Source organism: Ochotona princeps, chromosome 26 (genome assembly GCF_030435755.1).
Source record: "Ochotona princeps isolate mOchPri1 chromosome 26, mOchPri1.hap1, whole genome shotgun sequence".
Taxonomy (NCBI): domain Eukaryota; kingdom Metazoa; phylum Chordata; class Mammalia; order Lagomorpha; family Ochotonidae; genus Ochotona; species Ochotona princeps.
Genome location: NC_080857.1, coordinates 4,676,642 through 4,818,789, shown reverse-complemented (window position 1 = coordinate 4,818,789; position 142,148 = coordinate 4,676,642). Strand labels below are relative to the sequence as shown.

The following is a 142,148-nucleotide window of genomic DNA, read 5'->3' as shown; positions in this document are numbered from 1 at the left end:
TAATGGCCTTTCTGGTGTCATATTCTGCACTTTATGTGCGGCAGTAATTATTATCATTAGGGCTGTAAGAACGTCTAGTTATCTTTCTTAATCACAGACTATAAAGAGGTGCTTCTGAACACATATCTATTATTTAATCAAAATTTCACAGTTATTGGCGTCTGTGCTCCGCCAGGCCTGTGTTTATTTTCCGTTTGCCAGGGGGAGCGTCGCCTCCCGGGAAAGAGGGGGCCCTAGTCCATCCCCACTCTCCTCGCCGGCATCGCGGGTGACACGCGCGCTATTAATATCAGAGACACCAAACGTATGACTCCGCCCGTCGCCCAGCTCGGGGCTGCACTCGAGGGAAGCACTTTGGTTAGCGGAAAAGGGCGAGCATGGGTCAGGACAAGTCCTGCTCCCTGGATAGGAGACAGGATGGGCTGACACCTCCAGAAGCCTGCTGTGTCCAGGTGCGGAGAGCAGAGCAGGTGGGCAGGGTCACCTTGGATGTCTGGCCCTGGCTGCTCTGGATGGGGACCAGCACCTGCAGGGGCCTCTCTCTGCTCCCCTCTCTGCCACAGTGCCTCCTAACTCCCTGCACTTGTGTTACTCTCCAACATCCCCTGTGGAGTGCATTGTGGTCCCATTTGACAGCTGGGGAAACTGAGGCTCAGAGAGACTCACCTGCTTGGGGTCACCTAAGGCTGTTGCTTGTCTCCTTCTAGTATCCCTGACTTCCTCATCACGCCAGCCATACTCCCAGCCTGCACAGGCCACGATGAGGGTGGCCTCATGCCTGTGTGGCTGTCCGGAACCTGGCATGCCACAGATGTGCTTTCAATGGGGAATTGTCCCCAAGCTCCAAGACAATACTCTCCCCGCAGAAAGACTACAGACTCTCACCTTGTAACTTGTCACAGGAGTCTGCACAAGTTTCACGATTGTTTTGCTCACAGTCTTTTAGCAGGCTCCTTGAACCATTGCCAGTGGTTGTGATGATATTTTGCACCTATTGGGGTGAATACAATATTCCATTTAACCTAGTTTCACCTGTTTGTTTTTTCTTTGTTAAATATTTCCACCCAAAACTACATTTGGGATGAGGCATTGTGCCGTGACTTAAGATACCACTTGGGATGCCTCTGTCCTGGGCTGGAGCATCTGCACTTGACTCCCAGTGTGCACTGCGGGAGGCAGCAGGTGGTGGTCACGCCCCTATGTCTCCTGGCTTTAGGCTGGTTCAGCCCTGGCTGTTGCAAGATTTTGGGAACTAGTGTAAGGAAGACCTCTCTGTTCTCAGTCTCTGTCTCTCAAATTTAAAACAAAATTGAAGATTTATTTTTTCATTGGAAAGGCAGGTATACAGAGAGAAAGATCTTCCATCTGTTCAGTCACTCCCCAAGTGGCTGCAACAGCCAGAGCTGAGCCGATCTGAAGTCCAGCTGTACTGGACTGAAGTCAGGAGCCAGGAGCTTTTCAAATCTCTCCCACGTGTGCAGGGACCCAAGCGTGAGACGTGGGTGTCTCAGGCAGCGTGCTAACCACTGCTCCAAACACCTGCCTGCATTCACTGCTCATGGCTCCTTGTTCCCTCAGGGGTCAGAGGTCGAGCTCGTCCCTCTGTTTGGCTCCTTCCCCCTGCAGGCCCCGTAGCTCTTTCTCTCTTGGGTTAAGGCCTTGCTGCAGCAGCTATTCTAGTCCAAGCCCTAGAGTGGGGCTCTGGTCTTGGCTGGGGGCACTTTACGATGTCACAACACATCCTGCCTCCCATCAGACATCAGAGGCTAGGGGTGTTGCATACACATGTCATCCCTGGTATTAGGTGGGCTGGATTACAGTCTGGGCAAATCAAAATATAACCAGGAGGGAGAAACTGTTAGCATGATTGAAACATGGAAATGAATCTGAACAGAAAGGTTTAAATCTTACCTGGGTTCGCATTATTGTTACAATAAATAACTATAATAATCCCATACATTTTATAGGTAATGAAATCCTTCTTGTGGATTACTTCGTTTGTCTAGGTTGGGGAGGATAAATCTTAAGCTTTAATTTCTCTTGGAAATATCAATCTTTGGTCTGTACTGCACCTGACTGCCTTTATAATGGTCCCAAAGCACAGCTCGAAAAACCTTAGACTCTCTATCTACGGAGCAACAGCTCCAGACACCTCCTCCTGGCCTTTGGTGCCCTCGGGGCCAAAGTGGTCCTTTGGTGTCCTTCATCACACATGTCACCCCAGCACCTGCCCAGAGCACGCCCGGCTGCCTGGTTGCACGGCTCGGGGCCTGTGCAGGCGCCTGCCCTGCGGATGTCTTTCCCTCAGCAACCAGTCAAGTCCATGGCCCGTGTGCAGCCCAGCTGTCTCAGTTTCTGAGTGCTCTACCTGAGAGCTCCTTAGCATTTTCTCACATCCTCTCCATGGGCAGCTTGCTCTGCAGTGCACACAGCTTACGCGCGCTCCTTGGGGTAGGTCGTGAATTTGACCCTGTTTGTATCTTCCATCTTTCCTAGACCAGTCAGCAAAGCTTCTCTAGTAAAGTGTTAGAGAGTAAATATTTTCAGCTGTTTAAAACGTTTAGTTTAGGCCTGGTGCAATGGCTTAATTGGCTAATCCTCTACCTGCAAGTTCCGGGATCCCATGCGAGTACCAGTTTGTGTCCCAGATGCTCCACTTTTCATCTAGATCCCCGCCTGTGGCCTAGGAAGACAGTGGAGAGTGGCCCAAAACCTTGGGACCCTGCATCTAAATAGGAGAGCTGGAAGAAGCTCCTGGTTCCTGGCTTTGGATCAGCTTAGCTTCGGCCAATGCAGCCACTTGAGGAGTGAACCAGCAGATGGAAGATCTTTCTCTCTCTCTCCTTCTCTTTGGAAATCTGCCTTTCCAATAAAAATAAATAGATCTTGAAAAACAAGTTCATTTTATTTATTGGAAAGACTAGAGTGACAGACAGAGGGAGGGAGAGAGACGCTTCAATTCTGTGGCTTGCTCCCCAGATGGTCGCAAGAGCCAGCACTGAGCCAGCCTCCCAGCTGGACGGCAGAGACCCAGGGACTGGGGCCATCCTCCTCCGTTTTCCCAGGCACGTCAGCAGGGAGCTGGGTCAGAAGGGGCTTTAACCTGTGATGCCATGGTGCCAGCCCCAGATATTTTTCAACTGTATGAACGCACTCTATTACAAGTATTCAATGCTGTCTTTGGAGAAGCAGGCAGCCACAGCCAAAGCGTACACAAATGATAACGATTTTGTTCTGATAAAATAAGGCTCCTGGCCCCGAGTTTGCTGACTCCTTGCCATAAGTTCTGCTGATGGGTGGACTGGCTGGGTATGTGGATGGATGCATGAAGGAAGGAAAAGCTTAGGGGATCTGAGCATTGAGGTTCACCTGAGTAGGCCACTTGTCCCAGAGGGGATAAAGAAAGGAGTTGCTTGTGCTCATGAGGCATCTCATGCACAGGGGAGGGCAGCCACCGAGAAAAGCCAGAGAAGCCCTGGGCTTGGCGGTGTGGGAGGCCACCCTCACAGGCCAGCGACGGGAGTCGCAGATGACACAGGGGACAGGAGACTGCCAGAGGCTGCCTGCCAGGTCCCTGCTGGCTCATTCTGTCACCGCTCGGAGGAAGGCAGCTGGTGTCTTGGGCTGCTGCTTCCATGGACAGTGTAGGAGGTGGCCACTGTTACCTTGGGCTCCTTGGACACAGATGCAGTTGTTGACAAAAGAGCCCAGGACTCTGTTCCTATGCAGGGGAGCTATAGGAGGGAAAGGCTGGTGTTTGTGTTTCACTGCCAGGTAAGCTCAGGGCTGCGCCTCATAACAGCTCCGGGCAAACAGCTCCCTTCCTGAGCCGGCTTCTTGGGATTGTCCTTGTCTTTGCAACTTTTCCTTGGCTACCGGACAAGCGAAAACATGATCAAGCTAAGATGGAATGGGGCTCCACAGCAGGCAGCATACCCTCTCCCTCCATGATTCCAGGCGACACAATGTAGCCTGCTCCCCTAATTCCCACTCGGGCCTGGTCTCCTCTCTCCCCTCGTTCCTCTTGCCACCCCCTGTGTCTGTCTTTACCTTTCCGTTCAGTGCTTCGAGCTCTGCCTCCCAACTCTCAACATTTAAAAAAAAAAATCTTAATGATGCAACCTGAAGTTGCCATGGCAACTAATTTCCTTGCCGAGGCAGTGGGAGAGGCCTGCGATCGGCTGCCATTGAAATCACAAATGATTTGCCTTTTCTTTCAACATTAGGAAGGGCGTCTAAAGGGTCCCGCTGTGGCCTTCCCTGCCCTGCCCCTAAAGATGGAGGCTCCATGCACTGAGATATGCAGTCATTGCATTTCCCTGGCACTTTATGGCTTCCTCCTGCACCGGCAATCACCTGTCCCTCCGGAAGAATAACGCACACGAGTCTTTGTTATTTCTCTTTTGTCAGCGTGAGAAGTGCCTCTGATGGAAGCTAATGACATCTGATGCCCCCCTGCCTTAATTGCCTTTAGTTTCTCCTTCTCAAGAACAGCCAAGTTTCTTTCTCCTTGACTCTCAAGAGCAGATTTGTACATTGAGCTGCTGTGTGCAAGCTGCGATCAGTGTTGTAGCACTGGAAGTGGGCCTGGTCCTTCCCTGCCTCCGTGGCTGCTTCCTGATGGCCGTGGACAGTGTGCCCCTTGAGTTGGCTACTCACCTGGAGCCTGCTCTCCCTGGCGTCGTCTCTCACCCTGGCCAGCCCAGCATCCACCTGCCTTGGTTTCCACCAAGGGGCCAGGATGACACCTGTCACCCAAATAAGCAGAGAAATCTAGATTGGAAACCAATGGAAAACCAGTTCTGTGGTGCTTGGACGCCTCGGGCAGCTGGGGAACACAAAATAGGGGCAGAGCATGGCAGAATGCAGCCCACAGCTGTGACAGAGGACAGCTCCTGGCTGCTTGGTGGACTCAACTGGTCCTCCAGTGCCCAGCCCTCGACCAGGTCTCACACCCAGTACAGGGACACAGATGAAAGTAAGAAATCCTCAATGCCTGCGGCACCCAACCTGTCCCGGGAGTGGACTCCTGAAGGGACCACCCGGGAATGGATAGGGCAAGAAAGAGCTCCTGTCTGAAATGGTTGCAGACTTCTCCAGCTGCCAGAACAGCCTCAGTGGAGCAGGCCATATCACACCTGCCCCTGACTGAGCCAGGAAGTCACCCAGGCCCCGGGGGGTGCCTGGGACCTCCACTTCACAACTGAGGTGCTGGTGACATTACATCACTACCTCCCCCTACACAAAGGGGAACAGCCAGAATCCCACCTCCCCCCGCCTGCCCCTGGACCACAGCAGACGTTCCCCAAGCGAATACAGGTGGGCACTCAGCAGCAGTCAGACACGAGTGTGCACTTGGCACACAGCTGCAGGAGCTGGGCGGGGGTCTGCCAGCTTAACTTACATCCACACCCACATCCCGTGTCAGATCGTCTGGTCTTCACTTCCTGCTCTGCTTCCAATCCAGCTTCCTGCTAGTGCACGCCTGGGGAGGTAGCAGGTGATGGCTCTGCTACATGAGTCCCCGCTACCTCCGTGGAAGCCTGAACGCAGTTCTGGGCTCCTGGTTTCGGAATGCCTCAATCTTGGCTGTTGCCAACCCTTGGGGGAGTGAACCAGCAGACACTGTCTCTGTCCTTCCAAGAAAATGAAAATAAATTTTAAAAATCCAGTTTTGAAATGTGTGAAGCAGCACCAATGGAAGATACAGATGAGCGGGGTATAAATTGGTGCAAATTTTGGGCAGCGTTTTGGGAATGCCTCAAAAAAAATCTCCCCAGCATTCCCTACTGGATCTGCCCCCCGGGGGGAGAGGAAACCAGTTCATCCAGGATATACCTGCACACTCGTGTCTGCCATAGCATCACACCAGGCCACACGTGGGAACAAGCAGGTCTATGAGTCTGTATACATAGTTACACATAGGTCTTGGTGTCCTGGACTTCTGCAACAGAATACTGGGGCACGGGTTGCATAGAAAGAATGGAATACTCTCTTCCCATTGTGCAGGAACAAGATCGGCATGCCGGCCTCTGCTGTGTCCTCACATGGCTGCAGCTGAAAAGGCATGAGAGCCTAGCACCGTCTGGCAAAAGCCTTGGCCATGGTGCCGCCCCACCTGCAAGGAGCTGCCTCCATGCCACCAGCCCCAACTACAGACAGCTGGCCCTGCAACGGACCACAGGAGACTCTGCCACTGGGGTTGACCTGGGTGTAACCTGGAAGATAAGGACCTCAGGCATGTGGTCTAAAAGCATTAGATTTGTGAGCACAGAGTCCAGGGTGGTTACGACAGGAGGAAGATGGACAAAGGTGGGTCAGAGGGCACAGAAGTGTGGGTAAGCGGGTCACAACAGCGCACAGTATCCTGGGAACCAGCCAAGAGTGGACTCGGGCTCTTTGTGCACACATAAAGGGCCACTCCGAGGTGAGAGCTATGTGAACTTACCCTCATCTGTGACCATCTTCCTATCAACAGGTGAACTAACACATCCTGTCAGATACATGCAATGAGAGGGGTGTGTGACATCATAGGCACAGCCTGGTAAGCAATGGGGCAGGGGAGGGAAGCTAGAGGCTAGCCCCTGATGACCAGGTGGGCCTAACAGACAGCTTGGACTTCCTCCTGAGGGGCCCTGGGAGCCAGTGGGAGGCTGAGCCCTCTGAAGCAGAATGTGGGGGACAGATGGAAGGGTGTGGACTCCAAGAGGCAGGGGTGCAGCAGGAACTGCCCAGGGCAGAGGTGTCTACGTGTGACTCCCACCGGGCCACCAGGCTGGCCCCCTCGGCGGGCCCTCATCCACAGGTGTACGCCGGGCATTAGCATCAGAGTGCACGGAAGCCCACTCCGCTGCATTTCGAGAGACTTAGCCGTGTGGTTCCCTGACTATGTGCATTTGAACACAGAGAATGTCTCCATCCCATCCATGCGATCGGAGGCAAGCTCACCCAGCCCTTCGAAGCATGCTTTCAGTGCTGTGAGTTGGCAAGCTTGGGGCCCTCATAGCACCCGCAACAAGTAGTTCTCCACCACTGCTGCCCACTTGACGGAAGCTCTTGAAGAAGTGAACTTCCGGTCATTCGCAGCCTGGCCTTCCACGTCCGGCCTCCATTTTCTTCTCCCTGCTACAGTTCCCTCCATTTGTGCCAAGGCTAGCTGAGCGGAGACATCAGGGGAGGGCTGCTTTGCGAGTGGTTGAGACTGGGAGACCTTGGTGGTGGCTGCTCAGGGTGGGACTGGGGGCTGGGGAGATAGGACGCCCCCGCCCCGGCTGGCCCAGTCCCCTTCCAGTCCTGTGACCCTGTGTTCCAGGACAGCAAGCAGGGCTCTTGGGCACTCTGTTTTGTTTCCAACCAGGAGGAGCCAGGTCACTTTGGGAAATGTAGGTGCTCTAGGGACTGGAGAAATTCGATCACCTTCCGATGACCTTGAGCCTGCCCCCCAAATTGCACACACACCCAAGCACACAGACGCGCTTGCACCAACTGCACCATCGGGCTTAGGGCTCACCGGTGCTGGCTCTTCCTTTTGTTTCTTCCCTGCTTTCTACTGAGATAAATGGAGGTCCCCAGAGCATTCTTCCCTGTAAGCCTTTTCAGACCTCCCAGGCAAAGACATTCCCTGGGCCTCCTCCGAGGTTAAAGAATGGCTCACAGCCCTGAATGGGAAGCAAAAGTGTACCTATTGACTTGGAGAGTTTCCTCTCCAACTCCCTTACATTAGCATGTATAACGCTGCTGGAGAACAATACCCACGAAGCTGGTCCGAGTAGCCCAGAAGCCGAAGGCAGCGCTGGGCATGGGACTCAAGGTTTTCCGGTGTGGCAGAGAGAGCGAGAAAGCACTCGCCTAGTAAATAGTGCCCTTACAGGGATGCACACGATGAACTTTGAATGTCTCTTCTTTCAACAAAGGGAAAGCTCAAGCGGGCAATTTCGGACGTACAACTCTGTCCCCAACTTGGGCGGAGCGGTTGATCCGAGAATGCATGTGCCATTGCCAACAAAGAACTGATTCTCCACTGCTTTCCCTTGCTTGTGAAAACCTTTGGGTTAATACAGCCCATTCAGAAACAGACACAGACATCCCCCACTCCGGGATGTGGGCCCTGGAGCAAAATGGGGGTGCCAATGCTTGCAGACTAAGGGGCTACTTTAGCCAGCAGGAGGGAGCTGGAGGGAGCACACTCAGCGAGCGGCAGACACCCCAGGACTTGGTGGGCTCCACCACCACTTTCCTTGCCCACCCGCAGTCAGCGGGGCTTGGCTGGTGGCTCTGCAGTGCTTGGGGGTTGTGGGGGACTCAGCTCTCTGGGTTCCTTCTGGGGGCCTGGGCTGAAAGGCTATGGCTACCTGGCTAGCAATGGCAGCCGGGCAAGACCACTCCACTTCTTTTCATTTTTTTTAATTTAAAAAAATTTTATTTTTGATGACATTTACATAGTTGGTCAGGGTGGGAAGGGTCGAGGACAAGGGATAGTGGGTGAGACCCCCTTTTGCACATTTTTTTTCTTTTTGCTGTATTTGGGGGGAGGGGGTACAAAAGGAGAAACCGTGCTCTCTTTCCCAACTACTGCATCACCGGGGGATAGGGAACTGCCACTGATGTCATCCCAGGGTCCCCATTGTGGAGCATTGTCTGAGGATTCTGCTCATGTGGTTTCAATAGTTCTGAGATGCTGCTGCTCCAAGGATGAGGAAATCCTTCTGAGGTCGATTGTCAAGCTTCACCTCCGAGTCCCCACTGGCCCTGACATTCGCTGTCAAGCTTCACTGGGGTAGCTGATGAATTATTCTGCCCTCCATCCTCAGCAAACCAATGGATGCTGTGGCCCAGGCCAACCCAGCCCTGCCCAACACACGCTCAGCCCTCATGTACCACAGGGGGAGCTGCAGCCAAGTCAGAGACACCCTCAATAACCCTCAAGGACTGACCCCCAGCTCTGGTTCCTGTGCCTGCCAGCTCGTGTGGAAGACTGGTCCGGTCTGCTCCCCATCCCAGCGAGTGCACCTAGGAGGGCAGTGCACCATGGCCTGAGGAAGTGGGCCCCTGCCACCCAGGGGGGAAATCTGATATACATCATTGGGCGTTGAAGCCTAACACAACCCAACCAACTCCACCCTCCAGCTCACACTGAATGTCACCGTGTGAGTGCTCACACAGTGGGTGCCACCACTTGTCCAGCCAGGCCCGCCCCAGTCCTGGTTCTCATGCTCACCAGTGGGAGTTGCAGTCCATCAGAGAGGAGGATAGCCCCACTTCTTAAGACTTGGGTACAGAAAAAGACTGGAGGCTGCCAGCCTGCCCCAAGTCAAGAGGTGGGCAAGGGCTCTCAGTTGGTGAGGAGGCTATGATAAGGGCGTGAAGGCAGGGAAGGGTGAAGGTTGGGGCCACAGCATGGAGCCCCTTCACACCCCACATGCATTCTTAGGAATTTGCTTGGTGGCTTGAACAAGCTTAGGTGGCGGGGGTGCGGTGAGAACTCGTTTGAGGCTACCTGATGCCCCTGCTCGGTTAGCACTCTGTCACTGTAGCAAGAAACCACAGACTGATGGGTTGTGGCTCAGGGAAGACAGTTTTTCCTTTGCCTGGAGTTCTGGTGCCTGCGTAGTTTGTGGGCCTAGCCACAGCATCCGGAAAGCAGCTTCATGCTGCATCGCACCTCCTTGGCACAGCCTTGGGAGGGCAGGGAGCAGGCGCAGGTGAGAAAGTGAGAGGGATCTGGCTTGACCCTGACCTGAGTTCTCCCCTGTGACGATGCAATCGCCACCCCTTCCCTACCCTGCAGCACAGGGAGTCAAGTTTCCAACATGCCAGTCGGGGAGCCCTCACATTGTAGCACCCCACAAACTCAGACTCCCCCAGTCCTGCCCCTGAAGCACCCAGTTCCGAGGATGAGTCCAAGGTTCAGATCTCCCCGCTGGGTGGCAGGGACCCACTTCCTCAGGCCATAGTGCCCCAGTCTCCTAGGTGCACTCACTGGGAAGAGGTTGGAAAACAGAGCAGCCAGGACTTGGGAGCTCCTATATGGGATGCTGGTGTCACAGGCAGCAGCTTGACCTGCTGTACTGCAAGCTGGCCCCTAAGATGTTTCTTCAAAGCTCCATGTTGGGGATTAAACTGGTCTCAGGTAGAAGTCCTGGCTGGAAGAAGTGGAAGAGGAGCAGAGCCTGCCAAACGAGAAGGCACAAACTAAGACATGCAACAAGACTGAGGACCAAAGAATTGGCGACCATATCATTATTATAGCAGGTGCCTCATTTCCAGGGAATGGCCAAAAACACTTTGATTCTCCTCCCCTCCCCACTGGCTGGGAGCTGAGCTCCCCCTCCCCCGACAGAACAAAATGTGGGCAGGGAAAGTGTCCATTAACCTCCAACCTCCTGTGAGGCCCTGGTTCAAGGCCCATCCCTGCCTCCTCTCGAAGCTGCTTGTTATAGGTGTTGTCATTGTCATTCAAAATACCAGGAGAAAGAAACTTGGTTGAATCCATTTCCACACTGAATGGACAGACACGTCTGTTTCTTTCACACAAATGCTTTTAGAGGCTTACTGCCCCCCATCAAATTCCTCCTTTAAAAAAAAATCTTTTACTTTTTTTCTTTTGCTTTGGCAGTGGTGTTCCGCGGACAGCATTATGTGGGGGTGTTTTGTGTGTGTGTGTGTGCGAGTGTTTTAACAGTGGAAGCCTTTGGTGACCTTCTTCTTAAGGAGCTGCTTAAGCATTCAATAATAGCCCCTACAGCCGCTCTCTAAAAATAAACACCTGCTTATAAAGAATTTAACCTGGGGACGCCAACCAGTGAAGGAGAGGACATCCTTAATGGACTCTTAACATACAACCAAAAAGGAATCTGTTGCAGCTGGAAACTGACAGCTCCTGTTCGTCATGATCCGGGATGGGGTGCGGCTGGGAAGTGCTGGCAGCCGGGCCAGGTGGGCTAATGGGAAGGGAAGGGTGTGTTTCCTGCCTGATTGCCCTACCTGGGGGCGAGATCTATCCCCTAAAGCGCCCCCTCCTCTGGGAGCAGAGGGGTAGAGAGGAGGCCCCTGGGCCAGGGCTGGCTTAGACTTGGGAATCCTTGGCCACTCTTGGGGACAGAGGTGGGGAGGAAGCATGAGGGTGTGTGGCATCACCAGGTGCACCTGTGGCCTTCAGCAGGCATAATCTTGCCCTTCTCTGTATGGACTCAAAGTCTCCGAGAGCTTGTCCAAGCTCCTCCCTGGGAAGAGCAAGCGGCAGGAGCCAGCCTTCCTGACAACAAGGGGGCCAAGAAGAGGGTCTTGGGGACACCACCGAGGTGCTGGAGGAGACCCTCCCCCCCCGAGTGTGGCCTAGGAGCCAAGCATCGAGCGTCATAGGATTCCCACAGAACCCACTTTGGAAACCAGCCACCTCTGGTAATTAGAGTATCACCAGCACTGCCACACTGCCCGCCATGGATGCAGCTGCCCCGGGCAGTGCAGCTGGGGCCTTGGAGCCAGCCTGGCCTTCGCCGGCAGGTACACCCTGATGCCCTTGTTAGTGGACTCAGCAGCTATTGCAACATGGGCCTGGCTGTGTTGTACGGGTCCCTCAAGCTCTCCCCACCTTTTGGCTGTGGGTCCCACAAGCTGCTGGTTGTTCACTTGGGCGTTGGGACCGGGACAGGTGGGCACAAGCCTGTGTTCATTCAGAGCCACAGAGGGACTGAGTCCTGGCCTCCCACTCCAAGAGAGGAGTGAGACAGCAGAAGGGCTGGGCTTGGACTCTGGAGTGGGGAGGCCTGCAAAGATTCTGGCTCTTCCTTCTGCCCGGCATCTGCATGGCGCCAGCTCTCGGTTCAAGTTCCTGGTCAGGAACACGAAGCAGCAGTGTCTGGACTTTTGTAGCTCCGTCCTTCTGACAGAGAGACAGTTGCTTGGCCAGGGCGGAGCCTTTTCTGAGCTGGAGCTGACCATCCCCACCAGAGTTTGCCATCGTCCGGATGCACCAATAGGCAGGGGCATCCTTAGATGCTGGTTGCGTGGGCAGGGCAGTGGGAGTGGGACCTGAGTGCATTTGGAATTCCCTCACCTTGGCTTTTCCACTATTCCAATTGAAGCGGATTCACTGATCCTCTTCTTCTCACCCCCAGATTCCCAAGGACCACCCTGGGAAACAGGAAGTAGCATCACTGTGCCACTCCAACAGGGAAGTGCTGGGCAACCTCCTCTGGCACCTCAGCCCTTCTCCTGGGGAGAGGGTCCTCCAGAGAAGGCAGGGTCTCCCTGGGGTTCAGGTTAACAGGACAGGGTGGCTGCCCCTCAGGGCCCCTCCTGCTCACCTGCTGTTTAGCAAGAAGCTGTCCATGGCCTTGGAGGATCTGTGGAACAAGACGTGACAGAGACAGAATGAAGTGATCCACTACCCCAGCCAAGTGTTGGCAGTGAAGATCTGGGCAAACGGAGACTCTGGGTGGACTCTATCAACCATTGGATTCTGGAGAGATTTCCACGTGCTTGGAATGGTGAGATGGGCAGTAACTCAGAACTGCTCAACTCTCAAGGCCTCTTAAGCAGGACCCTTGAAACATGCCCCACATTGGGGACCCTGGGGTAGTGTGGGGTGACTGTCCTCCATCCCAGGATACAGAGGTATTTGGGAGGCTGGGTGTGGCTTCTCCTCTCATCTCCTCCTGCCCCAACCCCCCAGATACGGAAGGAAAAACAGAGAATATGGAAATAATGGTCTCACTCCCTTCAAGTAGTCCTTGACCCTTATTACCCTAATTACTATATAAACATCATCAAAAAGTGGGGAGGTGACCACACTTGGCAGCCTGTTTCTGTCCAGCTGGCCACCCACAGAGCCAGCACTCCAGCCTGGCTAGGACTGTGTACCTGCCCAGCCCAGGCCACTGAGAACTCAGGCGGCAGCAGAGTGGGTGAAACGGCCCATCAACTTGGGGCTGGTTTGGACACACAGTTTGAATTGGTGGTCTGATGGCTGGTCTGCCACCTGCACTCTGGAAATAGCCAGTTAGGGAAAAATACAGCAGGTCCTTAGGGGAGGAGAGCGGGTTGGGGGATGGAGGGTGAATCCCCTTCGCTTGTTTTTAAATGTAATTTTGTGTTCCTAACAAGGGTTAAATGTGTAACTAAATGGAATTTCACCTTTTCTTTGCCAAAAGTGGTCTGAAATGGTTAGCAAGCTCAGCCGGTGAACGCATAACCATCAGCAAGCCTCTGCATAGTTTGTAAGTAAATCACAAACTTGGAGGACTCCCCTGTCCCAAGCCCTGGCCCCATTCTGGATAGGAACAGTCCAGTCACTTTTAAGAGGGTAGAAGACTCGGATGTGGGAGCAGCCGCCATCCCTGGCCAGGGCTACACGGCAGCCAGTATGGCCCTGGTGGAGGGCTCAGAGACCACAGTGCTGAAGAGCAGGATCTGAAAGGCTCCCTCAGCCCCTCAGCTCTCGGCCCCCAGGAATCTGTCCAATCGGAATCAAAACAGCGTTGCTGCCCAGGCTACTCCCGGGCTCTGACTCAGTGCTCACCTGCCCCAGGAGACTGAGCCTGCCTGCTGGGACCAAGGCTTTGTGCACAGGCTCTCGAAGGACAATAAGTCCTTTTGCAAGGACACGGTTTCCGAAGTGGAATCCCTGCACGCAGACACGCGGGGACAGCACCAGTGGCACAAACGTATGTGAATTAGAAGAAAGAAAGACACAGGCATAGCTATTTTGGATATTTTCCATCATTCCGATTGTTTGGGAAGCAGGGAAAGCCCATTGTCTGCGTCAAAGACCCTTCAGGAAATTATTAAAAACTCTGAATTCCTGTATAATCACCGAATCTCCTAAAGTGCACAAATTACACGCATGGTGAATGGGAATAAATGTATTACCAGGAACTCATTTGAAATGAACTGAAAGTTGGACGTTCTTTGCTGTGGTGCTAAATGAGACTTTAAAAGAGAAATCTTTTAAATAGGCACATCTATATTATGCTCAAAAGGGGAAAAATCTATCAATAGATTGTTGGGACATTTCTTTTTCTTGTCATCCGTATTGAAGAAACAGTGTGAAAGCAGCATGAAAGAAAACTGTAAAAAAAAAAAAAAATCTCTCGGTCTGACTATCCAAATAGTCCAACAATTGTTTTCATTTCTGTGTTTTATTCTAATACTTGACTGTGAACGTACGTGTCTCCTAGTGCCATAAGCACAGTGTAAATACTCCTCACACCTAATCATTTTTATCTTCACAGCCCATCATAAACCTCTCCGAGGGTGGCCCAGACCCTTCCTCCTTGTAATTGTTCGGAGCTATGTAATATTCCTCCAGGAGCAAACACACAGATGGAGGTTTCCTGTCTGCAGGAGTTGAGTTTGCCCTTCAACAGCGCCCTCCTGATCAAGCTTTGGATGACACAGACCCCGGCTGGCATCTCCTGGATTAGTCCCAGCCGTGTGGATTGCTGATTCAGGGACACTTTGAAGAATCTAAAGATCATTGCCACCTGCCTTACTCAAGAGTAACTCCCTTGTTCAGGCTTTCCTGGTACATCTCATTACCAGCACACAAGACTAATGACGACAGCTCCCCGTTAATTATCCCAGGAGCTCAAGGGTGGCTCAAGGTGAATTCATTAGCTTATTAAAATGGCGTATATTTCCTTGGGTCCAGACTTGGACAATCTCTCGCGTGATTTTGTACATGTGCTTTGTCCTTCCAGGCAGGGACGCAGCAGAGGTAGTGAGTCCGTGAGTCACCGCAGCAGGAGTAGTGGGTGGCAATGTGCGTGGTGTCTGCGGTGTAAGGTGGGGTCTGAACAGAGCTGTGGTTGTGGTGGGAATGTCAACAGGGAGGTAACAGCTGCACACAGTAGTGGTGGCTGCAGAGGAGCAGGGACTGTGATGGTGTCAACGTCGGCAGTCATGGTGGAGGTGGCAGCAACAGCGGCCCTGTTGATGCCATGTTGTCCCCCACTAGCCACTCTCCTGAGAGCCGGCCCCAGCCAGACACTGGAGGGAGGGAGGGCCCTGTCCTTGGGGACCTCCTGCTCTGGTCAAGAAGGCCGATCCTCCCAGCCTGGGTGCTCACAAGGATCCTCAGTCTGTCCTGGTCCCTGCTGCTCCCCCCACCCACAGTGTCCCAGAAGGGCTGAGCAGGGGGTTCAGGAGCCAGCCTGCCTTACCAGCCTCCCAACTCTGTCACCCAACTCCCGTCTCTGTCACTCGCCTCGGATAACATCTCCTCATCTCTTGGGAAGAGAATGCCCCAAGGTGTCACTTGCTGTTCATACCGCCCCACAGAAGGGCCCCCATACAGCCAAGTCTTCATTAGAAAGTGACTAGGCTCACGTGTGTTATGGACAGGCTGCAGCCAGGTCTGGGGGCGAGGGCCTCAAGGCGGACAGTCCTGATTACTGCCATAGTCGGAGGGAAAAAAACGGCTTCTCGGGAGAAAAAAAAAGATGAAGACGCAAAAAGCAACTTCACTCCAGAAGAGAGGAGAACCGCGCTCTTGTCTCAGTTTATCTGAAACCTTTTCATATTTTCGGTTTTAATAAGCTGTGACGGAAGCTGACATTTTTGCAAGCACCGAGAACTCGCGTCACTTTGAAAACTTGCGAGTTGATTTGAAGCTGCACCAAGAGGTAGCCAAGATGCGTGTTGCGCCCAGATGGTGGGTGATTAGGCGCCAGATTGCCAGAAAACTTGGAAAGGGCGGGCATAGGACGGCCTCAAGGCCTTGGCCACACCCCGCCTGGCCCAAGTGAGGGCTGCCAGTTCCAGCAGGTAACCTGAGCCCGCACTGCCTGGGCCTCCTGCTGGGGCTCCTGCCCAGGCGAGGTCAGGAACACAGGTGGGTCCCGTCTTGGCCTCCACAGGGTCGCGTGAACTTGGCCTGTAAGTTGTTAACCTGTCTGGACTCATCTTAGTGCTGGGGAGAGGCAAGAGTCTGGTGTTGGGCTCTAGGAACCTGATTATCAGGCTTCAGCTGGGGAACTGCTTGCTGTAGGCTGTGTGGCCAGAGCCCTGCTTCACGAGGGGGTAGCCTTCCCTCCCCCAGGCAACTGGCTGGCCTGGGGTTGCACGTGAGGAATCCTCAGCTAAAGAGTGAATTTCCCCCACTCAGGCCTCTGGCTGTTCTCTGAGCTGATAGAAGGGGCACCCCAGGAGTTTTCAGGAAGAGGGAGCAGGGTGCCCCAGAGCAAGAGGCCCCAAGTCATTCACTCGGTTGGGGCTCACGGGAGGCCCTGAGGCTGGGGAGCCGAGCAACCCGCAGGGGGCAGAGTCAGGGCCAGTTGTTAATGCCCACTGTTTGGTGGAGTGCTTGGGATTTCACAGTGTCCTTCCTCCGTGTGGGGCTGAGCTCCCCTGTAGGCCACCATCCTGGGTACTTCCTGGCTCCCTGACAGGTGTGAGCGCCAGCCTCTGAGTGCAGAGGTGGGGCAGCACGGGGTCAGGAGGCCCCGGCGTGCAGCCCTGTGGGGGCCCTGGAAGGAGGGAAAACTCAGTGTGGCTGCAGGCCAACACTTGGGCCTGGTTAGGGCAGGTGTCTGACTGCTCAGCACCAAGAGGGGGTGTGTGTTCCCCACTGATCTTCCCAGCCATTTCCAGGAGGACCTAAGGGAAGACCAGGGATCCCTGGGATGCAGGTGCAAATCCCAGCACTGCCTCCAGGCTGTGTCCCCACTGGCAAGTCCCCATCTTGGGCTTTCCAGATACTTCACCCCGTACCCCATGCCTCCGGAACTCTCTCCTGAGTGCCTCTAGAAAGACTGGCGCCCAGGCACCCGTCTGTTTATGTTCATCTGCCTCCCATTTCAGTCTCAGTGTCAAGCCGAGACTGTGGGTGACTGTTCCAGGCCAGGGCGTGGGCACAGCCTTCCCTTCCCTTGGCTTCCTCTCCCAGGCCCTGGTGAAGTGTGACCGTGTTCCCTGCTCCCCACAGGTGAGACAGTGAAAGCTCCTAGCAGGGTCGCACTCTCCAGGCCTCTTGGAGCAGAGCTGTGCCTTCTCGCTGTCTTGTTATGCTGGGGAGAGCGGTGGCCTTTCTCGGCTCCGTGTCGCCAGGAACCCCATTGCATGGAGTGTGACACATGACATGGTGTCACAACACTTCGTGTTTCTAAGAGAATCGTGGGGCTGGTTGGTGCTGTCTGTAATGAGCTAGGCGCCTTGCTTAGGAGCCCAGTCTGGAGTGGAAGAGCATGCTCTCTGAGAGCTGTCCCCATCTGCCCCGGGCATGCTTTCAAAGCTCGGGCCCCCAGTCCTGCGGACAACACTCCTGCTGGAGGTGCTTCCCCAGTCACCTTCGGTTTCTTGTGACTCAGCATCAGTGCAGTGGGGTGCACCTGCAAGGTCAGGCCAGGGATGCAATGTCTGACTGAAGGGAAGGTTTTGTTCTTCAGTGATTTGAATGCTTCTCCCACGTATAAATCTGACCAGGCCACGCCCTCTGCAGGGATCTGGCACATATTGCTCCTCGTGACTTAATTTGGTCATCTGGTTTTTAAGCCAACATTTGATTGTTTGGCATGAATAGCCTCTGACCTCTGCTTTGGTAACAGCCTCCAAGAGGAGTTACTATTTGTCGTCAAAATAAAGGTTTCAAAGATGACTTTAGAAGATGTGCAGGATGGGCTGGCGCCTTAACATAGTAGGTGAATGGAAGGTTTTTCTCTCTCTGTCTCTCCCTTATAACATAATAAATTAAAATTAAGAAAAAAGTTAGCAATGTCTTCCAGCCTCCAGTCACAAGTCAAAATAAACTTTCTGTTTTTCTTAATAATTTTTAAAAGATTTATTTATTTTATTTGAAAGGCAGAGTTACATAGAGAGAAGGAGAGACAGAGAAATCTTGCACCTCCTGGTTCACTCCCCAGATGGCCCCAGTGGCAGGAACTGAGCTGATCTGAGGCCAGGAGCTAGGAGCTGTTCCAGGTCTCCCACATGGTGTCAGGAGCCCTGGTATTCGGGCCGTCTTCTACTTTCCTAGGTGCAATAGTTGGGGACTGGATCAGAAGTGGAGCAGCCGGGACTTGAATCTACCCCTGTATTGGACGCTTGTAGTGCAAGTGGAGAGTTAACCTGCTTGTCCACAAAACAGGCCACGGCTTCTTCCTTTTATGAACGACTCAGTCTGCATCATTCTCTCACACACAGCAACACGGGATGGGCTAAGACTGGGCCCAAGCCCAGGGGCCCACAGGCTGATTTCATTCTGAAAGGGCCGCTCTGTCGCCCTGCCTTTCTGAGCTTGGTGGCCAACTGCAGCGCCCACCTCGTGTCCCTCCCTCTGACTCCAAGGGGCACCACTGCTTCCATGAGCGCAGGCTTCTCTCCCTCATTGCTGCGTCTGCCCCTCATCCTCCAGCCACACGTCCGGACCCTCGCACCCTCGAGGCGCCCCAGCTCAAGCTCCTTCGCATTAATGCTGCTTGCTGTGGATGGGGAGAGATTAGGCCCCGGCTTCCCCAGGGGGCCGACCTTGCAGTCTGCTTCAGAGGAGTATCGGAAAGCTCTGAAGCTGCCATCCCAGTAAGGCCCTGCTCAGCGTGGGAGGTCTCCTGTGGGAGGCGGTTTTTTGTTTTTCCCTAGGTGGGGGAGGGAAGTAAACCCAGAAAGAATAGCGCCTGAAGATGAGTCGGTACCACCAGCACACTTCACTCTCGGCTAGCTGCCCTTTCTGCCTCGCCAGATCCACTCTGTGATTTTAAAGAATTTGCATCAAAAATGGAGAGGAGGATTGGGATACAAAAGAGAGACAGAGGCGAGAGCATAGGGAGGGGGGAGCATGATTGTAAGCGAATGCTCGCCTTTCTAACATCCAGTCCAGTTAAGACTTTGACATCAAGCATTGTGTACATTCCGGGGAGAGGCTCTGAGCGCTGTGTATCTCAGGGGTGTCATTGGATGTTATTGTTGCCTTGCTAAATATTCATGGATGAAGATGTGGAATAAATTCTCTCGTAAACTGACAGAGGGCAAGAAAGCCCTGTCCTTGACTCTGTCATCTGTATCCTGTTTCTGAGAATCTGTCTGTTTGGCTGTGAGTGTGCATGTGTGTATGTCTACACAGGCAGGGGTGGAGGTGCGGTGGATTTGCTCACATGAAGACTCACACCTCCCTGGTTCCGTGACTCCAGAGTGGGAGGTGCTTCACCAAAGCAAGTTCTGTTCGCGAAATGCTTTGATGAAACTGCCCACTGACTGGCTTCAACCCCCCGCCCCCGGGCCCCAGAGGGTCTTAGACACGTGTGTCCAGAGTGGCTTCTGAGCATCCCGGGGCACACAGGCATGCACGGAAGAGCTTCGGATTCAGGACAAAGTCCCCAGGGGTGCTGATGGTCCAGAGTGCTGCTGGCTAGAGAGGGAGAGAGGGTGGCAGGGAATGAAGAGACCATGAGCACGGTGGTTATGGACCACCAAGCATAGAGAGGTGGAAGGCAGAGCAGTGGCTCCCGAGACCGCAGGGACACCCCCTCCCACTGGGTGCCCAGCCTTTGAAGACTTTGAGGGCTCTGCATCGTGTGTCATGGAGCCAGTGGTTGTCTGGCTCCTCAGCCAGTAACGTGGTAACACAGGAAGTGGGGCACCAGCCCCTCTTCAGGTGCAAGGGCTGTTTGCCTGGCAACCCCGTTTGGCCCTGACAAAGGACTCTGGGCTGGACCTCCTGGGCTGCACTGGCTCTTGTCCCATCGACAAAGCCAGATGCTCGGCCACACCTCCAGCCTCACTGGGCTTGCAGGGGCACCTCCCACTCTCTGTTCCCCTCTGGCCCACACAGCTAATCCAGCACAATACTTCACCTACTCCCACCCCAGGGTGCTTGACTAAGTCACACCTGCAGAGTTCCTTTCTTCATGCATTCACAGGGTCCTGGGATTGGGCTGGGGGCTCCTTCAGGGGCCTTCCCGGCATCTGCAAAGCTCTACCCTTGGGGTGCAGTGGTAGGCAGCGCCCCCACATTCCCAGTCCTGGGTGAGCACAAGCCGTGGCCACCCAGCACTGTAGTCAAGGCGCGTGACCTAGTTAGCAGGATGAGGGAATTGGACTCCTGGGGTGTGGCGGCAAAGATGCTGTGAATTATTAAACAGTGTGTACAGTAGATGGCCATTCCACAAAGTAGCAGATAACAAACACCAACTTCCACAATAAGGTGATAAAATCCATCACGCATTAACAAGGGACAGCGCTCTGCAGGGAGGGGCTGGCGGTCATATGGCCCCTGCAAGACTGCAGGGGCTCCTCAGGGCCCACAGGTGCCTGGCAGCAGCGAGCAGGGCTGGCTGTCTGGGGCCATGGGGAGGTTTTGGAAGAAGCTGATTGCTAGACTTGCTCAGGGTCTCTTCCCGATGCTACCTGTACTCTGGTGCCCCAAGGTTGGTGCACAGCTTCTGGGTCTTGGCAGCCTCTCAAATCCTGGCATTGGCACTTAGTCAGCCTCAGTTTTCTCCTCCGAGAAGTGGGGTTGGTGATCATGGTGCTCATCTCGTGGCCCCACTGCGAGAGTGCCCAGGGTAGCGGGCAGCTTGCGCTTCATTGCCGCTGCTGTGGTTGGTTGTGTTGTGGGCCTCAAGGAGACGCAGAATCTGGGTGGGCGAGCTGACCTGAGAAAGGTGAGAGGTGAGTAAGCTCGGGATCCTGATATGGGACACTCCTCACCATTACTCACGTGGGTCCCAAATGTCACCATTGTGTCCTTAGAAGGAGGCAGAGGGAGAGGGACCCAGAGGGCAAACCTGACAATGAGTGTGGCCAGCTGGGAAGAGGGAACCAGGAAATGAAGAATGTGTGGGTGCCACCGAGTGGGGGAGGGTGTGGGAGTCCCAGTAGGTTAGGAAACGAGAGCCGCATGGGTCAGAGGTCAGAGGGATCCTCCCATCCGGGGCTACCTGGTGCAATGGTGCAGGTGGGCTGGGGCGGGTGAGGAGAGGAGAAGAGGAGCTGGCACTGGGTCTGGCTGGGTCTGGCTGGGGGTCTCCCTTCTCTACACTCCACAAAGCATCCCACGGCTCTGAGGTCCACCTCGGCTGTGGTCCCTCGGGGGTGAGGCTGAGGAACAGCGCAGGCCCCGGCGCCTGTGGCTGGGCAACAGTGACCACGGAGCCTGCCTGCTCACTCACCAGCGATGCCCAAAAGCCCTTGCCAGCCCGTGATGTGGGACTTTGCCTGTGTCGCTCAGCTGCGTCCCAGGGCTTAGGACGGGCGTGAGACCCCTCAGGACTGTGTGCTACCCTGCGGCTGGGGGTCCCCCATACGTGTTTGCCACCACTGGACTCGGTCACCTCTCATGCCTGCCCTCAGGTGGCACTGCTGTCTGCTTTTCACATGACACCTTCCAGCAGTGTATGTGAGTTCATTTTCCCTTTTGCTTTTGTTCTTATCTATTCCATCTTGGTCACTTTTTCTCTTTCAACACCAATTTATTTAAAAGGCAGATGGACACAGACAGAGCTTCCACCCACTTCCTCCCCAAATGAGTGTGTGATCCTTGGACCCCCCACAGTTGCTTAGGAGAGTGTTTCTGGAAGGTTCTGGACTGTTCTGGAATCTGCTCTGTGACTGTCTGACATCAGCAATCACCAGCTTAGCTCCGGACCTCTCTGTCCTGGGGAGGTCTGAGTCCTTGGCATCCGCTCTCTTGCCCCTTTCCTCTGGCCAGCAAATTCCCCTCCCACTAAGCACATTTTCTGGAATGCACCCCGAGCCTGTGTTAGAGCCAGGGAGCCCCGGAGACACAGCAATGTGTATTTGGTGGTGAATTCTTCCAGGCAAACACAGAAAACTTCAATGTTTCCTGTAGTGAAATTTTCCTTAATGGTCACTTCCCCCCAGGCAGATTTGTTGGCTGCCTCTGCCCCATCCTTGGGTGCTGTGACCGGTGGCCCTCATCCATGTTTAAGTCCTGTGTGGTTTCACTCATGAGAAGGGTTTGGGAAACAGTTTGTCCTTGACAGTGACCTGTATTACAATCAAGGCTTATGACATGGGTCTCTTATTTGCCTAAGGAGACAACCAGATTTGCTCGGTAATTGGAGAAGCACCCTCGGCACAGCTCTCTGGGCTATAAGCGGATTATATACAAAGTTCAGTCCAGCTGCTTCTCCAGGGTAGCAGGAGCTGCAGTCAGACGAAAGGGCACGACCCGGCATGCGTTGCATGGGCCGTAAATCAGATTCTCTTAGCAGCTGCGGCATATCATGTTTATTAAACACCTTCTGGTTAGTAAGGGGCAGGGTACTAAAAATCCCTCCAAGAGTCTCAGAGCAGCTTCTTCACATCCACTGGATGTGCAGCCTCCTCTCTGCTTTCACTTCGCAAACAAAGCCACTTGTTGGGCCCCAGCATGGCAGCCTCCAAGGCCAGAGGCCCCTGGGAGGGAGGAAAAATACAAAACAAACACCTTGCATTGCAACCCGGGACCGGGCAAGGGCCCTGCTGGGCTGCATGGGGACACCAAGACCCCAGGGTGGGTGGTGACAGCATAAGCTGACATTCTGTGTGCAAAAGCCTCATGTTCCTCTGCTGGCTCGCATCTCTCTTCATCCTGCTAAGTATGGTTGTGTTCTGAGCAGTTATTATGGAAGCCCAGAAGCTCACACCTCCAGCATTCTCCTCACAGGTCCCCTGCCTGCCCCTGGTCACAGCAACGTGAGGGATGAAGGAAGATGCAGGTGTGCTAGAGTGAAGGCCCTCGAGGCAGGGAGGGGATTCTGGGTTCCCTGGTGGGGAGAAGTCACAAGTGTCCTTTGAAGATGGAGACAGAGTGGGATCTAACACAGGCTCTCGACCCTTTTGCTAAGTGTTTACAGGCGCAAGCACAGCTGCACCAAAGTAGCTTGCTTTTTTCATAGGCAAAAGCATACTGGGATGTACCTTTGCAAAGGGCTACTTCTCTCTCTGCTTCAGCTACATTTCAGGATCTTTGGGCATACCCAAACGTATCTGTCTGGCTCTTTGTAGTGGATACATACTATCCTACCAAAGCAGTGAGCATCATTTATTTAACTCATCCACTCAGGAGCATTTAACTCACTTCCACTTTCGTGCTGCTCCAAGCAATACTTGGATGAAGAGCTCCCACAAGCTGTTGAAGTGAAAGTTTGGGAATTTCTCTTGTAAGATAGATGCCTGAGGGGTGAAACTGGTGAGTTGGAGGGGATGGTTTAAGTGTCAAATGTTGCCAGTACTTCACGGGGAAGGACTGAACCAACTCCCATCCTCCCCTCCCCCCAGCAGTGCCGGAGGGTTCCTAAATGCTCGCGATTTCCTCTGAGGGACTTCCCTTGAAAAGGCTGTGTTTCAACTCCACCAAATGCTCCGTGCAAACACGACCTTAGAAAGGCCACCCAGTCTTAGGATTTCACTGTAGGGAACAATTAGAAAATGAGGAAAAAGAAAAAGAAACGGGAAGAGAAAAATATCCCCAATTAGTGATTAACACATTAGTGGGCTTGCGGACTTCCGGAACCTGTGCTCACTCCACATGGAAATGTGAGTATCGTTTCTGATTACTGTGGCTCACCTGTTCATCCTGGGCCCCTCTACACAGCAGCCATCCACACGGTTGTGTAGTATCTTTTCAATCCCTGATCACCTGACATGACCGTGTTTCTGGATTTTCACCAACTACAGGAGATGCTGTAGTGATTTCTGTTCACATTATCTGAGCACGCCTGTTCTATCCCTTTCATGTCTCTCGTTTCTCTTGTCTGTTTCTCAGTCCAGTTCCAGGACCTCTTCCAGATCCCTGAAACAGAACATTCTGCCTAGCAGGTAAGATGCCTGTGTCCAACATCGGAGTGCCCAGGTTCAATCCCCGGCACTGGCTCCTCACTCCAACTTGTGCTAATACGCACCCCGGGCGGCCACAGGTAACGGCTCAGGTACTGGGGTATTTGCCACCACACCTGGGGAACCCAGGTTGCGTCCTGGGCTCCTGCCTTTGGCCTGGGGCCACTGTGGCTGCTGTAGGAATTTGAGGGATAAACCAGCCAATGGGAGGTCTTTCTCTGTCAGCCTCTTTAAGTAACATGAAAATAGAGGCTGGCAATGCAGCGCAGCAAGCTGAGCCTCTGCTTGTGATGCTGGCAACCCCTGTCAGAGCACAGCTGGAGTCCTGGCTGCTCTGCTGGGATCCAGCACCCTGCTGATGTACCTGCAAAGGCAGCAGGACGGGGGTCCAAATGCTTGGGCCCATCATTCATGGGGGACACGCGGATGGGGTCCCCAGATCTGGCTGTCGAAGCCATGTAGGAAGTGAACCGGTAGAGAGATCTTCTTTTCTCTCCTTATTGCTCTGCGTTTCAAACAAATGAGTCTTTAAAATGAAAGTAAATAAATAGGCAATTTATACAGCTGATACATGCTAATATTTCTCAGATTTTAAGAATTGGTGCCACTTGCTATAGCTACCCCTGTAATTGCTCTGCCAGCTCCAGGGACTCTCCAGCCCCACATCTACTCCTGGTGGGTCTGGTTTCCCAGACTGGGCTGCTGGAACAGAGCCCCACATGCTCCAAGCCCCATGTCTGAGGCAGCATGAAGCTGTGCTCTGCAGGTTCCCCCAGCAAGCATCCACCTCAGGTCCACCCTGTCTCTGAAGTTTTCGGGAAACAGCCGTGGTCACCTCTCCTGGCTCCTGGTGGCTCCTGGTCACCGTGGTCTTCCTGGGCTCATGGCTGTGTCCAGGCAGTCTGGCTCTATCTCCATGCAGCCACCCCGGCTCCTGGTCCTACCTGCCCTGACCGTATCTCCCTTCTGCTTATCTTTTCGTTGTCTCAGAGACCCTCTGAGTAACCCAGGAGCTGCCAAGTCCCTCTCAGCTAAGCAGGTCACATCCACGGACAAGTATCAGATGCAGCATCGCTTTTGGGAGGCAACCCTTTGGGGACCTGCCTTCCATGTGTGCACCACCCACCGATCCCAAGGCTGCAGGCAGAAGCCACACATTTCCAAGGTCAGGGTGCCCTGGGGGTTGACAACAGAAGCAACCTCCCTCCCGTCTGCTTCTCGGGCCCCTGTGGGTCATTTCCTCCTTCCAGGGCTGTTCCGGCACCTGTTCCTTCATCCGGCCTCTGGCCTCAGGCCCAATGCCGTGATTCATCCGCCTCTAGGTAAGCAGTGGGGGTAGTGACGGATGCAGTGAGGCTATGAGTTACAACACAGACACCCGGAAGTGGGCAAGGAGCAGCGTAGATTTGTGCTCACTGCAGGCCCCTTGCGGCCTCTGTGGAGTCTCCCAGGCCTCAGCAAATCTCCATTCTTTATGGGTACTGAGAAACAGGAGCCATGAGACAGGTGACAAAAGGTAGAAATGCCACCTGGGTCGGGAGGGAGGGTGGTGGATGAAGCCAGGGTGGGGGTGGCACACAAAAAGGGTCCCTGGAGGTGGCAAGTGGGGAGTGAGCCCCAAGTCACTGCCTCAAGGGGACAACGGGTAGACGCAAACATTCGCGTATTTTTGCTTGAAACAATCGACTCATTTTATTCCTTGTATTACAAAAAAATAATTATGAGGAGTCTGACAGGAGCCATTTGTACTTCTGCCTCTGTTTATTTTTTTACAAAGATTTTTATATTTATTTGAAAGGCAGAGTTACATGTATCTATACTGAAACATGTGTGTGTATGTGTGTGTATATATACGTGTGTATATATACGTGAATGTATGTATATATGTGTGTGTGTGTCTGTCTGTCTGTCTGTCTAAAGAGGGGGGAGGGGAGAGGGAGGGAGAGAGACCTTCTATGTGCTACTCCAACGCCTGCCACAGCTGGGGCTGGGCCGGGCTGAAGCCGGGAGCGGGGACTTTGCTCCAGGTCTCCCACGAGGGCGCAGGGGCCCAAGCACTGGCGCCATCTTCTCTGCTTTCCCAGGTTCATTAGCGGGGAGCTGGATTGCTTGTGGGACTGCTGGGATCTGGCATTGCACGTGAGAGCTCAACGTGCTGTGCCACAATGTTGTTCTCTGAATGGATTTTGTTTCAAGAAAAACTCAACAGACCTTCCTTTTTCTCACGAGGTCCCAGGTGAGGGCAAAGGTTACCTGTGGGCACCTGTGGTTTGTTGTGAGACCGTGGGACACAGGACCCAGAAGGCTCCAGCAGCCACGGCAGGCACTGCTCACAGCTCCTGCCCTTTAGTGCTGGCAGCCATACTGTCCGGTCCCTGCCAGTGCCAGGGTGCTGCACGTGAGCAGGGTAGGGCTCTAAAGGACCTTGCTCAAGGACTACACAGCTAGCTTGGGGCAGCAGAGGGACCAGACCCTCAGGGCTCTGGACTCTGAGCCCCATGTTCGTCTGCACCCGCTATGCTATCCTCCATCTAGCTCAAGGGGAACCTCCATTCCTACTGTCACAGGCTTGCCCCAGTTCCTCAGCCCAGACATTCACGCAGCCCCTGCCACGAGGAGGGGCCCTGGGTGAGGTTCTGGTGACAGAGACACAGCTCCTGGTCTCAGTGAGCTCAAGCCCAGGTCAAGCAGCCTGCAGGATCCCGAGAAGCAGCAGCGACACAGCAAACAGGCAAGGGCTCAGTGAGCAGACGGTACTGCTAAAAGCGAGTGCCAGGAACAGGGGTTTTGAGGGTGCAGTCAGGATCCAGCTTGGGAGGCCCACATGTCACACTGCAGTGCTTGTTGTGGGGGCACGTCCAGCTGTGTGCACACACACTTGGTGGCAGCTCGTACAGTCAGGTCCCCACTGCACCCTTGGGAAGCCTGGATTGAGACTGAGTTCATTACAGACCCGCTTCCAAATGTTTATGGGAACAGGGAGTCAGAAGATAAGTTTACTTAGGCACAAAATCATTTGAATGTCACAAATGATTGAAGTTCATGGCTGATGCATATCAGGAAAAAAACTGCTCATGGATTTCAAAACTGTTTGCACCTAAATAAACACTTACCTTAATTCTGCCTTTTCCTTTTTGTCCGTGAAGTTTGTGATGCGTGCTTAGACAATACTGAAAACCCACCGAGAAAACAAATGCTTGCCTTTGCAGAAAGCTCTGTTCAGCAGGAAGTATGAAGGAAGATGGCTCCTGCTTGGATCCTCATCCAGCTGTTACTGCCAGAGAGACACAGGGTGTCCCAGGGCCTCACAAGGCCTGGACCCCGAGTCCATGACCTTGAGCAGGTCGGTGGGGAGGGAAGCCTACCACCTGTGCAGGACACTCGGAGCACTTGACACGACCCAGGGAAGCTGGAGAGAGAAGTCGGTGGGGTAGGCACAAGCTATTATTTGAAAAATTCATTTTCAACCTCAGCTTTCAACCCTTTGAGTGACAGAAAGCTGGTGCCAAGCAGGCTAGAGATAGGGAAAGGCTAGAAGCGAGGGGAGGGGCTGCAGGTCCGTCCCAGCTGAACTCCAGCTTGCTGAGGCTCCCTGCTCCTGGGAGCCCCTCAGAGAGATGGGGGCGCAAAACCGCAGGTCATTTACGCTCCCCTGGTATTTAGCACGAGAGGAGGAGTAATTGCCCTGGCAGTGTCCTGGCTGAATTCCAATTTGGGTGATTACATTCTGCCTACTTAAAATTCCCCTCGCTGCTATCCATGGTAGAAGCCGTTCTTCAAACCCTCTCCTGTTGTGGGGGAGCGTGGGGGGAATTAAAGATGCCAGTCCGGCCTTCCCCAGGACTGCTCCCTGCGCCCTGGGAGAGATCCCAGTCAAAACAGGGGACACTGGGCCCCCGTTAGAATCAATGTGATGGCGGAATTTTCTGGAAAGGGAGATATTGTTTAAAGAAGGGAGGTGAGGTTGAGTAGGGGTGCCTCCTCTGGACTTGGGGATACTTAAGTCAAGAGATTCCCCTAGGATAAATGGCTGTGCTGCCTGCATGAATTTAGGAATGCAGGAATTGGGGTGCTGTACCCCAGCCTGTCACATGCTTGGTTCCATTTGATTATTGAATATGAAATATCATATTTCACTTGGATATTGTTGGGAATGATACGGGGTTAACAGCTTGAGAATCCAAATTATTCTACAGATCAACATGACCCAAGAGAAGAAGAAAACATTTTGACTGTTGCACCAAACAAATTGGGCAAGGTGTCAGGGAGATGCCGGGGCGGAGCAGACCACCCCTGCTCATCCTGGGTAGCTGTGTGCAGGCGTGTGTGACGACACGCCGGCACTGGCACTGGCACTGCAGCTCCACCTCGCGCAGCAGCAGAAGCCCAGCCAGGACAGGGAAGCGGGTGTTCAAAGTCCCTTCCTCCTGCCTCACCCCGCTTCCCTTTAGGGACCCATTAACCCAAGACGGAGAGGACAGCCTGAGATGGGAGGCACCTGTGGGGCGGCTGCAGGCAGGGCTGGCCTTCGCCACCTGTGTCCGTGTGGGCAGAATGACCACAGGCCAGGTGCAGTGACCCCAGAGTCCCTGCACTCCCTGCAGAGGAAACCTGTGCCCTCTGTCCTTACCCACATACCCAACCGAGCTCTGCCCGGCCTGCCCCGTGTCCAACCTCTTTCATCATTAGCTTATGGTTGCTGGTTCATTTCTGCTCGAGGCTGGGGCTAGGCTCCTACCTCTCTGGTGTTGAAGCAAGGCAGAAGTCACACACCCAGGCTGACACCTGCAGCCCTCGGCCTGGGGGATGGCAGGGAGTGAGTGCCAGGGTTGCCTCTTGCTGCCAGCTCTTGCTTTGCAGCCCTGGAGCTGGCAGAGGAAGTATCTTTACTTTCAGTTGAAACTGCTCAGTGCCTTGAGGACTGTGTTCAGGCACCTGGCAAGGTGAAGTCAGCAGAGCACCTTCCGGAAGCCATGAGTGCTCCTGTGCCCACAGCAGGAACCACCTGGAAGGGTCTTCGCTCTGATAAACAAGCAGCGACCACTTTGTAAGAGCCAGGCCGACACTGGCAAACTTTTCCTTCTGGAAATGCTGGGTGGCCTCTCCACAGGGTCTGGAAGGTACTACCCTGATGCTGAACACGACAGGGTTTGGGTCAGAGCCCTGGGGCTCTGTACCTGCCACCCTACTTCCAGGACTCCCGGCAACCTTAGCTAGCCTGTACCTGGGAGGGATGAGCCTCAGCAGGAAGCCTCACAGCAAAGGGACAGATTTCAATTTGCTCCAAATTTGTCATCTGTCTCTTTATAATTCCATTTTCTTGTTCCCAAACACTGTTTTCAGAGGGATGTACTGCAAGCTTATTCAGAAAGAAGCTTACAAAAGCTCTATGAATTAGGAGCAGAACTGTAGTGGGGCTAGCTCAAAAAAATATTGTACAAAAGGAAAAGGCAAAAAAAAAAAAAAAAAGAAAAGAAAAAAAAAAAAAAAGAAAAGAAAAAGTGTTTGCATCCCCCATGGTGAGAAAACACACCGGCAGGCACTTTCCAAGATGTGTGTGAGGCTTCCGGGCCGAGCCAGGCTGTGCTAACAACACCATTGCCTGGGCTGACAGCAAAGGGACAAGGGACGAGGGGCGTCACGGGCCCGGGAGGCCCTCTCTCCCCTGAGCTAAGGATTTCCGGGTCTTCCTGGAAGCCGCCAGCCTGAGCGCCAGGAGAGCGAGTGCAGTGGTCTGGGGGCAGCCAGGCAAGCGGTGGCTTTTGCTGCCTGCTTCTCTCGCAAGGCAAGGCAAGATCAACTCAGTGCAATGTTTACTGGAAAACAAGGCTCCGTTCACAAGTCTTTGCCGGGATAAAGCACCGCTCAGCAGCCCCCCCCCCCCCCAGCAGCTGTTTTGTTCTTCAAATATATTATCACTTTTTAAACTGATGGGAAAGGAAAAATACATTTTTCTCCAGCTCCACGAGGCTGCAGGAACAAGCAGTGCTGTGCGAGGTGCAGCCTGGCATCATCCTGCTTTTCCAAACACCACCAGCCTCCCCCACCCCTTTAGTGCTATTCATCTTCCTTCTTAGAAAAGGGGTTAAAATTAGTAGGCACATTTCATATTAGCGTATTTCATGCAATAAAGCATAAATTATTTAAAATAACACGACCTTTTATCTTGCACCTTTTGAAGGAAGCAAATTAAAAATGTAAATTGGAAGCTAATTAATATGCAAATGTATTCATTCGCAGTTAACAATTAGCAATTAAACCTGCAGTGTCTACAAAGAGCACGGACAAAATTAGTAACTTAATTTATCATTAAAAAATGAAAACGTACACAAAATTTTAATTGACTTTCAAAATATTTCCCCTGCTTTTTTTCTTTCATTTTTTTAATACTAAAAAATTTTTTTTTATATTCTGCCTCAGCTCCACAGATGAAACTGGGTGCGTGCAATGTGAAGTTCATTAAATCGAATCGGAGGAAAGCATGTGAGAAGTTTGCCTTTTATATGAGGTATTAAAAGATGACATTTAAGCATGTTGACTTGTGTTTCACAGTCAAGTTCTACAGGGAGATACACACACGGATGCGCCTGTGTACCCACTGCTCGTGTGCACAGGTGTATCACGGGCTGTGTGTGCACACGCGTGTCTGGTGCTTCAGGAAGACACACCACAACCACACAGGGTTCAGCTCTAAGAAGTCCAAGACTAAACAGTCACACAGAAAAGCAGCAACGGACAGCCTGAGCTGCCACGGAGGCACTCTGGGTTTCCCCGTGGCGAGCCGGAGGACAGTATTTCCACTGTGTGCAGCAAAACATGCGTGTGCTGTCCCGAGCTGGGGTGCCCTCGCCCCCAGCAACATCCTTGGCCAGGCTGGCATGTCACACACGGCCTTCTTTCAATCACTAACAGCCACCGGCAGCTCTGCAGCTCGCAGCCCCACTTGGCCAACTGCTGCAGCCCCAGGGAGAGCTCACCGAGTTTCACTGGGGGCTGACTCCAGCTGGCCACTCTGCGACACCTCCTAGAGTGGACTTGGTTCCTGCTGCCGACAGAGCTGCTGCGAGCTGCGGGCTCCTGCAGGTGGCCCTTCTGGGCAGAGCTGGCAGCCGTTCGGCTTTGCTAGAACAGGATTCTATCGCCAACAGGACACCACTACTGGGCACATAGGGTGCTTTAAACTAGGATCCCGATGCCTCAGCCAGCCTGCCCTGGATGCTGTTTAGCCCGCATCTTCCTGGGGCCGGCCATTCACCATCGTCTCAGACACAGGCAGCTACTGCGAGAAGCCCCAAAGCCAGGAGGCCAAAGCAAGACGTACGAGGTCGATATCATTTGCCTTTGCCTTTCCGCCTGATGCAACAATGGCGTGACAAATTGCTTTTGATTAAATTGTTATTATTCTTCAGTATTTATTTAGCTGTTTGCATAGAACTAGAGAAGAAAAATGAGTTGGCCATAAGGAAATAGCCTATTCTTCCAGAAGTGCATGAGCAGACAGGATTTTTTTTTTTCTTTTTTAAGGTGCACTTCTCCAAGGCAGTGCATTCTTTCCCGGGAACCCCAAAAGTCCCCCTTGGCCCTGACCCAAAGGAAGGCCATCAGAGAGAAACAAAAAGCTTGAACAAGAGAAAAATTAGAGTGGATGCTACTCTAATTTGGACTTCAGCAACATCCTGATTCCGATATGGTCCTTGCTGTTGGCAAAAAGGAAAACTTAGGTCAGAGTTCCCTCCAGCGTCATGCTCTACCCTCTGCCCCCCAAAAACACTGGAGGGCTTGGAAGTAAGAACAGGCGGGGGAAGTTTCTGGTCACCTGTGGGCCCCCATCTGAAGCACGGGGAATAGCCAGGGCCCGGCTGGGCACCGTGTCAGGGGGCCCCATGCAGGAGCCCCTTTCCCCGGGTGCCAAAGCCCCCCACTTTGTTCTGTCTGAACTCCCCCTTGGGGTGGCCACGAGAGCACAGATTTCATGACAAGCTACCTAAACACGGGAAGAGCCCCCGCCTGACCCGAACGTCCTGCCACGCTCGCTTGCCTACCTGCCTGTTTATTTATTTATTTATCATTTTTGCCTGTGCGCCTGCGATATGCAGCAGCTAACAACACTGCGAGAATTAAGTTACCACAATTAGGAATTAGAAGCAGGTGGCATAATAATGGTGCTTTTTTTCATTTCATTTATTAGCAAAAAGAGAGAGAGAGGAGCTTCATTTATTCTCATCAGCGCTTCCCTAAAAGCACAGCAATTTGCAACACAAAAATCATTTCAAGTACCTGGGCATCGCGCGAATCCCATTTCTTCTTTGGCTCTAAAAGCCTCCGTCAAGTTCACTCCCCCACCCCGCCCCCCAAACACACTCCTCCCAGCCCCCTCCTTGCCAAAGGCTCCCCACAGCCCCCCGCGGCCTCAGGGTCTGTGAGCGCACGAGGAGAGAAGAGGCCGGGTGGGATGGGACTCCCACCGCCCCCTCGGCACCTGTCGGGGCGCCCGTCGGACCCCCGGGATGCAGGTGTGGGGGGCGTCCGGGGCCTTGCCTCTCTGCCGCCGCGTCTCTCCAGCAGTTTCACCCTCGCAGAAGCCGCTCAGGCTGCACCCTCTCCCGTAGATGCGGGAAGCGAGCACCGCGTCTGTGCACCGCACCCCCTCCGGCCGGCGCCCCAAGACCTGGTTCACCTTCGGCGCCCGGCGCGCGCCGCGACCCTCGCGCGCCCTCTGGCGTCGTCTGTCGGGATCGTCCCGAGCTGACCAGCCGGGCGCTGTGACCCCGCACCTTGCTTACCCCGGTCCCCACCCGAACCCCGCTTCGTGCGGCCCCTTCTGCCTCCAGCCAGCAGAATCCGTGCCCGATTGGGTTGGCTCCCCCAGATGCCCTAGGTCCCGCTTCTTCCACGTTCCGTGCTTAAGCTAACACCTGCTGTGTCCGTGGGTGCACACCGCATAGGGAAGGCTGGGATCCTGGCTGCCGAGCCAAGTGATATCCCATCCCTGTCTTGCTCTCTGACCTAACCCTCCCCTTCCTATTCCTGTTCATTTCCTCTCCTCCACCCCACTTCTTGGGGAGTTTCTCAAGGGGAGTAAACTCCGGGCCTTCATCTCTCACCATCTCTCTCCATCCACACTGTTGGAATTCGTCTTGGGCCAGTGCACGCAGGGAGGACGTGGGCCGCAGGTGCCTTCCACAACCAACCTGGCCATGTTGGCTGTTCGCTTTGTGTTTGCCTTGAAATAAGCCTAGAGGTGCAGGGTTCCTCATCCCCAGTCGGGAGCTGCTGGAAGGTGGCGGGTTGGGGCTGGGGTCCCCAAGAGCCAGCTTTAAGGGAGAGCTTTGCCTAAGCTCTCCCAAGCCTGGCTCTTCCTGGCTGAAGATGCGGCGGTCCCTGCCCCAGGCACACACAATTCTGTTACAGGTGTGGCTGGCTTCAGGGGCCACCCAGCTTCTCAAGGGTTGTACGAATTTGAGACGAGGAAAAAAAATCAGTGACCCAAGTTCTGCACGATTTTTGGATCAAAAGGGTGAGTGAGTGCGTTTAGCTGTGAAGTGAGGATAGCTTACGGTCAAACTCAAGATCTGACAGGGTAGGGAGGCTGGTGTTGACTCTGCTTGCCACCCTGGCTTCCTGCGTTGGCATCCTGGCTGCTCTGTTGGTGCTCAGCACCCGGGAAAGCAACTGAAGATGGCTCAAGTGCTTGGGCCCCTGCCACCCATGTGGGAGACCTGGATGAAGATCAGGGCTCCTGGCTTCGGTCTGGCTGATCCTCGCTGGGCCTGGGAAACTGAGGAAGCGGCTCTTAGGGCCCTTTTCCTGGCACAGGTCTGCTTCTCTGCTCTCAGCCGTTCTCCCCGCAGCATCCTACAACACAGTGACAGACTGTCACAAAGTGTTCTGTGCTGTCCACCTCGGAGGCCACATGTATCTCACAAGCACTAAAATGGGTCTGGTACCCCTGATCACATGAATTTTGAACTGCATTTCATTTTGATGAATTTTAATGTACACGGAATAACCACATATGCCTAGTGACTGCAGCATTGGGCAATGCAGCTCTATAAAAACCTGTCCTCACTTCTAGCTCCAGGCTCATTTAAACTCAGACCCATCCTTTAACCTGTCTGTTGTTAGGTTTCCGTGCCTCAGTCTGCATGTCTCACCGGCACCACTAGAGCCAGTGTGTGCCGGTCAGCACTGGCTTACACCTGCTGGCATCACTTCTTCACCCCGCAGTGGAGGCATTCCTCTGGATAGCATGACATCAGCCCCCAGGGGAGTGTCTACACTGCAGGCTTGGGTAAATGTGACCCAAGAGGCCCCCGGAGTTCCAGCTGTTACGGGTTTGCCAGTACGCCCCATGTAACAGGGCATGGCCAGCACGCCCATCCCAGGAGCACCTGCTGAAACTTGGCTCCCTGGGTGCCCCCCTTGTCCCTCCCTGGTCAGGGCCACGCGGAGTGTCCTCATCCTGACTTCCCAAGGTCAGAGGGGGCCCAAGGTCTGGGGTTCCATCTCCTGCTGGCTTCTGGCCTTCCATCGTTAGGCCTGCCTCGTTTCTCAGGCTTTAATGTCTCAAGTGCCAATAGATGCGGGTCCTGTGCGGCCCTGGCTTTCCAGGATCTATCCTGTAGTGGGCACCCTGCCAAGTACTGGTTCCATCACCAAGCCAGCTTGGCAGAAAGGATATGGGGTGAGGAGACTGTCTCTGGGGTCCTGGGTTTGAGTCTTGTCCTGGCTCCGGCCAGCTGTGTGGCAAGGAGTGCGTGTTCATGAGTCAGCACTTTGGTGTGCTGGGGGGAGTGCCTAAGACTCCCAGCTCTTCCCAGTCGTGGGGCTGTCATGACAATCAGGTGACACAGGGGAAGGCTTGGAGAGCCCATGCCAGGATAGCGCTTTGGGAGGTCCAGAGCCATTTGCAATTCTCTCCAGCCTTTTGTCATCTTGCATTCAGGCCAAACCTAGGAAAGGGAGGGCTGGCATGGCTACCTTCTCCCACCGAGCTGAACGACTCAGCGCTGGAGTGCCCACCAAGTGAGCGCACGAGGTGTGTGTGCGGCCAGCCTGATGCTGACCAAGGAAAGCTTGGGTGCCTTGCGTGTTCCTCACCAGGAGGGCTGAAGCTGGGGGGCTGACGCTGGGCTCAGGGGCTCCGACACCACATGGGACACCCATAGTCCACTTGAACACTTGGGGTTGCATCCCTTCCCCCACTTCCCATCCAGCTCCCTGCTTGTGGCCTGGGAAAGCAGTCAAGGATGGCCCAAAGCCTTGGGACCCTGCACCCATGTGGGAGACCTGGAAGAAGCTCCTGGCTCCTGGCTTTGGATCAGCTTGGCTCTGGCCATTGCGGCCACTTGAGGAGTGAACTAACAGATGGAAGATCTTTCTGATTCTCCTTTTCTCCATAAATCTGATCGGCCTTTCCAAGAAAAATAAAGAAAGTAATAAGAGGCTACTAAGACTGCTTGCAGCAGACACCTTGTGTGTCAGGATTTGCTGGGAGGACATTGTGCATGTGGCCTGTGATGAACAGTTACATTTTCCTGATGTTTAGGAAAGCTGTTCTCTCCTAAAGACCTACAAATATCTGTCATTTGTTTTCTCGCAGGAAGCCCCATGGTGGGCATTTCAGTGTGTGCAGTGCCTGCATGCCAGGCCTGCCACAAAGGGGTTAATTGCATCTCGGCATTGCACAGGGCTTCTCTAATTAAACTCTGAAATGGAGCGGCGCGAAGACTGGGGGACAGACTGCCTGTGGGAGGGTCCCCCGAGGGGGCTGCAGTCTCCGGCTCACCCCCTTCACTGCCCAGCCCAGGCTCAGTCCTCGCTCCCGGAGACCCTGCCGCTGCGGGGGGCATCTGTCAGACACGGCTGCTCGTCAGTGCTGGCTGCCCTGCCCCGTCTCTGTCACTGTGCCTGCATCTCTTGGAAGACGTTCAGCTCTGGGCTCCGGCTCCCCAACTTCTATTTAAAAATCCAAAGGTTATTTCTATACTCAGAACCATGAAATCAAAGAAATTTGTAGTGTCGCTCTTGATATTGATGAGTGGAGCCCAGAGATGTCGGGGTGGGAGCGGGAAGGATGTGGGATGCACCAGCCCTGAGGCACACGTGCTGAGCCACTCACGTTGGAATCCACCGATGTCACCTCACCCTCCCAGGCCAGGCCCTCGCCAGCCTCTTGGGACCCCGGGAAGCAGCTTGCTCCAGCATGTCCTACAGGTCGGAGGGGCACAGGCAGGACTGAATCCCTTATGTGACATGGAGACCCTACCCTCTGACTCTGTCCCATCTTAGCTGTCTTAGGGATGATGGGGAAACTGAGGCTGTGGCTGCCTCCATGTCTTTCTGGAGCCCCTCCAAAGCAGCCTTGTTGGCATGGGAAGCTGCATCTGTGTGCCAGTCTGGGCTGGGTACCATGCAGACCTGGAGCGGCCAGAATCTGTGTCCTCTGGGGATGGGAGGCACATTTCATGCAGGAAGTGGTTTCTGAGCTAGATTTTAACAGATGGGGCCTGGCTGGAGAGGGGCTCAGAGAAAGGCAAGTTGGGGAGCGGGCTGTGAGACTACAGGGGATCAGTGGGAGTGATTTCTTTGGTCCTCAGGAAGCGTTGGTGAACAGCCCCCCTGTTCTACAGGCACAAGATGGGGTGTGCTCATGTCTGGGTTTCAGGACGGACACTGTGGTAATGTGGGCAAGGCACTGGAGGTAGAGGGGCTGGAGACAGCCGGGACAGGCCAGGGAGAGTGCGGATGAACTGAGCCGGGACCTCGACAACCAGGATGAGGGGACAGATTTGACAGCAGTTGAAACTTGGATTCCATATTTATTTCCATGTGATCTTTTGTCCAGAATGAAGGCTCCGTGGTGACTTACTGGTCCTTCTCAAATTGGCTGTGTGCAACCACAATTTAGTACTTTGCCCTCAGCGAAGGTTACGCAGAGATGCAAGAAGAGCCGCCCGAGGAACGTCTCCGCATCCTTTATAAAATGACTATTGGGGATATAATTCATTACACTGCTCAATGCCACTTATGCAAATATCCCTATGACAAATGCATCCTAGGGCACTGGGCCAAGAAAAATGGGCTCTCCTGGCGTGCGGCTGGAGCCCACCAGCAGACAATAGGAGGTCCGAGTCCTGCCGTGGTCCTGGCTTTCAGACCCCACTGGTGGGAAGCTCAGAGTGGAGTTGCTACAGACCCCAGACCCCCTTGCTTGGTCTAATTGCATTCTACTCTCATTGTAAGCAGTTCTTTTGGAGAAGGGCTACAAAGAAAGGGAGAATGATTGCAAGAATCAGTAAGTGGGCTTGCATGGCTCCTGGTGGTACTGCATTCCCCGACTTGGCTCTGTGGCACACACCTTCCATGAGATGCTCAGGGTTGTGCCCCAAGGGGCAGTAGCCATAGTTGTGGCACTTCTGGTCTTCAATGCTCTCTCGTGTCTGCCACCCTTCCACAGAGGTACATCCTAATGGTTTCTGAAGAGAGAGTTTTGGGGGACAGGAGCAGGCCCCCCCAAGGGCAAACTCACTTGGGGCCCACTTGTCCCCTCTGTGATGCTGTGTGTAATGCCCGCCTCAGAGGACCATGGGACACCAGGATCTGGTCGGGGTCTATGTCTAGAAGACCTAAGCTGCCTTTGGGACAAGGTCTCCAGGGCTGACCGTGGGAAGCCCCTGGCAGACCCCTTCTGTGGGGAGCAAGACATCTGGCTGTGGGACATGCACACCGCCTGCCCTCTGTCAAGCTGTGTGTTTTGCTATTTGATAATTGCCGGTCTTTGTTATGGATTTTATCTCATGGTTTTAACATTTATTGGTGCAATTATTCAATGTTTACTTTATATCAAGCATATGGATCAAAATTTGATCATTTCTTAGAGTAATTAATTCAACTGCGAGACCATTTTTTGCTATCTACTTTCATTTAAATGTTATTGCGGGAGCCCCTACTGGCATCCTGACAAAAACACACGATTTAGATAAGTCTGTGGTCCCAGAAGTCTGGGAACTGGTGCCCAAGGTTCTCTGTTAGCATGATGGACTTTGAGCAAGGCTGTGAGGTCCTCACACAGCTTCTTGGCCCTTCAATCTTGGCATCCTTTGTCACAAAAATGGCATCTTTCTGATTTCTGACTGGTCCTTAAGCTCTGGGTACCAATTCTACCCACCCACCTGAGCCTTATGCCCTTATCATCCATTCATTCCTAACCATCTGTGGAGTCCCTTTGATATGCCAGGTCCCATGCTGGCATTGGCGACCCCGAGTTCTATCTCATTTTTTAGAGAGATGTGGTCTAGCGTGGTAACCAGAAGCCACACATGATTATTAAGCAACATGCCAGGCATGCAGATTCCAAAGATTTAATATGACATGGAATGTAAAACATCTTTTTTTTTTAAAGATCTATTATTTGATAGGCAGAGAACTCTTCTTTCTGTTGCTTCATCGCCCAACCAGCCACAACACCCAGGACTACACATGATTGAAGCCAGGAGCCTGGAACTCCATGCGGGTTCCCCACACAGTTGGCAGGGATGGTATTTTTCACTTCCTTCCTGGGTGCATTCGCAGGGATTCGGGTGAGACACAGAGCTACTAGTACTTGGACTGGCACTCCAACATCGAATGTTGGCTAGAATATCAACACCCAAAATATCTTTCTAAAAATTGTTTGTTATATAATTATAATGCTGGCTACATCTTGATGTATTTTCGATATAGTGAAAGGAATTTAATTTATTATCAGAATTAACTTAAATTGCTTTTTAAAAATATGGCCAAATGTTCAATTGCCTCAATGACTCACCTTCCACTTCTGTTGGACAGTGATTGTCTAAGGGCTCACAGACATTCAGTACAAAACAAGGGAAATGCTACGTTTCCCCAGTCCTGTGTCTGTTCCAGAACTGGAGACCAACATGGATGGAAAGCTTGGTCTAGGCTCTGCCACCTGGAGAGGGTCTGGATGTCCTAGCTGAAGTTGGGGTTCCGAGGTGGGTGTTGGGACCAGTGGTTGTGTTGGGGGTAAGTCAGCTGCAGCTGCAGAACTGGTGGTCAGCCAGCCTCAAGGACTTGCAAGGGCACCTGCTCCTCACTACTGTCTCCCGTCCCTGCAGTTGAGGGTTGAGCCAGGCAGGAGTTTGGCCGGGTGTGCCTTCTCCTGGACAGTCGTGTTCAGGTGTCATCCTGTTGTGTCCATTCTGCACCACAGGCTGAAGGGAGAAGTTCCTGGCATGATGGGGTGGGAACAAGAGGCAAATCCCAGCTGTGCAGGTGCTTTTCGGCTTAGGACCATCTGCTGCCGTGTCGTCAGCTGCTGTAAATCCCACGTGGGGATCAAAACCCAGCGGCAGGGAAGTGTGCTCTACCCAACATGAGGCCAGAGCAAGTAGTAATGACCAAGCCCTACATCTACTGGACAGAGAGAGGCGTTCCTCCTGTGAAGGCGAGGGAGCAGGGAGGAAATGTTTGCAGAATACTGGACTGCTAGCAGCATGGTTGGCGGCAGAGCCAGCCAGATCTGTTCCAGAAGCTTGTCACGGATGGAAAAGAAAAGCCATGACCCCGGGGCAGACTGACCATGCCATTTAGCATGAAGCTGGGTGCTCTGTGGGTGAAGACGCCCAGGAATGATCACACAAAGATTTGGAGGATATGAGGAAAGCCAGGACATAGGGTTTTGTCTCCTGTCATAGCCTTTTCCCTTTTATAAAAGTGTATCTGGGGCCATAGCACAGCAAACTAAGTTTCCTTCTGTGGTGTCGGCATCCCATATAGGTGCAGGTTCAAGTCCCAGCTGTTCCGCTTCCCATCCAACTCCCTGCTTATGGTCTAGGAACACAGCGGAGGATTGTCCAAGTTCTTGAGCCTCTGCAACCACATGGAAAATCTAAATAAAGTTCCTGGCTCCTGGCTTCAGAAGAGCTCAGCTCTGGCCATTGTAGCCACTTGGGAAGTGAACCAGTGGATGGAAGATCTCTCACTGTCTCTTCTCCTGTCTGTATATCTGCCTTTCCATTAAAAATAAAATTAATCTTAAAGTGTGCCTAACTCTTCTCCACAGAGGTTCAACGTGTGTTCTGATACATGCAGCCCTAGGAGCGCTCACTGTCCTGGTAGTCAGAAAGGCCACCCACTGCCCCCACAACGGGTTGCCAGTCCCAATTGGAGTTGTGGCACTTGAGGGAACACCTGCAGCCTTGAAAGCCACGTTCTGCAGCAGTGGTGGGCTCAGTTCCTAGGTGTGCTGTCACGGAGTGTCTCACACACGGTGCCTAGGAGAGAACAGATGTGTGTTCTCACAGCCTGAAGGCCAGGTGTCACTGAGGTGGGCTGCATGTCTCTCTTCTCGCTTCTGGTGCCCATGGGACTCTGCTGGCTGCTTGGCGGGGGTGCGATGAGATGAAGGAGCCAGCAGGGGATCCTAACAGTATGAGGTTGAAACCGTGGCACTGCTTTGTGGAAACAGGAACACCATCCATTCATTCACTCATTCATTTGTTCATTCCACACACATTTATCTCAACATCCACTGTGTGCCCTGCCCACTCAGACCAATATCATCCATGCTAAGGTGGGTGCCTGTGCAGTTTAGACAGCTGGGGGGGGCTGGTAGGAGTAGAGGGGGAGTCCTGCTGGCATCTCCCTGGGATCCCGTGCGTCTCACCTCCATGGCCACCCTGAGATGTGGCCTCAAGATGGCCAGAGCAGGCAAGTCAGCCCATGGCTGTGCTTTGCTAGTCACCAGTGAGAGTCCCCTTTGCTCATCCTCCCCAGGAAACACGATGTCCTGGCCCGGTTCCTTTGTGCTAGAGGCCAGCAGGTCCTAGGTGGACATTAAATGCCATCACTCCCACCCATTTCAGTAGCCTCTGTTTTGGTGCCTGATGGTATCTTGAGGAGTCTCTCTCTCTCTCTCTCTCTTTCACACACACACACACACACACACACAGCCCATGGGGTCTGGCAGATGTGATTAGCCTCTGGGTCCCTCAAAATGAGATGCAGGTGGCTAATTGTCCATGCCAGGAGGCAACTGTGGGCACAATTAGTCATGTCTCTTCCTCCACTTGGGGCTAATAATGGGCAGGGAATCAGAGACCATGGGAAATCTGATGGGGTTCAGTCTCTTAGTCCTGGGCTGTTCTGGGCCACTTTAAGTGGTATTGTTGGTCTTGTGGGGCCTGGGGAGAGCCATGCAGATGACCCCATCAGCGTACTGGAGTTGGCACATCCAGATATGCCAGTGACGTCAACTCCTTGTCCAAGCACAGCTCATCAGGGTTTTCCAAGCCTGTTTGCAGGCATTGCTGAGTTGACCAGGCAGGTGCTTATGGACCAGACATATTAATGACTGCATCTCATTGTAAAGATGAGGTCATGGAAGACCATCTGGCAATGTGCAGAGCCAGTGTTGCATGCCTCATGACAAGCCTGCCTGGGTCTTTTTTATTTTTGGTGCTGTCTTCCATTATTTGTGACCTGGCCTTGCTATGGGGCAGACCAGTGGCTACCCAAGGCATCAGACAATGGCTTAGCAATTCCTTTGGCAAAATTGGCTTGGGCACAAAAGTTCTGAAGATCTGCCACGTTTCAGCCCTGGTCAAGGTGATGCGAAGATTACAGACAAAGACAGATGCCATCCTTGCTCGTAAGGAGCCTGCAGTCCAGCAGAGAGAATGAGACACACACGTATTCTCTGTTGTCTGAGCATGCGATAAGGGTGTTCAATGCTTTTCTAATCGGCACGGTAACTTGCTGAGTGACCTTGGTGTTGCCTCTCCAGGCTTCAACTTCCTGACCTGTTGAAGCAGAGTGATGAGCTGGGCTCTGCTCGTCTTTCCTGTTGGCTTCCGACAGAGCTAGAAGTTCAAGGAGACAGTGAGTGCTTCGGCTTGGCAAGGGGGATATGGAGGGAGGGCAGCATCAGAGGGGGTGTTGGAATCAGGTGGGAGAGCACAACAGAGGAGGGGGCAGAGCTGACCTGTGTGGCTGGGCTCACAGTTGCTTGTAGTTGTGAGCCACACAAACCTAACATACGGGCATTCATCTCTAAGGATGGCTTCCCGAGGAATCCTCCCCTTGGAAATGGTTTCAGGAATGGAGCTGGGACTTGAACCCAGGTCCTGAGACATGAGACACTGAACTGCTAGGCCAAACACCTGCCCCTCTTGTAGTTCAGACAAGCTTGGGAAGTGCAGCTTGTGTCACAGGCTTCTTTGGAGTCTCAGGTTGAGGGATGTGACGGGGGGCGTGGGGGGGGGAGGAGGGGGGGGAGAAGCCTGTGAAAACTCCCAGCAGGAAGGGTGGTGGTCTACCCTAAATGGGCTGCCCCCTGCAGTTGGAGCCACAGGAGGGCAGGACAAGGTGTGGTCCTCCATCCCAAGGCAAGCAATGGCACCCATGGCTTCCTGAGCAAGAGGCCAAAGGGGGTGTCCCCCAGCAAGAGATCTGTCTCCCAGAGTTCAGGTTGCTTAAACCTGAAGTGAGTGGGAAAAAACTTTGTCAAAGACAGAAGCACACTGTCAAGGGGAGGCAGGGGCATGGTTGCTAGGAGGAGGAAGCTTCCCCCACCCCCTGCTGGAATCTGCAGAGCAACCCAGGAGGCCCAGAAGAGGAGATGGGGGAGTGTCAGTTATTCTCAGAAGGCCCTCAACATACCTAAACAAAAAGGCCTTTCACATTATACTCAGTTCCTGGGTGCAGTATAAGGAGCATGCATTCGCTCAACCGGGTGGAGAAGTGTGCCTTCGTTCATCCATTCATTCGTTTGTTCATCCACCCATCCATTGTTCCACTCACTTAGCCAGCCATGCAACTGGTTGTGTCCTCCCCGGCCTCAGTCAGATGAAAAACTTCAGCGCCTGGTATAGGCCAGGAGAGAAATTCTCAGAGCAGAGAAATGGTTAAAATAAATCAAAATAAAATCGAGCAGTCTCTGGTTGCTTATTTTTCATGGCACACAGGAAACTATAAACCAGCCATGCTACTTAATTGACCACTGAGGATTTTTCACTCTCAGTCACTTCGAAATGTACCGAATCCAATATCATATCAGTGATTTGATTTGTTAATAATCAAATTGCAAATACCTTTTCATTTGGTTTCAAAAAGCAAACAGCCATTCGGAATAATTTTTATGGGTCTTGGAATGCAATATAAACTTAAAATATTGTGTTTGCAAGTCCTATTGGCATGACCGTATTATAATTTATATTGGCCTATTTTGATGTACAGTGGCATAATGAAACTTTTAAAAAATACATTCTGCAAAGCTGCATCTAAGCCCAAGCCAGCAGCCCAGATTAATGTAAGAACATCATGGGGATTCTTTGCATATTTTTTAACGGAGATTTCTAGAGAATAACCAGTCTACTCACAGAACTTCAACTTCAGCATGGTTTGCACAGTGGGTAGGGCTTCGCCTCTGTCACCATTCCTGGCTCTTTGCTGCCCCTTCTCCACTCTCTCGTCAGGTACTCCACCCCTCTCAGCTTCTCAGTTTTCTCACCCTGTTGTGTGTACTGTTTGGGGTTCAATTTTCAATTCCCTCCACCTGTCATCCCCTTCCTCTCTTTTCTGTTTGGAAAATATTTACTAGCCACTCTTTAGGTCCTGGCTAAAATGTCATCCCTCTGGGAAGTGCCTCCAATACCACAAATGTTATGGATTCTATTCTTCCAAGGCAGTTTAAAAGGAGACCCTGTTATAGACTTGTCATCGTGTGTTACTATTATTTTTTCCCATACCCAAGACTCTGAGTCCCTTGGCAGTCTTACCACGGAATGCTCAATTCAAATGCCCAGGTACCTACTGCCATGCTTGATACACACTGTATTCATGGCTGTGTGATTGTGCTGCTAATGGATGACTGAATGGGTAGATGAATGGGAGTTCCTGGATCAGTGGGTGGATGGCTGAGTGAGAGAGTGTGTGTGTGGGTGGATGGATGGGTGGATGGAAGGATGGGTGGATGGATGGATAGATGGATGGATAAATGGGTAAATGGATGGGTGAGTGGCTGGATGGATAGATAAATGGATAGGTAAGTAGATGAATGCATGGGTGGGTGGATGGGTAAATAGATAATTACATGGATGAACAGGTTGGTGGATGGATGAATAGATAAGTGGATGGATTAATGCATCAATGGATGCAGGAATAAATAAACAAATGGACCAGTGGATGGATGGATGGATGAGTGGGTGGATGGATGGATGAATGAATGGATGGATGGATGGGGATGGGTGAATAACATGCTAGCCTCCTGGGAAGATAAGCCTTTCCTTGGCATGGGAATATTCAAACACAGGCTGTAGAGAGACTTTACAATCTAGATGGTTGTTAGACAAGCTCTTTTGTTAGTGCTTTCCCATCAATGAGCCTTCCTTTCCTCCTATTTTATTGGACTCGTTTGCATCTTCTTGTACAGATGGACTTGTAAATCATCTAAGGGCTCCATAAAATTTTGGGGGAAATGCTTAACATTTAAAGGTTAATTTGAGAAGCATTGGCATCTTTATAGCAGGGTATACCAACTAGAACCAATGGGCCCTTGATTTTTTTCCCCCAGGCTGTTTGATGTCATTGAGAAATCTGCAGTTTCTTTTTCAAATAGGATATGCGCATTTCTCATAAGGTCTATTTCCACTAGTATTTGTCTGTGACTGTGGTTTGGCTTATGCTGAATTGAACTTTTTGTTCCTGTTACATTTTCTAATTGTTCATTGTGATACACAGGAAATCTAGTTAGTACATGCATGTGCACACATATATGTTCACAGAGCACACTTCAAAATGAAGATGAACTTAAAAGATACATCCATTTTGGACCAAAATTCTTTTGAAATCCATTCATATGAGGGGGTCTTCTGAAAGACTGTGGAAATGCTACATAGAGATGACTAATAGGCAGTTTTATTAATTTTTAAATATTTCTTTTTCTTTATTTGAAGAGTGACGAAGGGACGGTTGTTGGGTACCATGGCTAACCACCGCTTTTGACACCAGCAGCCCATATCAGTGTGCCTGTCTGAGCTGTGTCTGCGCTGCTTTCCTTTCAGCTCCCCACTAATGCGCTGGGGAAAGCAGCAGACAATATTGGGTCTATGCACCCAGGTGGGAGACCCAAGGCTTCAGCCTGGCCTTGCAACCTGCGAGCTGCAGACACACTCTTGCTCCTAAGTTTATGCTGTAAAGTTTTCTTCACATCCTGGCTGACAGTGGGGCTGCCTGCGTGGCCTGGGGACCCGCAGCTGCAGGCCGTGATCGCACGGACCCAGCCAACCACCGCTCGAAAAGAGTGGGAACATGAAAACTTGTGCTAGGCTGAACGTGCACAGACGTTCTTCCCTGTCATCATTCCCTTAACAACACAGGATAGCAGCTGCTTGCCAGGTCCACACTGTTACACAGAAGTTCTCTGGAGAGGATATGAGGTACAAGGGGGACGCATGTGGCTAGTAAGAAAAAGATGACACCTGTTCCCATAAGGAACTTCAGCATCCACGGGGTCAGGTGTCCAAGGGGGAGTGGACCTGGTCCCTGTGGGCACCGAGCTTGAAGCGTTGACTATTCGACCCCTCAGAGAAAGCCTGCCAACCCTTACAGAGCACAGCTGCGCAGAAAGTGACAGAAACACTGACACTCAAGTTACCAAGGTCTTTTTTTTTTTCAGATTTATTTATTTTTATTGCAAAGTCAGATATACAGAGAGGGGGAGAGACAGAGAGGGAGATCTTTCGTCCGATGATTCACTCCCCAAGTGAGCACAACGGCCAATGCTATGCCGATCCGAAGCCAGCAGCCAGGAGCTTCTTCCCTCCCACGCGGGTGCAGGTTCCCAAGGCTTTGTGCCATCCTCGACTGCCTTCCCACGCCACAAGCAGAGAGCTGGATGGGAAGTGGGGCTGTCAGGATTAGAACTGGCGCCCATATTGGATTCTAGCACATGCAAGGCGAGAACTTCAGCTACTAGGTTAATAAGCTGGGCCCAAATTATTTTTTAAAATAATTTTTTCAAAAAAATTTTGAAAAGTCACTCTTTCAACATCCTGTTTGAATCTGGTTGAGGCAGCTAATGCTGGCTGTTTCCAGAAATGAGAGGGCTGGAGGGGTGGGCTGGAGGGGTGGGTCAGTGATGGCTGATGGAACTGTGCCACCTGCGGAAGTAATAAACCTGAGACCCACCATCTCACATGCACGTCCCAGTGGAGAGCAAAGCACACCCACATAAACTGATCTCCACCAAGCAGCATGGGCTCAATTCACGCACAAGGTCCGTTCGCAACAGGCTTCGTTTGCCAACAAACGCCCGAGTGACTGTGTTTCTCTGGAGTTTGTTGCTCCGCTGAAACACCCTGCACAGGGCTTGAGCCATTAAGCCTTTCCCACGACAAGTCCCACGAGCGGGCGTTGGGAGCTGTAGCCTTGTGTGAGTGACGTTCCAGACAGGCTGGCTAACCCAGCCACAGTGTGAGAGAGGTGCGTCCTCCACAGCTCCTCCCCGAACAAAAGCCGCGTGACTTTGTCAGGTCCTGCTTGGAAACACAATATCCATCTTGCCTTATCCATATTATTGACGGGTTGTGGGTATTCTACTGTAATTATGTCAAAAATGAAATATTTCAAAATGTGATTGGCAGACTGATTACAATAATGCATGTGATTAAATCCAGGGCTTGCTTGTGTAACTAAAGCAAGAATGTCAGGGGCAATTAACTGTATTTTCTTTCAACTTTGCCAAGATTTCTCTGATTTTTCATTGGTAGTGTATAATAACGTGACCAGGCACTTGGTGGCAGGCATTTTTTTTATTTCATTTTACTTCAAGATTCATTTATTTATTTCAAAGCCAGAACGACAAAAAGAGATCTTTGATCCATTGGTTCACTTCCCAAATGGCCACAACGGCCAAGTGCTGGGCTAGGCTGAAGCCAGAATCCTGAAACTCCAGCCTAACCCAGCACTTGCATGGCAAGGGCACAAGTACTCGGACCATCGTCCACTGCCTTCCCAGGTAAGTTAACAGGGAGCTGGACCCGAAGCGAACAGCCTGGGCTCGAGCAGGCTCTCACTATGAGATGCTGATGTTGCCAAGTGGAGGCTCACTCGGCAAGCTGGCCCTGGCACACTCAGGAACTCCCTTAGGAAAGTGGGGTTGGAGGCAGGCCTGTGAGGGGCCCCACTCCTGTCTGCCAGCTGCCAAGAGCACAGCCTGTCAGAGTGTGTTCCTGTGTGGGTCGGAGGAGATGCTCTCACTGTGCCAGGCTCTCGAGTTCTGCCCTTTCTCTCTCTTTTTTTAAAGATTTATTTTATTTTTATTACAAAGTCAGATATACTGAGAGGAGGAGAGATAGAGAGGAAGTGGAGCTGCCGGGATTAGAACCAGCGGCCACATGGGATCAAGGCGAGGACCTTAGCCACCAGGCCACGCCGCCGAGCCCATGAGTTCTGCCCTTTCTGCAGAATGACAAGGGACGACGAAATAGGAAAGTCTGGCAAGTGTGTGTGTACCGTGGCTTCTCTTTTCACAGGATTTAAGCAAATGCTTGGCACATATTATGTACACACATGACATAATATGTGCCATGGCGACCATCTCAAAGTATTCAACTCAAAATGTAGAAATGTGGCATTCAGAGCTGTCACACTGCTGAGCAGCCGGCAGCCCGCCACCCCAAATGTCTCAACTTGCCAAAAGGTGACAGTGTGATACCCACTGGCTTCGGAGCCTCCTCTGATCTGTGGTTTCAGAATCTCTGCAGGTGTAGCTGCCCCCAAATGGCGAGTGGCATCAAACAGCTCCATTTCCTTATTTGCGCAGTGCTGGGGGGTTCGGGATTGGAGCAGGACACACTGGGCAGCACCTTGCTTCTCCCCTGAGGCTGGACCTCAACCAGGATGACTTCAACATCAGGGCATCGAAGGCATCGCTTGGTGGTGACTATGGTTGTGCAGCTGATTGTGATACTCCAGCCCAGCCCAGCCCCTGCCACTCACACGGGAGACCAGCTGGAGGCTTAGGCTCGGCTCCAGTCCAGCCCAGCCTTCCCTGTTGTAGCTATTTGGGGAGTGAACCAGTAGAACCTGTACCTCTCAGCAGATGGTTCTTTCCTGCCATTATGTAGAGAACTTTGACTTTTACACCGGAAGGAAGCACTTTTGCAGTTCTCATTGGTCTAGCAAACTGCCATAGTGTATTACTGAGTACTTGGAGGCAACTGTTGAGTAAATGAAGTCCTTGCTGCCCTTGACCGGTGATCTGATCACTGAGATGGTTACTAAGCGACTAAGAGCACACACACTGTGCATATGCTAGACCGGGCAATGGTTCACACCCCAGCAGCACAGACTGTGACCACAAGAGTCCTTCACGTGACTTGCAATAGAAAGCTTTGATTGCTAATTTTGAGTATTTTGCATTCAGTGTTTTTGGACCACAAGGTGAAATCTGTGCATAGGGCAGGAGCAGAGGACCTTCCGTACCCAAATGCAGACACATGTACCAGCAGGGATACCAGAAGTAAGCAGGGCTCACACATCCCAGCTGAGCTGGTGTGATGGTGGAGCCTTGCCCCTTGCTGGGCTCCGCCCCCGCTGGGCTCCGCCCTTGCTCAGGCTGTGGAATGATGGTAGAAGCAGTTTAGGGGCAAAGATGTTCTACGGGGAACTCTATCTGGGAAGTCTAAGGTTTAGCAAGATTAATCGTTTTCCCTTTGTGGGAATTAATTATATTGCTAGAGACAGAAGCTCTGAGGATGTACAGGATGAAATGTTCCTGCAGCTCCCACTCTGAGAGGACCAGCGGTGTGGGGGACATTCTCTGAGAAGCGTTGACTGCTCACTACGGCTCTGCCCACAGCACTTCCCGGCGGTCCTCCTTCCCACAGCTCCTGCTGACAAGTCAGCGGACCAAACAGCTCTGGTCCCCAGATGTTGGCCAAGGGTGGGTCATATCAGGAAACCGAGTTGAGAAGTTGCCTGGACTCGGGGGTTGGAGGGAACAGACTGGTCTGTGACCACGTGCCTGACAGTGACAGCTCTGTGTTGTGTGTGTCCATTTACAAGGAGGAAGTGAATGACCGGTCACTATCAGGTCGAGGGCTTAGTGGACTGCAGCTCCAGGAGGGGGTCTTTCCTCTACACCGCTGCTGCTGCTGGTGGGACGAATCCCTCAGTGGCTGATGGAGCACGGTCATCAGGACCAGGGAACCTGTGTTCACTGTGTGTCCACATGCCTGAGGTTTCTTAGCAACTGCGATGCACTGACCTCTCCCACGCGCACTGGCAGCTGGTGTCACTGAACCTTTTTTGTTGATGAGGTGACTTACCCAGGGGAACATATTGGCAGACGTAAGGAAAGTTAGGATCTGGCCTCTTGGTTTTCCTGTGCAGCTGCAGCATCTTTTCATGGAGGAACATGCTCCAAGAAGCCCACTGCAGTGCCCCCAGTGTGTTCCTGTGACTGCACACAGGCAGGAGGCGAGCGCAGCCTCTGGAGGTGCCTCGCTTCTCTGGCCCTGCGTGTTGGCTGCCTGGAGCCCGGCCTCCTGGGTGGGGCGGGGGAGGATCTACGGCGGAACTGGGAGATCCAGCAAGGCTCTGGCAATCAGAGCGTTTTATGCCTCTTGTTCAGAGCGTTTAAGTGCCTTTTAGATCCCAGATGGAACCATCGACATTATAAAGTGGAACCTTTTAATACCGAAAGACACTCTCAGAGTAAAATTCCATTATGAGAGAAAGCATTTCACGGCAACAGGCGGGATAATAATTCTCTCACGTGTAATAGGCTGTATGAAATGTTTGATGATAAACAGAGCTTCTCAGTATTGGAATAAGATGACTCACCCAGCCCTCAGCTCTCTCTCTCTCTCTCTCTCTCTCTTACGTGTGAGTGTGTGCATATCACACGTCACCTCTCAGCTCGGACACCAGTTCATTTTTCTGTAAATAGTGGCAAGTGAACCAGCTGGGCTTCAAAGTGCTTCTTGCTGTTTGGTATGAGAAGGCTGCTTTTCCATTCTAGGTTTTCACTGCTTCATCCTCAGAATGAAAGGAGGACAATAAAGCAGTGGGGGACATGGCCGGCGACCCCGCAGACAGTGCAGGTCTGTGCCATCTCCTCTCGTTAGTTCTGTGAAACAGCCACAGTTGCTGTCCTGGGCTGAATTGCATTTCCCCAAAAAGAGATGTCCGAGTCTAACCCTGGCCACGTGCCGGCGTGATCTCCTTGCAGACAGGGTCTTGCGCAGAGGTAGAGAAGTCGCAGATCTTCCTCGAGAGGAGATCATTGTGGATTTAGAGTGGGTCCTCAATCCAGTTCCGGTCTCCTTGCAATAGAAAGGAGAGGGAGATTTGAGATGCACAGGAAAGGTGGCTATGTGAATGGCCCGACCAGCAGAGCCAGTAGCGTGGACAAGAAGAGGGCCTGGGGATGAAGCACTGACAGGAGACCAGTGAGGGTGGAAGTCTCTGCGAAGTCTCCCTCTATTGCTCCTTCACCTCTCCTTATATTCTCTTCCCCCACATCCTCATTTAGCAACATATTGGATACAGATGAGTCCAATTAGTCCAGGTGTTTTTAGCTACAAGCCCCATTCCTGTTCCTGCCCAGGCTGATGAGCACTAATCAACTCCTTAGCCCACAACATGTGAACACTAAGGCCGAGCTTGGACATGGCCACAGGCCCAGAGGGTTGCTGTCCCCAGAGCTGGGAGGGTAGGAAGCATCCTGCACTAGACTCTTTGGAGAAAGCCCAGCAACTTGACTCGCAGACTTGAGAACTGTGAGAGAGTTATTACGGGTCATCAAGTGTGTGGCCATCTGCTTTCCGCAGTACTAGGAAGCTAATAGAGATGCCAGCCCAAGTCGATAACATAACGGACTGAATATGGTCTGTTGCAGGTCCTCTAATTGCCTTTCTGGCTAAGACAGAATTATCGTCTCCATCTCCCCACTCCCCCCTTAGTTCCTTCTCAGCAAGGGTCTTATCTGGAGGTACAGTCTGATTACCCAAGGAAATACTTCCTACAGAGCTGATTAATCAAAACATTGAGTCATTCATGTTACACTTGGAAATCTCTCACTGCACTTCAAAATAGTCAGTAACAGATATGTGCAAATAAACTCAGCTACAAACCTGAGTGATTATTGATGATTTAATTCACTCCAGGATCACAAGAGGGGGCAGAAAGGTTTTTTAATGACAGGTTTTCCTACTAATTAAAAAGATATTGGTACATTATACATACCCAGTCTTTTGTGTCACAGCTATACCAAATCACTCCTTTATTTCTTCAACAAATATTTCTGGGATGTGAACAGTATGCCAGGGCCTGTGAGAAACCTCCGCCCCATCAACCATCAGTCAGGTGCAGAGGACAAATTAATGAGAGACAGAGAGAAAAGAAGGAAGAGAAGGAGGGAGGGAGAGAGAAAAAGGGAGAGAAAAAGGAGAGAGATCTCCCATTTGCTTTTTGTCTTCCTAAGGGCCCACACTGGCCAGAGTTGGCCTGGGGTCAGGGTCAAGGGGCAGGAGCTCAAGCCTGGTATCCTGTGGAGAGGCAGGAACTCAATCACTGGAGCCTTCCCAACTCTCTCTGGGCCTGCCTCAGCAGGAAGCTGGAGCCAGGAGGCATTCTGATGTGTACTGGGGCATTGTAACTGCTAGACTGCATGCCCGCTCCCTGTAGCGGTGTTTCGTAAGAGACTCTCGGGCTGTCCCTTGTGGTCCCTCCATTCTGGGGCATCACCAATTGTCAGGTTTCCAGGGTTGCTAGCTGTTTGTCCTCTGACCTTTATAATGATGGAACTGTAGCTTCAGCTACACTGTAGCGTGCGGTTCCAGGTGATCTCAGTTCAGGATGGTCTCCTGCTTCAGGGGTCAGGCCCCCTAGCTAAGTTTTCTGCCTGTGCATAGCAGCTGTCCAGCAGCAGGCTGGGATGACAGCAGCCACTCCTCTGCGTCCCACTGGAACTCTCAGATTTCTTCTTAATCTGCACTCCGTGTTCATCTCGTCAGCTGGACTGATCGTCTCCAGCATGGAAAGCTTTTCTCTCCACTCACTGAAGACCCAGCCTCACAGACCGAGCAAAGGGCCAGTGAGACCAAGAAGCTGGACCGGCAGGAGCTTCCTGCCAAGGCTGGCTTCCTTTGTCCAGCATGTGCTCTCCCTTGCTGCTTTCACAGCTCAGGGAGCTCAGCCCAACGACCCTCGTTTTTGTCTGCTGAGTTTTTCTTCCTTCCTTCCTTCCTTGCTTTCTTCCTTGTTTACTTCCTTCCTTGCTTTCTCTAGGTTTATTTATTTTTATTAGAAAACATATTTTACGGAGAAGGAGAAACAGAGAGAAAGATCTTTCATCTGCTGATCCATTCCCCAAATGGCTGCAACAACCAGAGCTGAGCTGATCTAAAGCCAGGAACCTCTTTCAGGTTTCCAGTGCAGCTGCAGGGTTCCTAGACCTTAAGGCATCCTCCTCTTCTTTCCCAGGCCATCAGGAGGGAGATGGATGGGAAGTGGAGCAGCCAGGACATGAATTGGTGCCCATATGGGAGCTGGTGCTACAAGTGGTGAGTTAGCCAGTTGAGCCATTGCACCAGCCCTTTGTCCACTAAATTTTGAAATAAACAAAATAATAGAGCATCAAACAGATGGATCTCAAAATGTGAACTTTACTAGAGGGAACGCTTGACTGGTGACCATATGTCACTGCTGCCCAGCAGCAACGGCACTAAAACGATGCGGCATACTCTTGGGGGTCTGGGAAAAGCTGGCAACCGGACCCTTCACTGCCAAAAGCGGCTGCGTTTAAATCCTTCTCTCCGCTGCGCCTGTCCGCATTTATCTAATCTTTCCTACCCGCTTCTTCCGCCACCCTTCTTCCCACATTTCTCCCCAACTCTCTGCTTCATTCCCCAGTCTTTCTCTGTGTCGCCTCCAGTCTTTCTTTGTTGTCGTCATCTGTTCTGTCCGTCCATCCCCCTGTCGTCCGTCTTCATCCGTCTGTCCTCCCACTAGCTTTTACCTGCTACTTTTATATAATTCTCCACCAATCACTTCTCCCCATGGGTCCACTTGGTGCTACGTGATAAGCCAGTAATCACGGGGGGCTGGGGAGGGGAACTAGCCTATCCTGTTTACCTGCTGGCAAGACCAGCTCCATCTTGCAACGGCCCCTCCCAGTCCCAGGAGCGGCTTTAGCACCCCGCTCCCCACAACCACAGCCTGACCTGTGACCCTGATCTACACCCCTGAGAGTCTCCTCTGCCCCAAGCCTTCCTTGCTCGAGTCTAGGAGTGTCTTCCCCCTACAACCAGTGAGCCTCGGGACAGGGTCCAGGCTTCTTCAGCCAAGGCAGAGCCCGGGCCTGACTTTGGCTTTCTTACTTCTTGGAAAGAAGGGTGCTCAGCTCTGGGCTGTGTTCTTCCTCCTTCTTTTAGCAAACCAATCACTTCCTGCAAGGCCCTTCCTGCACTGCCTCCCCTGGGTGCGAGTGGAATATTCCATGGGGAGACCCAAGGAGTGTCAGCAATCCCATTCACAGCACAGCCATCCTCCCGGTCCTGCAGTGGTCACTTTGTGTCTATCTGCTCCTGCTGAGTGGCCTCTTGGAGGTGGCAATCTTGTCCCTAGAGCACAGAGCAGGCAATGCCCAGCAAGTGCTCCCCAGTGCGTGGATAGACTCAGCTGCAGCAGCAGAAGCACTGCTTATAGCCTTGGCTCTGCAGCGTGTCCAGAATCGAAGCGACTGAACTGATTTTCCAAGCACTGAGGCGTCTCTCTGTGTTCAGTTGAGGGAATGATCAAGTTCACAAATTATCCTTGGGTTTCTATTTAAATTCCCGAAGAGAAATACTACTCAGTGAAGCCATATTGAAACACACATACACACACACACACACACACACACTCCATTGCAGGTGTTTGTTTATTGGCTGAGCTCAGCTCCCTGGTGTGAAATGCAAGTCCTGGGAAATCCCACCATCCTGCCGCAAGGCAGCTTGGGTTTCCGGCGTTAATGGTCACTAATGGCCTGCAATGAGCCACACCTGTGAGAGGCAACTCGCAGCTTCTTTGCTTGTAGTGAGTGTAATTTATCAATTTGCTGATGATTCATTCTCTCCCAAGGTATGAGCCAGAGCCGTTTGTGGTTGTGGGAAGGGAGGGAAGGAGAGAGGGGGAACAGGAAGAGAGTGAGAGAGAGCAAGAGAGGTTCATGTAGGTTCACAGGTTCCGGGTCATATAGGTCTGTGTCTAAAGTCCTTTCTGCTACTCACTGCCGGGTGCTCTGTTACTGGCCTGGCAGAAGAACAGTCAAACGCCCTAGTTCTCACTTTCCAGGTGGTGGTGGTTGCCACTATCACGGCTGGAAATCAGGCCTCAGAAGGCCTCCCCATCGCAGTAATGGAGTGTGGCTTCATCCGGGGCTCTTCCACTACTTTCCTAGGAATGTCAGCCTCTATCAGACTAGTGAGTGTGCCCACTTGGCCTCTCTGACATCACACTTGGCGGGGAAGGCGCTTCCCTCCAGCTGACTCCTGACTCAGTTCCCCACAGCTTGATGCAAGGCCAGGGAGGGGGCAGGGGGCAGCTTCAGAGTTCTGGGGTGGCTCGTGTGACAGCTGCGCAGGTCTGCAGTGCCCAGTGCGGTCTGCAAGTCCAGCTGTGTGCTGCACACCCAGACTGGCAGCCAGAACAAATAGGGATTTATTTTCTCCCCAACAAGCAAGGCTGGAAATCTGAGATCCATGGGGCAGAGGGCTGCTTTCTCCTGCCTCTCTGTCCTGGGCTTGTAGATGCCATCTCCTTGGACTGTATCGATGCTGCCCTGGGCCTTCATGTGTCTTTCAACATTGGGAAGCTGGGAATTGCCACCCCTAGGCCTCTTCCCGTGGCGTGCCCCCATTGGAGGCATGCAGCTGGAATCTTCTGCTTGCCTGAACTGAGCGGAAAGCCCTGGGCTGGGGAGGACACAGTGATTCGTGGCAGCAACAGTGCAGTCCCTGACCCCTGCCGTGCGGAAGAACCCTGGCTCACAAAAGTTTCTCCTGCGCCTGGCCCTACAGGCCAGCGTCTGTGGTGCCGGTCTTGACATGCGTCAGGTAACAGAGCTCTGAGCTCACAGGCCGGGGGCCAGCTTTGTCGCTCAGCCCCGTTTTCCCCTGGACACAGAAGACGAACATGCTAATTGACTCAAGGCTGAGGTCAAGTCCTGGCTCCACAGCTTGTTAGCAATCCCACTCTGGTCAAGTAGTTTGAGTCCTCCAAGACTCCGTGTCCTCCGCAGCACGGGCTGTGCATCACAGCGGACTGGGAAGACCAGTGAAGTCCAGGGGCGGGCCTGCTGGCACAAGGTGCTGCCAAGACAAAGCAGGTATTCTTTGCTGATGGGCATCTTGGTAAGGTAAAGGTTTAGATACAGCCTGGTGGTGACAATGGCGTTGGTGTGTGCATTAAAAAAAAAAAAGGGAAAAAATGCATTTTTCCACACAGTAACTATATCTGGCAACAAGTCTCTCCAATTTTCTTTGTAATAAAAGGATTTTGTTTTGCTCACAGCTCCGTTGAATCTCATAATAATGCTTATATATAGTGTCTTTTGTCCCAGAATCTTGGAGCAGCCCTGAAATCAAAACATGACAAGAGTTGGATGGCTGCAAACATAAAAGCAACGATTTGCTTTTGTTTTTCCAAAAGCTCTCCCTCCTTTCCCAGTCTGCGACTTGGCAGCTGGTTCTGAGCACGTATGGGTATTTGACCTGCCTCTACGTCTCGCTTCCGACAATAACTAATGACAGCTGCTCGCTGCTCGGCTCCCAGAGATGGAGTGACGTGAGAGGCACACCCCAAGCCGGCCGCGAGCAGGGGTGAGCAGAAGCAAAGAACCTCCAACAAAGGCTCACCAAGGGCCAAGAGCTTCACAGAACCTGTCTCCTGTAACCCTTTCAGCTGCTACCATGTGCAGATGAGGTGGGGGGCTCAGCATGGCTGAAAACTTACAGGAGGTCACACAGCAATTAAATGGCAGGGAGAGCTTCAGATCTGGGTCTGCTTCACTCCCAAAACTTGTGTCCCATTACAATCCCACATGGCTTCTCTCTTTCTCTCAGGGTGTTTGTCTCCATTTTTAGAGTGTGGAATGGAAAAGGAAGGCCTACCAGAATGGGGGCCTGGAGTGACAGGCCCAGCGCAAGAAATGGGAAACAGAATCAAGAGGAGAGAGGTTTTAACGGAACAAGCATCAGGTGTCCTGGAATTTCCCAACGCCAAGACCTGGTAAGTGTAAGGAGCCCGATTCAGTTACAAAACTGTAAAACCATTGCCCACTAGAATTGGCATGAATTGCAACACGTATCCTGATTTCTGGAGAGTGAAATGCAAGAGCCTTGCATCCCAGAATTGCTGGGAGACAGAGTTCATCAGGGTCAGCTTCTCTCCCAGGTTAGTCAGAATTGAACACAGCACGCAGGTAACGGCTTTAGGCATTCTGAGCACAAAGGGTTTTGATATGAGTTGGAAGTACTTACCACACCTCCCAAGGACTGGGCTGGCAGGTGCCAGCTGCCTGCAGCCTGTGCCTCCGCTCAGCTTTGCCCTCACATTTCCCAGCTTCAGCCTCTGGGGTTGATACTGAGATGGACTGGACTCAGCCAGCCCCTAATGGAGTCACGTCATGTCAACCAGGCCATTTCTCTTGGCTTGGTGTCCCTCTGGACACTGAGGTCGCCATTAGACCATTTTCCCAGTGTGTGGGAAACGAGCTCATCCAAGATGCGGGTTCAAGCTTGGCACAATGGCTCAATGGCTAAATTTTCACCTTGCAAGCACCGGGATCCCATATGGGTGCCAGTTTGTGTCCTGGATGCTCCACTTCCCATCCAGCTCTCTGCTTATAGCCTGGGAAAGCAGTAGAGGACGGCCCAAAGCCTTGGGATCCTGCACCCACGTGAGAGACATGAGACAAGCTCCTGGCTTTTGATTGGCTCAGCTCTGTCCGTTGTGATCACTTGGGGAGTAAGCCAGTGGATGGAAGATCTTTTTCTCTCTTTCCTTCTTTCTGTAAATCTGCCTTTCCAATTAAAAAAAAAAATGAAGACACAGTTTCTAGAATTGGCTGGCATATCTGACACTCCCAATGGACGACACATGTGTCTCCCACCTGCTGCTGAGGCTGGCGGGGACTCAGAAGCTCTGCGGTCATGGACAGCAGTCTCCAATTTTATTCCACATTTAAGCAGAGGTTTTAAGTAAGAGCAGGATTTATTGAGAAAAGAGATTGGGCCCAGTGCAGTAGCCTAGTGGCTAAAGTCCTTGCCTTGAACATGCCGGGATCCCTTATGGGTGCCGGTTCTAATCCCGGCTACCCCGCTTCCCATCCAGCTCTCGCTCGGGAAAGCAGTCAAGGATGGCTCAAAGCCTTGGGACCCTTTACCCACGTGGGAGACCTGGAAGAACTCCAGGCTCCTGGCTTTGGATCTGCACAGCTCCAGCCTTTGCAGTCACTTGGGGGGTGAATCAGCAGATGGATGGAAACTCTTCCTGCCTCTCCTCCTCTCTGTATATCTGACTTTGCAATATAAATAAATAAATAAATAAATAAATAAATAAATAAATAAAGAGTGAACAATTGCCATGGGAGAAAGGAATTTGCCATGAATGGGCCCGAGAGGCAAGAGCCTGGGAGAGGGCGAGAACCGCATAAAAGCAAAGATGCAGGAGCCAGGAAGCCCAGGGGCCACTTGCTCGGGTCAGGTAGGAGTGGTACCCTCACTAAGGCGCAAAGCAGGGCTGAGCTTCGGGTTTGTGAGAGCTTCTGGGAGTGTCAAGGCGCCTCCACACGGGGCTTAACTTCCCTGTGCCCATCGGGGGTGTCTTCTTCCTGGCTCCGGATGAGACACGGGGCCATCACAGGAACTAACAGATAAAGGGGACAGAGTCGCAACGCAGGGCTGCACAAAGTTTGAAAAAACTTCTTCCATTTCTTCTGACCAAGCTCCCTATTTAGCTTCCTCATGTAGTCGAGATGAAATGAAGCATCCAAATGGTGGAGGATCCACAGCAGGGATGGGGACCTCAGAGCACCCCTGTGTCCACTCAGGGCCCCTGCTACACTCAGATGACCCCTGCTACACTCAGAGGGCCCCTGCTACACGCAGAGGGCCCCTGCTACACTCAGAGCCCCCCTGCTACACTCAGAGCCCCCCTGCTACACTCAGATGACCCCTGCTACACTCAGAGGGTCCCTGCTACACTCAGAGCATCCCTGCTACACTCAGAGCCCCCCTGCTACACTCAGAGCATCCCTGCTACACTCAGAGCCCCCCTGCTACATTCAGAGGGCCCCTGCTACACTCAGAGCATCCCTGCCACACTCAGAGCCCCCCTGCTACACTCAGAGGGCCCCTGCTACACTCAGAGCACCCCTGCATGCACTCTGCTCGGCTGCCTCTCCTTTGCCCCCGGCCCAGGCGTGCTGTTGTCACGCTGCTTACATGGAGTAATGACAGCCCAGCGGCCTTGGCCCAGATAGATCAAAGCCAGTCTCAGCCACGGCCTCCTCTGCTCCCTGAGGAGATCCGTTCCCATTCTACAGATGAAAGCAACAAGATCAAGGATTGACGGACTAACTCAGGGGTTGCTTCATGTCTGCTGGATTACCTGCTGGGCAGGTTTGTCTAAACTTTACAGGAGGAGTTTCTGCCATGCTGGAGCCAACACCAAGCTGCTTTCTCTTTCTCAAAGAGTTCTGCACACCTTTCGTTTCTTCAGGCCTCTGCGCTAGAGCAGCCAGGGTTGGAAGGGCTCCTGGAAACAGAGAAGCATCCTCTGGGGGCCTGACTATGTGGTAAAGTCAATTCACATCCCACAGAGTTTCTGTTGCGTTCCCCTTGTTGGACAGGTGTAGCACTTACAGCCACCGGTCTGCACCCGTTCAAGGGTCACCTGCTCCATCCATGAGGACTCCCTAACAAGGAAGCCCCTCCCTTCTCGGCTAGGCTGCGTTTTGTAAAAGGCATTGCCAGCGGTAGGAAGGATTTCTTAACAAGAACTGCCCTCATACATGGAGGCTTTGAGATCACCAGGCTAAATTTTTAAAAAAGATTTATATATTTTATTTGCAAGGCAGATTTTCAGGGAAGGAGAGAGAGAGAGATCTTCTGTTTGCTGTTCACTTCCCTAATGGCTGCAGTAGCACAGGGCAGCTGACCCACTGCCAGCGGCCTCTTCTGGGTCTCCCATGTGGCTGCAGGGTTTAGACACTTGACTAGCCAAGAAACACTGCTGCTAAGACCTCCTACTGTGCCGACTAGCGCCTTGAATTCCGGCAGACACAGGACACAGAGATGAAGAACGTAAGCAATTTCCCTTGAGTTGCAACACCTAGGATGAGGAAGAGCTAGAATTGCAGACTGTACACTTTTGCAACCACGTGTGGCTGCAACCTGCTATGGAACAAGCCCTGCAGGTGGTGGGAGGGAGCGTGGCAAGACGCGAGCACGCTCAGGGACGCCGGGGACACACCTTCGGCCAAAGTAGCCTAGGACTCATTTCACACGCAAGCCGGTTAGTAAATGTTAATAAATGACGCTGCCCCAGCACTGGCGGTACTCATTTCAGTTCCTGCTGCGTTGATGGCTGCGGAAACCGAGGTTGTAAACTACATTTCCCAGAAACCTCAGGGAGCAGGGAGACTCGGGGGTGGCTCAAGGACTCCAAGTCCCAGGATGCAGTGGGAGCGCTCGTCGCAGATCCCGGCATTCCTTGGGCCCGCCTCTCCCGGAGGCACAGCCAATGGGAAGGCCGCATACTGCAGGGTGGGCAGGGGCCGGCACTGCCGCCGCCGTGTCGCGAGTCGGCGAGAGCGGCGGGAAGTTCGTACTGGGCAGGAGGCGGACGGGCCTGCGGCTTGGGGTAGGGCAGCCGCGGGCGGCGCGGCCCGGGGGCGCGAGGCCGGCTGGGGCGCGGGTCGGCCGCCGGCGGGTGGTCCTGTGCGGGCGGCGGGGCGGCCGGCGCGCGGGGCCGCGGGGTCGGGGCCCGCCTCCGGCGGCAGGTGCACCTGCGCCTCCTCGGCGCCCGCGGCCGCGTTTGTTGCTGATCTTACAGCTCGGCGTTTTGCTGCAGTTCCACACGCAGGGAGGATCCGGGCCCCGAGGGCGAGCCGGGCCACCCCCTTCTCCGCTTGCCGCGCCCCGAGTCTCCCCTTCTCGTCCTTCGAGAACACTTCCGTTCTCTTTGCTTTTGCTTTTTCTTGGGAGGACGCGCGAGTACCGGTTTTGTGATGGGGAAGGTGGCAGTACACTGCGGAAGAGGGTCATTAATTATGTGTCTCAAGAAAAAACCAACCAACCAACCCTGGAATTGCCGCGTCTGTTCAGGCGGCCATTCGTCAGAGTAGGAGTGCGTTGTCAGAGCTGAGAGTAAAGGCACCTTGCTTTTTCATGATACCTGGGGAGAATTTAGTCCGGGGGTGTAAAGCGCCAAGCCAGGGTTGTTTACGCTCATGGCTTGATCCTTGTGGTCAGTAGTCACGGCTGCGTTGACCCCACTGCTGGAAAGGCCGCTCAGCCGCGCTGCACAGCAGTACGACTTGAAGTTCATCACCGAACACTTGTGCCGGCCGTTACTGACCCTCTGCTCATAGTTCCCGGTACGAAGAACCGCGTTGCCGTGTAATGGCTTCTTGCTACGGAGCTCCGAGCTGCAGAAATTAGGAGAGGATATTTGTTAAACAAATGAGATGATGGAGCGATGTGTTAACCGCAGAAGCTGGCATGGAGCGAGTGCGTGCGTGCCCAGGAGATGGTTACAGGGGGAGCTTCTGCTGAGCTCTGTTCCAGGATGCAAGTGTATATTTTAAAAATAACGGTAAGGCATTCACCATGTTGACAGATCCTAAAATTAAATCTCTTAAAGGAAATAGGCCAGCTTTTTCTTCTAATTTGAGATCTAACGTGAAATAACAATAAATACATAAACGAACGTCCCACATGACTAGAAAAGACAAAAAGTGAGTTTAATTTTGACAACTGTTTTTTCTTTTTTCTGTTACCCCTAATACGGTATAACAGGCTGCGAGTAGGATTCTGCTGTGTACAGTAAACCTGGTTTGGGAACGGAGCACAGCTCCAGGAATCACCTTGCGGTGAGCGGAGGAGCACTCCAGAGCTGTGGGCAGTGGGCCTGCTGAGAACCCAGAGAGGCCAGTGCTGCCTGAGTGTGTGTGCGTGGAGGCTTGTGGGAAAGCTGGGCTGGTAGATTCTGACAGTGGGTCAGCGGATCTCAAAGACCCGTAGGCTGGCCTCCATGGCAGCACAGGTGTTTTTTCCCCCAGAGTGAGAAGTGGACTCAGTTATCAGCGGTCGGTGCCTGTTTGCCAGGAATTGTGCTAAGGTGCCAAGTCTGTTGTTAAGCGAGTTTCCCTTGTCTTAGCACAGGTCAATGAGTGTAGAAGGCACATTTGAAAACTGCCCTGTTTATGATGCAATGTAACAAATAAAGGATTTTCTTTTTACGTGAGAATGCAGGAGTAATTTGTAAAGGCCACAGCACCTGCCAGGTGGAGCCGGGAGGCTCACCCAGCGTGTGCTTGATCTCTGCAGTGACCCACACTTCTGTGACTGTTGCCACCTGCTGTTCCCAAGATGCCAATTGGCGCCCTGTAGTCTTAGGTTGCTGTTTGAAATAGTTTTGTGCACTTTCGCAATTACTGCTGCTCTGTCTCCCCACATTGTTTTACTTCTTTGGGGGAGAGCTTAGGTGGGGAGTGGGGATGGGACTCAGACACTTCTGCCATTCTGGCTCCAGACAAGATGGGAAACAACCAAAAAGCTCTCTGAAAAGCTTAGAGCTGTGCCCCTCTCCTCAGGTTAGTGAGGTGGGCTGCCCAGTGTGGGTGGGGGGCTTTCTTATTTCTGTGTATTTCTTTTCCTTTCTTTGCCGCCTGGCCATTGAGCTGCTGTTTGCACGTGCCTGGAGACGCCGGCTGCCGACTTGTTTTCGGAGCTCAGGTGAGAACAGTCTCCACCAGCTGGCCAGGGAGGCCGGAGCCTTGCACGTTGTGGAGCTGCTCATCATACAGCGGGGGAGCTTCAGTGCTTTCCACAATAGTTGCTCTTCTCAGATTGTCACACCGGCGCATGGCGGTGTCAGTGCGTCTCACAGCAGAGTCGTGTGTCGGCCGGCCTATAAGCAGAGCAGCTTTTACCATTCCTGCCGTGGGGCCAATGTTCTTTGCTCTCTGCCACTTTCTGCAGTCTGGGATGTAGTATGGCGTCTTATTAGAGCTAATAAAAAAAAGGGTCCATTATTTGGGAAAGAGGTAAAAGAGACTTTGATAATTAAAAAAATAAACTTTAAGTTATAACATCTAAGAGGGTTCTTGTTGTTTTTCCAGGCTTGTGAAAAATGTTTTAGAAACTGTGACTTAGTCAGGTGTTGCTGGCGGGGAGTGCACCGGGGCAGCCACTCAGGTGTGAGTTTGGTTGGTTCTCAGAAGTCACACACGGGAGCAGACAGGCCAGGATTGTGCTCTGGGGCCTCCTCCCAGAGACAGCTTATACGGGAAGCTGTGTTTACGTGGCCCTAACCCAGAACCAGCCCGTTTGTCCTTCAAAGGTGAATGCCTAAATGATATATGGTGTGGCCATTCTTGAAATGACAGCATAGAAATAGAAATGACATTAAAAAAAAAAATGTTTATTTTTAAGTCAGTGGCAGAGGAAGAGGGAGAAAAAGATGTTCCATCTGCTGGTTAATGCCGCAGGTAGCTGCAGTGCTCAGTGCTGGGCAGGCTGGCGCCCGGAGCTTCCTTAGTGTCTCCCCAAGTGGGTGGCAGAGGCCCAAGCACGGAGCCGTCTTCTGCTTTTTCCAGGCCTTTGATTGGGAGCCTGGTGAGAAGCAGCTCAACCAGAACACAAGCCAGCATGCACAGGCGACCCCAGAGCGCAGGCAGTGGCTTTCCCACTGCACCGCAGTGCTGGCCTCAGCGATGACCGGTTCTTGTTGGGATTGTAGTTGAGTTTCTTTAGGATGGTAGACCAGTTGTGTGTCCTGATTCTGCACATCTGCACATCCGCACGTGATCGGCTGTCCCGGAACTGTACACACACTGAAGAACCTCCCAAGTGGAGGCCCGTCAGAGATGCCATTACCCGACACTGTGCCAGTGCGGTGCTGTTTTACCACTCTACCCCATAGGATTTTGCTGGTCACCTGCTGGGGGACGCGTGCGCTGCCTCTCGGGTGTGTAGTGACAGATGTGTCTGCATGGCTTGACCTGTGTCTCTGTAGTGGCTCATCGCTCCGTGTGCTTACTTGCCATCCATATCCTCTTTGATGACTCCTCTCGCCCAGTTGGTGATTGATTGGGTTGTTTGCTCGAGGCTGAGTTGACCGTGCTGTTTAGACACAGGATTCGACAAGTGCCGCACCACGGAAGCCGAGTGCGAGCCCGTCCTCCCCGCCTCTGGCTTCTCCCTGGCGCTGTCTCAGCTCACGGTGCCGGAGCCCGCAGTGAGGAGGGTTCCTTTAGGCGTGGAGCGAGGCTCAGCAGTTCTGCTAACCGTAGGTCGGGACAGTGGCTATCTGCCCGTTTCAGCTTTTCATTATTGCACATCTTGTATTTGGACCTGTGATCCATTTGGGATTGATTTTTGCAAAGAAGTGATATTTAAATCTTGGTTCCTTTTCTTTTTGTGTGTAACATCCCATTGTTCCAAAACCATTTGTTTCAGAAGATTGCCCCTTCTCCACTGAGCTGCCCTGGAGACCTAATTTTTAAATTTGTGACTGAAAATACTGAGTTTTTTGTTTTCTTAGCAACTACTTCTGCTCTTATTTTATTTCTCCATTGAAATTACACTTTTTGAAAGTTTTTTTTTTGTCCTGTTTGTCCTTTGCAGTTTCATTTGTTTTCTGTGTTTGCTGTTAAAAGATTATCTTGGCTGTGAGTTAGATTTCTCTCGCTTCTGAAAAAGCCGCCAGAAGCGCGTAGGTAATGTCACCGTGCTGCCGGTCAGTGGCGCTCTGCTCTTGGTCTGGGGCGACCCGAAGGCTCAGTGCTGACTTGTTGAGCTCAGGGCCTCACTGTCTAAGAGTCACTGGGCTGTGTGTGCCTCCAGCTTGGCAGTGTGAGGAGCTTTGTTGCGACGTGTCTTCAGGGAACTTTTTCTGTTTGAACATCCTTGGCTTCAGTCTTATCAGCTAGTCTGCATTTTTTTTTTTTTCTGCAGAAATGGTGAAATTGGTCAAGTCTAGGTTGTAGTCCTTCAGTTTTACCACGTTGATGTTTTTCCGCTGAAGAAGAGCAAGCTCTTGCAGAGCTGTGCCCACTTAAAATTACCACTGCTTGGCACCTATGCCCTAGTGACAGTTTGACCAACATGTGAGCAGGCACAGTGCCATCCTAACAGATGGCTGTGCGGATAGACAGCCAAGAAATCATGTATCTGCATTGCGTGTGTTTGTTAAGGGCAGGATTCCCAGTCGGGATGTTCACGCGTCCGTCCTGGGCGCTCGCGCCTGTGCGTGGAGGGGTGTTGTCACCCCTGCAGCGGATGGTGGTCCCAAGGGGCTTGGAGAGCATCCTTCCCTCACGGAACTGAGCAGTCGGGGATGATGGAGCGAGTTCTCCTTCCTCAGGACCTCTTCATAATGCTCCCCGCCTCCTCTAGCCAATTAGGCTTGCATTACAAACCTGTGTGGCCATGTCTGGGCCTCGGGCATCCGTGCTGCCCCGCTGTGGCCGTGTCCGGGTCTCGGGCATTCGTGCTGCCCTGCTGTGGCCGTGTCCGGGCTTCGGGCATTCGTGCTGCCCCGCTGTGGCCGTGTCCGGGCCTCGGGCATCTGTGCTGCCCCGCTGTGGCCGTGTCTGGGCCTCGGGCATCCGTGATGTCCTGCCTGTTCGTTTAGGGGGACATCTTGAATCAGTGTTTGTGACTTGGACATAACTGGGCTCAGCTGTGTACGTCACTGCTGGCTTTCCTTTTTAAAAATTGCAGTTTGAAGTTGTGATACTTGGGTGAATGCGGTATTGCAGGCATGGCTAGGTAAGCAAAGAGAAAAAGTGGCATTTCTTGTTCTGGGTATGGCACCTTTCCTGTTACCGTAGGGATGATACTGTGTTTCTTGTCTGTACACACTGTGTGTGTGAATATTACCCGTATTATTTTGATGACCACATCATACATTGAACCTAGAGTTGAAGAAAGTCTCAGATCTGCCTGAATCTTGGGCTCTTCCTGGTCTTGTGTGTTTGTTTTGTGATTCATGGGAGCTTATGCTTATCCTGTTCCTGTTAACCTCCATTTTATCCAATTTGGCAAATTGCAAATTCTCAGGCACTTTTGGAATTCAACAAAGAAGTGATGCTATCAACTGCGATTGAAAAAATAGGACAAAGAAGGGTAGCGTGTGTGGACTGAGGATGGAGGGAAGCCCGGGGAAGTCCCAGTGTTCGGAATGATCTGAGCAGAAAGGAGGCGGCGAGAGCAACCTCGGAAGGGGCAGCAGAGAGGTAGGAGGACAGTGAGAAGCTCGAGGGACTGCGTGCCACAGCAGGTGCCAGCGAGCAGAGGGAAGAGGGCATGCTGCTGTGTGCTGCAGCTGGCAGTGCAGTCATGCCTGAAGGCTTGAAGCCATCTTTTAGTTATTTGCTTTGTTTGATGCCCTTGCACTTACTGGATCACCCAATTCTGGTTAAAACCCATGTTTTTTAGTGTTCTGGCGATAGGTGCACACATCCTTGTACCTCAGTGGCTTTGTTTTTATCCGCAGTGAACCCGCTCGGATCACCAGCAGCTGGGTGTGTATGCCGTCCCAGCACTCCAGGCAGCCCCCACCTGTACCTCTTTCCAGCAACTGCTGCTCCCCCAGGAGCCCTTTTCTGAAATCTGTAACTGTGGCTTGGTCTCCCCTGGTTTTGAACTTAGGTAAACAGTGGTGCTCTGTAAACGTTGCCTTTGTGCCAGGCTTGTGGTGGGAGTGTTTGGATAGCGCTGGAGTTCTTGTGTTTGCTAGTACTGGCTCCTGAGTACAGGCCAAACGTGGGGCTTGTAAAACATCAGTCATCTTATTAGTTAGGGGCTCCTTTGTTGCCACAGTTGGTCCTTGGGGAGGGTGCCTTGAGGAGCAGTGTCACGTGGGAGTGCTGAGTGGAGAACCTGGACTTCGGGCCAAGGCCCTGGCCGTGGAGCCCCAGCAGGAGGTGCCTCCCACCAGACTCAGTTGATGGAAATAGCCGTGGAGGCTGCCTGTGTTCTTGGTGGAAGGTGTGCCAAAGAACTTGGGGTCATTTGTAAACATCATGTCATTATGTGTGTGGTTTCTGTTGGTGGCTAGGGATAGCTTTCACTCCAGGGCAGTTATGACTTAACACTACCAAAGTTGTTCTGCGTATCTTTTGGTGCACACATGCGCATTCATTTTAGTAGGATATATGTCTAGGAGTAGAGTCGCTGGTTATGTCTTTTTTTGTTATTTGATTTATTTTATTTTTATTTTGAAAGGCAGAATTGTGGAGAGAAGGAGAGAGGGAGAGGCAGAGAGAGCCAGAGAGAAAGCCTTCTGTCTATTGGTTCACTCTTTAGATAGCCACAATGAGTTGGAGTTGAGCTGACCTGAAGCCTCGAGCCTCCTTTGGGTGCTCTACATGGGTGGAGGGATGCGTGTTCACTGCCTTCCCAGGAGCTGGATTGGAAGTGAAGGAGCGGGCCTGGAGCTGGCGCGCATAAGGGATGCTAAGACCACAGCTAAAGCCTTGCCCATTGCACTGCGGTGCGATCCCGCTGGTGTGGTGGTTAGCTTTGACAGATGCTGCCAGTGTCCAGAGACAGCGCATGAACGTTCTACCCACTTTTCAGCCTTTGTTTGATACTGTCATTTAAAATTTAAAAAATTTGTCCTGTTTATTTGTGTGTCTCAGTATGGTTTCATTGGCATTCCTCTGATGATTGGCGCCTTGAATGCCTTTCAGTTTCTATCAATCATTTCCTTTTTGGTTTGTGATTTTTACCTCCTGTTGAAAAGTTTGTGCTCCCTGTTGTTGCGAAGTCAGTCTCCTGCGTTGTCTGCTGGAAGCTTCAGCATTTAGCCTTTCATATTTAGGTTTTGTGTGTGTGTGTGTGTGTGGTAGGCAGGCACCAAATGTCTGTTTTTTTTCCCGCACACTTACACCTGCAGGTGGTGGTGGGTGGTGTTGGCGCAGGTCCCTACCCATGTGGGTGGGCTCCTGAGCGCGTCCTCCCGCCCCTCTCAGGAGCCCTCTGACCCGGGCTCTGGTAGTAGCCCCCCGGGGCCCAGGCTTCATCTGTGAAAGGAATGGTTTGAATGGATTCTTCTCTGCTGCTTGGTCTGGCGGTGCTTCCCAAGGTTGTGCGCCCAGTTTTAAGGTAGCTCTCTGTGTGTGTGTGTGTGTGTGTGCACGTGCGTGCGTGCGCCGTTTTGACTTCCTCTGCCACACTGTGTTACCTGACGCATGCACGCTGCCTCTGAGCCTGCGGGGCGGCTCTCCGTCGTGTCTGCGTGTCTGTGCTGCACACACTGTGTCCCTGGCAGGGCTTGTCACTGTTCTGGTGAAGTTGTGACTCACGACACCTACTCCATTGTTGCAAGTCATGTGTGCCTTCTGTTTGTTTATGTGTCCTGCCACCACAGCTTGCTTCTATAGCTGTTTAATTCAGTAGAACTCACGCACGCTCAGTGAGCTCTCCAGCTTACAGTTTGAGGGTGACATCTCTTCCGCGTTGCCATTGGGTTTGCATCCTCTGTTTGTGCTCCCAAAAACAGCTGTTCACACTGGGAACCAGCCTGATGGGACGGCAGGAAACCTACCATTTGATAGTTTCTTAGTACTCTAACCTCAAAATGTCTAGGTTAGTTTCCACAGAAAGGTGTAATCCGCAGTAGCTGTGTAGCTGTTATTCCTGACACCTGATTTTCCCTCCCAGTGACCCTTAAACAGCATCACCCGGATAGAATTCACTGGTAAGACGGTGTTCATCGGTGCTAGAAGAGGCCCTTGTCCATCAGTGGTCTCTCTCCTTCCCCCCCTTCCGAAGGTGCGAGGCTTTTGTGTTTGCAAATTTGTCCATTCCGGAGTTGGAATCATCTAGTGTGGTCTCTGTTGTACTGGTTCTTCACTTGCCTGGTTCCAGGTTATCTGTGTTGTAACATACATTAACACCTTGTTTCTTTGTATTGCTCGTTTATGGATATTCCACCGTGTGTCCGTGTGTCCGGCACAGCTGAAGCACTGTGCTGCTCTCACTGTTGGAACGATGCTGTTTTTACTTCCTGTGTGTGTGTAACCTGCGTTTAATCTTTTAAGAAGCTGCTAGTTGTTTAAGGCTGCTCCAGTAGTGACCTGCACGGCCGCAGAGCCCTCTGAGCCCACGGCACCGGCCATTGTCTCCGTCCTGCCCGTCTCAGAGGGTGCAGGTGACCGCTTACTGTGAGCTGGACTTTCTGTTAACGATGTTGAATGTTTTTCTATGAGTGTTGGCTACTTATTAATCTTTTTTGAGAAATCTGTCCAAATTTTTTGCTTTTTTTGAAAGTTGGACTATTTTTTATTACTGAATTCATTAGCCTTTTAGCATTCACTTTGATTTATTATATATTTTTTATTTGAAACTTTTGTTTTTCTTCATTTTGTTGAGGAACTGTTTGTGTGTTAGGTGAGCCATCATACCCCCGTGTTCTCTGGGCAGCAGGTTTAGTTGTGAGCATCGCTAGTTGTGCAGAGTGTGCAGGAGTTCACAGGAGCTCGAACTGGGCCATGACTTTGATTCAGTCCGTTCTCAGGAAATCCCTGTTGGTCTCTTACCGAATGGCAGGTGTGTTAGACTCTGGAGATACTGAGGTGAGTAAGGCAGGCTCCTTGACTTGCAGGTTCTCACACGGTGTCAGTGGACTGGCGTCACCGGCAGGTGGTGGTGGTACAAGGACCTGGGTACTGGCATCATTGGCAGGTGGCGGTGGTGCACAGTCCCAGCAGTCTGGTGTCCCCGGCAGGTGGTGTGCACCGTGTGGCAGGTGCTGTGAAGTTGTGTGGGGATGCCCTTGATCTCGTGCTCTGAACGCTGTGTAGAGCTCAGGTTTTTACTTCATTTTCTTTTAAAAAAATGATTGCAGAACCCCAGGGAAGTTGGGGTGCTCCTATCTGCTGGTTCTCGCTCCCTAGATGCCTGCATTTACTGGGACTGAGAAACTCCACCCAGGCTCCCCATGCGGGTCAGACGTGAGCCATGACCAGTGTCTGCCAGGGTTTGCCTAGCAGGAGCTGGCTGTGCAGCCCCGGTGCTTGGGGAGGACGGGGGGCCCAGAGGCCTGTTCCGGAACCAGCTTCTGGGGGGCTGATTTTGTCTGACTGTTCAGTGAGAAATGAGCCCGGGCCCCAGCATTCAGGTGCACGTTTCTGTTGTTAGTCATTGTCCTCCTGTCCCTCCATACACACGTCCTGCAGTGGTTTTCACATGAAATTTTACAGCTGAATTTTTGTTAATATGTTTAAAAAGACAACTAATAACTTCTGAAGGTATTTATGTTTGTGACACAGATAATACTTTAGCTCTTCAGAGGGCATCCCAATTTTTATTCATTAGCCTATAGGATACATGTTTTATATGTGTATATATATCAGCATATTTCTTTTCCTATATTGTGTTTATGGCATTTCTGTTTATGGCTGTAGTGGTCGTCATTAAAGCCAACATTTACCACCTTAAGATTTTTTTCTGTATGTGCTCTGTTTTAATGAGTAAAAGTTACCCTTTCCCATGTGTTTTTTGATCCTTGTGTAGACTTGCTACTTAATGGTTCTGAGACTGTGGAAAAATGAATTTGTTATGTGTATAGTCAGTAACATGCCTGTGTTTATGGCTGTGCTAAAATTACGCAGTGTTTTAGACCACCCATCATGGGGCCTGGCTACATAGAAACCATATGAGATTGGGCCCAGCACGGTAGCCTAGCGGCTAAGTCCTCACCTTGCACATTCTGGGATCCCATATGGGCTCTGGTTCTAATCCTGGCCGCCCCACTTCCCATCCAAATCCCTGCTTGTGGCCTAGGAAAGCAGTCGAGGATGGCCCAGAGCTTTGAGACCCTGCACCAGCATGTGAGATCCGGAAGAGTCTCTGGGCTCCTGGCTTTGGATTGGCATGGTTTCAGCCATTGAGGCCACTTGGGGAGTGAATCAGTGGTTGGAAGATCTTCCTCTCTGTTTCTCCTTGTCTCTATGTATCTGACTTATCAATAAAAACAAAGAAATCATATTAGATCATTTGTATGGAGAAGCAACAAAATATAATTAATGATTAATTGGTTTTGCTGGTTTAGCTTGGTCATTCGTATTTTTGTTTAGTATTGAGCAAAAATAGATGATAATGTTAATGTAAGAACAATGGCAGCATTCTTGTTCACTTACTGGTCTTTCAGAGCCTGCGGTACTTTGTCAAAGGCTGGGGACTGTATGGCATTTCAGATCTGACCTACGCTGTGTCAGCGTGTGAAGGGGTGATCCCTTATACACATGCAGGTATTGAGAAGTATTTTTCTGCATAGCTGATTGCAGTGATTTTTTAAAAAAGACTTGTTTTTACTTGAAAGGCAGAGAGAGAGAGAGAGAGATCTTTCATCCGCTGTTTCTCTCTCCAAATAGCTGCACAAGCCAGAGCTGAGCTGGTTTGAGGCCAGGAGCCAAGAGCTTCTTCTGGGTCTCCCACACAAGTGCAGGGGCCCAAGGACTTGAGCCGTCATCCTCTGCTTTCCCAGGTTGTAAGCAGGGAGCTGGATTGGCAGTTGAGCAGCCAGGACATGAACTGTGACCATCTAGGCTGCTGGTGCTGCAGGCGGAGGGTTGGTTGCTAGCCATTGCATCAGGCCCAGCAGTGTTCGGAATTTGAGGCAGTCGGTAGGTCTGATTCAGGCTAATCCTGATGTTAGAGAAGCCTTGGCAAATTCCTGACTAATATTGAGAAGAGTTATTTGGTATTTTATTTAATGAAATTCTTTTATTATTCATGAAGAATTTCTTTAAAAAAAAACTTAATAGAAAAATTAATGCATGCACCCAATAATAAATTTAAGCAGTGTGAAAAACTGAAGGCTGAAAAGCAAGCTGCCTGCCCTGAGGCGTTCTGCTGGGGATTGGTAACCTGGCACCTGGTAGCATGCTGTCTGCCCTCCCTGGGCTGTGGCTGGGGATTGGTAACCTGGCACCTGGTAGCATGCTGTCTGCCCTCCCCGGGCTGTGGCTGGGGATTGGTAACCTGGCACCTGGTAGCATGCTGTCTGCCCTCCCTGGGCTGTGGCTGGGGATTGGTAACCTGGCACCTGGTAGCGTGCCTTCTGCCCTCCCCGGGCCGTGGTGTTGCTCTCCGCAGGGCAGTGCCTGCCACACCGGAGCCCTGGATGGTATGTGAATAGCTGGATTCTAATACGTGCGTCTCTCCTCATGTTTTTTCACTTAACACACGTTCTTTGAGACTGTCCTATGTAGACCTACCTCAGTTTTAAAATCGCATACTGTTCCATTCTGTCGGATATGTGCTGTCATTTGTTTAATGTCTTCTCTTGATGTAAATCAAAGGTATTTCTGGCCTTTGGTTTGATATACAGTGCTGCAGTGAGTATCACACCCATTGAACAATGAATGCATGGATCTGTGGAGTGAATTGCTGAAAGTGGACTTAGCGAGCCAAAGGGGCTCTGTGTTGAAAATTCTGATAGATTGGGCCAAATTGATGTGCCATTTTTCTGATAGTCTTCCAATGCAGTACATATTCTGTTTGAATTTGGCTAATCTGGAGCTGAAAATGCTATTTTAAATGTAAATTGAATTTCATTGTAATTTTAATTCACATTTTATTAGTGAATGGAGCTGGGCCTGTTTGCTGTTGATCTCTGGGTTATTATTAGTGAGAGAGATGATGGCGCAGGACAGAGCGTAGGATATTCTGCCGGTTGTTGAAGAGGGGGAGAGAACGGAAGGTAGACACAGCTGGAAGCGATTACCTGCAGCCGAGAGGAGCCTAGAAGCTGGATTCTGAACACATCCAGTGTTCTGGCTGGAAGCACACAGATGTTTTATGAATTTTAAAAATCTGAAGAGAATATGTATCGGCTAACTAGATTAGCATTGCTGGGGACCAGCTAGTTAACAGTCAGGGAAGCTATGGAGAGAGTCATTAGAATCCTGGGTCCGAATGGGAAGCATCAGCATGAAGTGCCTGTATGTTTACCCTGTGCAAAAACGTTGGTCTGTACACGCCGTCTTCAACCACAGGTCAACCTGGGTCTTGTTTTAGGTTGGGACAAGAAAATGTTCAAAGAGAACCTGGGATGTCTTGCCCTGGGAAGTGGAATCAAGATGGTCCTGGCTAATTCGATGGGGTGCCTGTGGTCTGGGGTCGAAGGAGAAGAGCAGGCCTGAGGTTCAGAGCTGGGCTGTGTCTCAGAGCTGTGCTGAAGGTGAGACAGGGCGGAGCAGCCCCGGATGGCTGGGCAGCCTCCCAGACGCTCAGCCGACGCTCAGCCGGACGATGGGCTGCCGCTACTTTCCCTGCTGGGAACCGTGTCCTCATAGTGTCCCTGGAGTCATCACTAATACATTGTTCCACCGATGGCGTCCCTGGAGTCATCAGTGATACTTGGTCCCACCGACAACACCCAGTGTAGAGGAACCCCTGCTCTCCCTGACCCTCCTGCCCATTGTAGCACCTGCTTACCGGGATGCCCCACAGGGCCCAGGGGCGGTTCCTCCGCTGCAACAGGTCCCCGTGCTCACCTTGTGTGTTAGCTGGTGGCACGGTCACTAACAGCACAATGGATGACACTGTAGGGTGTAATCCACAGAGTTCAAACTGCAAGTGATTTTATGGGACAGACAGCAAGGGGATGGAGAAGTCTGAGGGAGGATACACCCCCATACACACAGTGATTCAGAGACACCTCAGCCAGATGCGCTGACTGACCTGTGGGTCCTGGGAACAAAGATCAAGTGTAAGAAGGTAGCTTGTTGACATAGTTGGAGAGATTTGAAGCTATTAGCTTGTTTTGCGCGGTATGGCAGTGGTCTGTGGTGGATGCATTAAAACTTGTTTGAATATTTACATGTGAAGTGGTATGTTTTGAATTTGCTTAAAAATAATTGAGGGGGGCTAATGGTTTGAAAGAAAAGAGATTGACCATGTGTTGATCGATGCTGAGACTGGCTCATGTGGGCCTGGACATACATCCATGTGTGGATTTGAGAATTCTGTCATTCCTTCTTAAAAAAGATTTATTTGTTTTCATTGGAAAGGCAGATATACAGAGGGGAGGAGAGACAGAGAAGATCTTCCGTCCATTGATTTACTGCGCAAGTGGCCACAACGGCTGGAGCTGAGCCATTCCAAAGCCAGGAGCCCAGAGCCTCTTCTGGGTCTCCCCACACAGGTGCAGGGTCCAAGGCTTTGGACCGTCCTTGACTGCTTTCCCAGGCCACAAGCAGGGAGCTGGATGGGAAGTGGGACGGCCCCGGATTAGAACCAGCGCCCATATGGGATCCCAGTATGTACAAGGCGAGGACTTTAGCCACTAGGCTACCGTGCTGGGCCTATCACTTATTTTAAAATATTTATTTATTTATTTGGAAGGCAGAGCACAACAAAGAAAGTGGGGGTAGGGGAGATGGAGAGAGAGAACATAAATGAAGAATCTCTTCCACCTGCTGGTTCACTTTGAAATGACTGCAGTAGCTAGCCGGGAGCTCCCACCTGGTCTCCCACGTGAGTGCCAGGGCCCAGGTAGTGCTTGGGGCAGCTTCTGCTGCATCCCCAGGCCCATTGTCCGGAAGCTGGAGAGGAAGCAGAGCTGCTGGGATTCGAAGTGGCACTCTAGTTTGGGATGTTAATACAGTGCTGGTGTCCCAAGCATTAACTTGATCCATCGCCACAGCACTCTTACACTTGTTCCTTCTTTGTGGCTGGAGTGTTTCAGTGTTCCTTGAAAACTTTGGAGAAATTCTATTTATTTTTTATTTATTTTTTTTAAAGATTTATTTATTTTATTACAAAGTCAGATATAGAGAGAGGAGGAGAGACAGAGGAAGATCCCCCGTCCGATGATTCACTCCCCAAGTGAGACACAATGGCCGGTGCTGCGCCGATCTGAAGCTGGGAACCAGGAACCTCTTCCAGGTCTCCCACGCGGGTGCAGGGTCCCAAAGCATTGGGCCGTCCTCGACTGCTTTCCCAGGCCACGAGCAGGGAGCTGGATGGGAAGCAGAGCTGCCGGGACTAGAACCGGCGCCCATATGGGTTCCTGGGGCGTTCAAGGCGAGGACTTTAGCCGCTAGGCCACGCCGCTGGGCCCTGGAGAAATTCTTTGATGAACTCTGAGTATAGTATGTTTCCTGTATTCTTTGGATGTTTAGTCGTCTTGATTTCTTTTTGAATATCTGGCAGTGTGCTCTGCCTCAGGCCTCTGCCCCGGGAACCTGTAAGGAGAGGTGTTCTGTCTCGTATTGATAGCTTTAGATATGAAGACACGCTGCCGCTCGTGAGGCCAGCATCCCACCCGCGTGGGCCGCAGGATGATCCAGCTGCCTGCTGACGGCCTCGGAAAAGCATTGGGGGCGGGGCTCAGATGTCTGCGTTCCCCTGGTTCCCACCTGCCTCCTCCCTTGTCATTGGAGTCATCTGGGGACTGAACCTGTGGCATGCAAGAACTCTGTCTAGCTCTCTCACTTTCAGATGAATGAATACATCTTTGAAAAATTAGTGACATCCAGAATTAACTAGTAGCAAAGTTCGCTTGGGAAGTTTGCCCCCCAAATAGAATTTTTAATGAGAAATATATTATGTACAGTTTCTTTTTTTATATATACTAAATTAAATGTTATAATATACTAAAGTAAATGTTACAAGTAAGCTTATGAGCTACTAGCAGTATAGTTTAAATTGTCTAGTTTTGTAAATCATTAGTGTTTGTTGTGCATAAAGAAGTGTTCATCTTCGCTTGGGGCCAGTGTTGCAGCCAGGTGCCATCAGCATCCTCCCATTGGCTCCTCCCTAGCTCTGACCCTGGCCATGGGCAGCTGTTCCGGGCTTAGATTCTGGTGGGTAGGTGAATGGCGCTCAGTTCTGGAGACGAGTGGCACCATTCCCCCCAGGCAGAAGCAGGTGCACAGCCAAGGCTTCGCCCCCCCACCCCCCGGGAGGCAAGTGCACCGCCAGTTTTCCTCTTTCAGGACTTTCACAAACTGCTGAAAGATATAGAAGTTGAGGAAGTTGCTTGATACTGTTTAAAACATTTTATCTACCCCCAAATTTAATGCTAATCGCTTTCCTAATACAAGAAATTGGCGAGGAGGAAATAATTCCCTCTGAAGATGCCTGCTTTCTTGTTCAGAGTCAGAAGCGTGAGTCTTCACCTAGTGCCTTCCAGCTTAGGTGTGAAAGCATGATGAGTGTGACAAGTGCTGCTGAGGATTGTATCACAGTTGGAGTTTAATGTTTTTCAGGAATGAATCTATGAATTTATGAGAACATCATCACTTGAGGTTCACTTCTATATTCTCATGGTTTGCTGTGTTACATAGATATATACATATGTGTGTATATATAGTTTAAAGATTTATTTATTTTTTGGGGGGCCCGGCGGTGTGGCCTAGCAGCTAGAAGTCCTCTCCTAGAACTCCCTGGGATCCCATATGGGCGCCGGTTCTAATCCCGGCAGCTCCACTTCCCATCCAGCTCCCTGCTTGTGGCCTGGGAAAGCAGTCAAGGACAGCCCAATGCATTGGGACCCTGCACCCGCGTGGGAGACCTGGAAGAGGTTCCTTGTTCCCGGCATTGGATTGGCACGCACTGGCTGTTGTGTCTCACTTGGGGAGTGAATCATCGGATGGAAGATCTTCCTCTCTGTCTCTCCTCTTCTCTGTATATCTGACTGTAATAAAATAAATAAATCTTTAAAAAAAAAGATTTATTTATTTTTATTGAAAAGGCAGACTTCTAGAGAGAAGGAGAGACGAAGATCCCCCGTCCACTGGCTCACTCCCCAAGTGGGCACAGCAGCAAGAGCTGAGCCAATCTGAAGCCAAGAGCCAGGAGCTTCCTCTGGGTCTCCCAGGTGGGTGCAGGGTCCCAAGGCTTTGGGCTGTCCTTGACTGCTTTCCCAGGACACAAGCAGGGAGCTGGATGGGAAGTGGCGCCCATATAGGTTCATGGTGCTTCCAAGTTGAGGACATCTTGCACTAGCTACCGTGTTGGGCCTTAAAATATATATTTTAAACACATGTATTTATTTGTTTGAAAGGCTGAGCATTGGAGAGAGGAATAGATAGAGATGCTTTGTTCTCTGGCTCACTCCTCAGATGGCTGCAACAGCCTGGGCTGGGCCAGACTGGGTCTGCAGCCTGGAAACCCACTGGGGCTCCTACTTGGCTGGCAGGACCCAAGAACTGGGACCATTTTCTGTTGCCTTTCTAGGTGTCTTAACAGGAAGCTGGATTGCAAGTGGAGCAGGGTAGAGTTTGAATTGATATTCCAGGATGGGAAGCCACTTTTGCATCATGCCAGAACGCTGGCCTTTGACATTTTTTTGGTTCCTGTTAGTGAAGATGCTGTATACCTGTGAATGTTTTTCATGCTTGCATGGATATGCATGGTTCTGTGAGGGAAGCTAAGGAAATGGCCGGGTTTCCCTAAGCGGAGTCTGTGGCCAGGCTTCCTGCGCATTGGGGTTTTGTGTTGATCATGTCTGTTTTCATGCCTGATGGAGATCTTTAACATTCTATCTTAGTTAAAGATTTGTGGGAACAATATAAAGAAGATGGCCCTTGTAGCTATAGAAAATTGGTTCGGTATTTTTCAGATGATTTCTTAACATTAATCAGATGTATTAGTCAGCTTGTGATTGGCTGGCTCACGTGTGAGAATGTTGCTTTAGATGAATTGCTTTCCGTTCGTTCATGATGTAGTTGACCGAAGACGTGATTTTTTTTCTTGACTCCCTGTAGTTTGGGAAGGAGCCATTTATACAAAAACATGTAATTGCTGCTTAATCCAAAATAAGTTTGAAACGCAAATAATTATTTTGGTCCAGGGATATCCTGAGATGAAAAAAGCCAAGTTTTTGACTCCTTGATTGTTTGCTAGTTTATATTTTTTAACCTAACTTCTAAACTGAACTGGTGCAGACTTTTATTAAAATTGTAGGTAAGAACAATTACACTGATGATGATGACATGGTGGAGAAAGGAAGCTGTGTCCAGACATGTAGGCCGGGTGTGGTCTGTGTGTGAGTGACAGCCCCACATCCCATGGGAGAACACCAGTGTCAGTGTAGGCCGGGTGTGGTCTGTGTGTGAGTGACAGCCCCACATCCCATGGGAGAACACCAGTGTCAGTGTAGGCCGGGTGTGGTCTGTGTGTGTGTATGACAACCCTGCATCCCATGGGAGAACACCAGTGTCAGTGTAGGCTGGGTGTGGTCTGTGTGTGTGTGACAGCCCCGCATCCCATGGGAGAACACCAGTGTCAGTGTAGGCCGGGTGTGGTCTGTGTGTGACAGCCCCGCATCCCATGGGAGAACACCAGTGTCAGCACTGTGGCAGACACCTTCATTGTTTCAAAGTTCCACCTTAATTGTATGTAGACAAGGTTGAGAATTATTGCTTTACATTAACTAATTTCCGTGTAGTTAACTTTGTAAGTTTGCTTTCAGCTTCCTGGCATTTGCTACAAAAGAGGAAACAGCTTTCAAAGCCCGTAGCAGTTACATTGTAAGATGCATTTTTAAAAAAAATTTGTAGATGTCTATTATGGTTCACCATCTTTTTGAAAAAAAGTATGTATTTTATTTTTTATTGGAAAGTCACATATACAGAGAGGAGGAAAGACAGAGAGGAAGATCTTCTGTTCCCTGGCTCACTCCACAAGTGGCCACAACGGTTGGAGCTGAGCTGAACCCAACCGAAGCCAAGAGTCGGGAGCTTCTTCCAGGTCTCCCACACAGGTGCAGGGTCCCAAGACTTGGGGTCGTCCTCGACTGCTTTCCCAGGCCACAGGCAGGGAGCTGGATGGGAAGCGGGGCTGCTGGGATTAGAACCGGCACCCATATGGGATCCTGGCGTGTGTAAGGCGAGGACTTGAGCTATGTGCCAGGCCGTCATCTTCTTTAATAAATAGTTCTATCAAGGGATTTGGAAACATTCTTTACCTGGAAGGTATTTTATTGATCCTTGTTTGGAGCTGATGGTATAATATTAGCTCGATTATAGGATGGTGTTTTACGTGGAGTTAAGTGCACCTTTTGAGACCAGAGGCTGGGTGTTATTCATCTTTGAATTCGTAGCTCTAGCACAGTTTCCTGCACATATTTTGGAGGTATTTGATAAATGCCTTTGGAATAAATGAGTTCAAGTGTTTAATTTCCTGGTGAACTAAATTGCTATGAAGAGAGAGCCTAGAAAATCTAGAGTAAGAAATGATTAGCAGGCTCCCAGACCATCTGTCACAATACCGATTGTTTCTGCTTGGCACTGCACACTTGGGGGGAGGGAGGGAGGGTGGGAAGGCTTGTGTAAAGTGCAAAGAAAAAAAGCTCACGTTATTCTGCACTGCTTGGGATAGTGGCTGAAAGTCAGTACAGTTTTTGAAATACTTGCCAATCTTTTTATTGCATCAAGATGGATGCATTCAATGCTGTTCCCCTTCACAGTACCAGTCTAATGGAAGGAACTCTTCTACCTTGCCCGCATCAGCTCCGGTCCAAGTCAGAGCATAGCACGTCTCCGCTCCCCCTCAGTCAGCGGCGTCGTCTTGGGAGATCTGGGCTCTGGTGTCTGCTGCACCCCGTGATCCAGCTAGGGCTCTCCCCTGCCCCTTCTCCAGCTGCACAGCCTGTTTGGTCCTCTTGGAGCGAGCCAAGCCCTTTTGGATCTGATGGGCTTCTCTGGTACGCTGCTCTCGGTCCCAGCACTGGCCTGGCCGACTGTCCTCACTTGATTTGCAGGAATGGAGCTCCACCACCCCGTCTCTGAAGCCACCCCCTCAACTCCTTGACCCCTTTTCACCTCAGTGCTTATTGCCATTGGATATACGATTCTATCAGTTTGTAAAATTTTTAAAAATACAGATTGCATGAGGACAAGGCTTTTTGTCTGCCTTGTTTGCTGCCCTGTCCCTGTCTTCTAGAAGTGTTCCCGGCACAATATCTCATCAGTAAATATTTGTGGAGCAAACAAATGAACAAAGCAGGCAGTGTACACTGTAACAAAGTTCCGTGGGACTGTAAGTGTAAACAGTGGTGTGTCAGTCCCGGACCCCTGGACATACTACAGGGCAGTGGTCATCAAAACAGCCTGGTACTGGCACAAAGACAGAGAGGAAGACCAATGGAGCAGAATAGAAACGCCAGAAGGAAACCCACACAGATACAGCCAAATAATCTTTGACAAAAAGACAAACGACAATCCAGGCAAATGGGAAGGTCTGTTCAATAAATGCTGTTGGGACAACTGGTTAATAGCCTGCAGAAACAAAAAAATAGATCCACATCTCTCACCATACACTAAGATCATGTAGGAGGACATTGTGACCCGAAAAGGTCAGTGAGCACAGGACTACAGTTGGTTGGATAATATTTGGAGGAGAATAACCAAATGGCTACCTTTTGTATACCTTATTGGATATCATCTGCATATGTATATGAGAACACCTGGTGGAATATACAAGACAAAAGGAGTTCCAAACAAGCATTAATGGTTTTGTTGATAAGCTCAGCACTTCCTCCCTTATCCTATATGACCCTCAGAGTATAAAGTCTGATGCTACTAATAAACCTCGGCTTTTGACCATCAGTCAGGGGTCCACGCGTGTTATTATCGGCTCCGTGCACCAAGTCCATCGCTGCGGGACAGCGACAACTGGCGCCTGAACGGGGACTTGAAAGAAGAAGAGAAAGTGCAGCGGAGACCCCCACAGAAAGTGGTGAGTGGGACAATGGGCCAGAACCAGTGTAGGGCACAGTCTTTTATCTCTCTTATGCAGAATTTTTTAGTGAAAAGTGGAACGAAGATAACTAGGCAGCAATTGCATTCTTATTTAGAGCTTGTTAGTGAATATAATCCTTGGTCTCCAGATGAATGGACACTAGAAACTGGACTTAAGAATTTTACTCAGAAAAATGGTGAAAAGGTCGGAAGGATAGAAGATATTCAAGTTAGTTTTTGGATTATATCGGCTTTAATTAGAGCTATTATTATAATTTTAGAAGGGGAATCTGCAAGAAATTCCTCTAAGGGGAGACACCCCCAGAATGTAGCTAAAAAAGAAGTGTTTCATAGTACGAACAAGGAAGAAAGAGAAAGGGAATCCTTAAGAGGCCCACCTAACAGGAAAGGACGCCGTAATATGGCTAAAAAAGAAACGCCTCATAGTACAGATGAGGAGGACAGCAAAGAGGAGCCCGTGAGAGATTTCCCTAATGGGAGAGGCCACCGTAATGTGGCTAGGAAAGAAATGGCTTCTACTACAGATGAAGATGAGAAAGAATGTGTGAGAGACCCTCCCACGAGGAGATGCCACTGTAATGCAGCTAAAAGAGAAAGGCCTTATACTACAGATGTGGAAATTAGGAAAAGAAAGCTTGGAAGATGTTACCACAATGTGACTGAAGATGAAATCAGAACTAAGAAAAAGAAAATTTTCAGTGTTAAACCACAGGATTTCTCTAGTGAGGTAAATGAGGCTGGGATAAAGCAACAGTTAAATATCAGCCCATGCCGTCTTGCTCTTAAATCTGATCAAAAATGTTTCCAAATGACTGATGTTCCCCGGAGACCTCATGAATTCCGATTGCTTTTTCCAATCATACTTAGTCAAGAAAATAACCAACCTACCTATGAAAGCCTAGATGTTAATGCCATCATAGCTTTTAAAAAGGCTTGCGTGTCCTACGGACCTACTTCTTCTTATGTGTGGGAATATTTAAATGGCTGGAGCCAGGGAGCAAACTGGATTCCTTATGATTTTGAAGTAATAGCAAAAATAGGGTTTTCTCCTTCTCAATATTTACAATGGAAAATGTGGAGAAGCGATATGGCTAAGGAAAAACTGCGAACCTTAGGAGCATCAGGTCGGCAACTCCCTGGTGGAGGACAACTGACTTATGATATGTTGGTTGGAGATGGACAGTGGGTTACTACAGAGCAACAGATACAGCTACCTCAAGCTGCGCTCATGCATATACGAGACGTAGCATTGTGGGCATGGGAGAAAACCGAAACTGGGTCTGAATTTGCAGGCAGTTATACAAAAGTCATTCAAGGAGCCAGAGAATCTTATGCTGATTTTGTAAGACGTTTGACAGACTCTATAGAAAAACAAGTTAGGGGAGAAGGCACTAGGAAATTGTTGTTAAAGCAACTGGCCTTTGATAATGCGAATGAGGACTGCCAGGCTGTTATTCGTCCTATAAAAGAAAGAGAGGATCTTCTGGGTTACCTGAAAGCCTGTCGCAACATAGGGACATTTAAGCACCGTGCCCGCCTAGCAGCACTTGAAACTTTTGCTATTCAAAAACAAATGAAGGCTAAATGTTTTAATTGTGGCAAGCCAGGACACCTTAGAAAAGATTGCCGAATGCTTCCTTCAACTCAAAAATACCCTGCGGATGCTTTTAACAGTCACTCCCCTGGAATATGTCCTAAGTGCCAAAGAGGCCAACACTGGAAAAAAGAATGTAAATCCAAATTTGACCATGATGGCAGATGCCTGTGGCCAGAAGACTCTGGGAGGGGTCAGCCCCAGGTCCCAAACATTCACAGGTTTACAAAATGGGAATCTGCAGAGAAGCTACAAACTTAAAACTGCCACTGTCTCATTGCCCCACCTGTGCTCCTCACCCTGCAAGTATAAATCCTGGAGGCTGAAATTCCAATCAGTTGTGGTGTATGCATGTTATTCATATAGTGCTTTTTCCTATACAGCATTGCTTAATCATATATACTAATTTTCAAGTACAAGTCTTTATATTAAGTTAATTTTTATGTTCACTGCCTCATTACGTTCTCATTGTTTAAAATTAACAAAAGCGATGTTCTTGCTTTAAGGAGTGTTTGGGTGATGTCATTATATCATTATAAAGTGAATGTTTGCTGTTTTGTTTGTTAATGTACCCAAGTTGTGACCGCATGTCTTTTGGAATATTTTATAATGCTGAGGAAGCTGGCCTTCAGTTTAGTGGCTAGCTTTCACAATAATCACCAATTTCAAGGTCTTTTGTTGTGGTAGATGTTTAGCAAACTGACTTCATCTGTATATCCATTGCAACTTTTGGGAGCTTGGAATTCAAAGAAGATACTAGGCTTTTGTAAATCCTGAGGGTTTTTTGGGGGGACATTTAATAAAAATGTGAAATTTTATCATAAATAATTTGGTATAAAATTGAACTCGAACACTATTTGATTATTTCAAGGTATAAGTTAATGTGATATTCATTGTCTACAAAGTGTTTGCATGTATTAATTGCATGTATTAATGTAATTCTTGTGTTTTTGGCTGGTTATCAAATCTCTCACTGCCTTTAATGTGTCAAGGTTTTGTATTTGTTTTAAAGATATTTGAGTGATGATCTCGCATCAATAACCAATTGTAATCTATCATATGTTATGCTAATGTCAACAACAAATCTTGTTTCAGATATTTTTAGCTATCCTTAAAAAAGCATTTAAGAATTCAAAGGTTTCAAATCCTAGGGATTCCCTTGGTATTCTTACGAGGCCTCAAGAATGCCAACGGATCTATCTCCCGTTTTGTGGAGACAGTTGACCAGGCTATTGGATTATACTAAGATTATTGCCAAATAACAAATGGAGTAAAATTTTATTGTGTCAAAACGTTGTATACATCCATGGAGTTGTGAAGGTTTAATTTTAGTTTGCGTTGCTAATTATGTATTCTTAGCATGGCTGTATTGCTGGGAAGACTGAAATTTGCAATTTTAGATTGATGGAGGGATTTCATAGCATGATCAATGTTTTTGTCTGAGTTTCTCAGTTCAAAACTATTGACTTAATGGTTTCACTTACTGGTTTTTGGTGAACACTACTACTAAGCTTGGTTGAGAATAATATTTTCAAGTCTCCAAAAGTGTGTGTGTGTGTCTGTGTGTGTGCGCGCATACATGTGTGTCTTAACATTTTGTCCTTTGTAAAAAGTTGTTTCAAATTGTTATCATGTGTTGCTGTTTGTTTATCAAGAGCAGGTTGCCTTGGGGCTGTGGCAACCTGCAGCCATGCCCAGAGCTTTCTGATAGGATTGTAAAATCACAAAGATGTTAAAGTTATGCTTTAAAAGCAGAGGGGGGAATATGCTACCCCTGTAAATGCATTAATTTGGTCTTACTCACCTTAAATTTTGTTCAGATTTTGTCTCCTGGTGAGCACCAGCTCTGCGTCACTAGAGGCTGCTTGCAGGCCCAACACAAATGCCTTTGGTTTGATGGAGGGACCCAGCCACTCACAAGTGGAGAGATCCTGATCCCTTGCTAACTGTGGGAAGAGGGTTTGTTTGTGTTTTTCCAGAAACTGAGCTGCAGCCTGTGTGGGTGCCAGCTGGTAATGTAAAGCCCTGGACTCCATTCAGCGGAGGAAGCGCCTGCAGTAAGACAAATTCGCGACTTCATTCTGAAAGATCCATCGCCATCAAGGAGACACTGGAGGAGGAGGAGGAGGCCAGACCCCTTCCAACACCGGGTGACGTGAGGGATCCTAAGAGATTGGTGCATCAAGCGCAACTGTCCTTGACATTATGATGCATTTGATAAACACTAATAATCCGTGGGAAAGGTTATGCTCTTGTCCCTAGAATTTCCTGATGGATCCTCAAAACTGGCTCATCTGACCTCGAAAGTGCTGCAACTCCCTTGAACTCAACGCTGCCCCTGGAGAAGATGGGACCCCCAGTGGAGCTGCCTCTAAGAACTGAAAAGCTAAATTTGTTTAATATTCCTCTGGTTCTACTACAGGTCAGGAGTGCAGAGAAATTCTCCACCTTCTTAGAATGTTTGAGGAAGACTTTAAGTGTAACTTGTTATTTATAGATTTTAATGACCTTAGACATTAGAAAAGCCATAGAAATTTGTGGTGGCATCCAAGGACGACTCTGACACCCTCTTAAAGGAGGTTGTGTGTATAGAGCAAGGGGGATCTCAGGGTGGAGCAGGAGGATAAGAGGAGCCCTCTATCCTAGTCCCGGAGACCCCTGGAGGCCTCCCATGTGCTTTCGCTGCAGAAGCAGTGGATATCTGCCTCATCAAGGACATCGAGAACCGTATCCCGACTGCCAAGGAGATCACAAGGAAGATGAGTGCCCTTGGAGGCCGAGAACTCTGAGGTCAGTCCTTTCCTATTGGATTTCTCACAAGGGATTGAAGCAGCCCAGTACCCTGCTCATAGGGTCTGGTGACCTGGGAACTTAAGCCAGGAGCCCAGGGAAGCACTCAGAGACAAAAGGATTGTAGGAGGAGCTTCCTCTAGTTCTTAACTAGTTCCAGCCTTGGCTCCCAGCCCTCTCTTACACCAACCATCAGGGTTGCTTGTGAGTCCCATGTAGAGTTAAATTCTTCCTCACTCACTAGGTTGTTGGGGATTTCCCTGCTCACCTACCTAAAACTTTTCTATTCTTCAATTGTTAAATGCAAAACTGTGCTTAACCTCTATAAACTGCAAAATTTAAATTGGGTTAAGAATCTCCCTGAAAAGCTTTTATTAATTTAAAACTGTTAATGCTAAACAAGATGTAACTGTAAAGAACTTTGATGTTATGCTTGAACTCAGCTGCTATGTATGTCAATGTTGGTCTTTACACTGTTCCTGTGCCACTCTGCTTTTGGTTAAATAATATTGTTTCTCCCGATTTTTCTGCTCTCCCAAGAGCATGTTTCCCCTACATACATCATTCAGGCCTAATTTTACAAAACACAGAAGGGGGATTTGTAGGAGGACATTGTGACCCGAAAAGGTCAGTGAGCACAGGACTACAGTTGGTTGGATAATATTTGGAGGAGAATAACCAAATGGCTACCTTTTGTATACCTTATTGGATATCATCTGCATATGTATATGAGAACACCTGGTGGAATATACAAGACAAAAGGAGTTCCAAACAAGCATTAATGGTTTTGTTGATAAGCTCAGCACTTCCTCCCTTATCCTATATGACCCTCAGAGTATAAAGTCTGATGCTACTAATAAACCTCGGCTTTTGACCATCAGTCAGGGGTCCACGCGTGTTATTATCGGCTCCGTGCACCAAGTCCATCGCTGCGGGACAGCGACAAGATCAGATCTAAATGGATAACAGATCTAAACCTACATCCAGAAACCTTCAAACTTTTGGAAGAAAATGTTGGAAACACACTGGAACACTTAGGGGTAGGCCCTCACTTCCTAAAAAAGACTCCAAATGCAGTAGAAATCAAGACCAAAATAAACAATTGGGACCTCATCAAACTAAGAAGCTTCTGTACAGCTAGAGAAACAATCAACAAAGTAAAAAGGCAACCCACAGAATGGGAGAAGATCTTCGCACACGACATAGGTGATAGAGGGCTGATCTCCAGAATATACAAAGAGCTACAAAACAACCAAAATGTCAAAACAAACAAGCCACTCAAGAAATGGGCACGGGAAATGGGCAAACACTTCACAAAGGAACAAACCCAAATGGCAAATAAACATATGAAAAAATGCTCAAGTTCCCTGGCAATAAGGGAAATCCAAATTAAAACATCAATGAGGTACCACCTAACGCCAGTAAGACTGGCCCACATGAATAAAAGCACCAACAACACTTGTTGGCGAGGTTGCGGGGAAAAGGGATCCCTACTCCACTGCTGGTGGGGCTGCAGGTTGGTACAGCCTCTATGGAAATCAGTATGGAGAATATTCAAACAACTCAAATTCAACATACCGTATGATCCAGCAATAGCACTCCTAGGAATATATCCAGAACACTTGTTTTATGAGAAACCAACATGCACTCCTATGCTCATAGCAGCACAATCAGTAATTGCAAAAACATGGAAGCAACCAAAATGCCCATCAACAGAGGATTGGATAAGAAAGCTATGGTTCATCTACTCCATGGAATACTACTCAGCTATTAAAAAAACCAAAATGCAGTTCTTTGTGGCCAAATGGGCCAAACTGGAAACCATAATGCTAAGGGAAATGAGCCAATCCCAAAAGGTTAAATACCACATTTGCCTTAATTTAAGATGATATGATGTTATGTATAACATGTTATGTTTTGAATGTTATATGTTGTGTATAAACTAAAATTGAAGTATAGGTGAGGTGGTCACAGAAGGTGGCTGGGAACTCGCATTTACTTTTAACATATTGGTTACTCATTACTACGTCAATTAATTCCATAATGATGTAAATTTTTGCTGATGGTATGTTGGAGCTTTCAATTGACTGGGATGATACTCTGCTGGCTCTGTCTTCAGACCAGAGAGGGTATACCTAAGAAGCCGTTGAACTTGACTGGACAATAAGATGCTGGACTCTATGTTTGGTATATGCTTGCAATGGGGGAATCTCAACTGAACTTGAGCTGAATGGTTTATAACTTGAGTGAATGGTTTATAACTGCCTGACAGAAAACATGAAGACATTCATGACACACCACTTTTTTTTTTATTTATTATTTAACTTCATTAATTACATTGTATTATGTGACACAGTTACATAGATACTTGGGTTCTCCCACCCCTCCCCAAACCCTCCCACCATGGTGGATTCCTCCACCTTGTTGCATAACCACAGCTCAAGTTCAGTTGAGATTCCCCCATTGCAAGCGTATACCAAACATAGAGTCCAGCATCTTATTGTCCAGTCAAGTTCAACGGCTTCTTAGGTATACCCTCTCTGGTCTGAAGTAAACCATTCACTTTTATGGTACTGCCAGAGTTACTAATAAGTAAAAGGAGCAACAGCACCCTCCCCCCTTTTAAAGATCTATTTTTTTTTTTTTTAGAAAGGCAGATTTCCAGCAGAAGGAGAAACAGAAAGATCTTCCCTCTGCCGGTTCGCTCCGCAAGTGGCTGCAATGGCCAGAGCTAAGCCAATCCAAAGCCATGAGCCAAGAGCTTCTTCTGGGCCTCTCACACGGGTGCAGGGTTCCAGGGCTTTGGGTCATCCTCTACTGTTTTCCCAGGTCACAAGCAGGGAGCTGGATGGGAAGTGGAGCAGCCGCAACGTGAACCAGTGCCCATGTGGGATTCTGGTCCATGTAAGGCGAGTATTTAGCCACTAGGCTATTGTGCCAGGCCCAGGCCCTTTACTTCTAAGGGTAGCATTTGGTCCCTGGTAAGCCCTTTTCTACTTGAAGATGACTTTTTAATAGATGGAATGTATTTTGAAAGTGGGCCAACATATGGGTCATCAAAAAACATAAGTAAATACTTTGGTGAGAAAGAGATTGTTGGGAAAATTCTTGTTGATTAACATGTTCAGAGTATGATTTTTATTTTGGCTGAAGCATTGTAAGACAATATCCTTTTTATTCCAAAACCTTGTAGAATTATGTTTCCCATTTTGCAGAAGGCAGCGTCCTGGAGACCTTCAACTTTATTGAAGGTGTGGATGGCGTCTTACACGGGACCAGGTGTGCTCAGGGCTTCACTGAAGATGTGGATGGCGTCTTACGCGGGGTCAGGTGTGCTCAGGGCTTCACTGACGGTGTGGATGGCGTCTTACGCGGGACCAGGTGTGCTCAGGGCTTCACTGACGGTGTGGATGGCGTCTTACGCGGGACCAGGTGTGCTCAGGGCTTCACTGACGGTGTGGATGGCGTCTTACGCGGGGTCAGGTATGCTCAGGGCTCTACTGAAGGTGTAGATGGCGTCTTACGCGGGACCAGGTGTGCTCAGGGCTTCACTGAAGGTGTGGATGGCGTCTTACGCGGGGTCAGGTGTGCTCAGGGCTCTACTGAAGGTGTGGATGGCGTCTTACACGGGGTCAGGTGTGCTCAGGGCTTCACTGAAGGTGTGGATGGCGTCTTACGCGGGGTCAGGTGTGCTCAGGGCTTCACTGACTGTGGATGGCGTCTTACGCGGGACCAGGTGTGCTCAGGGCTTCACTGAAGGTGTGGATGGCGTCTTACACGGGGTCAGGTGTGCTCAGGGCTTCACTGACGGTGTGGATGGCGTCTTACACGGGACCAGGTGTTCCTGCGCTGTCACTCTTGGACTTTGTCTCCTCTCCCAGCTCACTCAGCATGCCATTCTGCTGCCCGCAGTCTGCTTTGGTTTCTAGGCATGCTTCTGTCTCAGGATCTTTGCACAATTTGCCTCCCTTCCTAGACTGTTCCAGATACTCAAACGACCACTTCCCTCTCCTCTAGATCTCTGTTCAGATGAACCAAATGCTTCAGAATGAAGTGGACCTTGGCCGTGGTGATGAACAGTGCAGGTGCCCTCTGCCGTTTTTTGATGTACCGTGCTTTAACTATTAGAAATGTACCTGTTACATTTGTTTTTATTCTTTTCCTGCTGGTATAAATGCCCAAATCCTGGGCACTTGTTTTGTTCTGTGATATGCAGCAAGTGCCTAGAACAATTCTGGACACATGGTAGATTGTCAGTAAGTTTTTTTAAATGATTAGATGAGCAAGCCATGTCGTTTTTCATCAAATCACAGTTAATGTTTATTACTGTGACTGCTAGTAGATTGATGTAATGAACATCTGTAAGTACAGCTTTGGAGAAGTACCACTGTACAACATTCTCAGTTTGTGTGTTGGGTGGCTGGGCTGACCATGGGCGGCAGGTGCAGCACTGGTATTACTGTCATTCTCAGTTTGTGTGTTGGGTGGCTGGGCTGACCATGGCGGCCAGCGCAGCACTGGTGTTACTGTGGTTGCAGTTGTGCGTTCCCTGTGTGTCTGGCAGCAGTTATCTTTCAGTTGTACCAGGACTGTTCTAAGCATGCAGTTTGTATGAAGTATGTTCACATTGTGGTGAGGTGGGTCTCTAGAATGTACATGTTGCCAGTTTGTGAGGACTGTTGGGCAGCGGTGCCCCTTCGCTCCAGCCACCAGCACTCGCTGTTTTCTTGTTCTGTTTGTTTGGTGTTAGAAACTTCATGGAGGCGGAGTCCTTCGTGGTTTGTCTTTTGTGACTGACTTGTCTCACGTAATATCTTCGAGTGTATCCATGTCGTAGCGTGTCAGCATTTCCTTCCTAAGTGGTGGCAGTCCAGGGCTGCGCATCCCCCATTTTGTTTGTTGTGTTGTCTGTTGAGGTGTTTCCTCTTGGCTGCTGTGACCAGGGCCGTGCAGGTGCATCTCTGAGACTTTCCACTCTTTTCCTGACATCTCTCAAACTTTTAGGGGCAGGGAACCTTTTTTTCTGCCAAGGGCCATTTAGATATGAGTAGCATCATTCATGGGTCATACAAAATTATTCACTTAAAAATTAGCCTGTTAGGGCGCGGATTGTGGTGTGGCCCACGTCCTGTACGAGCTGCTCCACTTACAGCCCAGCGCTCTGCAGTGTGCTTGGGGACGGAGAAGATGGCCAACAGGCTTGGGCCTTCGTCGGTCATGTGGATGCCTGGCCCCGACCTGGCTCAGCCACTGCAGCCGTTCGGATAGTGAGCCAGCAGATGGGAGAGCTCTGTGTCTCTAACACTGTGTCTGCACTTCTGCCTTTTAAGTACATAAATAAAATTAGCCTGTTACAGTTTGACTGGATTTTGCTTCCCACCTGTGATTGCCTTGATGGGCCACACCAAATGACTGTGCAGGGCTGATAAGGCTTGTGGGCTGGCTGTTCCCATCCCTGCAAAGGACCCAAGCCCAACAGGCATTTTCATTCTTAGTTACACTCCTGTCTTAATTTTCTTTTTTTTAAGATTTATTTATTTTTTTTATTACCAAGTCAGATATACAGAGAGGAGGAGAGACAGAGAGGAAGATCTTCCGTCCAATAATTCACTCCCCAAGTACCACAATGGCCGGTGCTGCTCCAGTCCGAAGCCGGGAACCAGGAACCTCTTCCGGGTCTCCCAGGCGGGTGCAGGGTCCCAATGCATTGGGCCGTCCTCAGCTGCCTTCCGGACCACAAGCGGGGAGCTGGATGGGAAGTGGAGCTGCCGGGATTAGAACTGGCGCCCATATGGGATCACAGCGCGTTCAAGGCGAGGACTTTAGCTGCTATGCCACGCCGCCGGGCCCTCCTATCTTAATTTTCAAAAACTTTTTTTTATAGTAAAATTCATATTTTAGTGTAAACTGTGGAAGTGTACATAGCTTGCATGTCAGCTGTGGAAAACTGCCCATCAAAGTGGAACAGACTTCTTGAAAAATTGAATTAGAGCTCATTGTATGATGTTCAGATTCTTGGGAGCTGTGAGTGGTCTGAATGGTAAAATGGAATTCAAGCAATAATTGCATCGTGAAGACAGAAGAAAGGAAGTATTTCAAGACAGAAGCGTTGAGAGCAGTATGGAGCAGTGCTGGCCAGGCAGAGGGGGTGATTGGAAGTGCCGGCTGGTTTCCCAGTGAGGTTGCCCATTCTTTGCAGGAGCGTGGGGATGGGGTCTTGGTGTTAGAGGCTGGTGGTGGGCGGGGGATGAGTTGAAGGCCTGTGGGAAGGATGCAGTTGAAGGAGACCCGGACTGTGTGACGTTGTGTTCTCAGGAGGTTGGGGGGCGGCCCTGGTAGGGGAGGTTCACCGTGGAGACTGGAGAAAGGAAATGAGGTTGGCTGTCACACTGGACAGAGTGTGGCTGGTAGTTTGGGGCTTGGAAAGATCCAGGAATTCCTCACTGCAGCTTGCATGTTCTCTCCAAATGAGGAGAGGGTTCGTCTGTTGGTAATTATGAGTTAGGAAGGGCAGTTACAGCTGCGAGGAGGAGTGAGTGGTTGACGTGGTCATTGAGGAGCGTGGTTGCCGGCGTTTTGAAAGGACTGACAACATGCACTGCCACTATGTGGAGCGTGGTAAGCTTCAGGAAGGCAGCAGGCACTTGGATTAAAAAGCCTTTTGTCTAATTGTACAAATGGACCGTCTCTCAAGTACAGTGGATAGTGCCAGTTGTGGTTTCCCAGGAGCTTGTGGCCACGTACAGTGAGGGCTGGGCAGTGCCAGTGCCTCGGAGGCCTTTGATGTGGGAAGGACTTCAGATGAACGCCTGTGTGGTGTGTGAGAAAGGCTTTTCTCTCAAGGGGTGGAGAGAATATGTGGGAATGGTCAGCAGTCCTGTTTATCCAGAGTTATCCTTCAATCAGTGGGTTTCTGATAGTGTAAGACATAACTAGAGAAGTTTATGACTTTTAAGAAAGAAAACTTCATGAGGCTGTAGGCCCGACTGTAGCGTGAGCGCATGCCTGTTTGGGGCGAGCTCAGTCACTAGTCGGGCAGATCAGAATCAGCTTCCTGCTTTGCAATTTCCCGGCTTGGGAGTGATGAATTCGTGGCGTTCAGTGAGCAAAAGGGTCATTGTTGTAATCCATTCAAGCTTTTTTCCTCTCTTTTCAGCAGATTAGAAAAAAAATTCCAAATTTGAATTCAGGACTTGAAAAATGCCAGTTGTCTAAATACAGTACCATATTGTGATAAATATAGCTATTGAAATTTAAAAATCTATTCACAAAACTTTATTTTAATATTCATAACAGAACTTTTTTGGAATGTTATCTGAAAAACAGAGGAACATTTTATCATCAGAGCTGACTATTAATTAGGGTATTGTTTCAGATATAAAAGTTGATCTGCCACTGAAGTTCTATTTGAATATGTATAGTTTGAAGCTTGCTTTGTGTATTTAATAACTTCAGTACCATAATTACTCTGTTTACAATTAAATTTTGGTGAATATGCTAATAGAGAATATCCCAGTGAGTGGTTTCAGCGAAGGGCAGTATCGATTTGCATCTTGATGTGCTTTTCAGTTGCATCTGCATTTCATTTCATATCAAAGGGAAAAGGAAGTGGTCAGGTTATGTAACAGATCATGTGATGGTAAAACTTCGCTTTGAAACCTCTCTGTTGCCTTGGTGACTAGAGCAGCAGATTTGAGCCACGTGGGTTGAAGCTGGCGCGAAGGTTTGCATGTAAGGTTTGTGACCTCCAGTGCATTCGTCAATGGAAACTTTAATGTAGTATTGGTTTCATTATTAAAAGAAACTTAAAATTATTGAAAAAGTTCTAACAATTGTAAAATCCTAAAAATTAAAAAAAAAAAGTCCTAAACATTGTTTAATTGAAGTTGGTATTGTTAGCTCTCTGGAACACTCACCAACTTACTAAGGTAGATTCTTGTGGGTATGCTTTTTTTTTTCCTAGCCTAGACTTAATGGCTTAGAGTAGTTCTTTTCAGAAATTGCTTGAAAGGCAGTGAGGGGAAGTGACACAGAATCCATATTCTCAGAAACCAGGAGACTGTATAACGCTAGGAAGTTCCCCTGGGGGAGAAGAGGGGTGCAGAGAAGGGACCCTGAGGGCTGGCTGGGCTTCCTCCACCAGTGACCCTTCTGTTAGTGAAACCTGTGACTTGGGCTGCTCCAGGAGCCAGAAAAGCCAGATGCTGTGGTGCAGGCTCCCTGAGGGATGCCCGATTGGTCCCCAATGGAGCCAGGAGTAGAGGGAGAGTGGGAGGGGCCGGCTGGCTCCTCTGTAGTAACCCTCTTGGAGCACTCAAGGGGTCTCAAGAAAATGACCACCCAAGGGCATTGGCCCACTAAAGTTCTTTTTTTTTTTTTTTTTTTTAAGATTTTATTATTATTGGAAGGCCGGATATACAGAGAAGAGGAGAGACAGAGAGGAAGATCTTCCATCCGATGATTCACTCCCCAGGTGAGCCGCAAAGGGCCGGTGCGCGCTGATCTGAAGCCGGGAACCTGGAACCTCTTGCAGGTCTCCCACGTGGGTGGAGGGTCCCAAAGCTTTGGGCCGTCCTCGACTGCTTTCCCAGGCCACAAGCAGAGAGCTGGATGGGAAGTAGAGCTGCGCCCATAGGGGATCCCGGGGCTTTCCCGGACCACTAAAGTTCTAACGCCCTCCCTTTAGGTTCCTCCTACCCCTAAAGGTACTACCACCTCCCAGTAACACCCTACTCGGGACCCTTAGGGGTATACAGACACAGCACTTTGGAGAGAATAGTAGGTGTTGGCAGGAAGTGTGATGGTCTCACTTGTGCGCTTGATCAGTCTGTTGGCTCCGATGCTTTGAGATGCTTGAACTAGTAAACATCTTCCCTTTTCAGGATCATTTTGGGTTTGTGCAGGTGGGAAAGGGTTACTGCAGACACAGCAGGGGAAGGGGCTGCTTTCAGTGTTGCAGAGGGCTTGCTTGCTTGTTGGGGTGGGTTGTCTTGGGTAAAATGATGCTAGCCTGCGATCCACGAGCCAGCAATGAATTTGACAAGAGAAATGAAACTATTTGGAAGAGATGAAAATAAAAATGAAAACATCAGAACACATGGGATGCAGCAAAAACAGTATAGAGAGGGTTATTGATCTTACAATTTGCACGAAGGCTGCGTTATATCAGAGAGAGCATATGGTATTTGTCCTTTTGGGATTGACTTATTTTACTTGGCACGATGGTCTCTAGTTGGGACCATCTAGTTGCAAATGGTATAATTCCATTCTCTTTAATGACTGAATAATATTCCATGGAGTAGATATACCACAGTTTCTTTAACCACTCCTCTTTGGACGGGCATCTGGATTGTTTCCATGTCTTTGCTACTATAGATTGTGCTGCTGTAAAAATAGGATTACAGATGCCCTTCTCATGCAGTTTTCATTTCCTTTGGAGCGGGATAGCTGGGTCAGATGGCAGGTTTGTTTGCAGGTCTTAATTCTTAAGGTGTGGCTGCATGCTGTAGGTACTCCCCTGTGAATTTCTTTGGTTCTGCAGTAGAGAGCTTCTTGCTTCCACTCGTCTTCAATGGGTGGGTTCCTGGGGAGGCGCTCCAACCCACCAGTTCTGTGCAGACTTCCTTGTCACCTGCCTCTGTTGGCTCCTACTTGTAGAGACTTCTGTGGGTCCCCTTCCCTAGCCTTGGAGGCAGGCAAGCACTGCTTCTTGCATGGGCTCGTCTTGGATTCCTTGTCTCTTTCCTCTGTTAGTAGCTGACCACTGTTACTGACTTGGGTGAGATTCTTCTGGGGTTGTGGTGCAGTGGGTCAAGGTGCTGTTTGTTTGCTGGCTTCCCATAGTGCAGTGCTGGTTCGAGTCCTGGCTACTCTGGTTGCAGTCTAGCACTCTGCTGATGCAAAGACGGGAAAATGGTTCAGAGCGTTTGGGCCCTTGCTGCTGACATCGAGGCCCGATGGAGCTCCTGGTCAGCCTGGCCCAGCGCTGGCTGTTGCGGCCAGTTAGGTAGTGCAGCAGTGGATGGGAGATCTTAAGAAAAAAGAAGAAAAGAAAAATAAATTATTGTGTTTAAATCACTTTTATTTAAGCATTTTCTTTTTATTTGGGAATTAGAGTTACGGAGACAGAGATCTTGCATGTGCTGTTTCATTTCGCAGAGTGCTGCAGCAGCTGGAGCCAGGAGCCAGGAACTTGTTGGTCTTCCTTGCGGGAGCAGGGGCCCAAGGCCTTGGGCCATCCTCTGCTGTTTTCCCAGGCTGTTAGCAGGCAGCTGACTGGGAAATGGAGCAGCCAGGACTTGAATCGGCACCCATATGAGGTGCTGGCACAGAGATGGAGGATTAGCCTGTCATGCCATGGCGTTGGCCCCACTTGTATATTTTCTGTTTCTTCCATGGACCTTGACTGTTACACCACTTTTTTTTTCAATAAATAAAATAGATTGAAATAAATCTTGCGTGTGCAGCATGATGGATTTTTTATAAAGTGTGTGTCAGGCTGGGGCATGGAGCGCTGCCCTGTGCTTGCCACCGTCTTCCAGTCCTAGTGCATTGAGGATGGCATGGCATGGGTGACTTAGGAGAAAATTCACCAGTCTGCCAGTGGGGAGACTGCTCTAGGGGCTGCTTTGGGGAAAGAAGTCAGTCCAAGTCTTAATTAATCATTACAATTAGTTTCAATTAGTGGGCTACAAGAATAAACTAAAAAGGAAAGCCAGCAGCTTTATTTGGATGAAAAATACTTTGTATTGACCACAATTTATATTGAGCCAGACTGTTTCACTTAAAATATGCTAGGGTTTTGGACCTTTCTTGAAAGGAATCACAGAAAGACACGAAAGATGGCCCAGTAACTTTTGGGCTCCAGAAAGAGAAAAGCTTTGAGCCGTAGCAGTCAGCCTTGCGGTAGGACAGGCTAAGCTGTCACTGCAGCGCTGGTGTCCAGGGGTGTCAGTGTGAATCCCGGCTGCTGCTCAGGGTTCTGGGAAGGCAGCTGGAGGGACTGTGGACATGGTCTTGGGTCCCTGCCGGGCCTGCAGAGATCCGGAAGTTCCTCATCTGCCTTTGGCTGATCCAGCTGCAGCTGTTAGTTACTGGAGTAATTGACTAGTGCGTAGAAGATTCATTCATTCTCTCTTTTCTCTCTCTCCATCCTCCCCTCCCCCTCCATCTTCCTCTTCTAAAACCCTGCCTTTCAAATAAATAAAATCTTTTAAAAACTTACTATTATTTTTTAAATATTTATTTTTTATTTTTGTTGGAAAGTCAGAGAGGGGAAGAGACAGAGAGGAAGATCTTCTGTCCAATGATTCACTCCCCAAGTGACCACAATGGCCAGAGCCGCGCCGATCCGATGCCAGGAGCCCGCAGCTTCTTCCAGATCTCCCACGTGGGTGCAGGGGCCTTGGGCCATCCTCAGCTGCTTTCCCAGGGCACAAGCAGGTAGCTGGTTGGGAAGCAGGCTGCCGGAATTAGAACCAATGCCCATATGGGATCCTGGCATGTGCAAGGCGAGGACTTTAGCTACTAGGTTACTGCGCCGGGCCCAGAAACTTATATATAGTTTTTTTTTTTTTAATTGAAAAGTCAGATCTACAGAGAGAGAAAGAGAGAGAGAGATTGATTGACTGATTGATTTTCCATCCGCTGGCTCACTCCCCAAGTGGCTACAACGGCTAGACCTGTATCAGACAATGTTGGGTCTCTCCTGGCTTCTCCTGGGTCTGCCACTTAGGTGCAAGAGCTCAAAGCCTTGGGTATTGTCTGCTGCTCTGCCAGACCATTAGCAGAGAGCTGGATTGAAGGAGGAGCGTCCAGGACTTGAACCTGTGCACACAAGGGATGCTGCTGCCACTGCTGGCCCCTGTGCTAAAATAAGCATGTTTAGTCACAGATGTTATCATGCATTGGAAAACTAAATTATTTTCTTGGAAATAATTGCATAGATCATTTTATTTATTGTCTCCAAAGTAAGGAGATAATCAGATAGGATTTGAACTGTTATAAATCGGAATGAACAGATGTCGTTTGTGTAAGGAGTAGGTGGGTGTTTGGGCTGTGTCTCTTACACAGAGCTGCCCTTGGAGAGAACCGTTTGGAACCCTTGGAAGGTTGTGAGTATTGCTTTGTTTTTCATTGCAGTGAAAATGCCTCGTGTGAAAGCAGCTCAGGCTGGAAGACAGGGCCCTGCGAAAAGGCGTCTCGCAGAACAGTTTGCAGCTGGGGAGGTCATGACTGACTTGTCCAAGAAGGAATGGAAACTAGGACTGCCCATTGGCCAGGGTGGCTTTGGGTGTATCTATCTTGGTGAGTACATGGCCACTCCACTTGTCCTTGTAGAGTTACACGCTTTCTTACCAACATGGTTAGCGCTGCTGCAAGCTGTTCCTGGTGACCTGTGGTCAGTGCTGTGTGATTCGGCAACAGTGCGTCTCTGACATGAACGTGAATGGTTCTGGGCGACTCAGGGTACAGCAGTGAAAAGACCTCTGGTGTCCTTCCTGAGCACCGGTTGTAAGGTATTCCATAGAATTGGTTGCTTTTGAGATCCAAAGAAAGCAACGAACCCCTCCCCTCCCCTCCCCTCCCCTCCCCTCCCCTCCCCTCCTGCAGTTAGGGCTCCCTCTGTGTTAGCCTGGAGTGGGGGTTTTCAGACCTTTTGCAGATGCTACTCCTTTGTCTTTCGGTAGAAGCCTGATAACCATAGTGGGCTTAGGAGAATGAGCTAGAACAACCTAGAGACTGTGTATTAGCTCTCATCGCATGTGCTTTCACTAGCACATGTATCTTAAAATTTTTGGAAGATCCAGTTTGTAGCTCTGAAGTTCTGTAGGTTAATTAGACTATTGGGTAAAAAAATATTTCACCTGATTTCTTCTGAAGCTGCTTCACCAAGAATATCTTTAGATCTAAAACACATGTCATGTTTGCTTTCAGTGTTGCTCTCTGACTTTTCCATTCTGTCCTTATGCCACTTGTAATCTTGATTTTGTGAAGTTATTTATAAAATTTATTTTTAGCTTTGAAATTCTTATTTCAAGCAAGAATCTTATAATACTTCCTGTGCAGCACGGTTCAGTGTACCCTGGAAGCCTGTGAGAAGCACAGGTTCTTAGGTCCTGTTTCAGTCGTAAGATCGGGACCAGCGATGTGCTTGAGGAAATCCTCCAGATAATTCTGATGTGTGCATAAGCTTGAGAACCACTGGCACAGGTGGCATGGCCAGGCGGCCCTTGCCCAGCGAGGTCCCGGCTGGCCTCCTCCGGGAGAGGTGGGCACAGTGGCATGGCCGGGCAGCCCTTGCCCAGTGAGGTCCTGGCTGGCCTCCTCCAGGACTGAGCTGGAGCCTCTTGAACTGTCTTTGTGAGATGTCAGTGCTTTATTTTATACTTGCCTCCTGGAGGCCTGTGGCCTCTGCCGTGGGAGTGCTTATTCTACAGTGTATCTCTCTGTGTCCACCTGTGGCCTCTGCCGTGGGAGTGCTTATTCTACAGTGTATCTCTCTGTGTCCACCTGTGGCCTCTGCCGTGGGAGTGTTTACTATACAGGGTATCTCTCTGTGTCCACCTGTGGCCTCTGCCGTGGGATTGTTTACAGGGTATCTCTCTGTGTCCACCTGTGGCCTCTGCCGTGGGAGTGTTTACTCTACAGGGTATCTCTCTGTGTCCACCTGTGGCACTGTTAGTAAGTTGAGAAGACTGCGTTAAGCGCTGATGTTGTTTCTTTCCTGCCGTGGAAGTTGCCTCTGCAGTCTTGCAGGACAGTGTTCCTTTGCCCGCGGTGTCGCCCTACTTCCCTCCTGTTCTCGGTTGCCTTGTAGGTATTATGGCTAGCTTTCCTTTTGTGGCTTACTTTTCATTTTGTATTATCTCTCTGACGTCATTGAGCCTCCCAGTTCCTTTTCTCTTGACTTCTGTGTCTTTGTAGCTTAGGACCTGCTCCCTGAATCCTGACCGTGAACTGGTGGCTGAAGCTCGGAGGTGCCATGTGCAGGCCCGAAGGTGACAGCAGCGTTCAGTCCTGGCCTCTGATCAGAAAGGGATTATCTGAGTGCATGACATCCCTCTCAAGGGAGAAATGGGGAAGACATGCTTTTATTTTAAGATTCTTAAAACAGATTTATTTATTTTACTTGAAAGAGTTACAGGAAAATAGCAGGAAAGACAGAGATTTTCCATCCAATGGTTCGCCCTGCAAATGGCCACCACTGCCAGGGCTGGGTCGGTGCGAAGCTGGGAGCCGGGAGCTTCTTTCAGGTCTCTAATTTGAGTGCCTGGGCCTGAGGCCTTGGGCCGTCCTTTGCTGCTTTCCCAGGTCATCAGCAGGGAACTGGACCAGAGGTGAAGCAGTGGGGACCAAGCCAACACCACGTACGATGCTGACGCTGCACACATCCCAGACGCCTGCTGTTCTTTGTGGTGGAGACATTGAAAATCTTCTCTTCTAGACATTTGGAAATATAAATTGCTGTCATGGTTATTCTGCTGTGATATAGAAATTAAAAGTTATTCCTTCTGGGCCTGACATGAGGGCTTAGTGGCTAAATCCTCACCTTGCAAGCACCAGGATTCCATATGGGTGCCAGTTCATGTCCTGGCTGTTCTATTTCCCATCCAACTTGTGGTTTGTGGCCTGGGAAAGCAGTGGAGGATGGCCCAAAGTCTTGGGACCCTGCACCTGCGTGGAGACCTGGAAGAAGCTCTTGGCTCCTGGCTACAGATCAGCTCAGCTCTGGCCAATGCAACCATTTGGGGATTGAACCAGTGGATGGAAGATCTTTCTGTCCCTCCTCCTCTCTGTAAATTTGCCTTTCCAATAAAAATACATAAATCTAAAAAAAAAAAGTAAAGCAAAGGAAGTGACTGCTCTTGCTCAGCTGTGTGCTGTGCTGGTTAGCTGTCCTGTGTCTGTACCTCCTTTGCAGCCTCCCAGGCTGTGAGAGCCACTCTTCTGTTGGCTCTGGCTAAGCAGTGCACTCTGTAGCTTCCATGTCTAAGTGAGGCTGAGAGGTATTTTGACTTCCTATTCACTCAATGTTATGCCCTCTAGTTTTGTGTTGGTGCAAATGACACAGTTTCATGATTTTTTTATGCCTGAATAATATCTCGGTGTGTACATACCTCATTTCCTTTATCCATTCATCCTTCAGTAGACAGCTGACTGATAGCATAGCTCGACTGTTGGGACTAGTGCTGTAATATCCATGGGACTGTAGGCAGGGATCTAATGGTTTCCTGTGCTTTGCATATACCTAGTAATGAGATCACTAGATTAATGTTAGAGGGATTTCTGATTGTGGGAGGAACCTCTCTAACGTTTTCCGAAACAACTGTACCATTTACGTTCTTGCCAACAGTGTATGAGAGTTCCTCTGAGATCTTGAGTTTATAGGGTGCTTCTTTTTCTTCATTTTGACAAAAATGCATTTAGGGCAGGCAGTATACGTTTATAGCGTTGTGTTTACCCTTCTGTAATACTTTCCACACTGCATCAGTATTACTTGTCTTTCTTCCCAGGCGAGTGTGTGCTGCCTGATGAGGTCCGTCCGCTTGCTTCTAGGGCCTGGCAGGACGTGCTGTTGGGATGAATGACTGAGACTGCCCCCTCCCCCACGCTTCCCTGTTTGAATTGTGCAGAGTTATTGGGATACAGTCTTCCTTTCAGAGCTGTGTTATTACTAATTCAGTGTTGGAATGACATTCCCTGGGCCATCTGTAAGGAGCACAGACCTCTTCATCGGCCTGGACTGGCCACTCCTAGGAGCTGATGTTTCTTCTTTAGTTTGAGTTGTTGAGGCTGCAGCCCTCCGAAATGCTGCAGCTTCTCAGCTGGTCGGTGGTCTTGTGCTTCCGTGGCGGTCCCCTTCAGCTCTTCAACTTCTCATGTGAGATGCCTTGGGGCTCAGTCGAGGATTGCTGCTTTCACTGTCTGCTCTCCTTCCCCAGGGCCTCTCTCCCAGTCTCCTGGCTCTGTGGACGCCTCTCACTGGTTGTTGTCCAGCTTACACCATTCTCTGTATAACTGCTCTGGCCTCTTAGCGTGTCGACTTGGCTGTTGAATAAACCCCTCACACTTCCGATGGGCAGCTCCTCCTCCGCTTTTCTCCGTGTTCTAAGTGGCGACTGCTGTTTCCCATTGCTCAGGCCTGAGCCCTGCAGACATCCTGAGAGTTTACCAGCCCACCAGCCAATCTGGTTGTCTCTTCTTTGAATGTCCATCCACAGTGTGACGGCCCATCACCACCTTGTTTGTTACCTTTGTGTTTCGGATGTCACCATCTTCCACTTGGGGTGCTGTTGCAGCCTCCTACCTGGTCTGTTTGCTTTTGTCCTGTGCCCCAAATACACGCAGCAGGCCGAATAAGTCTATAAAAATCCCAGTCTGATCTCAGCACTCCTCCTCTGAAAGTTTTGCAGTGGCTTCCCGCTCACCCCCACTCGTGGGAACGGTCAAGCCTGTAGATTACCTGCTGAGCCCATTCCCCTCTTCCTTCTGCCTTTCATGCTAATGTTACCTTCCACCTCACTTTTTCTCCAGCCGATCCTTTGGCTCGCTGGCTTTCCCGGCATGTGGCCCGTGTATCCACACGGGCGCCTTTGCTGCTGTGCCTGGAATGCTGTTCACCCGGTGCTTAGTGAGTTTGTTCTCTCATTGCTCCAGTACTACCCTGTCACTGAGAGTCTGACTTGAAGTACTGCCTTTCTTTCCCATTCGGCTTTTCCTCTGAAGCACTTAGAGCACCCAGATATGCTTCATTATTTGTTGTCTGTGTCCTAGTATAGAAATGTAGATTCCTCAGTGTAAGGATGGGTTGGCGTAGCTGGTGGTGCTACAGCTTTAAAAGCCTAGTCGGCATCCTCTGTTGGAGTGCTGGTTCCAATCCTGGCGATCCAGCTTCCTGCTGCTGCAGTGGGAGGTGATCGGCTGGGAGACTGGCCCCCCGGCCGGCGTGTCTGGGTCCTGGCTGGAGCCTGGCTGTTGCACCTATCTGGGCAGTATCGATGGGGGATCTCTTTCCCTCTGTTTCTGCCTTTAGGGTAGACAAGTGGTAAAAACAAACACAACTCCGCAAAATTATTGTCTCCTAGAAGCTAGTAGGTATTTGGTAGATTTTTCTCCCTCCCTCCTACCTCCTCCCTCCCTCTCTCCTTTCCTCCCTCCCTTCTTCTGCAGAGGTAGAGATAGGGAGAGAGAAAGGTGTCTGAGAGACAGAGATTGATCTTCCATCTGCTGATTCCCTCCCCAGATGACCTCAGGCCAGCTGGCGCTGGGCCAGGAGCTTCTTCCAGGTCTCCCATGTGGGTGACCAAGGACCATCCTCTGCTGCTTCCCTAGGCACAGTAACAGGGAGTTGGATCAGAAGTGGAGCAGCCCAGATTCAAACCAGCACCCATTTGGGATGCTCATGTCACAGGCAGTGGCTTAATGTGCTACACCACCATGCCATCCCTTGGCAAATATTTGTTTGGTGAATAAGAGCAACCTTGCATTTCCATCTCAGAATTGTAGCACAGCTGTGTTTCTTTGTTTGCATGAAATGAATGACTGCCACTTTAAAATTATTCTGCATGGTAGTTATACATCCTAATGCTAATAACTTGAACTACTTATTCTAGATGAAGTTTTTTCCAAACTGTTGTGTTTTGAAACTTGGGCCTTCTCTTCTTTTCACTCTCCGGGTAATCCTCCTGAAAAGGATTCTGAAGTTTGTTAAATTTAAGAAATTGCATCATTCATTATCCTCTGGATAATTTTATAATTTACATTAGCATATCAAAGAGTGAGGACTTTTGAATTAAAGAAATCTTTAACTTTTTAAACTCAGTTTGCTATACTTAATTGATGATCAAATTGAAGAAGCTAGGAATTGTAAGATGTATTTGAATTTCAGATTGTTAAATCATGAACAACAAAGTTTAAATTTGATGAAATACATTGTGATGATATCCTAAAACATGTATTAAGTAACTAAAGTGCATTCAGGAATTACAGAAATGCAATTCTAAGAATTAACGTAATGTTTATATTAGCCTTACTTTTTCTGATAATAGTTTCATTTTTTTAAACAGCTGATACAAATTCTTCACAATCAGTTGGCAGTGATGCACCCTGTGTTGTGAAAGTGGTAAGAAAATATTTTAGCTAATTTTTTTCTCAATGGAAGTTAGGATTGTATTTTGTATTTATTTTGTAAAACATCTTTTTTTAAATTAAATCATAAGGCATTGCAGTTTTAATTGTGTCTCATAAGTATTTAATGATACGCAAAAGTAGCTGTAAGAGTTTGAAGTAAGCTCGGGGAACGGGGGTGGCCCTGGTGTGAGCGTGAGGACTGTTGCAGAGCTGTGCTCACGGGCCCACAGGCGGTAGCTTCTTTCCACAGACGAGATACCTGTCACGTGTATATGCTACAAGATCAGGCTAACAATGTATTTTTAGTATATTCTGTGTTTGCTTCTGGACTTGAATTTGGCCAGTTTTTTTTTCTTCTGAATTCTAGTTTTATTTGCATACCTTTGCATTTAGTAAAATGAATTTTGTTGTTGTTATTATTGAACCTTTGTTGGTCTGCTGATTGTTGAAATCAGTTTGAAATTATTAAGTATACTATGAATAGTTTGGTCAACTTATATTGGTAAACTAAAACATATTTTAGCTTTTAGTTAGTTATACTTAAAAAAAAAAAGATTTATTTAAAAGGCAAAATTGGAGAGAGAGAGGTCTTCTATTCGCTTGGCAGCTCCCCAGATGACTGCAGTAGCTGGAGCTGGGTCTGTGTGAAGCCAGGTGCTCGTTAAGGGTCCCCCACGTGGGTGCAGGGGCACAGGCACTTGGGCTGTGCTGCGCTGCTTTCCCAGCCCGTTGACAGGGAGCCAGTGGGAAGTGGAGCAGCTGGAGCTCAAGCCAGTGCGCGCACTGCAGGTGGAGGCTTAGCTGGCCCTGGCTGTCTTCTGTTTGCTAACATGTGAAATGTCCTTCCCCCTGCCTTGGTACATGTGAAGATCATGTTTTTGTTTAATAGATGAGCTAGCAAGATGTTAGTTTGACAATTAACAGCTGCTTTTTTGCTAATGGCTACATAACTCATCAATTTAAAGTATGAATTAAATTATGAGTTTGTTTTGTTTTACTGTTTTCAAAAAAATTGTTTAACCTGACCTTAATGTATTTAACCTTTTTGTAGTTGAGGCGTGATTGCTTACAGGAGTAGGCTCGCCTAAGTGCACATACCTGTGGGGACGTAAAGTGTCAAAGTCCCGGCATCTCTGTCTCCTCCTTGTTTCCATTCAGACCCGACTGCCCAAACTCCTGGGACCTTGCTTGTTTGAGTTTATGTTTTTAATTTTTGCTGTGTTTAGTTACTTGTATTGGTAGAATATTTAATTAGTGGTATTATGCAATCTGTACTATTGTTTCTCTGACTTATATTCAGCATGGTGTTTTAAACATTCATCCGTATGTTGGTCTATCTTTGTTCAGTTTTATTTATTTGTAACATTTGGGTTGCTTCTAATTTTGGGTTGTTATGACTAAAGCATCTATACATATTCTGGCTCAAGGTTTTTTTTTAATTTTTAATTTTTGTTGGAATGTCAGATATACAGATAGAGGGAGAGACAGAGAGCAGGATCTGCTATCTGTTGATTCACTTCCCAAGCGGCTGCAACAGCTGAAGTTATGACGATCTGGAGCCAGGAGCCTCTTCCAGGTCTCCCATGTGGGTGCAGGGTCCAAGGTTTTGGGCCATCTCTGACTGCTTTCTCAGACCACAAGCAGGGAGCTGGATTGGAAGCAGGGCTGCTGGGATTACAATCATTGCCCATATGGGATCCTGGCACGTTCAAGGCAAGGACTTCAGATGCTAGGCTACCGTGCTGGGCCCACAAGTGTTTGTAATAAAAATAAACACATATTTAAAACAAAGTCAGATATACAGAGAGGAGGAGAGTCAGAGAAGATGGTCTTCCATCCTATGATTCACTCCCCAAGTGACCATAATGGCGGGGGCTGAGCCGATTTGAAGCCAGGTCTCCCATGCGGGTGCAGGGTCCCAAGGCTTTGGGCCGGCCTCGACTGCTTTCCCAGGTGCTTTTATGGGTGTGAATTTCTGTGTCTTGTGTGAATACCTAGAAGCTGGGTTGCTGGTGTGGAGGGGAAGGTGTGTGTGTGAGGAGCCGGCAGAGCTCTGCCAGCGTGCACGAGGCTCTGGTTGCCGCCTTCGCCGGCGTCGGCGGCGGGGCTGGCGGGGCTGGCGGGGCTGGCGGGGCTGGCGGGGCTGGCGGGGCTGGTGGGCTTTGGGTCTCGCAGCGGGCTTGCAGCAGTAACTTTCTGCAGCCTCAGTTTGTGATTTTGAGCAGGTTTTTGCATTTTCTTGGTAATTCATGTGTTTTCCTTTGTGGCAGGTTTCATTGGTCTTTGCCTCTGTCGTCTCGAGGTGATGTCTGAGTCCTTTGCACCTGTGCACTGTGCGGCTGTCCCCGTGGGTGGAGGGAAGGCGTGCTTGTGCCGTGTCTTACCGGGTGACTAGTGTGTCATCCCGTCGTTTTGTGTCATAGAAGTATGTTCTCATGTTGACTGCTGTTTGTTACAAATAGCACTAGTTCAGCTATTTCTCAGTGTAACTTCACTTTCACTGCCCTTTTTACTTGCATAGTCGATAGCAGAGTGGATAGGCCCAGGTTCCTTGGATGTCTAAGGCACCTTGCCGCTTGTTTCCAAGCCGATCCCTGCCTCTGTGTCTCCTGACTGCTGATTTAGTTCTGTTCCATTATCTTTTTTTCTTCCCATTATTCTTTATCGCTCCTCCTCCTGTTGTCAGGATAGTGATAAATACCTCTCTTGCATTTGATATTTCAATAAATTTTTCAGCATTGTAGTTTTTGATCCTGGAATAATGTCACAAACAAAACTGTTAATTGGCTGTCTTTTTAGGAACTATTAATTTAGGTATCTGCCTTTCCTGAACTCTTTGAAACTCTTGCAGCATTCATTGAGCACATCTGGCTTCCAGTCTCACCCGTTAATGTTTTAGCTTTTTGTGTGTTGAATTTATTTTCCTAACTAGATTTTAAGTTATCTGATATTGAGGACATTATTTGCAACTTTGTTTTCCATTCAGACTGTAAATGCTCATCTATTCTCTTGAATACTTCTTAATCGTAATTTTCTACCGCATTTTAAAAGCCCTCATTGTGATTGTTCATTGCATTTGACTTCCTGATGCTGTCCACTTGTCTCACCTGCCTTGTGGAGAACAGGCTTGGTCCTTAACCATCAGGGGCTGGCTCTTCAGGATGGTTGTTTCAAGCACGGTCCTCTTCTGGGAAGTGTCCTAACTGATGGCTGATGGGTGCAGATCTGGAAAGCAAGAGTTTTGTAAAGTGTCTGTGTGTGAAGAAGTACACCAGCTGTTTCCAGGTTTTTAATGAGCATGTATTTTATCTTTAGAGAGAAATATTTGCAGACAAATAGAAAAAAAACTGTGAAGTGGTGATAAATAAAGGCAAATTAGATCTTACAATGCAATGAGAGTCCCTGACATATCTGTCCGTCACTGTGCTGTCGTGTCAGGATCTCAGAGGGCCCGAGTGCTGACATTTGCAGGCAAGCTCTCCCACCGTTCTCCGTGTGTCGGGGCCGAGAAGCCCTGCAGAAGCTGGCGCGGCGCACCTTCCATGTAACAGGTGTGCGTTCACACGCGTGTCCTTCTTCAGGACAGATGTGCCGGTACCCTGGGCTTCTGCTGTGGGCTCCCACCTCGATGAGGAAGGCTTGTTGACAGGCTTGACTGTTGCTGCTGGCAGAGGTGTCTGTGAAAGAGCTCCGGATAGGTACCCTGCAGACTGCTTACACTTGGCATTGAGGTGACGTGAAAGCATAGGTATTCAGAAAAGATGGCTGGACAGGTCCTAAAGGTGTCGGTGGTTTCTGGTGTTGCCTTGGGTGGAATCTTGACCTGCAGGAGCTGCTGTGGAATTACGCTGCTGCTTTACCAGGGATGGTAAACTCTGTCTAGGTAATGGAGAGACACTTCGGTGTTTGTTTCAAGAAAGTAAGTGTACTGAAAGAAACAGCTAAATTGACAGAGAAGGAGAAGAAAACTCTTGTGTTTCCTTGCTAACTGACGATAAGGAGTTATTTCTTCGAGTTGCACTCACTCACTCTTGGTTCCATCAGTAGCAGCAGTGCAGGTGGAAGCCAGCTGTGTTGGGGTTGTGCGTCCTGACTGCTCGTTGTGTCGTGGTCTGTTTACGGTGTGAGCTGCTGCAGTCTGGAAAGAGGTTTCCAGACTAACGTTTGATTTTCTTCCTGTTGTTTTAAGCAATTACCTGAATTTTCAATTCATGTATCACAATTTTCTTGGTAGAAGGGAGAAACTTTGTGCAGCTTATTTTTTAAATGGCAGCCAGTTACTTTTAGATGGTGCCATTGAAATGTATCACATTTTGATTTTTTTTCTGTTGTCGTCTTCATTTTGACACTTAGAAATCTTAAAGAAACGTTTAGTGATATTCTAGTTAAAATGTCAGTCCCAATTTCTTTTCTAAATCTTGACTATTATAGAGTTGGCAAAGTATTTTAGATTTGAAATATGTTAATAAAATTTAGTTATAAGTGAAGGTATTTTTCTTCCACAGAAGTAGCTAGCTCTGACTAGAGTGCAATGCCAAGCAAGTGACTCCTTTATTTTGTTACAATGGAAGCTTATTGGATTAGAAAAAGTATGAAATGAGCTCAAAAAGCCTTCATTGTAGTGAGGCTTTCATTATAATAGTCTGATTTATATGGTTGATTCTCGTTATTATAAGTCTAATAAATTATTGCCTGAAGGAAAACTTGAAAATTAAAGTTGATATGACATAGGTTGTGGCTGAATAAATCAGAATTTTATACAGAGGTACTAAGCCAGGATTTGTCTTAGGAGCACCTTCTCAAATCTGAGGTTTATTAATGAGCTCTTCTGAAGAGCTAGCCCTTGGAGGTGCCCTTAGCACAGTTCCTTGCTCTCCTTGCTTCGTTGGTGCTGTGCCTGCTGCAGAGGCTCTGTCCTCAGCCCCTGGCTGGGAAGAAGCACAGTGTCTCTTTCGGTTCCTCTACTGCCAGGAAGAGAACTGTAGGTGGTGGCCGGGAGCTGGAGGCAGGGTCTGGCCCTCACACTCCAGGACGATGGTCAGCTCCTGGTTCCTGAGGTGTGCCTGTCTCTTGCAGGGTGGTCACCTGGGCCCGTAAGGCAGGCTTGTTTGCAGGTTCTGTGTGGTCCGTCACGTGCCTGTGTGGCTGCATGTGCCTCACAGGCACCATGTATTTGCAAAAAGCATCCCTAGTAGCTGAAAACTGTGTTATTTTCGTAAGAATGTTCCCACTTAAACTATGGCGTTACCAGTTCACCTGCTGCGTGCTCTGTGAGCCCTGAACCTCAGCTGCTTAGCGATTCTGTCAAATAACTTCCCCCTGTACTGCCTCAAAGAAAAGCAACTCTAAGATGGGCTTAGATATGTTAGCTGCTGCTTTTTTTAGTGTTTACTGTTTATACTTTCTGAGTCCCAGTAAGAAAGATAATATCCAACACAAATATCAAATATAAAATGCTAACAGTGATAATCAGATAAATTTGCTGTTTAGAAAGTCCACAGAATTCCAGGATCTTTCCTGCCTAACATACTATTTTTTTTGTTATTGTTTATGCTAGTACCTTTTTGTGAATGCATGCTTCTTCACAAACCGTTTTGATTGTTAATATTCCTTAAACATGAAGTGAAAGTAGAGCAGTGAAGTTGGTGGGAGGAACTGTTATGAAGCTCCAGTTTCTTCTTAACATGAAGTTCCCACGTGGGAAGTCAGGCCCTGTGCTGCGTGGTCTGAAACCATGGGAAAGGGTCCGGGAGGTGAGGGGGCAAGGTGAATGAGGTCTCTCTACCCAGTACCTTCGCTGTGGGAGGTCGGCTTCTCTAGACACAACTGTCATGAGAAACAGGAAAGAAGTGGGGATTTGCCACTAATTGGTTAAGTCGGATATGGAAATTTTATTAAATCTCAGAAATACCGTGTAGCCCCTTGGTGATACATTTAACATGGTTGCTGATCTTTGCTTAAGGGAAAGCTTAATAAAGATGAAAATTAGCTTAAAGGTTTTCTTAAACTTGTGCAAAGACTGAGCTGTATGTCTGATTTTTGTATAATTTATCACTTATAGAAATAGAACTTGAGAGAAATATAAGGCTTATGGACTATTCTGAGAATATCTGAAACATGTCTAAGGGTTTTGACTTAATCTTTAACACAGTTATAAAATTAAGTTATCAGAATTATAATTGTTTGGGAGGAAAAGTTGATTTGTTAGTCTATTTTGGAGGCTCACTGAAAATAACTCAGTACTGCCATTACTAATTAACTCTTGTATTTTAAGGAACCCAGTGACAATGGACCTCTTTTTACTGAATTAAAGTTCTACCAACGAGCTGCTAAGCCAGAGCAAAGTAAGAAATACAATATGCATATACTTATAGCTGTGAAGTGACAAATGTGTGTTGTTTTGTTTATCCCAAACTAATAATAAGCATGTTATCTTGTGACCCCTTGTTATTTTTTGCTTTATAAATAATGAGAGTTGTATGAGGGCATTCTGACCTCTGAATGGGTCTGTTATAACAAGATTTCACCTGAATTGTTGCATAGAATCATGCTAATAAGTGACTGTGAAAATGTCAACCTGAGAATTAACCTAATCCATTTGGTGTATGGTCAGAGAGGTCCCAATCTTGAGAATTTTTCCAAGTTCTGGAGCCCGTGACCCTGGGGAAGCCGTAACAGGCAGCGGAAGGGAGGTCTCCCTGCGGACCCTTCGTGGCTCCGGCCTGTGCTTCAACTGAGTCAGAGCCGCCGGCGAGGAGGCCCTCCTCCCCAGGGGCTGACTTCCTTGGCTGAAGGGGAAAAACCTCACAGATTGGGATAAAAAAGAAACGTGCTTATGAGAGCCTGTAAATGTTGAGGTCATTGGAAAGATTAGCTGCAATTGCAGTTATATGGTTTTGATTTTTTTTCCAAAACTCTCGGCAGATTTTTCATTTTTAAGATGATGTTGAGAGCAAGATAACAATTTTGAAGGTTAAGACATGCTTGGACTGTAAAATACTTTTCTTTTGTTGGTTATGCCTTTATTGTATATTGCCTTTTAAAAATAAATACAAGTGAAATCTTGTTGCATACAGAAGTACATTCTGCTTAGAGCGTTGTTGAAGCAAGTGTTATTTGTGCATCACACCTGAGGTCACCAGCGTCTGTTTTGATTTGTAGTTCAGAAATGGATTCGTGCCCATAAACTGAAGTACCTGGGTGTTCCTAAGTATTGGGGGTCTGGTCTACATGATAAGAATGGAAAAAGGTAAAAACTGCAGTTTGTTTTTCTTCTTTCTTATTTTTTTGAGCATTCTCTGTACAGTTGGTTTAGTCAAGAGTTACTTACTGAAAGCTCGGAGCATTGCTCGCTCTGGGCCAGGCCCCTGTGGCATGCGCAGGAGACCCAGGTGAGCGAAGTGCCCTCTCCCTTGTGCTGGCCCTGCTAGGAGGGGCGCCCGCTCGGCAGCAGCACCAGATCAGAGCCTGGTGGCAGGTAGGAACAAGCGAATGTTTTCCTTTCTTGCCCTTCAGGGTATACAGGAGAACCCTAGGATCCCACTTGTGTCTTGTCCCCCTTACTGTGTGGTTTGCCCTCCTGCTCTGGCACATGTGCCTTAGTACCCAGAGAGAGGCAGGAAGCAGGACCACCTCTTGGGAGTTCGATTTTGCTGGCAAGGGAACCCTTCCCCGGAATTCTGTGGCAGACTTCCTTGTGTTGTCTTGGTTAGAATTTTATCAGTGCTGGTTTTTTTATTTATTTTTTTCTCTAATATTTTATTGTGTGTTTGAAAGGCAACGTTAAAGCGAAATCTGTCTTTCATGTGCTGGCTTACTCTCCAGTCGGCTGTAATGGTTGGGGCCGGACCAGACGAATTCAGGGCCAGCAGCTTCACCCAGGGCTCCCACTCAGCGCCCAGTCAGTTGCACCAACTTCCATTGCTTTCCCAGCGGCATTAGCAGGGAGCTGGATTGGAGATGGAGCAGTCAGGACTCAAACCAGCACCACTGTGTGATACCAGCATCGCAGACAGAGGCTTAGCCCACTGTGCCACAGTCCAACTTCGAGTGCTGTTTCTCAAACCAGTGACTGACCAGGTGAAGTGACCCCAGAGATTGGTTTGGTGAAGCATGAATGCCCCGGAAGAGGATGGGGTGCCTGAACTGATTGGGTTTTCTGTTAGAGCACAGAAAGGTGGGGTGATGGGATAGGAAGCCAGTGATGCTGACTGGGGTTTGCACATTTCTTTGCACATTTTTTTGACGTTTTGCTTTGTTGTATCTGATTTTGTTGGAAGAAGTTTCCAACAACCAGGTTACCTGGTTTCAGATCCATGCTTTACCCCTTAAGAATGCTTGTGACGTTGGGTGAGTGGCTTCTTTTTGACTCAGTTTCCCCATCATGGTTATGAATTGCCTTGTGGATTGTTTGTTTGGGAACAGTGGTGCTGTTCCTGGAGCTTCTCACAGGGTGCTGGCGCATGTTACCGCATGCATTCGTTCTCTGAAAGGCAGAGTGACAGAGAGCGAGGCGTCATCCGTGTACTTTTTCATGCCCCAAATATCTACAGTAGCCTGGGCTGGGCCAGGAACTGCTGCCTGGGCTCCCTCATTGGTGGCAGGGATCCAAGCACACGGGCCATTGTCTGCTGTCCTCACAGCTGAAGGGGAGCAGTCAGAGCTCACATCAGCCCTGTGATGTGTTATGCTGGCGCAAGGCAGCCGCCTAACTGTGTGCCAGCCCCTCCATGCATGTTCTTAGGATAAGAGTCAGGACTTGTGTGTGTGTGTTGGTGAGAGAGGTGCTGGTGCTGTGGCCTCAGTGAGGAGAGCAGGGCCAAAGAGCTGACTGTAGGCTGACTTTAAGGTGTCTGGTGAACATAATTTCAAAGTTAGCTTCTTGGGGTGGATCAGAGGTACCATAGAGTGCCGGCTGGAACCAGACACAATTGACAGTCTACTCACTGCTAACTAGCAGTGAGCTTAACACTCAGCCCATTTCATTTATAAAATGAGCTTGTTAGAAATATGTTCTTCACGGGCTAGGATGTGACTGAACTGGTTAATCCTCTGCCTGCAACTGCTGGCATCCCATATGGGTACTGGTTCATGTCCTGGCAGCTTTGCTCCACTTCTCATCCAGCTCCCTGCTAACGTGCCTGGGACAGCAGCAGAGAAAGACTAAACACCTTGGAGCCCTGGAAGAAGCTCCCGGCTCCTGCTTTTGGATTTGGGGAGTGAACCAGCAGATGAGAGATCTTTCTGTCTTTCCTTCTCTCTATAAATCTGCCTTTCCAATAAAAACAAGTAAATCTTAAAAAAAAAAAAAGTGTTCTTCAAAATAATCAGTGTGTGAGGCATTGATGCACTTTTTCAGTGGAAGCTCTTAAAAATAGTCATTAAATCTTTGAAAGATAAATAGGATATAAGAATACTGTATTCCCCTCCCTATTCGACATCTCTGTGTCTAACTCATTTAAATTAATATATACAGTGTTAAGATCATGAAAATATTAGCCATCATTCTTAAGTTATTTTTACTGATTTATATTTTCTCATTTCTTGCATCATTTTATCCATGTTCCCAGAAAATAAGTACAATCCCGGGTTTTACTTTAGAGGAGTTATTCAGAAATAACTTTTTTGTTTTACTACTTAGTGGTGGTGTGGTAACAGTTTCTATGCAACTTATGGGCTTTTGCTTTAGTTGATGTTTATAGTTTAAGAATATGAGATTAGGGGCTTGTTTCGAATAGTCGTGGGATGATGTGTGAATGCAGACGGAGATGTGCTCACTGTGACGCGGCTTTGGGCCCCACGTGGGATCGAGCCCTGCCTTCTCTCCTGCTCTCTGCAGGGCGTGTGTGTTATCTGCACTATTGTTAAATGACATGCCATTTGTAAAAGCAAACGTGTACCACGTGGTCCGATGTCTTCTGATATACAAATCTTAGAGATATTGCGGACATTGAACATGAACTAACACATTAACACATCGTACTGCGAACTAACTGTTTGACCCGAACTGTAAACAGTTTATTTATTGAAAGCTTTTTAGATGATTTCTAAATTTCCTCAAGTTCAGAATCAGAATTCTAGATTTAAAACACTTTTCTTTGTAATAACACATAATTGTACATATTTATGAGTTTGAATCCTGAATATTTCTTTTTTTTTTTTTTGAATCCTGAATATTTCACTTGGTATGTTGCCATTTATTTATTGGAAAAATGGAGAGACATTGACACCAGTGCACGTACACACAGGGACATAGCTGTGAAGAGTCCCTGTTTGCTGGTTGACTCCCTGAGTGCCCACCGTGGCCCAGGTCTGCCCTGTAAGTGGCAGGAAGCTGGTTCCTTGACGGGCACTACTGTTAGCCCGTTGCTGGTTGGTAGGAAGCTGGAGTAGGGAGCTGGAGCCGAGAGTTGGAGCCAGGGACTGCAGTGTGGAGGGCGTCATGACTGCCAGGCCATGGGGATGCATTTCATTATAAAGGCACACTGCGTGCAAGCGGGCTTTTGTTATTATTCTCCCTGTTTCAGTGTTGCTGGCACAGTGGCTGAAGCTTGGCTTCACCACATCCCAGAGGGGAAGTCCCCTGTTGTTGTGTTAATGGGATGACGGAAGTGCTTGCACCTCACGGGAAGGGTTGGGTGTGCACGTGTCTGAGGTACGCATAGCGCCCAGGCCGACAGCCCACTCAGTGCTCGGCCCTGGCAGAGATGCGCTGATACATGGTGGTTGTGCCCCTGGTTTTCATTGACCGATCCAATGATCGAGTCAGCCTAGCTGGAACCTGGAAAACCATTGAAGACAAAAGAACTCGGAACAAGTCAGTGCCCTTCACAGTACCTGTTGCAATGCCACAGCACGCACTTCGTCTTCTGACCTGCGTGCTGGGCAGACGAGGAAAGGCGAGTCCTGCTGCCCATTTTACTCCTGGGCAGGCCCAAGGAGACACGACTGGTTTTTCACAGAACAAAAACCTTCACATTTTTGCAAGATGTTTGTTCTTCCTCCTGTCTTGCCCGCTGATCTCTAACTTACCCTTCTTTCCTACCGTTTAAGCAATTTTGAGTGAATCTGTTGTCAGCGTCATTTCTTGGCAGTCTATTTTAACAGAATGTTGATACTGCTGAAATGTACTTTTAAAATAGAAAAAGATTACCATAGGATGGAAGCTAATATCCAGAGAAATAATTAACTTCCTGAGAAAAATTAGTGCTGTCCTGCTCACTGTGCTTGTTTTCTGTTCCTGTGGGTGACTCTTGGGCCATCTCTGCGGGGAGTGTGGTTGGCCCATCTCGCCGGGACCAGGAGAGGGAGGCCCTCTAGGTAACAGGAAGGACAGACAGCAGGCGGGGGCCCAGTGTCGGATGCTCGCATTTCCCTGCTTTGCTTCAGAATACTAACTTACTAAACTTTACCTTGAAACAAATTACTCTGAAAGATTACTCATTGCCAAGTGGGTTTTTCTTACTTATATTATGTTCATTGACTTTTTTTGTTTGTCTTCAGTTACAGGTTTATGATAATGGATCGTTTTGGGAGTGACCTTCAGAAATTATACGAAGCAAATGCCAGAAGGTTTTCTCGGAAAACTGTCTTGCAGCTAAGCTTAAGAATTGTGAGCTATGTTCTCGTTTTTGAGTAAAGGCTGGCCCGGGGAGCTCGGTCCTCTGCTGGTGGGTGTTGGGTACTGCACTGACTTGTCCCGTGTGCCGCTTGGGCAGCTGGAGACCCTGGAGTACATCCACGAGCACGAGTATGTGCACGGAGACATCAAGGCCTCGAACCTCCTCCTGAGCTACAGGAACCCCGACCAGGTAGGTCCACAGCTTTAACTTCCGCTCGCTCAGAGGCGCTGTCGAAACCAGGTGGGGCTGCTTTGAACTTTTGAACCTGTGCAGAAGTTTCAGTTTTTGAAGTAGATTTGGTAATAATAATATTTCTTCTTGACACTTTTATCTAGTTAACATTCTCCTTTTTGATGCTGTTTGTTGGCACTTTATCAAGTTGGCTATTTTGCTCTAAATAATATTCAGGAGAAGTACTTGTGATACAAAATGAATTTCAAATAGCTTTTTGGGAGTGGAAGCTTAAAATTATATAGTACACCAATGAATTATGTTTGTCTGCTTGTCATTTTTTTATTTCCTTTGTTCAAGGAATCCATCAAGTGTAAGTGTTCTGTTACTTGGAAAATTTGGTCTTTAACATGTTGATTATTCAAATCAATTGGTTTACAGAAATGCCTCAGCTGTCTTAAGTCTATACACGCTTACTGTTTAGAATTTTCATGTGCGTTTTTTTTTAAAGTTTATTACATTTCTTTTGTAATATATTTTCTAAGGAAAGAAAAAAAAGCTTGTTCCTGGTGTTCTGCCTTCATCTGGGTCAGTTTAGGTGGTGCGGAAGATGTGCAGTGTCCTCACGCCTGTGGGGCAAGTAGGGGTTAGCTGCTCCACTGAGGGTCATGGAAGACAGTGCACTTTAAAAAGCAGTGTGTTGTCAAAGGCACTTTGTGTACTTTTGTGTGAGTATTCTAGATTTCTTGTTTTCTTTCTGTCTTGCCTAGTCGGTTATGGTGATACAGCAGGGAGCGGCAGTGCTTGTGTGCGTGTGGGGACACCTTACAGGCAGGCACGGTTCCCTCGGCTCTGTTCAGCCATCTTGTTGGAGGTGTCTCTTACAAACAGAAGCAGTTTAGAACCTGGACAAGAAGGCTGCGGTTAATAGACTGATAACAGTTTGTGTTTGGCGAGAACACGCTGCTGCCTTGGTCTGCAGGCAGTGTGTGGCTTAGTCACCCTTCGGGCACATGCTCTGGTAGGGCTGTGTTTCAGTGTTGTCTGTGCGTGCTGGTTCCCCCCCCCCCACACACACACAGCTGCCTCCGTGTCACAGTTACCAAAAGGTGGAGTGTGTGGCTGTGGAGAAGAAGCAAGCCAGAGTTACTAGCTTTGTATGCTAACCAGACCTACATGTGTGTGCTGATAGATATTTGTGGATATAATATTAAATTCAGTTTTAATTATGGAGACTTGACTTTAACAAATAGTATTTAAATGTGGGTAAGGGACTCACCTAAACATTCTTCTGGAATATTTCATGGAATAAATTAGTATTTGAGTAGAAGTGAAGACCCAGGGGCCTGGCACAGTAGCCTAGCAGCTGAAGTCCTCACCTTGCATGTGCCAGGATCCCATATGGGCGCTGGTTCTAATCCCGGTGGCCCCGCTTCCCATCCAGCTCCCTGTTTTGTGGCCTGGGAAAGCAACTGAGGATGGCCCAAGGCATTGGAACCCTGCACCTGTGTAGGAGACCTGGAGGAGGTTTCTGGCTCTTGGCTTTGGATTGGCCATTGGGGGCCACTTGGAGAGTGAATCATCAGACGGAAGATCTTCCTCTGTCTCTCCCCCTCTCTGTATATCTGCCTTTCCAATAAAAATGGATCAATCTTGGGCCCAGCGGTGTGGCCCAGCGGCTAAAGTCCTCGCCTTGAATGCCCCGGGATCCCATATGGGCGCCAGTTCTAATCCCAGCAGCTCCACTTCCCATCCAGCTCCCTGCCTGTGGCCTGGGAAGGCAGTCGAGGACGGCCCAAGGCATTGGGACCCTGCACCCACGTGGGAGACCTGGAAGAGGTTCCTGGTTCCTGGCATCGGATCGGCGCGCACCGGCCCTTTGCGGCTCACTTGGGGAGTGAATCATCGGACGGAAGATCTTCCTCTCTGTCTCTCCTCCTCTCTGTATATCTGACTTTGTAATAAAAATAAACCTTGAAAAAAAAATGAATCAATCTTAAAAAAAAGAAAACAAAGCAGTGAAAGCCCAGAGCTGGACTGTGGCTCCTGTGTCCTCTGTCAGCTGTGTTGCTAGTCCTGGATGGGGTGAGCTCTTATGTGGAAAGTGGTGACTGGATTGCATCAGTTTGATGTTTAGTTTTGTTTTGAACATTTTTGTATGAGAAAATATCAGATATATAATTCTTGCACAAGTTGAGCAAAAGAGTAATTAAAAGGATAGTACAGACTTGCCCAGCATGTATGTAAGTCAGGTGAGGTTGTCTCAATGAGAGTCACGTGGTTGGTTAGCATTTTTGCTTTCAAAACAGTCCTTCGGAGCTCAATATTTGTCATTGCTTGGACTTTGGATTCACGTGTTTAGAATGTTGGGGTATAGTCTGGTCTTGCTGCATCCCCATGACAGTGTTTTGTTTCTGTGCTTTAATGATTTGGCTTTAATTTGTCTTGCTTGGAAATCTGTAGGTGTACTTGGTAGATTACGGCCTTGCTTATCGCTACTGTCCAGATGGAGTTCATAAGGAATACAAGGAAGACCCCAAAAGGTGCCATGACGGGACCCTGGAGTTCACCAGTATCGACGCGCACAAGGGCGTGGGTATGTCAGTGTTGTCCAGGGGAGAAGCACATTGCTAATACCTTTCACCAAGTTGTACCCAGTTCTGAATTACGTATAAATCCGTAGGTAAGTTAGCAGCTTAAGACCTGGAGCTGGGGACACGGCCCAGGTCACACAGGCACACAAGAGGGCCGTCTGCTGTTCCCTCTCCCATCCTTCCTCCCACTCTCAGGAAACCTCAAGGTTGATTAGTGCAACTGATTTTGCTTAATCAGAATGTGTCTGTTTTTTCTAAAGCCTGTACATTTTTTATGCAACTGCAGTTTTGTTATCAGGTAGCTTTTATCTTGTTACATGTTAAGTTAGCTTATTTCTTTAGCAGTCATTTTGTTTTCTGGTGCACAACACCAAAAGATCTTAACCTCCCAGTATTTTTAACTTCTTTATAATATGCAGCATTTTTAGTATTTCAGAATAATTTGAGGGCAATATTAAATGTGTCATTGTTTTATTACTCACTTCCTAGACTAAGAGTTTTAGTTTGAAACCAGTTGGAATTTTAAAATAAATTATCGATTATAAATAGTATTTTTTAGATATTACCCAGTGTTAATCAAAATATTTTGATTAAATGCAGTCAAAATTTTATGATAACATAGACTTAGTTTGGGCTTTATATGTACTTGAACTTGGATCCTAAGCATTGTCTCAGTATGCTTCATGTTTTTGTGTTTGTAGCCCCATCGAGACGTGGTGATTTGGAAATCCTTGGTTACTGCATGGTCCAGTGGCTTAGTGGCCGTCTTCCTTGGGAGGATAATTTGAAAGATCCTGACTATGTCAGAGATTGCAAAATTAGGTAAAGGAGAACCTAAAGTAAATGATTTTGGGCAAAGTCAGGATAAAGAAAATGTTTGTAGTCAGAATTCCTCTGAAGAATTGTAGTTTTACCTGATATTAGTATAGAAATAAGAAAATACTTATAAAACAATAAAGTTCTTTTTGTTCAATTTATTTTATTATTGTTAAAAGAGGTTTATTAACTTGAAAGGCAGAATGAGAGAGCCATTTGATCTTGCATCAGCTAGAATATTGCCTGGCAAAGCCAGGTGTGAGCCAGGTGTGAGCCTGGTTGAGGCCAGGAACGGTGTCTTGCTGTCCTGTGTGGATGGCAGGGACTCAGGCGCTTGGGCTGCTTTCCCTGCCTTCTCAGGTGTGTGAGCAGGAAGCTGGATCTGAGGCTGAGCAGCTGGACCTGAAACTGCCGCCTGTGGATTGGGTGCTGGCATTGCAGCCGGCAGCTTGATGTGCTGTGTCGAAGTGCTGGGCCCTGTTCACTTCTCGTTAGAACTCTTTGTCATGTTTAGGATGTAATAAAAGGCTGCTTAGTGTGCTGTTTGTTATTAAATATTAATAATAATGAAGATATTAATAGCATTCTGTGACATCCAACTTCAAACAGTGTATCATTCTTTAACTCCACAGGTACAGAGAAAATATTGCAGGTTTTATGGACAAATGTTTTCCTGATAAAAACAAGCCAGGTAGGAAAAGTTTCTTAAAAATTTCATAGAGTTGTGTCCCCCTGCCTCAGGAAAGTGTGGGAGGGTGGTAGAGAAGAGGTAGGGTGTGTATGGGCTGTCCATTAGAACCCACTGTTTTCAGTGGGATCATTATAGGAAAGCCTGCTTCGTCCCAAAGGCGAGCTGTTGAGTAATTGAGCCTGATTCAGTTACTAAGTATTTTCAGGAAAGAAAGCAAGTCTCATCCATTCACTCAACTATTTATTGAGACTGTATTGTGTGTCAGTAAGTAGGCATTAGTTATATATCATTGAATGCATCAATTTAAGACCCCTGAAACTAACATTTTAGCTGGGAGGGACAGAGAATGAGTGAATTTTACAGTGAGGTGCATGATTAGTTCTGTGGAAAAAGAATAAATCAGCGAATAGAACTGGGGGTGTGGGGTTGGAGGGCAAAAGAGGCCTGGATTCTACAGAGACCAGGGACCGCCTCGCCGAGGTGTTACAGGAAGGAGGTGGGAGTTCTGGCAGGTCTGCCAAGGGCAACTGGGAGAAGGGCATCGTGCGTGTGGTCTTGAGTGTGTCTTCTCTGGCTGTCAGCCGTGAGGTGGAGCTTTCGCTCTGAGTGCATGCTGGGTTTGGGGGAGAAGAGAGACGTGCATGTTCCATTCGCTTAAGGGGATCTTTCTAGTGTCTGTTGCGGGTCAGGAAGGACTACAGGAACCTGGAGGGAGGTTAGGCGCCTGTCACCGTCTCAGCTGGGGAATCCACAGAGAGGGAGGAACAGGGGCTTAGTTGGGAAATAGTTGAGTCTTTTCTTTTTTCCCTTTTTTTTTTTTTTTGTTTTTTTAATTTGGAAAGGCAGATTTACAGACAGCAGGAGACACAGAAAGATCTTCCATCCGCTAGGTTGTTCCCAAAATGGCCATAGTGGCCAGAGCTGAGCCAATCTGAAGCCAGGAGCTTCTTTCAGGTCCCCCACCCAGGTGCAGGATCCTAAGGCTTTGTGCCATCCTCTGCTGTTTTCCTAAGCTAGAAGCAGGGAGCATTATGGAAGTGGGCAGCTGGGATACGAATTAGCGCCTGTGGGATGCTGGCGTTTGCAGGTGTGGAATTCGCCCATTGAACCATCACACCAACCCCTAGAAGCCTTTCCAAGCTTGCTCCGCTTTCCTGTTTCAGGAGGTGTACCTCCACCTTATGCTGTTGGGAGCTGCAGTCTGCCACTCGTGTCGCGAAGTGCAGTATGGTCTTCCCAGCTGTGCCCCTCTGCGCCCACTGAGAGGAAGCCTCTAGCTTGACTGCCAATACCAGATTGTTTTTGAATTTATAGAAATGAAGTAGATAGAAATCCTTGTCTTTTTTTTCTTTGACTCAGTATTAAATTTGAAATTCAACATCATAATGATAGGTCTGGCAGTAGTTTGTTCCTTTTTATTTTTGTATACTCTTCCATTCTACTAATAGATCAGGGTTTATTTATCCTACTCCTGGATTTCCAATTTTTGGCACTAACATTGCTAATTATACATACAGACATGTAATTTACATATAATACTTTATATATAATGTATTATAAGAGGAGAGAGTTGCATTTCTGTTTTTTCAGGATTTATTTTATTTGAAAGGCAGAGTTAAGAGGAGGAGCGGAACGGGTCTTTACATTCCTTGGTTGTCAAACAGGAAGTAATTTGGAACACTTCTATTACATGAAACATCAAGATTCCATTGTAATATTTAACAGATGTAATTATTTTCTAAGTAAGTAATGATTCTTAAAATCATAAACTATTTTAAACCACCTTACTAAGATGAGAGTGAAAGACACAAAGCTATACGTATTGAGTGTCTGGTTCAGTCCCCAAATGGATACAGTAGTGATAGCCGGGCCGGCCAAAGCCAGAAGCCAGGAGCTTCTTTCTTGTCTCCCATGTGGGTGCAGGGCCCAAGCAGTTGGGCCGTCCTTCACTAGGTGCATTAGCAGGAGCTGGATCAGAGTGGAGGCAGCTTGGACCCAAATCAGCGCCCATGTAGGATGCGGCATTGCAAGCACTGGCCCTGGAAGGTCCGTTTCCTTCTTTACTTTTGAATTTATACCCAGTTGGTGCCCACAACTGTTGCTGAAAAGACCAGTGTTTTCCATTGGTGCTTCCTGTGTCCTAAATCAGATGTGGGTCTGTGAATCTGCTTTTGGACTCTTTAATCTATTCTTTCTTGTCAGATTTTTAAAAATAATTAACTTCTGTTTGCTGGTTCATTTCCTAACTGTCTGCAACAACTAGTCTGAGGCTGGCTGAATGCAGGAACTGGAGATTTCTATCTAGGTCCCTACTTTGGAAAGCTGCCTTCTGGGGTCTGTATTAGCTGGAAGCTGGAGTTAGGAACCGAGCTGGGACTCAACACAGGCAGCCCAGAAGGAGTCATGCCTTAACCACTGTGCCACATGCGGACACCACTGTTCTGCCCATCCATTATTGAGCTATCCTGTCTTATGGTAGCTTTGTTTTAGGTCATGATTCCTGGCAGTTTGCACATTAGTACTGTTTTCTTTAAACTTGATTTTCTACTTTGACATTTTGGGGTCTTTGCATTTCTGACCCTAACCTTGTGAGTCAAATGCACCAACACCCACACATACAATCCCCCCTGCCCACATGGGCTCCAAGGTTGCTGGAACTAGACTGGTTGGGGCACTGACTACTAGACTGGGGCACTGACAGCTAGACTGGGGCAATGACTACTAGACTGGGGCACTGACTGCTAGACTGGGGCACTGACAGCTAGACTGGGGCACTGACTGCTAGACCGGGGCACTGACTGCTAGACCGGGGCACTGACTGCTAGACCGGGGCACTGACTGCTAGACTGGGGCACTGACTGCTAGACTGGGGCACTGACAGCTAGACTGGGGTACTGACCTTGCATGTATTGTTCAGTCTTCTGGCTCACTAAAGTGGAGTGAAGTTTGGTCTTGAAATTCCTCTGAGCTATTTACAGTCTCAACAAAAATCTCATTTTATTTTACTTGTTAGATATTTGAAGCTTTTTGATGCTATTTTAAGTGGTAGCTTTTAAAATTTTGATTTTTCATATTGCTTTTCTATAGAACTGAGTTAGTTGGGTTTCTGTGTGTTTGTTTTGCGTCCTGTAATCTTGCAAACTTTTCTGACTCTGGTAGTTTTTATAGATTGTGTGGGTTTTATGTGCACTGTCATGCTGTTTGTGACTGAAGACCTTGACGTCTTTTGTCCCACTCCTTATGCCTCTCTTCCCTCCTACTGGTTGTACTGTTTGAAAGCACCCCGGACTGTGTGACATGAACGGAAGTGCTGAGGTGGCGGGAGTCGTCTCTCCGGCTCGGGGGGAGTGTCAGTGTCTGGCCGGCATTGCGTGATGTTTGTGCTGTGCTTTCTGTGGGTCTCGGCCATCAAGGGGGAAAGCAGTGGTTTGGGATGAGTTTAGAGAACCTATGGCTGTTCCTGCATGCGTGAATGTGGCCGTGTGACGGTGGCACCGACCGTGCCTTCTGAGGTGTGGGATGTGGTTTGGGGCTGACACTCGGCTGGGGCGGAGGAGCTAGAGGGGTCGCTAGGGACAAGGGAAGGGGCAGCTCAGGGCAGGAGTCAGGCTTGGGCTGCTGGGTTGGCGCGGTGACAGGTCACGGACTGCAGCCACGGCAGCGGGGCAGGGTGTGTGGCATGAGCCAGCCAGGCAGGTGTGGGTGTGACTAGTGGGCCCGCCTCAGTGCACAACAGCATTGTTAGCATTCACAGCCGTTTTTCCTTCTTGGGAAAACCAGTGTTGTTTCTTCTACCCTTTCTTTTCCTGGTTTCCGTTTTTTCCCCTCATTTATACAAAGAACACAGTCATGAGCCATACAATAATGTCTTCTGTGCCTTGATGTACTCATGGTACTCAGACACATTTTACTCTCACAATATTTATTTTAGATCCTTTTTGTTTTTCATAGCTTTAAATGATTGTTTTTAATGCATATTTAATTATGTGTTCCATCTTATTGTTCACAGTTATGAAGTGTTTGTACATTTTATCTTAAAAAGTTTGATTTGTTGATTCCCGAATTTGCAGTCATATTTTTATTGAAATGATTTGAACTGTTTTCATTGTAACCTGATTTTGTGAGTCATTAGAAGATGAGATAAGTGTTTTGGGCTTGTGATTGAATTTTATGAAATGATTTGGTTATTTTTAGGTGAAATTGCTAAGTACTTGGAGACAGTGAAGTTACTGGACTATACTGAGAAGCCTCCCTATGAGAATTTACGAGAAATTCTCCTGCAAGGACTAAAAGCTATAGGAAGTAAGGATGATGGCAAACTGGAGCTCAGTGTTGTAGAGAACGGAGATCTGAAAGCAAAGCCGGTGTCAAAGGTGAGTCACTGTGATTACAATTGCAACAGTTACTAGTTTTCGGAAGCTAGAGCCAGTAGCTGTGTGAGGAAAATAACAGTTTGCTGGGCAATTCAATATTTATTACCACTATATAAATCAACTCCTCTGTATCAGAACAGTGTAAAGAAATTGTAGGAAAATAAATGTTTGTGTATATCTTACACCCACTAGCAAATGGCTAAGTTCTTAAAGTGATTTGAATTGGTGTGCTAACTGTGCCTAGGGGATGTGATGGGGCACTCAGGGAGGAGGGCGTCTGATGGGGCACTCAGGGAGGAGGGGCGTCTGATGGGGCACTCAGGGAGGAGGGCGTCTGATGGGGCACTCAGGGAGGAGGGCGTCTGATGGGGCACTCAGGGAGGAGGGCGTCTGATGGGGCACTCAGGGAGGAGGGGCGTCTGATGGGGCACTCAGGGAGGAGGGCGTCTGATGGGGCACTCAGGGAGGAGCGCATGTTCTTCGTCCCAGGTCCCATCCGAGGGGTTCCTGGTTTGTAGAGATGGCCGGAGTGCTTCCCCATTAGAAAGTTGCTTGCATGGTCGGTGTGGTGTACCTGCCACTTGAATGTCACTTTGCTCTTTAACAAAATGTCCTTCCATGGAGCATATTTGTGACTATAAGGAATTTTAGTTTTTGGAGAGAAATGTTAAGAAATAATAAACTCAAGGTAGAAATACTGTGTATGCAAGTGAAAAACTCTTCATATCATCTTAAAATGTGGTATTTACCTTATTACTGTTGACTGCTTGTAATAATTAACTGGTTTCCTTTATAATCTGAAGTTACCTAGTAAAATGTGTTAGCTGTTTTTATGTGGGTTAAGAAAGCTATTTTCTGAAAAATATTTTTATTAATTGTTTTGCTCTGTAAATTGCAGAATTCTTAGGAAATCTCATATTCCAAGCCATAGGAAAAATAGTTTAACATTTTTTTTTGTTTTAAAATCAGAAAAGAATATTATATTATTTTCTTAAGTCTTTTTAACTTACAGAGGAGATAGGGATTTCAAAATTGGATCATGAATTGAACTTTCTTAGGCAAATAGCAGGTCTCTTTGTAATTCCATTACAGAATCTGAAATTACCACCTTCATCTGTGTATTTCTTGCTATCACAAGTTCTGTCTTAATTGCATTTGCTTCATTCCTGCGGACCACAAGTAGGTTTCACACCACGTAGAGGTCTGAAATGAAAGGATGGCAGTGAGGTGGAAGGCTGAGTCGTATGTTCCAGAAAAACTGTTAACTTCTTATTTGCAAACATGCATGTGCACAACAGTCTGCATCTTGTTGCTGAAGACAGGGTCCTCTTGTTAAGATTGAAGGCCAGGTGGCTCCATGTTTCTGTCTGAAATGTCGCTAGTTGAGGGGAGAGGTCTCTGTGGCAGGGAGCACCCCTTGCATTGGTCCTGCTGTCAGGAGTGGCAGTGGGAGCGAAGGCCGTGCCTGCGCCTTGGCTGACTCTGCGGCCACATAGGTCAGCTTGCTGCAGAGCCGACATGTGCAAGCTGCCCGCTGCCGCAGCTGGGCGTTCCCAGTGGAGCGTCCCTGCCCGTGCGCAGCTCACGGCTGCAGTCGGCCTGGGAAGGAAGTACTCTGCTCCGTACTTACCACTTTTGCTGTACTCTGCTGACGTACAGCCATTTGTATTAAAAAGAAATTGATCTTTTTTTTAACCTTTCTGCATTCTTTTTCCTTTTTTTTAAGATGTAAAACTTTTTCCTCAAGTGAACTGTAAATGCCCTTACTTTTAGTCACGAAGTTAGTACACTGAACCTGAAACTTATTTTTTTATGTAAATTTACCTCTTTGTGTATATAAACATTTGGAGTTAATTAGAATCTTTTTCTTGTGTAGATAAACCCTCCTGACTTCTCAGAAACTGTGTCCTATGTTACAGATTTTGTAGTTTTCTTGTTCATTGTGTACTGTATATCGATTAGTTAATTATCACCTGACTGGTGTCTTTGTTGCTTTTTTCCCTCATATATATCCCTTTGTTTTGATTGATTTTTTTTTCCAGATTTTGAATGCAATAAAGTCAATATATGTCCTGATTTTTTTTTTTTTCCCAAGATTTATCTTTGGGAAGGCAGATTTCCAGAGAGAAGGAAAGACCGAAAGATCTTCCATCTGGTGATTCAGTCTCTAGGTGACCTTAATGGCCAGAGCTGAGCTGGCTTGAAGGCAGGAGCCAGGGGCCTTTTCTGGGTCTTCCGTGCAGGTGCAGTGTCCTAAGGCTTTGGGCCATTCTTTACTGCTTCCCTAGGCCACAAGCAGTGAGTTGGAAGGGAAGTGGAGCAGCGAGGGTGCTCTTGTGGGATCCTGGCAGATGGAATGTGAAGATTTAGCTACTTGGCTATCACACTGGGCCCAAACCAGTGACTGAAGTGCCTAACAAAATGCTCCAAAAGGAACTACTGGACAAATTAACCTACCCTGTGAAAGCAACACGTTTGCTAAAGAAAATATGTTGCTGTGGGACCAGCAATCAGTGCTGATAACCAAGCAGAAAAAGTTTTTTTTTTTTTTTAGTTAGTTATTGTGATAGAGTTTTCAGATGTATCATTATTTTTTGGCATTTTTGAATGAGTTAACAGTAACTTTAGGTTAACAGTAACTTTAGGTTAACAGTAACTTCAGATGGTTACAGTAAACTCTTAATTCTTCATGGTTTTGTCAAAGTGAGGGAAAGTGGAACTACTGTGGACTCAGACCTTCCAGACTTCATGTTGCCGTGACAACAGGAAAGGAGGGCCGGAGAGGGCCGATGGCAGCAGCACCTCTCGGGTCACTCCCCACACGCCCACACACAGCAGCTTGCATTAGTCAGGCCAACGCTAGAAGCCAGGAGCTCCATCACCAAGCTCCTGGGCCGCTATCTGCCGAGTTCCCAAGCGCATTAGCAGGAAGCAAGATTGGAAATTGAGCAGCCCAGGCTTGAGCTAGCATTCCCAAATGGGATGCATGTGTTCCAGGAGGTGAATTAAACTACTACAGCACGACTGCCATTCTTAACCATTTTTGCAATACATTCTTTTGCAAAATTCTTTCTTGCAGCCATTTTAGTAAGATTTATTTGAATTATACTTCTTTTTGACTGCAAAGTAGGCAGCTAAAAGCATTGCTAGGAGAAAGCCAAGAACAGCAGCAAAACCAGAGTCAACCATTAGCCGTGGTTAAGCATGAAGCTGTGCATACACTATATGTATGTATGAAGATGGTTCATAGAGTGAAATTCCATGTAAATTGTGATTGCTTTGCACAATTATTTTTAAAAAATATTTATTTATTTGTATTGGAAAGGCAGATATACAGAGAGGAGGAGAGACACAGAAGATCTTCCATCCGATGGTTCACTCCCCAAGTGATCGCAATGGCTGGAACTATGCCAATCCGAAACCAGGAGCCAGGAACCTCCTCCATGTCTCCCACATGAGTGCAGGGTCCCAAGGCTTTGGGCCATCCTTGACTGCTTTCCCAGGCCACAAGCAGGGAGCTGGATGGGAAGCAGGGCTGCCGGGATTAGAACCAGCACCCATATGGGATCCCGGCGCTTTAGAGGCGAGGACTTTAACCACTATGCTATTGTGCCAGGCCCTGCACAATTATTTTAGAGTACTCAAGGAAAACAGAAGGATTTCTGACAGAGCCTACATGAGGACTGACAGTTGTAGACTTGACCGTGTGTATGTATCTCGTGTTAGTATGAAGGCTGAGCCATTCTTGTGCTTCAGTCTGTTTTAGAGTGTATGTTTCACCTTGAGAATGAAGTCTGGAGCAGTGCCATCCACAGACGCTTGGTAAACACGCGGTGATGTTCGTCGCCTCTGTGGCTGGAGGCCGGTGCTCTTGTGGAGTCGGGTTGGTTTTGGTTATGGCTCCGTCACTGGGCGCATGTGCAAGAGCAGTCACTGCGGCGCCCCCTGGGAGTTGTTCTGATTCCGATTCATCTGTCCCTTCATTTATGTTTCCTAACCCACTTCCCGAATTTTCTTTTCCTGCTAATTGTATTTGACCTTTTCTTAAAATCTGTCTGTAATTATTGATGCCCACTCAAATGTTGCAATGTTTGAGGAACTTGAATACCTGAAGCCATACGGCAGCCCGAGACGTTTCTGGATAAAACACCCTGCTCAGCTCAGCAAGGCTCAGGCGAACGAGGAACACCAGAGTCCTTGGGTTTCAAAACAGTTAGTACTGAAATAAAAATGCGCTTTAATTCCATTTTTCTGTGAACTTTAAAAGTTCCCCATAGTAGGAAAGAAATAGGAGGTGGGATGTGTGCTGGAGGACACAGTTGTGGGCACTGAGGCTCTGGAGGAAGCTGTGTGGAAGGACAGATGAGGCGCCTGGGGGCTGCTGTTAGGCCGCGTGGCAGGCGCAGTGGCTCTGGGCAAAGGACACGCCGCAGGAATGTCTGAGTGCCAGTCTTGTGCCGTCGCGGGGGGCTGTGCCAGCAACTTCTCTTTGGTGTCTTTCTGTCCATGGAGTGGAATTCTGGCTAAATTTACTAGATTGGTAAATATCCATGTAGAACCATTGGTGTGCTTTGCCTGCATAGAAAATGTGTCCTGTCTTTGTAAATGTCCTGCTTTTTAAGGAGTGTGATAATCATTTGTAGACCGTAGATTTGTGTGATGATTTCAACTGGCCTTAAGCAAGCAATACAAGATGGATTGAGGAATCCTGCCCAGGTTTAATTGGAGCTCCTTGTTCTCCGCACACTCATAGTACTGAATGTGGGAGTGTTTGAGGCTGTACATTCCGAGAGCCCAAGTAAACCGGTGAACTTCGGCAGTGGCCGAGTACCATTGTGCTGTGGGTGTGGCTGTGTGCTGGCGGCTCTTCTGAGATGCTGTTGACATAACTGAAAGACAGCCTTTGGACGCTGGACTGGGGAAGCAGGGAAGTGCTGTTGGGGCCTCAGACAGTTTCTGTTGGTTTCTGCTGAAAGAGCTGTGGGTCTGTGAGCATGTGGCCCGTTAGCCAGTTGTGGGCCCGAGTGCGCCTCGCCAAGCTGCCTTCCTGTTTCTGCCTGGGAGTGAGACGCGACTAATATCCCGTGTGATGTGTATGCTGACGCTCTTGAAATTAAAGTGATTTTTGAAGGTATTTTAGCTGTGGTGAATTAGAAGGGAGTCATTCTCCGTTCATTCTATGTTATTGTGTGTTGTACATTGTTTCAGTTTCATTTGTAAACGCAAAGTCCCCTGGGAGAGGTGTAGATGAAAGGGATTAGTAAAGTTACTCTCTTTGTGTACAAACAGTGTGTGGCCTGAAGACTTGGAGAAGGAAGAAGCCGGTGGCCAGTTTGAAATTTTATTTATTGCCTTACAAAATGAATAATGCACTCAGCTACTATTGAATTTACGGAGTTTGTTTTGTCTTGCCTCTTAATTGGTGGTTTATCGACTATCGGACTGTCTGCCCAAAATACATAATGTTGTCAGCAGCGTTAGCTGCAGCTCGCTGGTTGAAGTGTGCCTTGGTGCAGTTCACTGCCTTACCTCCGCAGTGCTTAAAGCACAGGTGTTTCTTTTGTTGGTTGAATACTGTCTGATTTTCATTTCTATGTAATTTACCTGCACGGAGATTAAGAAAGCTCCTTTTTATGAAATAAGCTTGAAAACAAGATGAATGCACTAGGTTCTTGGGGAGAATGTATTGGATAGCTCCTTTTATAATGAGCATTTAAAAATCTGCCCTCAAAAACTGGAAAATGCATTCTCTCCTGTATGGAAAGCAATATAGAACTGGAATATTCCTCCTTAATTTTGATCTGAACGAACAAAAGTGTCTGTGTTTATTCCTGCCTAATGCATCACAAATCTGCTGACATGCTAACCTTGGAGTCTTGGCTGGCGTTAATCAGGCCTGTGCACCGGCGGGAAGGATGTACCTAATGCACTCCATCAGTGCCGTTTGCATATGGAAGCTCTCACAGGGGAGCTGCCCTGTGCCAGCTGAGGGTTACCTGCCCACTGCAGTTATTGTATGTAATTATCGAACCAATCTGTTCAGCCCAGCAGGGTTTAGATGGTAATCATGAAGCAACACTTTGGAGAAGAAAGATGTGAGGCACTCGCCTCTGCTCTCGTCACTTACGTGAAGTTACCGCTGCCCTGACAGCTGTTGTGACCAGCCCTACCTTCATAGGCACATCTGCTAAGTGAATGCCTTCTCAGGTTCTGTCAGGTATCGCCAAGGTGTCGCTTTGGCATAGGGGAGCCTTTTCTTTAGGAACATGTGTCTGCCCTGGTTCTGCTCCTGCTCTTAAGAATGTTGTGATGAGACAGTGGGATTAGCTGTGACACACAGATAAAACGGCTCTGGCCATTTCGAGGTTTTAAGGTAGCATGGCTTGATAGAGTCCAGCTGTCCCAGTCAGCTCTTTGGAAGAAAACTCAGTGTCCTGTGAGCAGGCGTTGTCCTCCGCTCTGCTCAGGCAGGCCTGCAGGGAAGAGGTTCTCGAGTGGCCTTTGAGGAATGCAGACGAGGACACCACGCTGTCAGCCTGTGACCTCTGGTGAACACCTGATGACTCCCTGAAAATGCTCCAGACTGGCTATAGGTGCCCCACAGAGCCTCGGAATTAAAATGTGGATTTGAACACACCTGAGTATGAATCGGCCTGAAATGAAGTTATTATGAAAATAGAAACGAAGGAAAACCTGAGCGTAGTGGGAATTCCACTCTGTTGGAGTTTTAGGGGAGCTTCACATTACTCATTTCCAGTGGTTTATGTCCCTCTTTCTTAATGTTTCAATAAAAACCACCTCAGAAGAGAAGCATTTACAGCAGTTTTCCGTCACCTGCTAATCAGTAGAATTGCACTTTCTGTGGTGCTTGGTCTGTCCATGAAGTGAGTGTGTTAGCTGCCCGCTTGCAGCACTCTCAGCCCTGCTGGGAACGCAGGTGGGCGGTGTCCTGGGCCGAGGGAGGTGATGGCTTGTGGGTAAGGCATTGTCTTCCTTCTCAGTTCCGGGAGAGGAAACGCAGCTTGCGTGAGGTACCCGAGCAGGCGTCCCCAAGTCCAGGCCAGCGTGTGCTTTGGCTCCTGCGTCCCCCCATCCCTCCCAGGGCTTCAGCACGCTGCAGCTTCTCCTTCATGGCTGAGGCCTGTGGTGAAGAAGCTGTTCCTGTATTCGTAACAATTTGAATTAAAATGAACATTTTTGAGTTCCATTTTTTCAGAAATGTGAAATTTTTGTTTATGTACTAACATCACTTTGTACATTCCTTTATTTCTCTCTTTTTGAATTTTATGTGTAAGAAGAGAAAAAAAGCAACAGAACAAAGTATGGTGTCCGTTGTTGAAGAGATGGAGTGCTCCAGCTCGCAGACGGAGGAGCCCGTGCAGACCCGTGAGTACCGCAGTCTGCCCAGCTCCGCCCAGGCTCGCAGACTCCCTTCCCCGGGAGGAGTTCATTGTTTGCATCCCAACAGCTTGCTTTCATTGCAGCAGATCTGTGCCCGGTGTCTCGCAGCGTCCTCCCCACGCAGTGCTGTCTGCCTTCACGGGCAGCATGCAGCTGGGACGGGGCAGCTGCCCTCGTCTTGCAGGTTAGGGACCCGCGACCTGGAGCGTTTCTGTGGCAGCTGTTTAGAGCGTTTACTGTGTCGTCTGCCTCAGCCTGACTCACAGCTCTGGCTCCTCCTGTGCTCGAGACACTGCCGCGCTCCACATCCCCTCGCTGCTTGACTGTTCCCCGTAAAGGTGGCCCGCTTTTCTGTTTTTCTCAACTAGTTATGTGGCAAGGAATTAAAGCTTCGTACTATCACTTTGCAAAGTACTTGAAGCAAAAAGCAAAGTGTAAAGTTATTGCTTTGATATCTTATAAACTGATTCTGAAGATAATTTTTTAAAGATTTCTTTTTTTATTGGAAAGGCAGATTTACAGAGAGAAGGAGAGAGAGACAGATCTTCCATCCACTGGTTCACTTCCCAAAAGGTCAAAATGGCTGGAGCTGAGCTGATCTAAAGCCAGGAGCCAGGAACTTCCAGGTCTCCCACACGGGTGCAGGGTCCCAAGGCTTTGGGCCGTCCTCGGCTGCTTTCCCAGGCCACAAGCAGGGAGCTGGATGGGAAGTGGAGCAGCTGGGACAGAACCCACATCCATATGGGGTCCTGGTGCATGGAAGGCGAGGAGTTAACCACTGAGCCTTGGCGCAGGGCCCTCTGAAGATAGCAGAGATACAAGCAGAGGGTGAATCTGGGGTGGCCTTGGGGACAGCATAAATGACCAGTTACTGATGTGGGTTTGCATGGACATGGCTTGCTTGACTCGGTGGAGAGAGGTCCAGTGCTGCCCATCATGCCATTTAACAGTGGCCGGCGAAGGTGTCGCCTATCTTTCTCTCCTGTTTTCTGTTTTATTGATTGCGACATAGTTTATTTGTGATGAACACGTTTAACTCTGGTTTTACCACTGATGCCCGATTGAGGCAGGCCAGTTTCTCACCTTCCCTCTGTTGGGCACACTGTGTGAGAATTAGTATAAAGCAGAGTTTTCCATTTTCAGACAGTCAACTTCACCATGATGTTGGTAAAATTTCCGTCATTCTAGATGACATGTAGAACATCTTAAGGTTTCTTTGTACTCACCCAGAGTTTTGCCATGTCTGAACAGAGTCTCTGTAACTTTGTAAAGGTTTTGAAGCAGTCCTCTTTTCCTGCTGCCCTTCCATTTGCTACCGTTTCTTCCCCCACCGCCCCTGTCTTGTTCATCTTGTTACTAGGAAGTGAGCAGTGCCAAGGAGCCATGCATCGCAGCATGTCCCAGCCAGAGGCTAGCAGCAGCAGCTCTGACAGTGAGTGGGAACAAAACTAAGGGGCATATTTAAGGACAGGGTAATCCGTGAAATTTACGGATGGTACTTTCACCGGACAAGTGCTGCCTGTCCTGCCTCCACTGACACCTGTTGGCTAGAAGGGGTCACGGTGGGCGTGAGCAGCTGCTGCTTGCTTTTCTCTGCCTGTGGCCACTTCCTGGGCAACAGACTGACTTGTTTTAGAAGCAAATGATTTTAAATTCTAATGGGATATAAAAAATGCTTTTTACAATCTAAGGTTTTAATGTGAAACCCTCATTCTGATGGTTTTCTTATGGAAAAAATACATTCCTGTTTTTCTTACTTGTTAATGAGAAAGAGAATAGACTCATATTTTTAAAAAATGTTTCATTTCATCTCAAAAACATAGCAATATGGGGAGAGAGGTCTTCCTTCCATTGGAATACTTTCCAAATGCCTGCAGTATCCCCGGCTGGGGCATGCCAGAGCGAGGAACCCAGAGCTGCTTCCGGGACTCCCACATGGATGGCTGGGCCCCCAGGATGCGGGAGCCAGGAGCTAGCTAGAGAACCTGGAGGCCGGGACTGTTAGCACTGCTCTGTTACACAATGTGGCGGCCCACGTGGCAACCTGACCCATTTCACCACAGCATTGTTGCTCTAACTCATAGAGATTTGAAGCAGAACAATGTAGTGTGTTCTTTTTTTTTTGAAAAGCTACTTATTTTTTGAAAGAATTAGAGACACAGGGGCTGAGAAGAGACACAAGGCAAGCGCTGTCTTGCGTCTGCTGGGTCACTCCTCAAATGGACGCAGTGGCTCAGCTTGGCCTGACCATGCCAGGAGCTGCCCCGAGGTCTCCCACGTGGATGCAGGGACCCAAGGCTCTAGACCACCTGCTGCCGCTTTCTCAGATGCATTAGCAGGGAGTTGGATCAGAGGAGGAGCAGCCATGGCTCAAATCAGTATCCATATGGGATGCTAGCCCCGTAGGTGGCAGCTCTACCCGCTCTGCCGCAGTGCCAGCCCCTCGACTGACTTTTTAAGAAAATAAAGAATAATCAAATTCTCCTTTATTCATAGAAACTCTTAATTGGATTTCTTGAATGCTTTTTATTTTCCCATTGCAATTCATTTTTTTCCTCCAAAGTACAAGGCTAATTAAGGTATTATTATACTATCAAAATATTCATAAATGAGAGATTCCATGAGACGGGAACATGTTGCTGCTTCGAGCAGAAAGGAAAGGCTACTGGCTGTGCTGTAGCTGCAGGGAGATGTCTGTATCTGCGTTAGTTTAACTTACAGGAGAAGGCATGTTAGTGAATTTGATGATTTTTTTTAAAGAAATATATAATCCCATGAATTCTGAGTTGACGGCTTTGAGATTCTGTGTCATAAACGTGTTTCAAGAATGGCTGCCTCTAACAGCAGCTTTAGAAATGTCAGTTTCTTCATTAACAATTTTATTTTCAAACACAATTTATGGTTTACAATATGGTAAGAGATTTTTCTCCCCGTGTGATCTTTCAGAATGCTGTGCCGAGCAAAATGGGAGCAGCTTTCCTTTAATATCTATTTAGACCATTTTAAAAACGTGTATAATTTTCTTGATACACCTAAACTCATTTTGAATAGTTGGGGGTCTATTGTGTAAGAACACACTCTGAAAGCTTTCAAAATGTGTATTGTGTGGGTTTTCTCAAAGAAAGAGAGGGGGTGATGGGGTGGCTTTCAGGAAGAACAGAGGCCTCCAATCCTTTTATTTTTATGCAAGGCATAATTTTTACCAATTGAGAAAATTTGGTTATTTGCTGCAAGTAATTTTTCCCCTCACAAAATGATAAGCCATAAGAAAATGCATATTCTGGCATTTTAATACCATACCGGCATTTCAGAATTGTACTAAAAATTAGTTAATGTGGGCATGATATTTTTTATGGCTAAGGATGCTTTGTCCCTCCTGCTCGTAAGTGGAGAGCACTCTTGTGAGGGTACCTGTGAAGGACGGTGTTTTGGGGACCATTGCTGGCGATTATTTAAGGAAAGCATGACTGGTCAAGAGAGTTACTTTGAAGGACACCCTACAACAGAATGTCTCACTTATATCTTAATTTTGCATTGTAAAATCATAGAGAAGTATTTTGAACTTAGTTATGTTATTTTCAAGCATCAGATTTTATACATCAGTGTTGGGATTAGACCCTTTACTCTAGAAAACAAGTTTGCTTTTGGCTTTCAACAACTGGCATTGACAGTTAGGGAGAAGGCGGAGTAGAGGCGGCGGAGCTAGCAGGGGGCTGGTGCTGGCCACTTGCTGCAAGGAGCCTTGACTCTGGACTGACGTGGTCATTGTGAGGGTGACGTCAGAGTAGGGTGCCTGTGAGGACAGTGCCATGTGAATGTAGCTGTGTCATCATTAGGGTCGTGTCTCTGTGATGTGGCTGTAGATTCAAGTACTATTAGGGGAGCTGTGGCTTTAGTTTCATGGTAACTCATTATGTTAATCTCAGGATCACAACATAGTTTTCTCTGCCGAATTAATTCTAAAATCCTTCAAGTTTAAACCTAAAAAATATATTGCGTGGTAGTCTAAATATAAGAGTATCTTAAAAACTGAGGAAAAAAACTCAAATTTTAAATCAACTGTAATATATAGGATATATATTGTAAGTGGCAGGAAAAATACATAAGTTTAAATTTTGCTTCAGTTGAGCTGTATGGCAGTTGAATTGAAACTAACTTGGAAAAATAAAAAGGGTTAGTTTTAAAATGCGTTTCTAGTTAAATAACTAAGCCCTTTTTTTCTGAAAAGTTGGCCCATTCTCTGGTGCTCTGCACAGGGGCAGGCTTTCTGAAGCAGCTGCTGGGCGTGCCCGTCCTTCCGGTGAGTGGGCTCTCGTAGCCGCCTTCCCGGAGTGGGAGCCTCCCCGGAGTGGGGGCCTCCGCGTTCGCCGTCCTGTGCGCCCGTGTGAGGAGGTTTCCGTACCAGGGTTAGCTGGAGGTGTTTGACATGTCTTGTGAGCCTGTGACAGTTCACACAGTAGCCGGGACTTCTGGGTGGCGATTGCTGCGCTTTTCTGGTAACCCTCATCTCTGCAGACGCACCAGCCGGTTTGATTTATAAGTAGTAATAACTACACAGAATTACTTGTTTCTGTTCTTATTTCTGTTCTGATTTTATAAGTTAACAATTAGTGATTTAAGTTTTTAAAATTTCTTCTTCAAGGTTCAAAGCTGAGAAGGAGAGTCCAGAAGTGAGCTGGACGCCGAGGACACTGCACCCACAGCCGACCTTTCCTTTTCTGAGTGTGTGGTTTCATGTGCGTCTTGTGGGAGTGACAGTTAAATAGTATTGTCTTTGAAAAACGTAAGCTTTTTTATGAAAATAAATGGCTTTTTGAGATTTATTAAAGGCTAATTTATGCAATTTCAGAATCATCAGGTTATGCTGTTGAGGCGCGTGTGAGATTCTGCAGTACATAGAAGGAGAGTCACTGTGGTTTGCATTTTTCTAATCGTACATTTCCCAGCGTCCATAAAGATGTTTGGCAGTCTTCACTTTTTAAAAAATGCACAATTTAACATAAAGGTCTCATTTGCTTCATACAAATATATGATTTATTGTGACCTTAAAGTTTGGTTTGTGTTGATTTTGTTCTGCCCCATGAACTTTTATTTGGTATCTGCCATATAAGGCAGAAAGGGAAGAAGAAAAGAGGGCCCAGTGTGGTAGCCTGGTGGCTAAAGTCTTTGCCTTGCACATGCCAGGATCCCATTTGGGTGCCAGTTTGTATCCTGGCTGTTCCACAACCCATCCAGCTCTCTGTTGTGGAAAAGCAGCCAAGGACAGCCTGAAGCCTTGGGACCCTGCCCCCGTGTGGGAGACCTGGAAGAAGCTGCTAACTCCTGGCTTTGGATCGTCTCAGCTCCAGCTGTTGTGGCTACTTAGGGAGTGAAACAGCAGAAGGAAGATCTTCCTCTCTGTTTCCCCTTCTCTCTGTATATCTGCCTTTCCAAGAAAAATAAATAAATCTTCTCACAGGCCACAAGCAGGGAGCTGCAAGGGAAGTGGAGCAGCCAGGATTAGAACTGGTACCCATGTGGCATATACTAAGCTACTGTGCTGGGCCCCCAAAATAAATAAATCTTAAAAAAGAAGAACATGAACAAAAGTGAAGTCAGTATAACATATCTGGTAGAGAGAAATAAGTATTTTGGAAGTTCAAGTCCATGAGAATTACGTAAGGTGCAAGCCAAGTTGCAAGAAAGCAGGTGACCGTGTGTAAGTGTGGACAGCCCCGGCCGGGTGTGGGCTGGCTTCCCGCGAGGACATCAGGGAGGTGGGAGGGTGAGGCTTGTCACTCCGGGTGCATGTCGCGGCATGGAATACGCGTATAGGAAAGCAACACTTCATAGTTTTACAAATTAGAAACTAAGTTGTGGAGTTTTTTTAGTTTTGGAATGAAAGCTTGGAGTTTTAATATGTCTGTTAGCAGATTCAAGAGAACAATCCTCAAAACCTCCTTAGAAAAATGGACTGATTCCTCATGGGGGTGGCCCATTGCAGCACTTTCTAGTATGTGGTGTATTTTCGTATGGTGCGTGAATGCCGTTTTGGCTGAGTATTAAAATATAGCAAGCCCATTGAGGGCTTGAAGTTTTAAAAAGCAAAGTGAAGAAAATATTAGATAAATAATCTTACAGATGTCATGTGAGATTGGCAAAAACAGACCCGGCTATGTCCTTTTGGGAAAATCTCGAGCAATACAAGGGCGAGCGTGTGGCTCCCTGTGACGCTGGTCACCGTGACGGTGGGTGCTGAGAGACGCGAGCGGCCGTGGAGTGTGCCCGAGCTCTCGGTGGCGCGGAGGGTCGGGGAGGCTTTGCTCAGAGCCTCCCGTAGAATGCTGAGTAGCAGTGCTCAACAGTTTTGTGGTCCCACGTTTATTTGTAACTCCCATGTATATGAATCAGCTCCCAAGTTCTGTTTTAAACGCTGATGCTTAAAATAGGAGCAAGTGTGTGTGGTGCATTTTTGTATATATGCCTTAGTTTTTTTTATTTTTCAGAACACAAAAACATAGCAAAACCTGTTGGTTAAATATTAAGAAAGCAAGTATCTTCTCACACATTGTCTGAAACAAGTGATTGAATGTGACTGTATTGGTGGGCCGCAGAGATGAAGGGAAGCGCCCCGCTCGGCACCCGGTCGCCGTCCTCTGCTGTGACCCTGCTCCTGCCGCCTGCCCTGCTCGGCATCAGGTCGCCGTCCTCGGCTGTGACCCTGCTCCTGCAGCATGCTCCACCTACTCGGCTGTGACCCTGCTCCTGCCGCCTGCCCCGCTCGGCACCCGGTCGCCGTCCTCGGCTGTGACCCTGCTCCTGCCGCGTGCTCCAGGCTTGGCTGTGACCCTGCTCCTGCCTCGTGCTCCGCTCGGCACCCGGTCGCCATCCTCGGCTGTGACCCTGCTCCTGCCGCGTGCTCCAGGCTCGGCTGTGACCCTGCTCCTGCCTCGTGCTCCACGGGCACCTGTGTGTTGGAAGAGCTGGCAAGTCGCCACCTGCTTCCCCCGATTTTCCATTCTGTGTTATTTATCTTGTATTGTTTTTGTTCTCGCCCCAAGCCCTGGTGGGTGGGCTGTCCCACTCCTAGCTCTTGGCCCTCAGGCCAGCCCCGCTTGCTGATGTGTTCTCAGCGCCCTTTGTCTTTCCTCTGCTGGTCTTCTTAGGGTTTTCAGGAGCCTAGGACAAGTTGCTTGAGTGGACACCTGTGCCCTGCTCGTGGCTGTGCATTGTCTAGAAGCAACGGGTAGGTTTTTGGTAGCCAGCTAAGCGCAAGCTAGAAGTAATAGCTTCTAGATAGGGTCCCTGCAGACAAAGTGTAAGTCAGCTGAAACTGATTTTTTTTTAATTATTCAACTATAAGCTCATATAAAGAGCCACAGTAAATGAGTGGTGGAAATAAAAGCAATTTAGGTTTTTTTGTGTGTGGCTGTATATCCACAGTTACGTGTCATATGCTTGTTCTTTTAAAATCCTATTTTTAGGGGCTGCTGTTGTGGCACAGTGGGTAAAGCCACCATCTGAAAAGCCAGTATCCTGAGTGTCTATCCTGGCAGCTCTGTTTCCCATCCAGCCCTGCCTCGCTGTTGTGACCACATCTTCTCCTGTCTTTTTGTTCTTTTCTCAGTAATAGTTTATATCAACCTTTGTTTTTTGCTTTGAAAAGCTAGCATTAGATACTTCTCATTATTACAAATACTTCCTAAGTATAATTTTTATGTTTTACAGTATTTTTCTTATGGCTCTATTCTGTGATATGTTTATGAGCGTTTCCCTGATTCTGGGTGTTTGCTTTCAGAATGGGACTATGATAAACAGCATTCTTGGGCAGAATTGCACAGGGTCTTGGTTGCCATGCACGGATATTCCCTTAGAGTTTCCGAAGGGCACCACTGCGGGAGAGGCTGGAGTGTGAAGTTGCCGACTGTCCCCTGTAGATGGACTGCGGAGCCTGACTCAGCGTTGTCATCCTGAGGCTGTGGCTGCTGTGTCCCCCCAGAGGTCAGAGTTGAAGTCTAACCCCCAGTGGGTTGGTACTCGGGCATGGGGCCTGTAGGAGCGAATGAGGTTGTGAACCGGAGGAAGTGAATCGGAGGAAGACATTAAGGAGAGAACTGCCTGCTCAAGCTCGTCGCCCCCTGCCGGCCCAGACACACCGCCACCGCCTGACTTGGGCGGGGAAGGGACGGTGAAGGTCGCTGACTGTGCCTGCACTCCGGCAGTAAGTGAGGCTGTTGTGGCTTGGTACCACAGGAGAGCTGGGATCAGCCTGGCCTCCTGGGTGGCTGGCGGAGCCGTCCCTGCCGCCTCCCACGGCCTGCGCGGGGCGGGAGCCGGAGCAGGGACGCGAACACAGCTGCTGTGCCGTGAGGCAGGGGTTCTGGCCACAAGTTTGTCCTTCCCCGTGGTGTGTTTGTGTGTGCTGTTTATGTAGTTAGGACCACCCTCCCCTACCTTACTGTCTTTCTGACTTCCATGTATTTTTAATTTTTATCAATCTACTGATTTTTTTTCATAATTTCTGCTGCTATTTTAAAATATTTCCAAAACAGAAGTCAGAAATATGACTTTCTCAAGGCTTTTTGTCTGGTTCCAAATTTACAGTCCATGTGTAACTGATTTTGGCATGTACATATCATGAGGTAAGGCCCACAGAGCATGTTTTTCCCAAAAAGCCAAGCGATTGCTCCAGGACCGTTTGTTAAATAGTCTCCCTGCCCTCCCTTGTCCGTGTGTGTGCCATTGGTATGATTGCATTGATCTGTTCTTGTGCCAGGACACACCGACTTACTTAATGCCATTTTACTTACTTATTCTTATTTGTTGGCCCAGTCACATCAACAAATCAAAATGAAAGAAAAATTCACTTATAATACCATCACCCTACAAAAATCAAACTCTCCTCCCTTGGCGGTGGCATTCTAAGCCCTGTTTTATGCATACATAACTTTTCATAGTTAGAACAGTTGCATGGATCAGATTTTACAGCGTTTTTTAAAGTTCCATGAATTATTCTGTATCCCACTCATTTATTAAGCTCTGTTGATACAGAAACACAGGACACACCGAAGGAAGTGAATATCGTCAAAGGTTCTTTGGGTCGCGGTAGCGCGTCTGCTGCACCTGCTGCACCTGCTGCATCCAGCCTACATCGAGCCAGTGGTTGAGCGGCTCCGCCCCTCGGTAGGTTCTTCTACAAATATGATGCTTCCCATCTCCGTGCTTATGCATGCGACGCTTCTTAAGCTGCTAGTGATGTCCTGGCAGCTCAGGAATGACATTCCTGAACTTCCGTTCTTGGGTATATCATGAAGTCACCTGTGAAGTGTCACTGTTGAACAAACTCAGGTTTTATTTCTGAACCACTGCCAGTGATTTTCAGAAGCAGCTTTTGTGGTTTGAGCTGGTGAAGTCCAGTGTGGGAGCAGTGTTTAGAAACGTCACAAGTGTCCGTGGAGACGGCCTGCAGGTCAGTCTGAGCCACAAGTGCAGAAGCAGGAACAGCTCCAAGGAGTGGCTGTGCACTTGGAGCCCTCGTCTTCAGGATGCTCTTGTCCTTCTGCAGAATGGAAAGTGGGAAGTGTTCACACCACCTGGGCAGCTTTCCCTAAAAATGGAAACTTTGTCGCCATTAAGAAGCTCTCTGATTGTGATGTGGAATCAGGTCTTTCTTGGTCCTTGGTGTGACTGAGAGGGGCCCAGGCTCAGTCAAGCTCCCTCGGAACTAAGAGACCTGCTAGTGAGAGACCGTCAGTGTTGGGAGAGCACCCCAAGGGCTTGCTGAACCCAAAGACACTGAGTCCCAGGACTGCGTGCTGCCCCGAAGGCCATAGCTGGGAGCAGCTGCTAACTGTTACATCAGGCAGGGAGGGTCAGCCTGAGCTTGGCGGGTTCTGCCTTTGGCACATCCTAGGAGAGAGCCTCCCCCACTCCCACTCCTGCCCTGCTGCTGACACTCGTCTTCAGAACTGTTAGAGAATATGTCGGTTCCACATAGCAGTAAGCCAAGCTAGAGAAGTGTGTCCTACCTCAGTGGTAGGACAGCCTCAAGTACACCCCTCCTGATCTTGCAGTTGTCTGGCCACCAAATCCTTAGCAGGTGTTTGAAAGCTTACAACAAGAACATGTTAATTTACCCTACCATTTACAGTTTCAAGGAGGTCAATTAGACTTTTTTTTTTAGATTTATTCATTTTGGGGGAGGGGAATTCCAGACTATACAGAATTGTACCATAAAATTCAAAATAAAAATTAAAAAAAAGATTTATTCATTTTATTGAAAAGGCAGATTGGTAGAGAGAAGGAGAGACAGAAACATCTTACATCTGCTCGTTCACTCCCCAAGTGGCTGCTGACCCGATCCAAAAGCCAGAAGCTTCCTCCAGGTCTCCCATGCGGGTGCAGCAGGGTCCCTAGGCTTTAGGCTGTCCTCTGCTGCTTTCTCAGGCCACAAGGAGGGAGCTGAATGGAATGTGGAACAGCCAGGATATGAACTGGTGCCCAAATGGGATTCGGGCGCATGCAGTTGGAGGATTAGCCCATTGAGCCATCATGCTGGCTGCCAGACAGTTCTTAAAATGTGCCTATCGTTGCATCTTTGCCCCCTCTTTCCATTTTGAAAGTTCCTAGCCAGGCTTTTGAAAGAAGCTGTATTGCAGGTGTTGCAGTCTGCAAATGAGTCTGCTATGTCATGCCAAGGTGGCTGAGATGATGCTGAAATGGTTTCCAGGGCCCTGTGCATGCCAGGTCAAGATCCAAGACCCCCGCTGTTCCCGGTGAACTGTGTGAGGTGCGTGGAGAGAGCTTGGGAGGGAGGGGGAGGTGAGTGAGCAGTCCTGGTAATACCTGATGGGCCTTTCAGAGCAGCATTGAAAGGAAATATGCAAGTTTTAGAAATAGCGGGTGTTTTTTTGGTGTTGTTGATATCCCTGTTTGAATGGGAAGTGTCTGACACAAAGGAGGCAGGCCGCTTTTGGACTGCGCTTACTGCTCCCGTGCCTCCAGTTGTGTGTAAATATTAGAAAACAGCAGGGTCCTGCATTCCAAGAACCACTTGAGCAGTGCCACCAAGACAAGTGTCCTTCCTGGTATTGTAGTCGCACTCCCAGCTCGCCTGCTGTTTCTAATCTGTGCGCACAGCCGTGAAAAAGCCGGACTGACATTTTCAGACTCAGCAGGGAGACACTTGACTAAGGAACGTTCGGGACCCCAGCGCCTGGGATGCAGAGTGGCCGGCACACAGATACATCTTCGCAGGAGAGCTAGTCTGCACTTCAGCTGATGCCCTAATGAGGGTATCTGTGATGAAGCCGAGGAGGAGGACAGCTTTTCCCCCTTCCTGTCTGCGTCCAGCTTTTTTTAGCAGTCAGACACCTAATGGTGGTTGTTGTTAGACCTGAATATCTGCAGGGAAAATGCTGCTGTGGGAGAAGGAAGGGGCTCTGCTGGTGGCGGGCACCCTGGCACGGGTAGCCTGGGAGCGGGCCCAGGACAAAAGCCTTTATGCAGCGACTCTGTCAAAGCAGAATGTCCTGGAATGGGCTGTCGTGACTGTGGAGGAGACGGTCAGTTGCTTTCTGATGTGAGTTTGACAGACTTTGCTCTGCATTTTGTCCCAGCGAGCTGCCAGATTTGTGTGCCATAATACCAGTAATGCAATCAGGGTTGCTGCACAGTGTCTGGCTGACTTCGCAGTTAAGCGTTTCTTCCCCTATGGGAGTAAGACCAGACAGACTGTCATTTGCTATTACTAATTCTGCTTAGCATTATCACCGGAGCTTTTTTTTTCTGTTTTTTTTTTTTTTTTTAATTAGCTATCTTAGTTGGCTCTTAAATTTTAATAGCCAATTGAAGCTATGTTTTAGCCAAGTTCCATATCTGAATTGCATTCAGTCCATTAACAAAGTTGGTTAAAAGGCTATTAAAGCAAAAGCCGATATACGGTGGCTCGCACTTATATCTTTGCAGCAGCCGCAGTGCCAGACTCCCCGAGTTTTCTAAAGGAACTTGGTCCCCCTAGGCAGAGAGAGAGAGACATGCGAGTCGGACGTGACTTCCCGGTGACAAGATCCCATGGTGCCCAGGCTTGGTGTGGCTCCATGCGTTCAGCCCCTGCCCGTCCTTGCTGGGGAGGGGTCTCGCTGGGTCGGCAGTGCTGGAGGCAGGCAAGAGAGAGGCATTTAATATTCCAAATTAAAATTGACGGCTTT

General features: G+C 48.9%; 1 protein-coding gene across 3 annotated transcripts; it reads left to right on the top strand.

Annotated features, from left to right (window-relative positions):
- Positions 1-59,566: 59,566 nt before the first annotated feature.
- VRK1 (VRK serine/threonine kinase 1) lies at positions 59,567-134,803 on the top strand. Of its 3 annotated transcripts, none has more exons than XM_012926744.3 (13): positions 59,567-59,688; positions 96,303-96,467; positions 102,230-102,285; positions 108,568-108,637; positions 109,455-109,542; positions 113,796-113,904; positions 114,011-114,103; positions 116,549-116,681; positions 117,381-117,501; positions 118,128-118,186; positions 122,381-122,559; positions 129,855-129,945; positions 134,603-134,803. In XM_012926744.3, exons 2-13 carry the CDS (start codon positions 96,308-96,310, stop codon positions 134,632-134,634), a joined length of 1,191 nt encoding a protein of 396 aa, XP_012782198.1. In that variant the 5' UTR covers positions 59,567-59,688; positions 96,303-96,307; the 3' UTR covers positions 134,635-134,803. The 3 variants fall into 3 exon arrangements, with proteins under 3 accessions (XP_012782198.1, XP_058511334.1, XP_058511333.1); XM_058655351.1 differs by lacking the exon at positions 59,567-59,688 and adding an exon at positions 88,040-88,246 and having other exon boundaries at positions 129,858-129,945; XM_058655350.1 differs by lacking the exon at positions 59,567-59,688 and adding an exon at positions 88,040-88,246.
- Positions 134,804-142,148: the final 7,345 nt, after the last annotated feature.

What these genes read in the sequence shown, in the direction of transcription:
- VRK1 (XM_058655350.1), top strand. Translation starts at nt 88,210, where the DNA reads ATGAAGTGGACCTTGGCCGTGGTGATGAACAGTGCAG. An exon ending in TCCTGATAAAAACAAGCCAG is followed by an intron (nt 118,187 to 122,380) that starts GTAGGAAAAGTT and finishes GGTTATTTTTAG; the next exon opens with GTGAAATTGCTAAGTACTTG. An exon ending in AAGCAAAGCCGGTGTCAAAG is followed by an intron (nt 122,560 to 129,854) that starts GTGAGTCACTGT and finishes TTTATGTGTAAG; the next exon opens with AAGAGAAAAAAAGCAACAGA.